The 119,103-nt window shown below is 46.2% G+C and overlaps 15 protein-coding genes across 19 annotated transcripts; 5 read left to right on the forward strand and 10 right to left on the reverse strand.

Annotated features, from left to right (window-relative positions):
* Positions 1-2,622: 2,622 nt before the first annotated feature.
* drd4-rs (dopamine receptor D4 related sequence) lies at positions 2,623-13,597 on the reverse strand. Its single transcript, XM_047023318.1, has 6 exons — positions 13,052-13,597; positions 6,807-6,967; positions 6,416-6,696; positions 6,183-6,295; positions 4,651-5,360; positions 2,623-3,823 (listed from the first exon to the last, which is right to left on the reverse strand). The coding sequence occupies exons 3-6, from the start codon at positions 6,653-6,655 to the stop codon at positions 3,621-3,623; spliced, it is 1,266 nt and encodes a 421-aa protein (XP_046879274.1). The 5' UTR covers positions 6,656-6,696; positions 6,807-6,967; positions 13,052-13,597; the 3' UTR covers positions 2,623-3,620.
* Positions 13,598-29,672: 16,075 nt separating this feature from the next.
* LOC124469756 (protein ATP6V1FNB-like) lies at positions 29,673-31,592 on the reverse strand. Its single transcript, XM_047023245.1, has 2 exons — positions 30,776-31,592; positions 29,673-30,628 (listed from the first exon to the last, which is right to left on the reverse strand). The coding sequence occupies exons 1-2, from the start codon at positions 31,167-31,169 to the stop codon at positions 30,513-30,515; spliced, it is 510 nt and encodes a 169-aa protein (XP_046879201.1). The 5' UTR covers positions 31,170-31,592; the 3' UTR covers positions 29,673-30,512.
* Positions 31,593-34,983: 3,391 nt separating this feature from the next.
* Positions 34,984-36,553, reverse strand: atp6v1f (ATPase H+ transporting V1 subunit F). Its single transcript, XM_047022437.1, has 2 exons — positions 36,040-36,553; positions 34,984-35,792 (listed from the first exon to the last, which is right to left on the reverse strand). Exons 1-2 carry the CDS (start codon positions 36,195-36,197, stop codon positions 35,591-35,593), a joined length of 360 nt encoding a protein of 119 aa, XP_046878393.1. The 5' UTR covers positions 36,198-36,553; the 3' UTR covers positions 34,984-35,590.
* lamtor4 (late endosomal/lysosomal adaptor, MAPK and MTOR activator 4) lies at positions 36,490-37,899 on the forward strand. The gene is made up of 4 exons (XM_047022436.1): positions 36,490-36,609; positions 36,987-37,067; positions 37,219-37,327; positions 37,414-37,899. Exons 1-4 carry the CDS (start codon positions 36,490-36,492, stop codon positions 37,509-37,511), a joined length of 408 nt encoding a protein of 135 aa, XP_046878392.1. The 3' UTR covers positions 37,512-37,899.
* A 1,251-nt stretch (positions 37,900-39,150) lies between these two features.
* Positions 39,151-43,048, reverse strand: LOC124469270 (ADP-ribosylation factor 4). The gene is made up of 6 exons (XM_047022435.1): positions 42,842-43,048; positions 42,205-42,285; positions 41,368-41,477; positions 41,121-41,192; positions 40,667-40,792; positions 39,151-40,567 (listed from the first exon to the last, which is right to left on the reverse strand). Exons 1-6 carry the CDS (start codon positions 42,906-42,908, stop codon positions 40,481-40,483), a joined length of 543 nt encoding a protein of 180 aa, XP_046878391.1. The 5' UTR covers positions 42,909-43,048; the 3' UTR covers positions 39,151-40,480.
* Positions 43,049-43,128: 80 nt separating this feature from the next.
* On the forward strand, positions 43,129-46,907 carry gcc1 (GRIP and coiled-coil domain containing 1). Of its 3 annotated transcripts, none has more exons than XM_047022432.1 (3): positions 43,129-43,408; positions 43,676-44,867; positions 44,990-46,907. In XM_047022432.1, the coding sequence occupies exons 2-3, from the start codon at positions 43,761-43,763 to the stop codon at positions 46,361-46,363; spliced, it is 2,481 nt and encodes an 826-aa protein (XP_046878388.1). In that variant the 5' UTR covers positions 43,129-43,408; positions 43,676-43,760; the 3' UTR covers positions 46,364-46,907. The 3 variants fall into 3 exon arrangements, with proteins under 3 accessions (XP_046878388.1, XP_046878387.1, XP_046878386.1); XM_047022431.1 differs by having other exon boundaries at positions 43,129-43,403; XM_047022430.1 differs by having other exon boundaries at positions 43,129-43,387.
* Positions 46,908-46,955: 48 nt separating this feature from the next.
* dennd6b (DENN/MADD domain containing 6B) lies at positions 46,956-52,603 on the reverse strand. The gene is made up of 20 exons (XM_047022433.1): positions 52,398-52,603; positions 52,116-52,154; positions 51,942-51,984; positions 51,678-51,787; positions 51,112-51,192; positions 50,877-50,982; positions 50,711-50,790; positions 50,554-50,616; positions 50,412-50,467; positions 50,179-50,301; positions 49,962-50,057; positions 49,685-49,779; positions 49,523-49,588; positions 49,361-49,425; positions 49,157-49,246; positions 49,016-49,069; positions 48,798-48,907; positions 48,571-48,673; positions 48,373-48,447; positions 46,956-48,223 (listed from the first exon to the last, which is right to left on the reverse strand). The coding sequence occupies exons 1-20, from the start codon at positions 52,548-52,550 to the stop codon at positions 48,101-48,103; spliced, it is 1,731 nt and encodes a 576-aa protein (XP_046878389.1). The 5' UTR covers positions 52,551-52,603; the 3' UTR covers positions 46,956-48,100.
* Positions 52,604-52,768: 165 nt separating this feature from the next.
* lta4h (leukotriene A4 hydrolase) lies at positions 52,769-58,258 on the forward strand. Its single transcript, XM_047022605.1, has 19 exons — positions 52,769-52,976; positions 53,587-53,717; positions 53,935-54,055; positions 54,512-54,580; positions 54,710-54,814; positions 55,058-55,110; positions 55,226-55,298; positions 55,626-55,766; positions 55,868-55,891; positions 55,977-56,047; positions 56,145-56,256; positions 56,369-56,513; positions 56,596-56,699; positions 56,789-56,859; positions 56,999-57,053; positions 57,153-57,248; positions 57,364-57,446; positions 57,534-57,638; positions 57,807-58,258. Exons 1-19 carry the CDS (start codon positions 52,821-52,823, stop codon positions 57,943-57,945), a joined length of 1,854 nt encoding a protein of 617 aa, XP_046878561.1. The 5' UTR covers positions 52,769-52,820; the 3' UTR covers positions 57,946-58,258.
* A 37-nt stretch (positions 58,259-58,295) lies between these two features.
* On the reverse strand, positions 58,296-75,354 carry mical3b (microtubule associated monooxygenase, calponin and LIM domain containing 3b). 3 transcript variants are annotated; one of them, XM_047022601.1, is made up of 34 exons: positions 75,283-75,354; positions 74,152-74,531; positions 73,823-74,030; positions 73,534-73,650; positions 73,354-73,455; positions 73,109-73,264; positions 72,916-73,016; positions 72,518-72,775; positions 71,958-72,073; positions 71,579-71,705; positions 71,406-71,499; positions 71,137-71,284; positions 70,703-70,899; positions 70,313-70,413; positions 70,159-70,221; positions 69,907-70,074; positions 67,590-67,682; positions 67,252-67,332; positions 65,824-65,934; positions 65,478-65,661; positions 64,360-64,481; positions 64,055-64,142; positions 63,744-63,939; positions 63,460-63,674; positions 61,414-62,652; positions 61,237-61,331; positions 60,918-61,001; positions 60,625-60,675; positions 60,250-60,489; positions 60,035-60,128; positions 59,886-59,936; positions 59,669-59,768; positions 59,511-59,584; positions 58,296-59,392 (listed from the first exon to the last, which is right to left on the reverse strand). In XM_047022601.1, the coding sequence occupies exons 2-34, from the start codon at positions 74,434-74,436 to the stop codon at positions 59,208-59,210; spliced, it is 5,544 nt and encodes a 1,847-aa protein (XP_046878557.1). In that variant the 5' UTR covers positions 74,437-74,531; positions 75,283-75,354; the 3' UTR covers positions 58,296-59,207. The 3 variants fall into 3 exon arrangements, with proteins under 3 accessions (XP_046878557.1, XP_046878558.1, XP_046878559.1); XM_047022602.1 differs by lacking the exons at positions 60,918-61,001; positions 75,283-75,354 and having other exon boundaries at positions 74,152-74,831; XM_047022603.1 differs by lacking the exons at positions 60,625-60,675; positions 60,918-61,001; positions 75,283-75,354 and having other exon boundaries at positions 74,152-74,825.
* On the forward strand, positions 68,197-69,887 carry LOC124469370 (polyadenylate-binding protein 1A-like). The gene has a single exon (XM_047022608.1). It carries the CDS (start codon positions 68,964-68,966, stop codon positions 69,282-69,284), a length of 321 nt encoding a protein of 106 aa, XP_046878564.1. The 5' UTR covers positions 68,197-68,963; the 3' UTR covers positions 69,285-69,887.
* A 928-nt stretch (positions 75,355-76,282) lies between the features above and the next one.
* On the reverse strand, positions 76,283-80,388 carry svopl (SVOP-like). The gene is made up of 16 exons (XM_047022606.1): positions 80,117-80,388; positions 79,525-79,637; positions 79,307-79,398; positions 79,117-79,215; positions 78,848-78,919; positions 78,592-78,716; positions 78,423-78,486; positions 78,199-78,324; positions 77,955-78,083; positions 77,762-77,835; positions 77,448-77,644; positions 77,128-77,239; positions 76,921-77,002; positions 76,718-76,807; positions 76,459-76,572; positions 76,283-76,372 (listed from the first exon to the last, which is right to left on the reverse strand). Exons 2-16 carry the CDS (start codon positions 79,634-79,636, stop codon positions 76,361-76,363), a joined length of 1,500 nt encoding a protein of 499 aa, XP_046878562.1. The 5' UTR covers position 79,637; positions 80,117-80,388; the 3' UTR covers positions 76,283-76,360.
* A 2,923-nt stretch (positions 80,389-83,311) lies between these two features.
* Positions 83,312-92,641, reverse strand: si:dkeyp-27e10.3 (UPF0606 protein KIAA1549). The gene is made up of 21 exons (XM_047022604.1): positions 92,596-92,641; positions 89,620-90,942; positions 89,246-89,328; positions 88,965-89,133; positions 88,732-88,862; positions 88,435-88,621; positions 88,245-88,304; positions 88,004-88,155; positions 87,655-87,832; positions 87,256-87,440; positions 86,757-86,962; positions 86,541-86,668; positions 86,076-86,090; positions 85,772-85,974; positions 85,435-85,670; positions 85,041-85,188; positions 84,670-84,966; positions 84,393-84,445; positions 84,124-84,257; positions 83,862-84,019; positions 83,312-83,742 (listed from the first exon to the last, which is right to left on the reverse strand). The coding sequence occupies exons 1-21, from the start codon at positions 92,633-92,635 to the stop codon at positions 83,518-83,520; spliced, it is 4,311 nt and encodes a 1,436-aa protein (XP_046878560.1). The 5' UTR covers positions 92,636-92,641; the 3' UTR covers positions 83,312-83,517.
* Positions 92,642-94,185: 1,544 nt separating this feature from the next.
* Positions 94,186-98,037, reverse strand: parp12b (poly (ADP-ribose) polymerase family, member 12b). Its single transcript, XM_047022670.1, has 8 exons — positions 97,616-98,037; positions 97,159-97,294; positions 95,879-96,140; positions 95,644-95,739; positions 95,397-95,523; positions 95,134-95,302; positions 94,870-94,990; positions 94,186-94,705 (listed from the first exon to the last, which is right to left on the reverse strand). Exons 1-8 carry the CDS (start codon positions 97,942-97,944, stop codon positions 94,605-94,607), a joined length of 1,341 nt encoding a protein of 446 aa, XP_046878626.1. The 5' UTR covers positions 97,945-98,037; the 3' UTR covers positions 94,186-94,604.
* A 138-nt stretch (positions 98,038-98,175) lies between these two features.
* Positions 98,176-101,405, forward strand: kics2 (KICSTOR subunit 2). The gene is made up of 3 exons (XM_047022669.1): positions 98,176-99,412; positions 99,757-100,045; positions 100,185-101,405. Exons 1-3 carry the CDS (start codon positions 99,172-99,174, stop codon positions 101,002-101,004), a joined length of 1,350 nt encoding a protein of 449 aa, XP_046878625.1. The 5' UTR covers positions 98,176-99,171; the 3' UTR covers positions 101,005-101,405.
* A 505-nt stretch (positions 101,406-101,910) lies between these two features.
* Positions 101,911-117,550, reverse strand: srgap1b (SLIT-ROBO Rho GTPase activating protein 1b). The gene is made up of 23 exons (XM_047022668.1): positions 116,975-117,550; positions 112,348-112,543; positions 112,189-112,243; positions 111,984-112,091; positions 110,912-110,974; positions 110,393-110,584; positions 110,140-110,268; positions 109,796-110,017; positions 109,553-109,654; positions 108,793-108,990; positions 108,395-108,479; positions 108,256-108,283; positions 108,086-108,119; positions 107,892-107,952; positions 107,719-107,796; positions 107,502-107,636; positions 106,443-106,548; positions 105,785-106,009; positions 105,439-105,518; positions 104,847-105,027; positions 104,453-104,593; positions 103,986-104,328; positions 101,911-103,898 (listed from the first exon to the last, which is right to left on the reverse strand). The coding sequence occupies exons 1-23, from the start codon at positions 117,039-117,041 to the stop codon at positions 103,476-103,478; spliced, it is 3,252 nt and encodes a 1,083-aa protein (XP_046878624.1). The 5' UTR covers positions 117,042-117,550; the 3' UTR covers positions 101,911-103,475.
* Positions 117,551-119,103: the final 1,553 nt, after the last annotated feature.

Raw genomic sequence — 119,103 nt, forward strand, 5'->3', positions numbered from 1 at the left:
TCCTCCTGTTGTGCATTTTAGAATGACGTCCTTTGGTGTTTGGATTAAGTAAATGCAGACATTGGCATTCATAGCCCCTCGCTAAAAAGAGATCCCAAGCAACGCTCTCGTATTCCACCGTAATCTACTGTATTTCAGCAGTGAGAATGTGGGGAGGGAGAATATGGATTGTTTTAACAAAGCGGGGAACAGAGAGCTAGATATCGATGGAAGGCTGCTTCACATACCCCCCCCACCCCCCAGCAGGTATTAGTTTCTCACTGTGAAATTGCTTTGTATACAGAAATAGACGGTAGAATAAGACCCCCCGATGACAAAATCAGCTTTGTAATCAACATGTGGCAGTAAAGACTTTCCTATCAAACATGGAAATAGTATGACATCGATTTGGACTAGTTCTGCAGCAAATCACAAGCCAAGAGTTGGTATAATATAATAATTATATTTTGATTAGATATAAGTACTTGGAGCCCTTAAACTGTAGCTACAACACCCTCCCTGTGTAGACAGGGAATTACTGAAAGAAAGTGTCAATGAAAGCATAGGTCATGTAAACTTTTTTTTAAGAGCATCTAGATGGCAAGAATAAATTGTTTTCACTCTGGCTTTTTATTTGTCTTCGAATCAATGTTTTATCAATGTTAAATTGATAAAATGTAAAACGATTCTGTAATAAATATTGTTTTTGTCCGACCCTTTAGTTGAAGTGCCATTGTTGGTGTTCAATTATCATTGTACTGCTTAACATTACCTTTATGATGAGGAATATTGAGAGCTATCCTCAAGAAAATCATCCTGCTTCACGTCTGCAGTATGGAAGCGTCAAGAGCACTTATCCTTGCCCCTGGGTGCTCTAACAGCTCATCTAGCTGCCTATTCAAATGACTACTTCAATTCCTCTCATCCAGCTGCACTATCTATTGTCCCATTGGACTCATAGGGACCTGGTTTGAAATTGATGCCAGTTAAAGTTTTTACACATGATTCCTTTTGAAGCAGTGCTTTGATTCATTACATTACTTTACTAATGTGTCCACCAAGCCACTGTTGACCTTTAGATATTGTACATGCATTGTGTGTATTTACGTTAGCCTCTCATGCAGTGGATGTTTGACAGCTGGTATTTGTTTTTGGTGGTATTTCCACAGAGCGTCCCATACTGTACCATCTTGTGAAATTGTCTGACCTTAAATTGTTAAAATAGACTAATTAGGCGTAATTGATGACTGTAATGCCTCTGTATAGCACTGCTGGTGTTTATTCTGCCTCGCTGAAGAGCCACAGGATATACAAGGGAAAGGATAGAAAAGCAATGGATGGAAAACTGCTGTTCAAAACACATAAAACACAAAGGGAAATGGGAGGGGAGGGGGTGGAGGAGGAGACTAGACAAGAGGACAATCTTCTAATCCATGTTCTCTATTCAGCTCATCTTAGATGCTGGAGAAGACAAAAAGACCAACATAGAAAGCATCCCTTGGATGGGAAATTAAAATAACAATGAAAAAGATGTAAAACACAGAGGTGTTATTCTTATTCAGAAGTTATATCATATATGTCTGAATTGTGAGCATGTGAGTCACTAGAAACCTCAATCTACAGTATAACAGGGACCCTCTGATGTTTTCAGATATAAAATTATAGATGTATTTACCACATGGAGGCAAAAGTGGTCAACTGATCAAAGTTTGCCAATTAGTCATTCCATGTTACCTTGGCAACGCTGTGGTTTCCATGGGTATTTCTCTAAAATGAGACAGTGTAATGTAAAAAAAAAACAAGAAAAGATACTGTAAAAACAAATATAGAAATAGAGAAGAGTGATGCTCTCTCATGCTGCTTACACTTTAGACACCCTTCCAGAACAACTCCATTCCTTTGTGACAGGCACTCATGGCAGGGCAGAGATGAAAACCTCCCAGCCTGATTCATCAGGAAGTTAGAGCACCAACACTTCTGTTGTTTAGCTGAGATATGGAGGCTGTCACCTAGATATCAGTGGTGTGGTCCCTTTGTGTACACACATACAAACACACACACACACACACACACACACACACACACACACACACAGGGCTAGTCACCAGTAGGCTATGTCTCAGCTAATAGCTACTGTAGGTGTTTTCATTCAGCTGGGTGCCAGCTGGATCCGTTGGCAACAAATACATCTCTTTGCGATGGTTGCCGTGGCCATCAATCATGCAAATTAAATTGTATGATTGAGTTCCTTCTTCTGTTGATAACACGATAAGCTTCCTTGTTATTTCTTTCAGATAGCAATTATATACATGAGCTAGACAGTACAGATACAGTAACCACCAAAAGGTGCCCTTAAACAGTACACATTCCACGAATGATGCACATCCACAACTACGTTTGGAGACCATTATCTGCTTCCTCGCTCTCCTGAGGTTGCACAGAGTGCATCCCAAGATCTATATGTGTCCTTCCAGGGGCTCACGGAGCGACCTCTTAACCTCACTGAGACACAAGCTTCGTGTATACAGAATATCTGCATCATTTCCCATGTCTTTGTCCTATGGAATCAATAGCAGGTCTTCTGAAGCCAGTTCATGACAGTTAACAACCCTTACAACCGCATCATTCCACCATCCACTTTAGTCCTTTAATCGTTTCAGCTATTAATGACAAGACGTGCTGTTTACAGTTTGTCAAAGACACCTCTTCACAGCACTTTTGCAATACTTCACAAGTCATAACATTACAAATGAGGTCATTGTTAATACTGTCACTTTCACAATTTCCATTGGCTGTGAAAAATAGATTACGGTTGTGTAAACATTTAAAAAAAAATCCCCATTTGCACTGGCAACATTTTTTTTAAGTAAAATAGAAGTGTCATTGTTGTCCCAAAAAACAGTTTTAACTCCCCAAATCAAAATACTCTTATGATTTGGACAGGTTTTATTATATAATAATGTTATGTTAACTTTGTATCTCCCTGCTCAGAATGTATGTTCTATCACAGGTTTTTTTGAGATGCAACATAACATCCAAACACTCTAACAGTAAAAGTTGTAAAATAATATTCGTTGTTTTAACCCAGATTGAATCCTTTAGATAATTTTTTGACAGTTAGTTCAATATCAACTACTGTGAGATTTATAGCAAACCTACACATTATAGAAAATGCTAATTATACGTGAATATTTTATTTCAAGAATAACAAACCTATATCAAATACATTTATAATCATTAACTGTTCACATTTTTATGCCTCTGGGCTATGATATCAACAGTATTCACATGTACTGTAGGCAATCAATATTTACAGAAAGAAACTCAGCAATGTTTGATTTTCTATGTAAAAACACTGGAAAAGAGTCCATGTCCATCAGTCCACTAAGTTCTCTAAGGCATTGGGCAAATATGGGTGTCCAAGTTTATTTATTTGTATATTTTTTTAATTAATGTTGATCACTATACATCTGGCAAGCACTTACAGTAAACCCCAAAAATTAAAGATGTCATGTTCAGCAACAGACAGGTTTTGTGAAAGACCTTCCAGAAGTCAAACAGCATGTCCAATACAACCTATCCAGGTGTCAAAGGTAACATTGAAGAGTTTAGTGAAAGATACTTTTCCCATTGAGGCGGTTTCATGTTCGACAGCAGAGCAGTTTGTGAAAGACGTTCCGGAACTCTACGTTGAAGGCGGTGTAGATGATGGGGTTGACAGCACTGTTGACGTACCCCAGCCAGGTCACCACGGAGATCAGCGTGGGCCCGATGTTGCAGGACACACACAACACCTTGGTGACATGCACCACAAAGAAGGGTGTCCAGCAGGCCAGGAACACTCCTATGGGAAGCAGTGGAGAGGTCGTCACACAGAGACAGAACCAACAGCTGGTGTACATACTGGTTAACCTCTCTTCTTACCTGGCCTACAGATAAAGCTGCCGCCAGACTCCCTAATTCACTGTGTTGAAGTAACATACATTGATTATAATTTAAAAAGTAAAAAATGCTGTGCACGTGTATTATTGGAGGCTGAGGAAATTGTTGTTTCCAAGGAAATAGTGATTACAAGTTTTTCTGGTTTGTATTGCTGCACTACCACCATCATTATACACCCAACGGGGCACTATGGGCACTTCTCAAGTTTGCCAATTAGCTGCGGATAATTCACTTCTTTTCAGAAAGTGCCACATGAACTCTATTTCTGGAAGTATGTCTTTAAACAGAGACCCCGTTCCAGAAGCTTCTTACTGTATACACAAACACACTCATTCTTACACTGACTCACGCAGACACACACAGAGACATAGACAATCTTTTTTTCAGACACAGTTGGGTTGGGTCAAGCACAGCAGGTTCAATATACCCTGGGACTTGTCAGTGCAGCTTACCAAGCATATGTAGCCCATCTAAGTAATAAGCCTTACCAGTGTAAGTGATATTAGACAATTACCCTCCTCTATTTTGATAAAAACATTAACGTGATGAACCCATGGGGGCAAGCAGAATCTGAATGCTACATTATACTGGCTCATGTCGAACAATGCAGTTCCCCATTACAATTATCGCAAAAATGCTTTTTGTATTGTGTAATCATGTTTTTTTAAGTATGCAAATCCCAGTAGACATGTCTTTGACAAACAACACACACACAGTAATTATACCTACCCACAACAATGGGCAAGACCTTCATGGCTTTGCGCTCCCTCCCGCTCACTCTGCTGCTTTTGCTGTTGCGTCTGCTCTTCTTGCCCCCGCGGGTCTTGGCCAGGCCGTTCTCCCTGCCGCTGCCCCCCTCCCTCGGAGGCCTCTCCGTGGGCTCTGCATCCGACATGCTGTCCAGCTGAGTGGTCATGGGGTCGCTCTCTGCCCCACCCCCGGTCCCCAACCCAGCCCCGTCCGGTGGCTCCTCCGCCATCGGGGTTGCCGTTGGCGACGCGGCGGACCCAGCGGACACGGAGGTGGGGCTGAATCCGGCGGGCATGAGGTACATCACCTTCTCCTGCCCGCTCCCTGGCCCTGCCTTCTCCCTGCTCAGGGCGGAGCTGAGGCGCAGGGAGAGACTGCAGCGGCCTCCCCTCGTCAGCTGGGAGCGACTCCTCCCAGAGCTCCACCTGCGCAGCCCCCGGAACATCCAGTAGTACAGGAAGAGCATGACGGGGCAAGGCACGAAGAAGGAGCAGATGGAGGAATACACCACGAAGCGGTCGTCCTCCAGCTTGCACACCCTCGGGTCTCGGCCCGGCACCTGGTTGAGGCCGAAGATGACGGGGCTGGCCACAACCAGGGAGAGCACCCAGGTGGCAGTGATGAGGGCGAGCTGGCGCACGCTGAACTGGTTCCTGTTGTACTTCAGGGGCACCACCACTGCGATGTACCTGTAGAAAACGCATCAATAACTAACAGCCTCAAATTCAATTTCCTGACGCCTTAACAGCGGTTGACTTCAAAAAGAGCAATTTCCTGTCCCCACAGTTGTGAGGACAGTCCAGCACCAAAGGGAATTTAGTGGTGAGTGTCAGACATGTTCCCATCACAGAGAAAAAATAGGGCAAAGTAATGATGCTGAGTGGTTCTGGTTGCTGTGAATACCCGGTATTGCCCCCCCATACCTCCTCCCTACCCTACCTTCTCTGCCTTCGAAAAACATATTTATCTTTATCTGGTGATTAGACTCTATGTTGCTCAGTTTCTTGTGTTCTAATCAAATGTATTGCTTTCCATTCCACAGCCGGACGCGTGTAGAGAATTGTATTTGTTATCAACAGGAAACAAAGCTGTTCTTTTATGCAGTTTTAGAGTATTAAAGTCCCCTGAGTGGTTTGTTGTGATGGGTTTCTTGCTGTGTTGTGTAATTGCAGTCTTTGATTCACTCTGCTCTGCCCCTTAACTCCATTAGCTAACCTCGTAGGCCTGGCCAACTGCTTATGCCCTGGTTAGCATTCAATGTGTTATTCCGAACGAATCCACGTCCCCACCTCCCTTGCACTTAAAAACCATGTTGAAAGTCTGGAGGTAGCTGGGAGAAAATTGATGTAGGGTAATATAACTTGTGCAACTTGATATGCTTTTGGAGTATTTTACGAAAGCGATGTGTTACAATAACTTCCCTTTTCTTGTGAAAACTGAAAACACTAGATGGTTAACGGGTGTGGCGTAGCCAGGTGTGTGTGTCCTCGGGGATGTTAGATATGAGTCACCTGTCCACACTGATGGCACACAGGTTGAGGATGGAGGCAGTGCACAGCAGGACATCCATGGTCATCAGAGCATCACAGATGTACGTGCTGAGGGTCCAGATTCCTCCCAGGAACTAGACACACACACAGCACAACAAACACCATCAGCAGTGACCTAAACACTAATCCTCATTCAAAGAGACAAGGCAGGGACACATACGGTACGCTCTGCACGCACACACACAAACACACACCTCAGAGTAGACGTAAAGAGGAAGCACCAACACAGCTAGCAGTAAGTCTGCCACGGACAGGCTGATGATGAAGTAGTTGGTGGCTGTTTTGAGCGAGCGCTCGGTGAGCACGCTAAGACACACGAGGATGTTGCCCAGGATGATGATCAGTATCAGCGGCACACCCAGAATCAGCGCCAGGTAGTTGTAACCCCCCTGGTCCAAGCCCTCTGGAGGGATGCCGGGTGTCACGTTGTCCATGATGGAGGCCCCAAACAGCACTGCTGCACTGAAGTTAACATCTGAGGGGAGAAGAGGAGGGTTGAAAGTGAGTGAGTGAGTGTGTTTGAGTGTGTGTGTTTAAGTGAGTGAGTGAGTGAGTGTGTGTGTGTGTGTGTGTGGTAGACCCTACCTTGAGGATGCAAAGCCCAGAGTTGAGCGGGGTGTGATCTGTGTTTTGACCTTGGTGTGTCGGTGAGGTGCGTTGAGTGTGTATGTGTCAGCGCAGTGTGTTCCCCTGATGACTCCTGCCACAGCCATGGTTAACGTAGATCACACCTCAGTCACACACGGCTTCCAGGGTGACATCACACCAAGCACAGAACAGATGGGAAAGACAAAAGTTAATCTTCATGTGACTTTTTTTGGACAACTTTTTTGCCGAACTTATTTCGCAGTTTGTCTTTGTCACTGGCATGCTTGTCTTGGTGTGTCAGCGTACACAATTGGCCCGTTCAGGCACGTTGTGGAGAATCAGTGTGTCATTATGTTTTAAGGGTCTCCTCAGTGAGAGCGATACATCAGAGGTAGCGCTCTCTCTTTCGCTCTCTCTACTCCCGTGTTTGAAATTCTCTCCTCTCCCTGCTGCAACAGGTGAGTGTTGCCATGACACCCACAAGAGCTCTTGCAGGCTAAACCAGAACACTTACAGACATGCATGATAAAAGAGCCCTCAGTTTCACTTGTGTACACCAAACAGTGTACTGCACCTCCCTAGTTTGGTTTGACAGAGTACTCGATGTTCAATGACATCTTTGCAGCAAAATGGAACGGCCGTCTCACAAGGTTGTTTAAAACATGTACAGACGGATGATATTTTCAGATTTCTTAAAAAAGTCAAATAAGGTTGTGATATTCTCAACATCAATTTTGAGAGATTTGAAAGTCCCAAAAGGTCATTCAGACGAGACGGGGATGAATGGCTCTGTTAAAATTGTTTCTAGGTGGAAATGTAATTGAAACTGGTGTCCTGCTCAATGTTTTGATATCTTGCTGTGAGGACAGGAAAACAAAAGCACACAGACACACACCATGTTTCCAGGACCCGCCTTTGTGGCAGGCTAATTCATCTGCGCGGTTGTGCACACATTGTTCTGCCTTAAATGTCAAACCGAGCAGGATTTCTCAGCTTAAGGAGCGCAGCACCCGTGAGAAACAGAGAGAAGGATACACAGTGGAACATAAAGAGAGATAGCGTTGTGATGGGCCTATACTGTCAGTTGCTGAGATTGATCAGATCCAATAAAACTACTGATAAAGCTGACCAGAGCGCAAAATGAACCCTTCCCATTGACCCAGCAGGCTCCTCTGGAGCTTGTGCTTCTGAACAACACCTAAAAGACCCTCCATCACTACACCCAAACTTCTCTCCATCTCTCTTTCATCTTTTCCCAGTTAGGAAAAATGCCAACTTTGCCTGAGTGTCTAAATGTCAAACTGGACTGTCAGTCAGAAAGAGGCAGATGGTTAGGTTGAGTTAAAGAAAGCTGAGATGCTTCAAAAGAAAACTATTTTAGTTTGTGCCTAGCTTTGTGTCTGATGTTTGGAGTTCTGTTCGACAATCGAATCACGGTACACTTTGACGTACCATGCACAAAATTCTGGCTCTACAGTGGACAGTACCATTTCTGCAGTCCATCCATGTATTATTTCTTGAAATAGATCAATGATATGTTGCGATGTGACAGGATTCCTCATACTGCTGCCACATTGCCACAGGCCTTTTGTGAATAGACTTTGCGGAAGGAAATGGTGACAAAGGTATGCTTTCGCATTTTTTATCTGTCGTAATGCGCTTTTTGCGTGCTGAATGACTCACAGATTGAGTGTTGATAATGAGTGCATAGCTCACGGATTGAATGTACACGATCGATTTCTATTTTGTCTTTAAGCCATTCAAGTCTATTGATTGTTCCCATTGCTTTTCTCCCCTTTGTGGAATCAAAATGAGCAGCATGGTCTGATCCCCCCCCCCCCCCCAGCTGCAGAGCGTTAATTATGGTCAAGGATGACTCATCAAAGTTTGCCATTCTCCTTCTTTAAAGAGAGAATGTACTAGATAATTACACACCTCTATTCTTTGAAGCCTTTACATTGAATCCATTCTTCACACCTCCGCATCTGGAATCTCAATACTTCAATGTTGTTCTTTACCTTTTTATAACCCAGATGATAATCTATGCCTTCACAAGACAGCTATTTCCTTGTCTGTTGTTCAGTTGCCAATCAATCAGGTTTCTAGTGCAGGGCAGAGGTTTCTGGAACAGGTCACCACCACGACTCGCTTGGTAAAGCTCCATGGGATCTATGCACTAATGAAACAGGGAAGAGCTCAGGTCAAACACACACAGCCATTAAATCATCCATCCAGCCCTGCTCAGAGCCCATGGATGCCGGAGGGGTAATTAGACGAAGAGGCAGCAACACAAAAGATAATGTCTTGATAAATGAGCCAAGACGAGACTATGTAGAACATAGATGCTCAAAGTGTTCCCTGACAGATCTTCAGTTCTCCTACTCTTTTACAGCTCCACTAACTTGTTGAATGCCAAGTCTTGACAGCACATGCCTCTCAATAAGCGGGGGTGTTTATGGGCTGGTTGTGGACGAGCGACGAGAGTGTGACATTTCCTTGTGTTTTTCCCAAGCACTTCTCCCTCCCGATGTATTACGGCCTTTCTGTTCATGGGGCCATCAGTGGTGGACCAGAGAGCATGCTGGGAGGCAATAGAGACAACAATAGCAGACGCCAGGTGAGGAGCTGTCAGAATGAGAAAACATAAATACACATGCCGGGTTAGATACGCGTGTGTTTGAGTGGGATTGGTGGATATGTTTTTTTTTTTTTTTTTGGGGGGGGGGGGGAGTTGTACGTGTGTGTTTGTAAGGGATGAGGATACAATGTGTTTGCTGAGGCTTTGTGTGAGTGGCTGGAGGGGGGAGGGGGGCATTCTGTCTATAGGATGTGGGTTGTCATGTCAACAGCGTGTTAGATTCAGGAAGTGTAGATTAGGCAGCAAGAAAGCGGGGATCGATTACAACAATTTCCACTTGTCAATCAACAGCATGATAGCACAGCAGTAACTTCCTGGATACCTTTATTTATTATCATCCCATATAAAGGGGACATATTAACATTAAACAAACTGCTTTATCAGTTTTTTGTTCAGTATGAGACAAGTCATTGGCCATAAGGGTTGTGTTGTGTGTGAGAGGAGTGTATATATTGTACTGTATTGCATGTATAAAGACTGTATGTATTTCCTGCATGCGGTCCCGACATCTGCAGGCAGTCTGCTTCAGTGACTAGGAGGGACAGACAGAAAGTGCAATGACGTTTTAACAGGTGTCGATGCTCTCAAAGTGTAATTTTGTTCAAAGCATTTACTCAGGGAAAATGACTGGTCTTCAGGGTCCTGTCGGACTGCACAAACAGCTGTCATACCCACGCGCATCTCCATCCGTCACACTCAACACTGAAGCTGTCAATTAACCCACAGAGGCCTGAGACGACAGAGTAGAAAACAAGATAATGAGCATTTTAAGGGGGAAGATGAAATGAGAGGTGATTGGCAGCTCGGCTGTTTGTACCGTGTCCTCTGGCCACGTCATACTGTAGCTGACTTTAGGTTGACTTCAGTATGATCACTCACAGACTCTCACGCATAGTGGTTTTAGTCACTGTGAGCTCATGCTTTGACTGTTTGCATCTTGTCATGTCAATTAGGTCAGGTGCAGTTTGTGTTTGTGTGTGTAGGGGTGCGTAAGTGTGTGTTCCTGTGTGAGTGTGTAGTGTGCTCTTTGTGGGCCTATGTGAGAATTCTACATAACAATGATTTCAACTACACCCCCTGAAGCAATGACCTGAATCTTCCTTCCATCTCTCCTCTTGTACATCTCCACTCCTGCTCGGCGGTCATCCTATCTGTACATCCTCTTTTTCTATCTCTCTCTTTCACTCTCTGTCTGTCTCACTCAGCCTCTCTGTCCCTCTCTCTCTCTCTTTCTCTCCTCCATCTCAGTTTTCCACCAGTGATTTCCATGATTCTTAGCAGGTGCTCTTGCTGTGCTCTGCTGGTTCTGTAGGTGCCGCCTGACTGCCCATCCCCTCATCCTATTCTCCATACCACCAGCACTGCCAACGCTGCCATTTAACAACCCAAACCTCATCACAGAGCATTGCTGCTTGTCCCAGTCAGTAGCACCCATCGCTGCTGGTGGGTAGCAGCCCCTGGTCAACACAGTCCATTTCCTAGAGACGGCCCTTTGTGACAGAGATGATGATCAGGATGCAGATTTAATTTGCTCGCCTAATGAGCTGTCTGTCAGTTTGTGCGATGGTGGGGGATGGAACAAGCCGCGGTAATGTAATCCTTCATTTATGCCGTCGACTAACGCTGAACTATGAATGTTATTTAGGGTTCTGTAAGGTGGGGAGATGTTTGTCAGTCCAAGACAAAGGTCATTTAAGCACCACTCCTCCCCATGCTTCAGTTACTTATCAGGAAGGGCTTGAATGAGAGGGCAGCAGTGCTCTCGTCCCTTCCCAAAGAGGTGAGTGAGTAAGTAAGACTTTATTTATATGGCACTTTTCATACAAGAATTTCAGCACAAAGTGCTTTACATGAAATCAACAAAAACAATAATACAAGTTTCGATTGAGGTGAGGAGACAGGATTGCTACTAAATTGTCCACTGGGCCTGTGGATGCTACTCAAGAATGTGGCATAGCCAGAATGTGGCATAGCCTGGTTCTTTACAAACAGACCTCTCATTGATTGTTGACTGTTATCATCCATGACTGTCTCAGGGATTTTTGAACTGAATCACCAACAGGACTGCATCACACATGGAGATAAGCACATACTTTCTCAGACAAGGTTAAGAAGTAATTTCATGTATGAACCATTTGGCACACACAGCATCAATGATCAATCACCTAATTGACGCTAGCGGAGGTTTTAAACGGAGGGGGGACGGTTTTTTAAATAGACGTAAAAATGATATTTAAAATTCTTATTCAAAGACATTTTTATGGTGTTATTTGGTCAAGGTAATGATGAGTTATCCAGGATTATTTCATTGTGGTTTGTTTGAACTGAAAGGGCTTGGTGTCTCTCAGGGTGGGGCTGTACAGAATAACCATTAAGCTCTGGGTGTCTGATTGACAAGACCTTGACCTGAGTGTGATCTCTACCCAGAATGCTCACTAGTCTGTTTGGGTTTCTCTCTGAATAATTGTCGCCAACCACCTGTTCAACAGCATCTCTCTATAGCCATGTGCTCAGCTCTGGTGTTCGCTGATGGTTGATGAGATCATTATTGCTGCTCTGGACCTCATCCAGAACTCATCAGACAGGCATGGGTTTTATGGGATGGGATGGGTGGGGGCTGGTTACGAGAATGGGGTGAGGGTGTGTGGGCGTGGAGGCGGGTGAGGCAGTTGATTCCGAATCAAGACAAATTAAGCCCCTAGCCCAGCTGTGCCAACAGCTGTTCAGAAGAGGGTTGGTTTTGGAGGAGAGAGAGACATCTAGAGCTGTGTTGGGGAGAGGTTACCAGGGTGATGGCTGAGCCCTGTGCCTCACAAGAGCCACCACAACAAAAAACATGTATCTGTAACTCAATGGAAAAGTAAAAAACCTTATAAGACGCCAGCCACCACCCCACATAAAGGTTAAATTGACGTGTGCATGAATGTCACAATCCCATTTTGGAACTCCAAATAAGACACTTGTTTCTGTGGCTCTGGGGGAGTGTGGTTATTTCCATGTTAAAAGCTCCCCAGGGCCACGCTTGCAGTATGTATCACACAGATACGACCTGACACAGCCCCCCATCCCGCCCCTCACACACACACACACACACACACACCAACATCTGGGCCGGACAGAGGTCTGGCCAGAGGCTGAACATGTTTTCTGATTTTCTGTGCATTTTGTCATGTTCAGTGTGAAGTTACAGATAAACGTGTTTGGCGTTGTTAATCGGTTTATTTTACCTTGACCTTTTCTGTGTCTGGTAGCTTTCAGTGTCAATGATATATCGGAACTAAGTATAATTCTCCCTCAAGCAAAACAAATACCACCATTACTTACACTAAGATTTGTAGAGAGTTTGACATTAAATATTTCAAGGATAAGAGTTTTAAATTATACATACATTGTAAACAAAAATGGCTACATAATGAATCCCAAATTAAACATTTACGTAATGGATTCCAACAAAATATAATAAACACATTACCATATTTCACGTTTGTATTATCTTGGAAATTCAAATGCCTGCATGTCATGCAAAAAAATATGTTTCCAAACCCCAGCACAAACATCTGTCAGAGCATAGACACACACACAGAACCAAGACACCTTCACTCACATGAGCAGGATTTAAAGCTGTGAACCTTGTAGTTTGATTCCCCTTTATCTTGTCACTCAAATAGGTTCCCATTCCTCACTGTCTCAGCGCTCTGATGTTCTGTATCTGCCCTCCAGCTGTCGTCCACCAACAGTTGTCTCCCTCCTCTGCCTGTCAGACTGGGATGTGCTGTGCAGGTTTCCCTGCTCCAGGTGTCTGTGGGAAGTGTTCGTCCATGACAAAGATGTCTGAAACTTTTCCCGTCTTTTCACCTGCGATATGACACAATGTCAGGGAGCCCTCATCTTCCCTGGGAAGAGGACGAGAAAGCACTTGTACTCAAAAACTCCCTCCCTCTATCTCTCTCTCTCCCTTTCTCTCTCTCTCTATCACACTGCCTCTTCCACCCCCTCCCTTTCTCTCTATTCACACACACAGTCTCCCGCCCTTTCTGTTTCTCGCAGTCCTCTCTCCTGCTCTGGCTCTCCTTCTTGGACTCTTCCTTTTACATTCCTTTTGTCTCTCTCTCTCACTCTGTCTCTATCTCTATTTCTGTCTCACTCTCACTCTCTCTCTCCTTCTCTCTCTTTCTCTGTTTGGAAAAGCACCACCATCACTTGCTTAATTACTCATGAATCGCCCCCAGTCACTCTGATTGGTGGACAGATAGAGGCTGCAGCCCCTCCCACAGCACTCTGTCTCGACAACTGCTGCCCTATCGCTGTGTGTCAGCAGAACCTGGCTCCACCCCTTTTTCCCACTCACTCTCGACCTAAGCTTGAGCCCCTCTATGGGATGGATCCAACCAGCCATAGACACAGATATGGAATTGGTAAGCTGGGGATGTTTTGAGTCACCAACCCCACCCAGCCCCACCCTTCCCAATTTGACCCATTGATATTCTGTTCTCGTCTGGGTTCACACTGTGAAGCTCCATGAAGCACGCAAAGTCATGCAAGCGTGGAATGGGATCGTGTAGGTGTATAGAGGAATGGATTTATTTGGTATACCTTCTAAACATTTCTTCTTCTTATCTGTAAATAAAACCCAAACAAAACCTATATGCAGCGGTTAAGACAGCACAGAGTGAGAATTCTTATGTCGTATCAGTCTCAATCTCTAACCCAGGAGAGTTAAGTAGAGTTTTGTACACACTGTGCTTGGAAAGGTTATCTCAAATGAAATCAGAACTATTCAACCTTAAAGGATACTTAATTGAGGAGAGTTAAGGCGGGGGTGGGGGGGGGGTAGTCAAGCGAATTAAAGCTGTGTACTGTATTCCAAAGTGGTCATTTCTGCTGTGAATATGCACTTCTGTTTTGTGTGTGTTTATCTGTATGTGTGTGTGTGTGTTTGCTGCCTGTTTGTCACACTGTCGTAGAGGCTGTGACGTTATCTTGTGACACAGCCAGGCGCATGTGAAATGGACCTGGGAAGCCAGCATTTAACATTTGGGCAACTCCACATTCCCTGTTAGCGCCTGTGATCCTATCAGCTAAGCGAGCTGCAGCTTCAGCTGTCTTGTATTCCCTGCAGAGAGAGATAAGACCTGGTTCTGCTCGACGACTGAGGATGCAGCTTAGGAGTAGGGAGACAACACCCTGAGAAAGCCCACTAAAATCCATTCATGATGGAATGACCTTTTCCCCACTGCCACCACACGCCCTGATGGATGAGCACCCACTGGCCTCTATACCTCACAGGGTTCACTCCAGCACCAGCTTCGGCTGGACAGGAAGGCTTAGTCCATGGAAAGGCTGGGAGCTGTCGCAAGCCCACTGTGATGGATAGATGGTTCTGGAAGGAAGAGGTCAAGAAGACGTTCCTGAGCTGCTCCAGAAAATATCACTCCTGAAGCATGGCCTGACCTCTCGGCCCTCCATGCACCATGACACATGTCTTTGTGACTTGTCATGGGCTGTTTGATGAGGACAAAGACTCTTCCTAGGACTGTTGTGACACAATCTTAGCCTCCCACTCTGAAGCTCAGCCCACTGTCCTTTGTGGACCAAATGTTTAGTGGAGGACATCCTGCAGTGTCCTGATCAGCCGCTTCTGCCTTGATCTAGGTATGGTCACCTTCTTTTAAACAGTGTGTGTGTGTGTACAGTGTGTTGGAGAGAGTCTCTGTTTGCGTGTGTGTGTTGATCAGAACAGTCGGAAGCTGAATGTGAGTCACTTTCTCTCTGCCATCTCAATGATATCAGCTTCCAGTGTCACCACTTGATCCTTCACCTGAGAATATGATGGAAAGTTTACCTCCAAGCAATGTTTTAATTTGGATAACTGCTGTGGAAGTTATATAGTGTTCTGTGCCACCTCACAGAACGCTTGTGTCTGGGACGATAACCCCAACCAGATTTCAAACAGCTTGTCCCTTCTCCCTCTCGGATATGTGTCGAGGCAGTTGGTGGACTGGCGTGTAGCTGATTTGGGGGGCGTTTTCATCAGTAGTCGAGGCTGTAAGGCTGCATCTTATTGGAGATTGAGTTAGATGGGCGATGGAATAAAGACAGAAGCTATTGTATAAAGAAGTCAAACCCTTTTCATCTCTCCACAGTGTGGAATGCTAATCAGCTGCCAGATCCTGGAGGCAGTGAGGCATATACCAGCTGTGGATGAGAGAGGCAGAGGCAACTTATTTAAAGCTACAAGCCCTCCAGTCCTCCATTGTCCTCCCGAAAGATAGGCTTTCAGACCGCAGGGATGGGTGAGGCTCTGAGCCCCTCCTCCTCCCCCTCCTCCACCCCCACCTCCTCCCCGGCCCTTCACCTTTTCATTCAGTCCTTTTATCTCTCCACTTGTCGTTTCCACGGAGATCGGCTGCATTTGGTTCATCGGTGTCCTCCTGCTCCCTTGTCTCTACAGGGCAGGTCTGCCCGTCGCTCTGACCCAGTCTGTCTCCAGCAGCTTTCATGTTATAGCTGCTTTGTTTCGATAACACTTATTAAATCTCCACATTTACTGTAATGGAGATGGCTGGCCACTTCTGTTCATCATATCAGCACTATAGAGAGATATAGGACGGATTGAGTACATAACTGCGACGTTTGCGTAGCTTTCTATAATGGTTCATACTGCACAGATACAGTACAGCACTGTACTTGAGGAATGACAAGATGAAGCTTTCAACTGTAGTTATAGGGGTGTGCTTTCTCTACCCACACTAATTGGCTTAGTTTGTCAGATTTAGCGGTTTGTGTGTATGTGTGTTTGCGTGTGTGTTTGCGTGTGTGGTTCATTATTCATTATTTAAAAAAAATCTTCCTGCTTATTAATCTGCATTTCAAAGATGGTCATGGGGGCACCGGCTGGGTGGCTGTTTGAGACCATCATTCCACATCCTGAGCCTCCGAATTATTCATAGACATAGTATTCCATGTCTCGTCATCATTATTAAGCTGCATGTGTTTATAGTCCCACAGATGTTTAACTTGTTAATTCTGTTGCCCATCAAATGGTATTTTGGTGTGGTTTGAATGGAAATATTTCTTTTTTTCTATATATAAGACACTCTGATTATGCATGTAGTGTGTCTTTGCGTGTGTGTGTGTGTGTGTGTCTGTGTGTGTGAGAGTGTGCGGATGGGCTTGTGCTTTTTTTTTGCCACACATCACAAAGCCACCAAGCTTCTTCCCATTAAGGGTACCATCTACAAACATTTATCTGAAAGCTATTTACCCCAGTAGTTTCATAATGATCATATTATTATGTTTCTTGTTCATTTGCCAAATGTTTTCTTCAACATGTTTTATGAATGAGGCTATTCTCACATTAAGATTTGAGATTTTATTCCTACATCTCGCATGATCTCATACCAGGAGTCGTGCCAGTTCCCACAAGCCTTGATGTACACTGGCAGACTCCTCTCCGTTTCCACTTGTTTGTCTTTTGTTCAGGAAGATCAAATGATAACGACAGAGATAAGATCAGTAGGCTTTGAGAAACAGAGAGAGATGGAGGGAGGGAGGGATCCTGACTGATAAAGATACACAGGCTTTGGCTTACTTGTGTGTTTGTTTATGTGTATTTATGTGTATGTGTGTTTGTGTACGCTATTGTCAGTGTGTGCGCTCACTGACTCATAGTTAAGGAATCATAAACTGCAAAATGTTTTCCCCTTTTCCCTTTTTTTGGGATCCATAAATTTCACATGTTGTTTTTCATCCAATTTGAATATTTTTCACAATTCACTTTTATCCGCTTCATAAAGCAACAAAGTCAGCCCTACTTTTTTCACTAGTGGACACCTGGAAAATTTGTTTTTGTAAATAAATTGTAACTTTACAGGGTTGGTGAGGAATATAGTTTGTTGAATCTTGAATTAGACAGTTATTGTTGCTGTTTTTAAATTGCATTTCACATTAAGTTCCGTAGCTTTTCTTTGCAGTTGCATAAACAAGCTTCATAATTGATAAGTGGCTTACAAACAGTCTCTCAGATGTGCATCTACTGCAAACATGTCTTCCTCCTGCCTCTGGTCCTGACTTTCCTTTCTCCTGTCACGTGTTCTGCAGTCGAATGACATCGAATGACATCGAATGACATCCCCTTCATTGTCATTAAGACGCATGCCCACACACACGTGCAGCAAGTGTGGGTGACATGCATGTGTGTTCAGGCAAATCCACATCTTGTTGTCAGTGTTCACATCCATCCCTGCCAGGGAGTTTCTATTTGTTGTCACTTTGATGTCACCAGTGTCTCCTAGGTGTCAAAACTGACAGATTAGAAGTGCAATCTTTAATTTCTCCTTTTTTTTCTCTTGACACAGAAAGGAGGATTCTGTCTCTCTCTCTCTCTTTCTCTCTCTGTCTCTCTCTCTCTCTCTTGTTTTCTCTCTCACGTCAGACAGCACTCTACTGAGTCCCTGACTTTGACCTCTCTCTGTCCTCTCTGTCAGACAAGTGGTCCCAACCCTAAACCTGACTCCAGACTCCAGACAGTGGCAGTACAATTCACAATTCAACTGCCATCTTGTTACAAAGTGGATTTCTCTACACAACCCCCTGATCCTTCCCCCCTCTCCGCCCTCAGTAGCACTCAATGACGCCCATGCATGCCCCCCCCTCCAGTCACCTTCCCTGTTCCTCTCCTCCTCCTTTTCCTTTCTCGTCATCCCCCCTTCTAGCCCCCATCGCAGCGCTGACCTCCATTTCCCCTACCACCACCACCAACCCCCGCCCCCCTTCTCCTTGGTCATGTACCCTTGGCACAGAAGATTCATCTGGGCCACGGCGCTAACTTTCTCCGGCATATTCCATCATACCTTCACACTCATCACGTGTCATCTTAAGGATAGGACGACCAGGAGGAAAACAGAGAGAGACTGACAAAAGATACTAGTACAGGCTGAAGGAAATACAAGTGGATGGAAAGAGATACGCACGCACACACATGCACAGACAAGAGATAGGAAATAGGGGTGCAGGTTGCAGACAGAGAGGAAATGAGACAGTGAGCGAGAGGAGAGGGAGATCATCAGATAAGAGAGTTTACCTTCCTTGTTAACCTTACACTATTGTGCTTTCCCACAGAAGCCACTGGTAGATAGCCTGTCAGCCTGCTCCTTGCTTCCCTGTCACCCTCACAAATGGAAGCTTCTTCTCAGACCTTCAATTCTGTGCTTTCATTTGATTTCATACAGACTGGGTCAGGGAAAGGTTAAAGAGTCATTGACATTTTCATGTCATTGACATTTTTTCACGCTGACCTAATAAACGACACAAACAAAAGATCACGCTGCAACTTTGTTCTTTTCATTTTGGGTTCCAGTCTTGCCAAAACACCACATCAGGAAAATACGATTTGACAGCTGAATAAACTCTGCAGCATTACCATGTCTAAATGCCTCCTCCTTCATAGTCGGACTTCTGAGAGAAAGTACTCTTCGGCTGATGTAAGGCTCCCTGCTTGGTATTATGACTGGAGACCTATAAGAGGAGAGGGAACTGTGTTGGTACTGAAGTGCCTCCCTCTCTGAGATCACAGGACAGGCTGAGGTCGAGCACTTCTCCTGAGCGGAGCCATTAGCACAGGGTGACTCATGTTGTGTTAGTAACCTGGATGAAAGACCATTTTCTATTTTGCCTTCTTGCTGATACCTCATTTAAAAAGACTTGGAATGAGATTGTCCTCCATTCACCATGCTTGCTTGGAAGCTTGCTTGGAAGGTGTTGATCATAATAATACAGATAATGCATAGGGCATTTTTGTTATAGTGCGCTCCTCATTGTCGAGGCAATCTCAGGATGGTTAGTCCAGGATGGACTGGTTTAAATGTAAAAAAGAAAAAACAATCAAGCAAGTTAATAAGCGGTAAATCGAACTAACATAAAGTATTCATTCAGACTTGTGGTTATGTAAACTACCTATCTAGTGACTGAGGTGCTCCTAGATATTCAGGCAGAGATCCACAACGGGGGGTGGTGGAGCTGAAGGCACAGTCACCAAGCAACACCAGATTTGTTGTTGGGGTCTGAGGGGGAAACTGTCTTGACCTGAGGCGGTGATAAGAGTTATGTGGTGAGATTTGTTCTTTAAGGGAAGTAGATGCTGTGTAATGAATGCATTTGAAAGTACAAATGTTTTCAATTGAATCATGTAGGAGATGGGGAGCTGGTGGTGGGATGTGAGGAAGGGGGTAATGTGTTGGTACCCCCACACTCTCATCATCCTGGCACTGCTGTTTTCAATAGATTGTAGCGTTTGAAGGCTAGAGCCAGGGATGAAAAGTGCAGTGCAGTAATCTTGTCTTGAAGACAAAGGCATTCATCTAGCAGATGATTGTGAGTGATTGTGTGGGTCCTGAACCCTACATATATTGTAGTCTGCTTGTATTTTCTCTGAACCCAAGTTGTGATCGATCTAACTACATGAGAATGAGTGGACATATAGAAGTCTGATCACCATAGCAACAGACACCAGCCATTCGTCCTAGCTTTTCTTGGGTCTGGCATAGAGCTGTTGAACGAGGGCACACCAAGTGCACCCAGGAGTCTTTAAGTAGCTTCTTGGTGATCCCAGGTGATCCCATTTCCCAGCCCACTGGACTAAGTCTCTCATTTTTCCTCTCCATCCAAGCGTTGAATCGTATTTCCATATTTTTAATTGTCTCTCTGGTGGAACATAAAAAAAAGGTGCAAACAAAAGAAAAAAGAAAAAGAAACGAGAAAGGTGACAAAGGGTAGGAGATAAAAGTAAAATAAAATGTTTGAGCCACAAGATTATCTAAAGCATTAAACCCAATCAGGATAGTAATGAGCTGCCTTGCTGAAGACAGTGTGACTGTTCCTGCCGGTCTGTCTTTATGTCCTGAACTATTAGCAGCCCGCTGGGTGGGAGGAGAATCAGTCGGCCATGCAGGCTTTAATCTGTGAGTCTCTCTGTCGTGCCAGTCAGAGAACATGGCCCTAATGCCACACCCTCAGAGCCAGGTGGGCCGCTCTTGGGGGGAAAATCATCTGTGAAGGCTCTAAAGTTCCGAGTCAGGTGAACCAATGAAGTTTGGTTTTAGTAGATGGTTCCACCAAGTTAATCTGCTGTCCTTCTGATGGTTTGAGTCAGATACCTTAAAGTTTTTCCCGATTGCTCGAGTGACGTTTATCAAACAAAAAATTTACGTCAAACCACTCAGCCCCAAACTGAAATACAGACTCTCCAAGTTAAAAAACGTGTTTGTTAGTAGTTAACAAACATAATCAACATCGGTATCTTCCTGTGCATGCACAGTTCATCCTTCCCACAAACCTACAGAATCACTGTGCGCACACCATCTTCTGACACAGTAACCAACACCTGCGAACGCACGCACAAGCAGGTGCAAAAATAGACCATTGAAGTCACATGAGAACCAGTAATTCTCACAACCTGTAATTTCCAGGTAAGAGACGGCTGCTCACAGTCCACGGGAGGACAACGGTACTTAGGAAAGATTTGTTGGATCAGATCTTAGTTTATTTCCTCCAGGAACACAATGACACTTATTGAGGGACTTGTTGCACTTGTTGGTTAGTTGTAACTGATTTAGCTACTTGTAGTCGCTGTTAATTATATTTTTGTTTCTTGCTTTCCTCCAGGTACACTGTAGACACTTTCGAGGATCATATTGTTGAATTGTAACTTGTTTGACTACATACTCTTCTGGTTCTACCCATTGGCACTTACAGTATTTGCTTTTCACAATGTATGTTTAATGTTTTGGCTACCCACATTGTTTTTGGGGCTTTCTCGTTGTTTACGATCATTGACCTATGCACGTTTTGCTCTTTCTTGTAAGTCGCTTTGGATAAAAGCGTCTGCTAAATGACTAAATGTAAATGTCCAGGTGAGAGCTTGTGAAGGCTAAAACCCTGACAACTGTCTGCACCAGAGGCACGCATACCAAGACAGAACAAATATATGATAGCTTTATGTAATTTCAATTCAGTTTACTGGTATATGCTACTGTTAGCATGAGTCAGACTGTTATAGCCATACTGTTTTAAACTATAACATGCTTGGTGAATGATAAAACAGTTTAGTTCTGGACATATTTTGGTAACTCTTTCTTTCGAAGGATCACATAAAGAGGGTCTATGGATACATTCTGACATATCCTATCCAGATAGATGCAGTAGTCCTACATGTAACCATTGTCAATAGTTGAGTCATTCTCAACAGTTCTTAATGTAGAATCTGCAAGTTAATTCATGAAATTCAAAATTTCTTGTCTTCTGCTGCTCTGAAGGAGAGATGGAGAAAATCATTATCTACTTTTCATCAACCTTATAAACCAGATTGGTGTATTTTCAGAGGTGTGCTATTGTGAGTCTCCCAGTAAACCACTCTGTCTATGGGTGCATGATGAAGGCATACTTCGGTGATAAAATATATTAAAAGATGATGCTGTTCATGCTCTCTGAGTCTAATCTGGAGTTATTCAAACAAATGCAGATATAACACAATGTGTTTTTCTCTGGGTATAATGCTTTCAGTCCAAGTGTCATTTTGACATTCAGTACGAATAATAAAATAGCCATCTGTAAAGTAAGTTTTATAAATGGTGTGATGTAATCATAAGTGGCACATGGATGGCGTTTTTGTGTTCAAGAGCTCTCATTGTTCTGATGACACACATGCAAGTGTGATTTGTGAGTGTGATATATGAGGTAAGCTGAGGTCAGTGTAGCAGGCTGAGAGTGCCTCTCTCGTCTGAAATCAACCTAAAGAGGTCAACCTAGAGATGATCCTAACAGGGTTACCTCTTGTGCCCCTGCTAACATAAAACAGGGCTAAAATTATCTGAGGACTTTTATTGAACGGTATAACAACCTTATTGGCATCATTGACAAGTGCATTAAGAAGACACAATTTATGTAATGGGCGAGTAGTTCTGGGTAGTTCCAATAATTGAATTTCAAACTGTAGGCTGTTCTGTTAAGTGTCACAGAATGCTTTGTGTATGTGCATGCATGTGTCATTTCATTCTCATACTCTGGTTTTATTAGCTCAAGCCAATTATATGGAACTTTGTAAAAGGTCAAAGAAAGTAAAATACAATTAAAGGAAATTGATTTGAAATGTATCACTCCTCTGCTTTGGCGCATACTAAAAGGTCTATTACCAATTTCTGCTCAGGAAATAAAATGCTTTAAACTGTTAAATGGACAAAAGGTAGGATGCAATATAGGCAGGTCAAACATAGTTATATATCATTATTGAAATTGAAATGTTTGCTTGGTTTACCAGAGGCTTCTATACATGGCCTGAAAACCCAGTTGGATTAGCTTTCTACTCTTGAAAAGGTTTGTCTACTTTGAACACAGAGGAAATACTTTATTTCTGTAGTGGAAATTGAAGCACGCTCTAAGAATCACTTATGTCCCTCAGTCTGGAATCTTTAGTGGGGGAGCACTAACCCTGTTTAACCCTGCTTTTAACTAACTCTTCTTTTTTACAATCTGTGGATCCAAGAACTACAATAGAGAGATAGGAATAGGAGACAATTTAATTTTCCCCGTTGTGATTCATCACCTGGATCTTGGCCCAGGGGTGTTTATGGTGCAGGTGGTGTTCAAAACATAAAAGCTTTTTTGTTCCCCTCTTCTACATCCATTCTCAGCTGAACCCTTTGCCCAATTATGCTCTGATTGGCTTATCACCCAGAATTACTCCGGATATAGGAGCCAACCAAAGAGCTGGCTGCCTCAGTCTGCCCTGGAAGCTAGAAAAGAAAGACATCTGTGGAGAGAGCTCATGGCAAACGCCTGGATCCCTGCTTCTGTAGCACTGTGGCCCAGCTGGGAAGGCAGAGGGTCAGGCTTATACTGTACGTGATTGTGAATAACAGCTATTTCTCGCTCTCCCTTTCTGTCTCTCATTATCTCTCTCTCCCTTTTTTATTTCCTTTTTTATAATCGGCTTGGTGGATGGAATGCGGGGGGGCTTGTGTCAAGTTACTCAGTGGCAAGATGTGAACAAAAAAATGCACCACTAAGTGGACCCCCATGGTGTGTGTGGCGTGTGTTCACATGCATACATTCATGGCCTTGTGTGTGTGTGTGTGTGTGCGTGTGTGTGTGTGCGAGTGCGTGCGTGTTATGTGTGTACTGTATGTGCGTAATTGTAGTGGGTGTATGCACACTGTCCTGCTTCCATAATAGGATTACATAGAGGACAACTGGTAGCCTGCTTCATGGATCAATAAAAGTAAAATTTTATGAGGGGCACCATTGTGGCCACTGCTCCTTTTACTGTCTATTTTAAGGGGGCTGTTAGGCAGGCCTGCTCCTATTGGTGATGCCATCAAGTGGCTTGCTGAGCCCAGATATCTCCCCCTCTGACATTGTCGGCACAAAAACTTATTGTTACACCCTCATAAAGCACACAGCACCAAACAGGCTGTTTGATCAAGAAGATATGTTTTTTTACTTCACCATTAGATTACGTGCTTGTTTTTGTGTGTGTGTCAGTGTGTGTGTGTGTCAGTGTGTGTGTGTGTGTGTGTGCGCGTGCGTGCGTGTTGTGTGTGTGTACATGTGCTTGTTTATTTGTTACAGACAGTAGCTCCTTTATTGAGTGTTTATGGTCAAGAAATGGTTGTGTGTTCATGTTGGTGATAGAAGACATGATACGTGGTTCCCCTAACCCTAACCCTTTATCTCCTCCTCTGTGTGTCACTTTCAATTATCACTATGTCTCTTTTCAGCTCACCTCCACATGTCCTCCAGTCCCATCACCCCCTTGAGTCATGTGCACACTGACACGACTCACACAAACGCACCTACACACATGCACCAAACGCCAGCGCACACGCACACAATCACACACATCCTTTACACACCTCCATGTCTCTGTCCTTTCCTTTCAGATTCCCCCCCCACCCCCTCATCACATACAGTACACTCCTCTGTCACCTCTCCCCTTGTCCCGTCACAACACACACACACATCCTGCTGGACTAAGTGCTAAAAGCTGATTTTAAGCTTTATAATCCTACCCCATGTCTATGTCTCACCCTCCCATCTGTCCATCCTGTCAGCTGTGGCAGGTTACGCTGACTTTAACCTATTACTGGTCGTGTGACCCCCCGGCCATACACAGGCCCATCAGCACTATTCTCAGGAAGCCCTTCTTCAAGGGCAGCTTCTTCAAGGGCAGCTTCTTTGAGGGCATTTTAATATAGTGTCTGTTTCCAGTAACCCACAGCTAACTTTAAGTGGGCAGCTTCTTCAAGGGCAGCTTCTTCAAGGGCAGCTTCTTTGAGGGCATTTTAATATAGTGTCTGTTTCCAGTAACCCACAGCTAACTTTAAGTGGGCAGCTTCTTCAAGGGCAGCTTCTTCAAGGGCAGCTTCTTTGAGGGCATTTTAATATAGTGTCTGTTTCCAGTAACCCACAGCTAACTTTAAGTGGGCAGCTTCTTCAAGGGCAGCTTCTTCAAGGGCAGTTTCTTCAAGGGCAGCTTCTTCAAGGGCAGCTTCTTTGAGGGCATTTTAATATAGTGTCTGTTTCCAGTAACCCACAGCTAACTTTAAGTGGGCAGCTTCTTCAAGGGCAGCTTCTTCAAGGGCAGCTTCTTCAAGGGCAGTTTCTTCAAGGGCAGCTTCTTCAAGGGCAGCTTCTTTGAGGGCATTTTAATATAGTGTCTGTTTCCAGTAACCCACAGCTAACTTTAAGTGGGCAGCTTCTTCAAGGGCAGCTTCTTTGAGGGCATTTTAATATAGTGTCTGTTTCCAGTAACCCACAGCTAACTTTAAGTGCCAACTGAAGGATGATTAATTGAGATGATGATACAACAGTGAAACAAGATTGTAGGAGGACACATCAGGTGACATGTTAGAATTAGATACTTAATTCCTGATGGATGTTCTCATTGTTGCCTTATCTCTGCCGACAGGTACATACGGAAAAACTATGACAGTTTTACTCTGAGTAATCCATCTTTGATCATCTATAAATGGTTCATCTAGACAACATCAAATGTTTTGAGGGACATGGAAACACGCTTAAAGGTATGTGAAAGCATTCCCATCAACATGATGTTTTTAGTCTAGTTCTTATTCAGTCCCCACAAGAATAGCCAATGAAACCTGCACACAAAAGTAAGTGTGCATGACTGTGTGTGTGTGTGTGTGTGTGTGTGTGTGTGTGTGTGTGTGTGTGTGTGTGTGTGTGTGTGTGTGTGTGTGTGTGTGTGTGTGTGTGTGTGTGTAAGTTTGCAAGCATGTAAGTACTTAAGCATGTGTATGTTTATCTGCCATTCTAACTTCAAGTCTCTATTAATCATTCCTTTGCAAATCATTTCATCTGACAAAGATGATTGACATGGCAAGGAGTGTGCCTGACAGGTTAAGAGCAGTCTTACTCTATTTCCCCCTCCCCATTCTTCTTCTCTGGTTCCCTCCCATCCACCCACCCAGATTTCTCTAAAGTATCCATTCCCATTGTCCGGGAGATAATCCTCTCACCAAGGGGTCTGCATCTTAAATTACAGGGATCAGAGCACTTTCCTGACCTTACTAAACCAATCAATTAATTTAACAGACAGAAGACCAACATGATATTGAAGTTCCTTCTGGATTAACAAAGGGAATTAAATTGAATTGAACAATGACTCACAACTATTTTATGGAAAGAATACCAATCTCATTGCTTCCCCCTTAAAGCCCAAAGCTGGGAAATGAGCCCTCCACCATCTTCCAGAAACATTTATATTTGCAATGTAATGGATTGCAAGGCTGCCTGTCATTCTCATTTCTCATTTGCTTAGGCGATATCCAGCGATGGTTCTGCTCCTTGATGCTGTGAGGTCTGAGACTGTATCATCCAAATATCTATGTAAAAAGTTGATGGGTGGAATATTCAGACTTAAATTGTCTGGGCACACAGCAGGGAAGGCAAAAGTGTGAATTCAGAATGAACGTCAACCTGCAGAAGAAAAGAGAGAGGAGAGAGGGGTTGGGCAGAGAGACAAGAGCTGTGGTGTCAGTGCTAGGACACTGCCCAGGCTTGGGATTTAATCAAAAAGGAATTACATTAATAAGACCATCTCTGCTCTGCTGTACTTTCATCCAAATCAATTATGTCTGTTTGTAAATGCCACCTGATTACACATCTGCTGAGGAGGATACACTGGCACAAAGCAAATTGACTCGTATTCAACACTCTCTAGACACTAACTGGTCCTGAACGCCACATAGTGTGCTCTGTAAAATGAGCAGTTTTGACATGTGCACGTATATGCTAAGTTGATGTGATTGTGGATGAGCATGACCTTCCTAATGCATCAGTGAGATTTGGACAGGAAGATTGGTTCTATATAATGGGAGCCATAGTATGTAAACATATGGGGGTAATTTCCCTGGTCCATTTGGGTGGTCTGAAAAATGACCGCCCAACCCTTTGGCTCCATTAGCCCTCCCCCAAACAGTTGTAATATTGACAAACCCATAAAGAGGTGCTGTCAATCTCTCCGAAAGGCCAATCCATTTATCTTGATTGATGTGAATGTACACAGTTGTGTCAAGTATTTCAACTGAATAGCCTTGACTATCCTCCGAAGAAATAGCTCCCGTTAACATGAATGAAGCATGGGTGTGTGTATGACAGTGTCCACGCGTCTCAATGTGTGTGAGGGGCGTCCGCTAATGTGTTTGTTGTTTTTGCAACGGTGAGTAGGCGCATGTTTGTGTATGTGCCAGTGTTATGCACTTGATTTTGAAGTAAAGAAGTGAAGGCGGTGGCCCTGCTGGCAGGCTGAGATGCCAGTTGGACAGATTCCTCTGGAACAGAAGGCCTCCACACATTCCCTCTGCTGCGTCGCAACGTTCAATATTCCAGAAGTGTTTGGTTCAACCCGCGCTGACTCCACCCCCTCGCAGGCAAAGATCTGTGACACACACCTGCTCCTGTCTCTCCCTGCCATGTTTGATTGCTCAAAGAGCAGCCCATCCTTTGAGATAATGATCTAATCAGCCAGTACCAGCGTACTGTGATTGCATTGCCAATCAGTTAACCCTCTGACTAGAAAACTCACCAGGGGGATGGTGTTGTAAATGTGGATTTAAGGTTTGAATACCACTGTCACTTCTATACAAATACTGTAAGCGGAAAAACAATATTTTTGAGATCTGGGATGAAGACAGTTATTGTGACCAGTCAATAGTTGAAGAAATGTCTATACTTGAATGACAGCCAAGTATACAAATGAGAAGCTATTTAACTGCCTTCTGTGATAGTGTGGTGGGCGAGATAGATTGCTCTTGAGGGGAGGCAGATAGCGTCATGACAACTAAAAGTTTTCACCTCCATGGAAAGTAAAGGACTCATTTTTGGCTGACTACCAACCCCAATGTTGTCGTGCAGACATCTTTTTCCCCTTTAGTCATCTGTGTATTCCATTATGATAAGAAAACACAGAGAGAGAAAGAGAATGAGAAATGAGGCAGGCTAAGATAGTTCCATTTTGTAAGGAAATTAACAGAAGGGGAGGTTCTATGCCAAGACTGGCGGTGCATAGAAAAAGTTCATTTCTCTGAAGTACTGAACCAGAAGAACAACTGATCATTTAAGGACCGAGGGAGAAAGAAAAGGTGAAGAGAAAGAAAGTGGGATGGAGAAAGTACTATGTGAATGATATATTATCACTCACTGCCCCGGCAGACTTCTCAAGGTACGCATGTCCATTTACAGTATAGTTTGTGATGATGATTCATTCAGATATATGGGTTAATCTTAGAGAAGTCATTAATATAAGCATTGAAAGACAAAAGGCCAGCCTCATTAGCAAGTTGTAGCTGACAAACATTAACTTCTCTATTCATAACCACCACTAGTATGTGATTTGGATTATTCCATTATTCCAAGCAATTCATGACAAATTACATATAATATAGACTTGTACTTGGGTGATAAGGGTTAGTGATCAAAAACGTATCTGTATGAAAAATGCCAACACCAGACCACAGAGAAATGCTTCTGGGAATAATCTCTTCAAATGCAGTCAGCTTGGTTGGTTAGCAATGGCCAGCTCAACTAAGCAGTTCTCAGAAGCACAAAGGTCCTGCGATTTAAGAAAACACTGTCATAGAGGGGTGAACATCTGTCTCCAATCATGTATTCATGACATGTAAGCCTCAGCACCTTCGCAGGTGTCTTGTTTGAGTCCCAGATTGTGCTTTGGAGTTTCATGTATTTCAAAGAATCTGTCAGTTTGGTTGATAAAACAGACTCTAGCCATGTACTTCTCCAGTTTTTGGGGACATCAATGATGATACACGCAAAATACAGATGTGTAATTCGCTCTGTATTTGCAGGTACCTTAGCTTGATCTATTTCCATCTTTATATTTCAGAGGCATTGTGATTGGTTAGCATCAGGAGTTATTGTTTAAATATTCCCAGGTGTTTTTTTATTATTGATTTCTGCTCATCCGCTGCTCGTCCAGCTGCCCCTCACCCGCTCTCTCAAAGTGTTGTATTGACTCCTGAAACATGGCAAAACAATCATCAACCTCACGTTCCATTAAAAACCATAAGCTAGGATTCAGACATTGACTGCAATTAGCAATCAGCTCCTTAAACCGTCCCGATTTTCGAAGAAGTTGTCATGCATGTTCTATTGGCTACGAGTTACAATTATTTACCGGCTGACAGTGACATGGGGGCTCACCTTCACCTCTAACAGATAGGTGTGCTGTGACCCAGTGCTCTCACAGTGAAACGATGATGGAGCTGATCTGATGGTGACTATAGCTCTGCAGATGCCGGCCCACAGCAGGAGTCTCTACGAGTAATGGAAGCCATTTATCTCAAAGGCATAGGACCTTACGAGACTGAGATGATAAAGCATGGCATTGTGGGATAAAAAAAAGAAAGATCTATGTAATTTGCAATTATATTGACAGCTGGAGTGACCTGTAGCCTGCTGTGGAATTTAAATGGAAAGATGGATTTTTCTTTTAGGGCGGAGATCTAAAATCTTGTGTTCTTGGGAGGTTAGGGTTGGTGGGATCTGAGATGAAAGACCACTTCCTCTTCTCAGGAGCAGCATCATCTTCTAAATCTCCTTCTGTTGTTGACCAACAGGTCTTTGGTGTCCTCGAGCTGCTCCCAGGAGTTTGTAGTTGGTGCCTCCCTCACTTTCCCAGTTGGGAGCTGAAAGCACCCTTCTCAATGTGAGGTGAGAGTTCCCTCTTCTGGTGAAAGAGCATAATGTGTCTACCATGGCGAGGAACATACTTCATAGGCTGTTATTTACATTTACATTTATTCATTTAGCAGACGCTTTTATCCAAAGCGACTTCCAAGAGAGAGCTTTACAAAGTGCATAGGTCACTGAGTGCATAAGTCACTGTTTACATTTTTTTTACACATGTTTACAGTTTCACATTTAAAACGACAGATTCCATTTGCCAACCTAACCTTAGACATCCATGGAGGATGTCCACCCAGGGAGAGAAGACAAGGTGCTAAATGGATCAAATGTCATGTCAAATGAAAGACAAGCCGTTTTATCTTATTATCAAATGATTTGCCATTATTATCCCAGCTACAAATTGGCAATGGAAGGAGACAGATTGTGCCTGTCAAATGAGGAGTAGGGTATACTTTTAGGGGCATTGTCCAGGCCATCCTTCCCCCTCAGCGTGAGCAGGGCAGGCCTACAGCTGCGGCCTGGAACAGAATACACAATATTGTCTGAAATTACCATTTACTCATGAAGTCTACCCCTCATCCGGCTGTGAGCTCCATGCCTGACTAGTGGACTGTAGTTGGATACTAATCCAGCCATTTAGTGATATTTCATTATGAGTATTTACAATATACTGGACACAAAACAGAAAAAGCTCATTTTTTGAAGAGTTTTATTTTATATATATCAAGCTTTACATTGCTCTCATGGAAATACAGAGGAATAAGGCATTATAAGGTCAAAACAGTGCTGGCATTGGGGATGGTGGTCACGTGGGGGTCAGTTCAGCACCGTAGGTCCAACGGGTTCTATGCCAGTTTGTCAGAGAGAGTGGAGTGTGGGAAGGTGCCGTTCTTGCGGTAGAAGGTATCTCTCACAATGGCGTTTAGTGCAAACATTGGGACATAGGCCTTGGTCGTGTCACCTGGATACAGATGAATATCAATAGGCTAGTTGCCATATACAGATGCAATCGCAATAGAATCATTATGACTGAGTGTAAAGAAAATATGTAGGCCTATTACTTTAAATGTGTAACCAAGTATAGAAATAAAACAATTTGTTTACTTACCTAAACCCCAACCATACTCGCAGTTGCTGGTTAATGGATACGGATACTTTTCTTCTGGAGATTTGGCTTTCCTCATGAGTAGGTATTTATAGCGCCCAGTCTGCTCTTTCGAAAAGCCATCATAGAGAACGTTTCGAGTCTCTCCCGATACTGGCCACATCGTCAGGATCGTCTGATCGCTGTTATTTTCCTGCCCTCTGTCCTTGACGGTCGGCAGGCTTGGAGTGCCTTCGTGAGGAGGTTTGGCGATCTGTGGCAGTGTTGCTCTTGCCTTTGCACTCACCTTTTTGGGTGTGTTATGGTATTTGGTCCAGTTATCTCGAAACCAATTGAGCCGAAGCATGTTCTCTTTTAAAATGCTCTCTTTCCAAAATCCTTGTATATGGGAATCCATTTTTCGAAAACTTGTTATCCTTTCCCAAAATCTTGGGACGTTATCTACTCTACCTGTGTCCCGCCGCTGTCGCTAACAGCAGAGCAATTTGGTAAGTGTTGATACCATTAATGTAAGTGATATCAGCTCTCTATAAGCTATGCATACACCCCAGGCACTTAAACGCGACACATTGACCCATAAAGTCTATTAGTTAAGTGCAGTTGGTGGTATAACCCTCTAGCATTTAACTTTTCAAACATTTGCGCTCAAATGTTGCAGTAGGCCTAAACGCGTAATAATCGCATGCCGTCACAAGTGTTGGCCATGCAATCAAACACTTGAGGCTAAATTAGCACACATATACGATTATAAAACGGCCATTTTATTTTGATTTAACTCAAATTAATTAAATAAACAAACGACTTTCCCCTCAGCTGATGCCATATGACATCCGCTTTGATCAAGGGTGTCGAGGGCCCTCTGACTTCTCATCTCTTGCCGATTCCATGAGGGTCTGTTGTTGCTCTGCCTGCTTTCTCGTCTCCGCCTGACTGCATCTCATGGCTCAGGTTTATAAGGGCACAGATACTAAGCTTGCAGCCATTGACTCTTGATACCCTCCTGACAAGAGAAAATATTTTTTTATGAGATAAAGCACCAATGCAGACAACCAAACTGCTGATTGTAAGTCATTCCATTACTTACCGAAGATCGGGAAAAGGCTGTTTCATCGGTGTACTGGATATGAATGAAGACATTTGGTAAATAAGGGTAGAGAACATCATTTATCACTGTCCCATATTTAGATATTAGATGAATGCTTACGGCATTGTCATGTTGCCATCTGATTCTGTACCATTCCAGCTCTGCACACCCGTCCTGTAGTGGTACAAGCGGTAAGTAAGGGAACTCAAACTCTCCACCATCTCCCTCTTCTCAAGACATGATCTATCTAACGACACTCACGTGACGTTAAACTCTTTGTCATTCCTCTGTTGCGAACTGTCTAACCTGTGAAGAGACAGATAAGGATATCAGAAAAACTGGACGCATTGATATTGTAACATGAAGCGCCGGATATTCACATGAAGGAAAACGGCAATATAGTAGCTGAAATTGTAAAACAGATATTTCTAAGCATCACAAGATCTGTCCTTCATGATCAAACTGTCTTGTAAGGTCAAATTGAAAGCATACATTAAAATTAATTTGAATAATGGGAACAAAAATTTGTTTAAATGCTTGTTTAATAGTCACATCTTCTTGAATCAGGTATGTTCATAATTTGAACAGCAGTCATTAATGCCACCAATTCTGGTTTGTATTAGTTGTTTTTATTGGTCAACATTTAGAGTGAAGAATACTAAATAGTATTGTAAAAAGTATAGTAAATGTATATAATGCTTTATCTTTGACTTATTGTACAGCACTTTGTTGTCATTGGTTATGTTTAAATGCATAACAGAAATAAATTTGATTTTCATGTCTCGAGGAGTTAATCAGAAGGTGCCTTTCTATTATGGGCCATCCATTACAACATTACAAATCAAGAATCAGCATGCATGTCCGACATGTTTTATCCGGTTGAATCCATTGTGATTATTACAATGTTTACACCATAAAGCTGTGTGCTATCTGGTCTGAGCACTTAATATTTCAAATCAGCTCTTATTTCTTCCCTATCCCCTGAGGATCTCTAGTAGAGCTGCCTGCTATCTCATCCCCTATCTGCAAGGAGGAGCCCAGGATGGCAGTCATACAGGTGGGCAGGTAGCATAGGTTGGGGGATGAGGCCCCGGTAAGCGTTCTGAAGAAAAATGTAACAAGAGTTGGAGACGTAAAGGCCTCCGTGGGTTTAGATATGAAACAGGTCACATGCATAATAATATTGAAATTGTTTTGTTTTTAGTATTATTAAATGTTTATTGTTGTTGCAGCATTCATTGGTTAAAAAAGTTGTGTAAACTAAGAAATTCTTACAACACTGGTGGGTCTGGTGATTCTTCCCTTAAAAAGATTTTGAAAAGTATTTTTAACATGACTAGTAAGTTATACAACATGTTATATCTTAAAAATATGTATTTTCCCATAAGGTTTCCCAAAGTTTCATACCATGTTGGAACCAAATGCTGGGTTGGGAGGATCATTCTGTAAAGAAATTTAAAACAACAAGAACATGTTATAAGCGGTATAAAAAAACATGCTCTGTCTAGATCATTGGATGGACATCTGTATTATTCTTACTGAAAGGGAGAGATTCCTGTGTCATTACTCCCAACAAATCTGGAAAGGCAAAGCATGTTTTATTATATCAACTATTTTTATGATACTTTTTCCGAACAAAGATTCCTGTTCTTTTCAAAACTTTTAAAATTGCTGTATAAAAATGTTAATTTATAAAAGTATGTAAATGTTTTTTTAATTATGTATATATATATATATATCACTGTTTTGAGAACGTGTGCCTAATTTGTTGAAATACTAAAGCTTAAATTGCTAGAATAGTGACAACGTTTTTACAACGTTCATATTTTCATAAAGCCAAAACTTACTCTGTCGAGTTGTCCAGTGTATAGTTTAGTTGAACAAGGGTCTCATTTTGTCTGAAAAAAAGGTACGTTTGTTCATTTTTAAACCTCTGACAGTTCTCTATAATTTCCGATGAAGTCTTCCCTTGTGCAAGCCATGTTATGGAAATTAAATATGGAACTAACATAGGCATATTGTACGACAGACCATCACTAATCTCTAACAATAACACTTTATTTCCATGCACACCTCTGGTAAAAGATGTTTAGGCATTGGTCTACTTCTTACCTGGTGCTGTTGTGAAAGTTGATGGGCATTCCAAAGACATAGCCAAGGAGAAACACACTGAGTGACCAGGTGGGGCCCATAATGTCCTCACTAAGGCCCAAGGATGGAGGAATGAGAGGAGGTAGGCAGTTTCAACCCCACAGGCTGACTCAGTTAGAATACCTTTTATACTCTGCACCTACTCCATAACATTTGTACAGTGAGAAGATGTAGAACTGTGCAGTGTTTATCCCCAGTCAACTGAAGGACACGGAAGAGAAGGACACACTCACTCAACGTGAAGAGTGATGAGGCTAGTCCAATGTTGTTTAAATATTTGCTCATTTACAACATCTGTGTCTCTGAACTGCCTGTTATTTTCGAGGTCAGTGTGGAATCATGGGAACCAGTCTGCCTCAAGTTCATCAGCGGGCTTTGGATGGTTTTGTACTTGAATGTTATTACAGTTTGGGAACTGTCCTTGGTGTGTCCCTACCTTGTTTGCTGCTGGCAATACTTATCTTGTATGGACATATTGGCCTTTGTTCTTGTGCCACACTGGATGGAAAGCTGTAAAAGCTTTTAAAAGATCATCTATTTTCTAGAGAGAAACTTGCATATGGAGCTCCATTGGCACAGACTTGCTACATTTTAGTCATGTTTCGGATAATGAGCTACTCTTCCCCCAAGGCTAGACAGGCTACAAATAATAATTAGCACCATGACTTTAAAATCAACATGACTATGTCATGTATATAGGCCTATATATATTGTTATTTACATTTACATTTAGTCATTTAGCAGACGCTCTTATCCAGAGCGACTTACAGTAAGTACAGGGACATTCCCCCCGAGGCAAGTAGGGTGAAGTGCCTTGCCCAAGGACACAACCTCATGGTGTGGCCGGGAATCGAACTGGCGACCTTTAGATTACTAGCCCGACTCCCTCACCGCTCAGCCACCTGACTCCCATAAACATTTCAGTTTCATATTTATAATTGAAATTGCACAGAATTACATAAAACAATATCTCATCGTTATAATAATTTATTTTCATGAATACCAGTTACTTGGGTTTTTAGATCATAAAAACACATATGTAGCAATCACGATACAATGCATCTATTATGACAACACATGACAAAAAACACAGCACAGTTTTTCTATTAGACAATTTCAAAACATTTGGAAAACGTTTTAACACATTTGTATGTGATGTTTATTCAGGTTAACTCATTTGGGTTTACAGTTCTGTAAATCTTCAGAAGCCTAGGGTGTATGCCATGCTGGAAGTGAGTGTATCAACAAAATGGAAAATAGGTGTTAAAACTTTATCAGGTTCATATGAATCAGTCAATGCTGACTAACTCTGCCCTACAGCTTGTGATTACCCATAAATCCTTGTAATATAACCTCAAAACTGCCCATAATGAAAAGCTACATGTGACACAGCACATGGGGAAAAAAAAAGACAAAGCTATCAAATATCAGAGACAGTGACCTGTCAGGTTTAAGACAACAGTCCATCAGATCTGGTTCTGTCCAGGTAAAGGAATGGCAAAATAAATAAAACACAAACCCCTATCATCACCTCATTCTCCATCTATGTCCCGGCTTACACCATGCCCCTGCTGAGTGTGTGTTTATCGGAAGTCCTCAGCACAGAACATGCCCTTAGCCCTGCGTAGGATGGAATCCTTGGAGGCATCGTATGGGTGCTCCTTAGAGGGGATCTCCAGCACTGCAGGGATGGACTCCATGTGTCCGTCAATGGCGTGACGGATCATCTCGGCAATGAACTGGTTGATCAGGATGATGCCGATGTCGTTACGGACAAGGAAACTCCTACGGGAGTCGAAATGGAAGTTTACACACAGGACGTGGGATTTGGTTGATCAAGGTCATAGAAATAGTAGCCCAGACGAGTGCTATCCTCTGAATTATGTGTTGGTCATAAATCATGATGTCCCTAAGGTAGTGTATATAAATACTACTGGCATAGTATTTAACGTAGTATTAAATAAATTGTTTGGTCTTGACATTTGGGCCTAGTCTTTAACAACACTGTGTACATAGTGGTAAGAATACTTACTTGAATGTCTCCTCTATCTCTGTGATGCTTGTGTCCTTCTCGACAACCAAGAAATTGGGCTTCCGATTTTTATTCAGCTCGCCAATTCCACCGAGAAGAAATCCGGTACATGTGTCTTCATCACCAATAACGGCGATGAGTTTACCTCGTCCAGCCATTGCTGTTATTCTATCTTAATTTAGGAGATAAACCGTTGAAAATCGACCTATGTCTAATTTCTGTTTTTCATTCAGATCATAAGAAGTTGTCAGCTGACTAGCTGTAACTTCCGCTTTATACGAGTTGTGAGAGTTCCGGTGGCGCCATCCACTGGTTTGTAGCAGACGAAAAAGACGAACTTATCCATTAACTCAGTAAATATATGTATTGTGAAAATCCAACAAAATAATCGACTTTTCATTGAAATAATTAATAATTAATTGGCCCCAAATACCCCAGTATGTCAGTGATATGAAATATCGTACACCTCCAAGTCCACCAGCCCAACTCGCAGAAGGACGTCACGGGATAGACTTGTCACATGAGCAGGAAAGCAGATGGTCTTCCTCCTTCAACAACACAACTGAAATGGTATGTTCAGGTTATGTTCAAGTTTTATGTTTTTGAATCTAGTTAGCTGTACGTTAAATTGTTATGTCAAATACAAAGCATTCATGTTCGACGTAGTTAAAATGTGTAACATTGTATTGCTGTGAAATTGCACATCCACATTGGCATTGTTGGCCCTCGAACTAGGCTAGCAAGCAAAGGCGTTGTTTTGCTTGACAATCTAGGGATTTCTTACACTAGTATTACTAGCGATATAAAGTGACAGTACTCTGTGCCAAGTAAGAACACAGTAAAAAATTGAATTGTGACAATATTGCCGTGTTTAAAACAAGTTATCAAAAAAACCGTGCTATATACATCTTAGCCTAGCTTATCTAGCGTTCTCGTTTTTGTTTCAGACTACAGCTCTGACGCAGGGGTTGGAGAGGATTCCTGATCAATTGGGCTATTTGGTCATCAGTGAAGATGGCGTGCTTGCGGTGAGGGCAAAAACACGAAGCACAAGTTTAGACTTTTGTACAATAACCTAGCTCGACGCTGTTCCCATTTTGTAACCCGTTTTACCACCCTCAATATTCTGCTACTGGAAGAGTCCTTTACTCTTTCTCTTGTTTACATCATGTTACACAGTCGGCAGGAGAGATGGAGAATGATGAGCACACAGCTGGGATCATAATGCAGTTGGTGCGGACTGGATGTCGGATTAGCTCTGCTGAGCCTCCCTTCAAGCGCATGTCAGGTATGCCACCAGGCACACATTAGACGTATGTACTGTCAATATACTTGATAGAACCCGTCTCTAATCAAGTTTTGTTCACTTCCCAGTCATGTGTGAAGAGTTTGCCTACGCAGTAACTGTCTCAGGCCAGAAGGTCTTTGTTGTGAAACGTCAGAACAATCAACGAGAACCTGTGATTGTGTAAGATCCGCAATACAAGACGAAGACGACCACTCCTCTACAGATGTACATCACTGGACATTTGATTGACAGCAAATGTGTAGGAGGATAAAGTAAAAATGCAACAAAGTAATGCCTGTGTGGTGGACTCAAGTATAGAGTCCCCATCCATCCAGGTTATAGATTCAGGACAGGCCTTGTTTAGATAAGTCCAGCAAGTCTATAAAACGATGCTTGTTGAAAATCGTCTTTTTAACCTTGTCTGTAATTACCATCCGGAATCTTGTACCAGCTATGTGCACTGTTGCAAGTATTTAAGTTGTACATCTATTTTTATTGCTTTGTTGTCCATTTTTGAAAGATGATATTTAAATAGCTAGAAGATTGAATAAAGTTTTACTTATGAACAGTTACATGTAAAAAATACTTCCACCAGAGAAGACTGTCTGGGAATTTACCTACTTGCAAATTGAATAGTGCCCTCTTACTCTCCCAACTTTAAAATGTAACAACTTCCACAAAGGAATGGTGTATTCAAAGTTTACTAATTTGATTCTGGAGAAAACATGGGTAAAGATCTGCTATGCAATCAAACCATCCCAACAATAGACACTGCTATTTACATACCCCAGGGTTCCTGCAGGTTTCAGTAAGTCAAATTTAAGACCTTTTTTTAAGACATTAAGACCAGAAAGATTTAAGTTTAAGACCTACACAAAGCATTACCAAAAATATATTCAAATCAAAGAAATTCTGAAAGAATCTTAATTTCAATGAATTCAGTCATTGAAAAAGCATTAATTTAATTGACAGATAAAGCAATCCCATTAGTAATTTAATTTAATTCAGCACTAAGTACTAGGGGTGGGGAAAAAAATAGATTCAAATGAATCAGGATTCAGTCTTCTAGCAATCCACATCAATTACATTTTTTATTTTAAGCATATATTGAATCCCAATTTGTTTACACATTGAAAAAATTGTGAATCGATTTTTTATCAAATCGTGACCCCTAAGAATCGAATCATGAGGTACCAAAAGATTCCCACCCCTACTAGACAGTAAGCTGTACATTTCTGTTTAATAGTTGCAGAAAAGAAAGGTTAATTTATTTATAAAGCAACTCAGAGGGGCCCCCAAATCAATTCTGCTTAGGGCCTCATAAAGGCTTGGGCTGACCCTGATTACACAGTCTTGTAGAAAGTAACTTTGCAGGAAACCTCTGTGGCTCAGTGGGTAAGCATGTGTACCAGGGGCGTAGCCACGGGTAGGCACAGGCCTACCCAATTTGTTCAAAGGCCTACCCAAAAACGAAAATATCTAAATTATGTACATCGGTGCACATCGCAAAGTAAAAGAAAAACTGAAAAGCTGCCTATCCATATAGGCCTACCCACAAATATTATTCTGGCAACGCCCCTGATGTGTACCATTCAGTGTACTGCCAAACACGGTACCCCTGGTTCAAATCTCGCTCAAACTAATCGATAATTCATTCAACTGATATCTTAAGTAATATATATGTTATATCCAAGTATATAGAAGCGGGACCCTGTGGTGTAGTGGGTTGAGAACAAGGGCCTACACAACAACAACCACAACAGCCCAACTGAAATTCCAGGTACCACTCTGTCCCACCAGGAAAGACAGTGCCCTGCCTTTTATCAGTTTTATAATTCGAGTTTTATTTAAAAGTCGAAGAGCAAAAATTGAGCTGTAAGATCCTTCAGCCAGATTTGTACACAAGACCCCTCTCACAGTAGCCCACATCTATAACCACTGAGCTACCAGGGATCATAACAATCTCCACTCAACATTTAAATGTGTTGAACTATCTAGTTGTAATAACCTGCAGTGTTGAGGTGTCATAAAACCAGAAGAAAGCAGTGCTCCCCTGTTAGCTCACTGGGTAAGTATGCATGCTCTTTCAGGCATGCTGGTGCAGTACCGCAACTGCCTGGGTCCAAATGTTTATGATTTTTACGATTACAGGTAAGAACGATATATAAATGTATCGACCCCCCCAACCTGTTGTTTTTACCTCTTTGAGGGGGGGGGGGGGGGGGGGTCCAAGTCTTAATTAGAGGGGGGCAAGTCCCCTAAATTGAAACCCTGGACACTAGAGCTCCGCTTTGTAGGCTACGACTCCATACTTTTTTACTACTTTGTAATAACTTTCTGCGGCCAGCGTTTCTGGAAATGAGCGAGGGTAAAACCTTTTTTTAGACTAAATCAAATTAAAGACCTCGGATAAAAATCAGTTTTTAAGGCCTTAAATTTAAAGTTCTGAATGTTAGACTTTTTAAGAGATTGCGGGATCCCTGTATATACCCACTAGATACAAGCAATAGCATTTCAATAGTTGAGGGAAAAAGGAAAGAAAATATTTTATTGCATCAAAATGGCCCTTAAAATGACTGAATACCTTGCAGCTACCTTCACATTGTTTAGAAATGGAAATGGCATTCAGGTCCAACCCCCTGGAATGAGTCAACCAATCCCAGGGAGGCAGATTAGGCTTGTACCCCAAGACAGGCCTCTGCCCTCCAATATGCACTGATGGTCTAACAAATTCCTGTTCACTTTGACCCACCTCGCAAACCTCCTGTTCATTTCACAACAATCAAAATCAGCACAACCATCATATGATTCTATTTTTGTTTGGGTGTTTTCCCCCCTTCTGAAAACATGCAACTCAAAAAAACAAATTTTAGGAGGGGAGTTGGGAGGTAAAAATAAAGATATAAACAGTCTAAGAAACATCTGCAAGTACAACACAGAATAAAACAGAAGAATGAAGTAAGAAAAGTGTTTCAGAACAGGAACTGATCGCAAAGTCCATAACTCCAAGTTCTACCAGACAGACACACCGATAATTTAAAAAGTTGTCATTTTCTTCTGATGGAATTCTCAGCACATGCCACACCCCCTCTCTCTGGGCGTGTTCACATCTCTTGTTTACTCCGACCCCGCTCCTGTTTTTTGCTCTCTCCTCTAGCGTTTTGACAGCTCGTTGGATAGCCAGTCCAGTCCCTCGTAAAGTCCTGTGCCTTGGGTAGCACAGGTAGCCTGCACATGCCACTATACAAAAGGGAGAGAGTAACATGCTTAGCCAATGTCAATTAAAAGTGGTCACCGAGTATGTGTGAGCAAACTACTAGTACTGAGAAAGAAACTCACAGTTCTGCTGCGCAAGCTCTGCAGGCCCAGTTTGTCTGTGAGGTCGCTCACTGCCATGGCGTTGGGTAGATCCTGTTTGTTGGCAAATACCAGCAACACTGCCTCTCTCAGCTCATCTTCTTGCAGCTGGGTATTGAAAGAGTAAAAGGGTGAGTAGAAAGAAGAGAGAAGGGCAGCGGAGTGTGACATGGCAGGGAAGCACTGTGACATGGAAAATCATAAACCGTGCGCCAATGCAGAAGAATGAGTAGTCACAAAGACAGACAAACCTCTGTATAATAACTTGATTCACTACAGAACAACTCTTTTATTTGCCCAAGTCTCTGTTAGAATTTTTTACACAAATGCAAGCCAACACAGAAAGACCATTATATGTAAAACAACAGAAGGCTAAATAGTGGCAAGTCAATAGACTTGGTTACGTTTAGGCCTTTTAACACAGCCATAAACTTACCATTTTCGACAACTCTTCTGCCGACTCTGCTACTCTCTCTCTGTCGTTGCTATCGACTACGAAGATAAGGCCCTGTGAAGTCAAAGTCTTGATTGTTAGCACTTAGGTCACAACTTGTCACAGATTATTTTTCTCTTTAACGTGTCATACTCATGTATGTAAACCATTTAGATAAGATGTTTTTGTATGCATGTTCTTATTCTGGAAAACACTATGTCTAGAATATGATGTGGAAGGTCAGCTGTACCTGTGTGTTCTGAAAGTAGTGCCTCCACAGGGGCCGGATCTTATCCTGACCGCCCACATCCCACACGGTAAAGCAGATGTTCTTGTACTCAACTGTCTCCACATTAAAGCCTGTCCACAGACAAGATAAAAAAAAAAAAAATCATCATTTATTAATGATTGTTAGGTTATTACCAGCCAGACCACCAGCCAGACCACAACTTAAATTAAAACTAGCCATGGCCTATTCATGCCATTCAAACTTAAACTAATGTTGACATGTTAAATCCTTTAATACTATTTCCTTCACAATCCTTGAATAAAATAATCCGTATGCAAGTATATCTGATCAGATGAGACATTCCATGTTTTGTTTTGTTATAAACTTACTTTGGCTAGTGGACTTAGCTTCTATAGAACCTTATCAAACAATCTTCGTTATCAAAAGAGCTAACTCGTCTGCAAGCCTGAACAGCTCAGGAGGCAATACATTTCTTTACTTTTCTCACAGAACCATGGCCATGCCATGCCACTTCCATCCTTTCCAAACCACCATGGTAAAAAAGGAAAGTAACCAAGAGTTACCAACGAAATATATGAACGACAGAATCATATGGCACATCATTATTAGTCTGTGATGAATGTCTGACTCAAATGTTAGGTGATGCAGGTAAAATATTCACCGACCATTATAGATGCACTATATCACATTATAGCACTATATCACAGCCTGACAAAAGGCACCCATCATTAATCATAATCCTCGTGTCTATGATTAGGGAAGTAGTGCTTCCACACAATGCTTCTAAATGACTGCTAGTAGCTGAGAAAAGGTGAGCATGATGACCAAGTACCTTACCGATGGTTGGAATAGTGGTTACAATTTCGCCTAGCTTCAGTTTGTAGAGGATAGTGGTCTTTCCAGCAGCGTCCAAACCAACTGTAAAATAACACAAGGTTCAAAAGTAAACAAAACAGGTTTCCGCTGTCCAAACAAATACGTTTTCTTGAAAAAAAGGCTTGTGTCTTTAGGTGGTATATTATACATTCTCTGGTGGAATCCAATAAAGTGCATGGTTATGATGAATGTCATTATTTATAACGTTAGACCAATAATACAGTAGCAATCTTCAGAGCAGACCAGTCTTTTTTATGGCATCTCAACAGTTTAAGATTAAAACTTAACTCCAGTTACGCATAACAGCCAACGATGCCATAACCACTAGTTGTGCAATTCAGATGGTAGCATAATTGGTCGAGCTAGAAGCTAACAGTAGAAAATACTAGCCTTACACAGTATAAGTATATTTATGTTGTAATGACCTGGCTTATTACAGAATAGACCCTGGCACAAGAGACAAGCAGGAGTACACCCATTATCAATAAAAACACAAAGTGCGTCTGATTTATGGCAACCCACTGACACTGATGAAAAACTAGCTTTCCAGTTAGCTAGTTAAAAAGCTAGCTAGGCAAGCTACTTAGCAAATGCTCACCCATAAGTATTCTCATCTGTTTCTTGCCGAAAAGTCTGGAAAATAGCGACGAAATTGTCAGCCCCATTTTGCGAAAGAGCCCCGCTTTACCGCTGAATTATAGAAATTGATCTCCTAAAAGATAAATGTAAACGTATTTTAATGTAACCGGACAGGGAATGGGCGCAGCTCTTCTGTCTTCTAAAGATGCCACGTCCAGGCCAACGCGGAATAAATGACGTCAGTCATCAGACAGCTTTATTCACAAAACTTCCTGTGCCTGTTTGTGCTTGACTTTAAGGCTAGCTCGGAATCGTTAAACTTGATATCAACGTGTATAGTAAAACGGCTTTTACTTTTTTGACTTTGTTTGTAGAAACGTTAATTTAATTTTATTTCGTCCAAGAAGACCGGTTAAAAAAATATAAAGACCTTCACAAGATGGCCTCATTTACAGACTGTGTATGGTAGCCTACATCTTCCTACTTTATTTAATATACACGTTCACTTCACAGAAGGACGGAAGTGGATTGGCTTGCAAAACTGTTGCTGACACGTATTCCGGAGGTAAATAGATCTAGTTGTACGGTATTTCAAATTGATATTTTGATCATGGAAATTATACTCTCAAAATCTGCCCTTGGTCAAGATAGCGAAAAAACGGAACAGGCCTGTCACGGCTTATTTTAGTTGGATATGTGTTGTTTTAGCGTGCTGTTGCTAGTGGTTTAGCTATCGCTGTAGACCCCGGAGAGTCAGATTAACAAACAATTGTAGATATATTTATACTCATACATTCAGCCACATATATTTTCACGATTAACAATGATTCCTCTCTATTGGTACCCATTTCAGGATTTTAAATGAAGCAGGTAGATATGGATCCCAGCTGAACGTCAAGCAACAGGACTCAAAATAGACCCAGAGGTCCTTTCAAGCCATGGAGAAGTTTGGAATGACCTTTGGGGGTGGCCCCAGTAAAAAAGAATTACTGGACACCATTGATGGCCAGAAGAAGCAACTGATCCAGTACCAAACCCGCTTTAAGGATGTGGTCAGGGCATACAAGAGCCTACTGAAGGAAAAGGAGGCTCTAGAGGCAAGCCTGAAAGTGCTAACTGTGTCCCAGGAGGTTGACTTCAGCCAACGAAATGAAGATGGTTCCCTCAGTGCTGGCTTTGAACACCCTGTGCCCCCTGACCTGGCAGATGACCACTGTTCCCTACACAGTGAGGACAGTCTTGACACTGCAGCGTCCGCAGACACAGCCACCAGCATCAACAGTGGGAGCACTAAGGGCGACCAGGCTGAGGAGGAGCCGGGAAGCTCCGGAGCAGAGGTGGGAGCCAGTGGCCCTGGAGGCCCCTCCATGTCCACAAGGTCTGAGGAGGCCAGCGGGTCAGAGAGTGGTATTAGCTCCAGCAGCAGTGGAAGCTCTGAGCAGCAGTCAGCAGTCCCATCCACCTCGACAGAGACTGACCGGCGGGTCCTGCAACTGAAGACCCAGCTGACTACCCTCACCAGCTCGCTTGCAACAGTCACTCAGGAAAAGTCCAGGATGGAGGCCTCATTCCAGGCCGATAAGCGTAAAATGAAGCAGGAGTTTGATGAGCTCCAGGGGAGGCTGGAGGAGGCTAGGAGGCAGCATGAGGCTGAGTTTCAGGCACTGCAGGACCAGCTGGCGGAGAGCAAGGCTCGGGTCATCACCCAGCAGCACGAAAGGGAGCAGGAGCAAGGCGACCATGCCCTCATGCTCCGAGAGCTCCAGAAGCTCCTCCAAGAAGAGAGGGGCCAGAGGCAGGATGCTGAGCTTAAGCTGGAGGATGCGAGGGAGGCCCTCATGGAGACCACCCAGGCTGCAGACAGGGGGCTGGATTACGAGGCCAGGCTGAAGGAGGTGATCCAGGAGCGGGAGGAGATCAAGAGGAGCCTGCAAGTGGCAGAAGTGGAGAAAAGCAAGCCTGACCCGCGGGTGGACGAGCTGCAGCAGGAGATAGCAGAGCTCAAGAGCCACTTCCATCAGCAGCTACAACAAGAGATAAAAAAGGTATGTAACCGATTTATCACTCCAGGAGTATAATGTCTGTCATGGTAAACATCCATTGCATCATGGTTTCCAATGATATGAGTCAGTGTCTTATGGCTCTTCTACGCTTGTCATGTCCGCAGGCATCTCAGGCAGAGGAGCGTGTTCGGGAGCTAGCCCAAGCTGAGGAGGGCCGGGTGGCAAGTTTGGAGGAGAGGGTTTCAGAGCTCTCTGAGCTCCTCGGGGCGTGTGAGAGGGCCAGACAGAAGGACCAGCAGACCACACACAGGCTGCGGGAGCGCATCCTCCAGCTGGACACGGAGAACAAGACCCTCGCCATCGCTGCCTCCAACAGGGGCTCCTCCGACCTGACCATGGACGAGAACAACCTGGATGTGAACGTTCTGAAAGAGCGGCTGGAGAAGGTGAAGAAGCTGCTGGTGCTAGCCTCGCGGAAGAGCCCCGAGCACGTGCCCGACATCGAGAAGCTGGCTCAGATGGAGGGCGAGCTAGGGACAGGTCCAGGGGGCGAGTCCTCGGACGGTGAGAAAACCTCAGTGCTGTACTACCAACAAGAGCTGCGTCAGCTGAAGGAGGAATTTGAACGTTACAAGGTACGGGCACAGGTGGTGCTGAAGAACAAGAATGCCAAGGATGGCAGCCAGGCCAAGGAGCTGGAGGAAGCTCGGGACCAGCTGGCCGAGCTGAAGGAGAAGTACATCAACCTGCGCATCCACAGCGACGAGTCGGAGGCCAAGCACCGCCGGGAGCTGGAGGAGCGTCAGCAGGGCCTAGCAACGCAGCAGCAGAGCCACAAGCAGGAGCTGGATAAGACCGAAGTCCAGCACAGAGAGAGCCTCCTCAGGCTGGAGGGGGAACTGCACCGGCAGAGGGACCGCACGATGGCCCTGCTGGCGGAGAAGGACCAGGAGCTGGAGAAGCTGCGGGGCTCCGTTTCCTTCAGCCACGGCCTCGCTGCACAGCGGGGGCGCAGCAGCGGCGACGAAAAGGCAGCGGCCGACTCGAGAGCGCCAGCTGACGGCGGCAGCGGCTACAGCGCCGACTCCACCATGGATGACCAGGCTCAGGAGGAGAGTGACATCTTCGCGCAGGCGTTGAGGCTGGCGATGCCCAGTGAGCCCACTCTGCTGCTGTACGCCGAGCAGCTGGCACGCAAGGAGGTGGAGATCGGCTGCCTGCGGCGCCAGAAACGCCGCCTGGAGGAAGACCAGCACCAGATGCAGGGCAAGCTGATCGCCAACGGGGAGCGGTACGACGAGGAGGTAGCCGAGTTGCGCGACCAGCTGGACAAACTTCTGAGGGACCAAGGCAGAGAGGGCTCCAACCTGGAGTACCTCAAGAATGTCATCTACAAGTTCCTGACCCTGCAGGACACCAGCGGGCGTCAGCAGACCCTGACCGCAATCCTGACCATCCTGCACTTCAGCCCCCAGGAGAAGCAGACTGTGTTCAAACTACAGGGCCAGTCGTGGTGGGCCACTGCAGGGAAGAGGTAGACAGAGCTGCTGAGGACTTATTGGGCATATTGACATTGAGGTCATCGGTCAACTTTCCTCCTATGGTCAACGTGTGTTGTTAAGATTGCTTCAATAAAGTATATTTATTTTGGTGAGTTGATTGAGGCATTAACAATGGGTTTTTCCCTTTCACCTTACTCTTAAACGTTGTGTAGGGAGCTGTCGTTATTGAAGGAGCACTATGTCCTGAAGCAGAGGAAATATCGGTCACAGGAAGTCCTTGTTCCGAAGCATGTTAACTCAGTAACTTCAACTAACTCCACAGTAAACACTACCCCTTGTATTTGCATCTGATCTTTGCCATTAATTACATTTCTGTAAATGTATCTATATCAGGTGTTGTAACACTGTTGAGAGCAACTGTACCTTTATCACATTTGCTGTACAGAAAATGGTATGAAGTAATCTGTACTTTATTTAAATCCTCTTGCTTTCTTAGTAGGATGATACATTTTATGGATAAAACAATGTTATTGAAATGTATATTTTTGATTTGATTAAATACAACTATTTTCTTGTTGAATCTCAGGAAAATGTCTGTGTGTAGTGCACCCATTGTGAAGTCAGTCTCAAACTAAATGCATTAGTTTGAACTTTTATTGGTTACACTCTTCATTGCCTCCTTTGATATCAATATTAATACCAGTTTATTAGATCACTTGAAGAGCAATTGTGTAAACAAAATAAAAATCCAACATTAACTGGATCCATAGACTATGTAAGCTATTTGAGTTATGACTCATCAGCTGTACTGAGACTAAATACTTAATTTACCCCAAATGACATATTTTTTATGAAATCTTTGTAAACAATAGGAGGAACAAATAAATAATACATTACATCTTAGAGACAGAAGGAGACGTTGAGCAAAGGAAGTAAAGTGTACGAGGTCAATTGTGTTTACATTCACTGCAGTGTAACAAGTGATCCTGATCTTGAAAAACATGTAAAGTGATCGATGAATGTCTATACAATGTCTATGTGATTTTGGCTCAGACCTGTCAAGTACAAAACGGCCTCTGCATTCAAGAACAAGATCAACAAGATTTTGTATAAGGACGTTTATAAATTACCTGACCATAGATCAGATCACTTCTGAGATAATGTTCTTTGTGACCTTTTGATAAATGTTAAACACACATTCAAGTTATTTTGACAAATTAATCTTGCACTCCACACACTACATTGCAGTATTGCAGAATCGATGTGGATTCATTTGGCTGTGCTGTGTATACTACTTCACCAACATTTGCCATTTTAAGTACAAAAAATTTTAAAGATCAAAAGTGTTCTACCTTTCTTATAGCAGCACTGTGGAAAGTAAAGAACATGGTTTTCTGCCATTGAGGTTTCTAATGATAAGTTAGGTCCATGACAAAACACCAGTTTACTATCTTCTTAACAGGTTTTGACTTTGCCATATAAAGGGCTGCACATGCATAAATAATGGTTTAAAAAAAGCTTACAGTAACAATTCCTGAAGACTTATGCCAAGTGACCACAGGTGTAAATTTACATTTCCCTAAAATGCCCTAGCAGTTATCAGTATCAGTTAATGTGGCTGGAATGTTAAATACATCCAGTTTGATCTGATTTGTGCTACAGTACATTCTAAATTCCAACCACCCTACTCATAAGGGATAATGGTTTGGGAGATGGCAATAGATTGTGAAAATACAAATAAAACTTTATTAATAGTATTAGGGGCCGTGTGTGTCAGTGCCTGTATAATACAGTCTGCAGATCCTCTGGTAGAGAGCTGATCACAGTCAGGATGTACTCCTCCAGTTTCTCCAGGACCCCCTCCTTCACTGGTAGCTGATGCCTGGAAGCTTTCAACTAGAGGACAATCACCTCAGTCAACATCTAGTCCTAGCCCTCAACACCAACTTCCAAACATGTCAGTTACAATTGTGTTTTAATTGCAAAACTACTTCTGCAAACGGTATAAGTGTTGTTTCAATGGTAGATGACACTGTTGTACCAACCAGTTTTTCTCTCAGCTTCAGAATCAGATCCACAATCTCCACTTCTGACTTGTCTTTAGTCCAACCCAGCAGGTCCTAAAGGAGCAAATCAAAACATGTTCAACCACTGATCTCCCAGGTTGCCTGGAGGGACTGGTGGAGAGACTATGCTGCAATATGGCAGTGATTGTACTCAAACTTGTATCAGGATGAACTTACAGCATCGCAGATGACCTCCAGATGGATACACTCAAGTTTCTGGGTCATCTCTCTGTGTCGAAGGCGATACCAGCCGTCAAAGTTAGGTGACCTAAAGAATCTCCTAAACAGCCATACAATACAGTCAAATACATGGTTATAGCCTGTCTGACTAACATCCATCTATAGTATGTCCACTAAGAGAAAGGACAGATAAGCTAACAGTCGAGTCCATCAGGTGTACACACCTGTACAGGCCCATCCAATCCCCTTTGAGCACAGAGGTGAGCTGGGGTCCAGCGTGGTCAAGAGTTGAAATGAACTCCTCCTGACTAAAGGGTCGGATCTGAGGTGGTGTCTGGGAGGCACGCATCGGAAGGACACACACACGCATATTTGTATCATTAAAAGATGTAAATCTTGAAGAACGTCCAACGTTCTAGAATACGCCACAACGTTTACCCACCTTCCAGGGGGACACAGACCTGTGCAGGGGCATCAGGCTGGCCAGGTATCGCTCCTGAGAGACAAGCACACAGGTGAGACAAACAGGATGCACAGTGGGCGGCTGATGGGAAGCTGACAGGAAGCTAGTGAGTGGTCTCACCAGTGGTATGATGAAGCTCTGAGTGAGTTCTAACAGATGTCTCCTCAAGATGGCGCTCTGCACCTCAGATGGCCTCTTCCTCTGGATCCCCTACAGACAGGCAGGGAAAGAGGGAGAAAGAGACTAAAAAGGAGGGAGACATGGAGTGAAAAAGAGGGAGTGATGTATGAAGATACTTGTCAGTGCAGTGAACCTCATACTTACCTTCAAGAGTCTTTTGAGGAGGGACTTGTCTTTGTGAAGGAATGTTTTGTATGCTGTGTAAATACCTGAAAGACCAGAGAGTAAGAAATGTGTTCTACTAAGTGAAACCAAGTTATTTTTAATTAAAACATAATTTGCGACAGATGTAAGACCAAATTTTACCTGGCTTAGTATCCAATGTTTTCAGCTTAGCTAGTTTCTTTGCCTTTACCTGCTTAGGCAAGTCACCTGAAAAGACAGCAGGGAGATTAGATGTGTGATAGAAGCCAGTGATGTGGAAAGGTGCAAATGAGGCGGAAAGACTGTAGACAGGCTTCTTCTTACCAGACATCTTGAGTTCACCAATACGAACAATATGGGGCCAGGACTGGAAGGTCTTGATGAAGAAGGGATTGGTGACACCTAGGGTCACATTAGGCCTGGAGCACCCGAGGACCGAGGTGGAGAGATGGACAAAGAGGAAGAAGGAAGAAGAGAAACAGCAATCAAAAAAAAGGGGGAAGAGGAACAAAATATTTGAGCTCTAAAAAATTCAGGAACAACTAATTATACTACTACACAGTGCTAGTCAACTGTAGGTAGTTCAGAGCTTTTCACTCACGGTGCTTGTGTCCTGGTGGTATACTCCTTAAACTCACTGTCATGAATGGTAAAATAAGGCCGGAAGTCACAGCAATACCTTAGCGGAGAAATCGAGCTGGAGAAAGATTAAGGGCGGGGTCACATGGAAATACTCAACAATTTACTACACAACTGATCAGAATTTGGAAGGGAAATGACCATCACATTAGCTGTATCTTCTCTAAGGCTGTAATTACCTCACCAAAGCCAGCACGGTTTCCGAGGAGACCGCGGGAGATGGCGCCATGACAATAATGGGCTCCCCAAGCAGCATGAGCTCCCACAGCATCTGCAGGTGGATCAGGACTGACTGGAAACACCTGGCGGGATCAAAGCAAAACAAAGGAAATGCATTCGGTGTTCTCTTAATGATAGACAAAATACATTTCATGATGCAACTAGTGAAAATACAGTAGAAATTGTAATTTACTTGAACAGATCCAGCTCATGTATGGTGGGCAGCATCATTGGGGCTGGTAGGAGATTCTGGAAAAAATGGAAAGAGACATCAAGATTCTATCCTCCACTGAATGATCTTAAAAGTGAATCTTAGTGGATTAGAAGTAGTTAACCTCTTTCAGGGCCTGCTTTACTGGGCTTCCTCCTTGCTTGTCATTCTTTGAGGGAATCCTAACCTGAAAGGAGTTCATACATGTCACACTGAACATAGTCACACACGCACACACCCAATGTACAGTACATTGTCTCAAGCATGGCCATGTATTTTACCTGCAAAACCACGCCCATCACAGGTAGATTTAGTGTGAGTCCTGGCACTGGAGAAGGCCATTGGTCGAGCTCGTTACACACTGCAGATCAGTGAAAGAAGTAGAGACGTTTATAGGAAAGATCTCAAATCCAAGAACCACAGATGAGTTATATGTTATTGACTGACCAGTTTCAAGGCAGGGCTCCAACTTCTCAAAATACTCTGGTGCTATGATCTGCAGTAGGTTCTGGAAAAGGTGGACATATGGTAGCCTGGACACTAGAACAAGTGACTTTGAAGGGAGGATGAGTAATGGAGAGGGAGGGAAAGAAAGAGAGAAAAGTCAATACACAACGGCTCATTTCACCACGAACCTGTTACCTGAGACGTTAAAAGTGCAAGCAGATGCATTACATCTCACCTTCTGAAAATAGCCTCTTTTGACAGAAGTGTCCTTGACTTGTCTGAAGTACACGTAACCATAGAAATGAGCCAGCTCTCTCTATGAGACAAAAATATTAAATTAACATTATGGCAAGAGCTGCTAGTAACAACTAGTATCGAGTAACATCACAACATGCAAAGGTCTGGGTGGAGACTTGGGTAGAGAAACTGGGAGACTGGGATGTTGGAGAGACTGAGAGAATGGGGAGGCTGGGAGGGTGGAGAGACTGGAGGGTGGAGAGACTGGGAAGGTGGGTAGGCTGGGATGGTGGAGAGACTGGAGGGTGGAGAGACTGGAGGGTGGAGAGACTGGAGGGTGGAGAGACTGGGAAGGTGGGTAGGCTGGGATGGTGGAGAGACTGGAGGGTGGAGAGACTGGGAAGGTGGGTAGGCTGGGATGGTGGAGAGACTGGAGGGTGGAGAGACTGGGAAGGTGGGTAGGCTGGGATGGTGGAGAGACTGGAGGGTGGAGAGACTGGAGGGTGGAGAGACTGGAGGGTGGAGAGACTGGGAAGGTGGGTAAGCTGGGAGGAGTGACATCACCTGTAGTGTGACAGGTGCATCCCTGTTGTATGCATCCTCTCCAAACCAGGACCCGCTGCGACCCACGGACTGGCGTAGCCTGAAGCTGAACTGGGTGTCTCCAAGGCATCCTTGGAAATATGGCAGACATCAGTTGACCACCCAGCCAAGAAACAAGATCTCTTGACTATAAGTCTGTGGTTACGCCGTTGTGTAACTGATGTCATGGCTGGCAGTACTGACTACAGGACCACGGAGGGACAGCTATATAATGGATCTACTCACCTGAGTAAGAATCGGGGAAGGATAGGTAGCAAATGCTGGTTTTCTGCAAGGCAGGGTAAAATATATGATTTGGAGATTCATAATGGAAGTATCCTTGCGTAGGTTCAGTACATAGTTACATTATACGGAAAATTCAGGAAACTAGCCTACAACTTGAATCGTACTAAATCTTACCTCCTTCTCGGTTAGTTTCACGTCCTGTGGATACACCAGCTGAGGGTATCAAAGTGAAAGTGTAACATTCGCATAATAACTGTAACATCACTCTCAACACACTTGACAGCTTGACCGATTAAGAAACTAGAATGTTTCCCTAAGAGGTTCACGTAGTCCACGCATAGCAATAAGTATTTAGTTAGCCAGCTATATCTAGCGCAGCTATATTTAGCTAGCTAGCATCACTGCCTGTCTGTAAACAACACCTGTCAAGGTGGATGCTGACCACCGCCGCCGTACCTCAATGGCTTGTCCGAGCTCGAGGTCGAAGGTAACGACGCAGACACACTCCAGCCACGACGAAAACCGGGCCCATGGCAAACGCGACTCTGCATTTTCTGCTGCATTCTCCGTCTCAGTTTGTTGAGATTCAGAGTTGTCAAATGGGTCCATCACGAGTCAAGGGTCCATTTCCTCGTCATGTTCTGAAAAACAATTTCAATCACGGCGCCCTCTAGCGAGAAGGCCTTGCTATGACACAGATGGTAGGGAGATACATCTGGTAGTTGTAGTTTTTTACTTGACACATTTGCAAAGAGCCCGGCATTTTCAAGCCAAGAGTTAACTTCAAGTCCCACATTGCACACAATTCGCCATACCGAGTTGATTGTAGTTTTCAATAAATCTCATTCAGTTCGTTTTCTTTAGGGTTCAAGACACATCATGGCTTCAGCTTCAGATCCCTGCTCCTTTTCCTCCATCTCCAAATGCCTTACGAAGCACCTGAATCTCACTTACAATGTTGACTTTGAACGTCATGTACTTAAATCGAAGGTTGCACTAACCATCGAAGTTTTGGAGGATCATTTTTCGTCTCTGGTAAAGTATTTCTTTAAGCTAGGGTTAGCTGTCTTCGGTCACAACCGGTGGGATACCGCCTATTAACCGGCGGCAGCATGTCTCCGAAATTCATTCATTAACATGTATATGTTGTTGCCGTTCATGTGTTAACAGAACAACTGTTAGGTTGATCACAGTGTGAAAATGTAATAGCCTAATCTGTTCAATTCGTACGTACATGAAGAGCCTACTGCCTGGAGCAATCCGTTCACACCAAGCTGGGGAAGATAGTATCATGGCTCTCACCTCACTCTAAATTCGTATTAGAATTACTCCTTAGTATTCATTAGTATTATACTATAGATTACGTGAATATTATAAACCTGTAAAAATGAGCAAAACACGTAGAATGGAGCCATAGACAGCCAGACTCGGACTTTGACAGGTGTGTGGACTTAGATCCAGATCTTCTCACTGGTGTGCTACTGTTATTCGGGCGTGGGCCAAAAAGATACGTCTTTAAAGGGGAGCATTCCGAATTCCAGTTGATATTTGTTTTTATTGTTGGTGTTTTCTATCTGCTTATAAACAGTATGTACGTCTGAAGGAGGTTATGTACAATCTTTCTTTTTGTCCTCATCACCAACAGACATTAGACACTAAAGATCTGAAGATCACCAAGGTAACAGCTAATGGACAGGCAGCCAAGTTTGCTTTGGGACCCAAGCACAGCTACATGGGGACTCCTCTGGAGATTACTTTACCCTTTGATCTCTCCAGGTAACCTCAACCATCAGTGCCACATCCCTCACAGCTAGGGTCAGGTCATGGCCATCAGTTTTGGTAACCACTACTTAATAGTGGTCCTCTCTCTTCAATCTTCTCTCCTCCCTCATCATATAACATCTTTGGAAATATGCCTTTCTCTCACATCTTTTCCAAACGTAAGTTGTGCCATGTGAGAAACACTTGTTGGAAATGTGTGTGTGTGTTGTAGGGGGCAGCATGTGATTGTGGAGGTGACCTACGACACGGCTCCCACTGCCTCCGCTCTGCAGTGGCTCACTCCTGAACAGACCGCTGGGAAGAAACATCCCTACCTCTTCAGCCAGTGCCAGGTAGCTGTCGTGATACCCACCTGTTTTCAGTCTGAGAACTCATATACACACATCCAAATGTTTTTTCCAGTTCCTTTTAGTGGTTCGACAGAAAAACAACTTTTATTATACAAATTCTACCTTTTGTAGGTATTATTTTCTTCCTCCCATTTTCTCTTTTCATTTCTCTTTTGTTTCTATTCCTCTCTCTGTACTGTTACCTGTGTACAAAGGTGTTAAACTGATAAGCACGTTTAAGAGACCTTGATCATTGCCTCCATTATTATTGCTGATAGTGGTGCAAACATATGTGCTATGAAGTGCCCTCTATGTCAGTGTACTTCCTTAGGGAATTTCCACAAGTTATCCACAATGTTAAAAAGTGTTTTTGTTTTTTTGCATGAGATGTAACTTTGGAAATGGCATCAACGTATCCCAAGGATGAAGCTCAGGCTAAACTGTTTATCTCCTCTCCAGGCCAACCACTGCAGAAGCATGGTCCCTTGTCAGGATAGTCCCTCAGTGAAGCACACCTATTATGCTCAGGTAACACAAACACACACACACACACACACACAGACACACATACATGCCATCTGTACCAGGAAACCTGAACACATCAGCTCAGTTTAAGGTCATATCTGTGTGTGTGTGTGTGTGTGTGTGTGTGTACAGGTATCTGTCCCCAAGGAGCTGGTTGCAGTCATGAGTGCTGTTCGTGACGGTCAGGTCCCTGACCCCCAGGATAACAGCAGAGTCATCTACCGCTTCAGACAACCAGTCAGTACATACCTCTACCTATCCCTTACTTCCATTAGGATCTTTCTCTCTTGCATATCAATCTCACTTTCACTCTATCCCACTATTAAAGTGATGGCTGTTCAAGGTACAACTCTGCCAGCTGATGTAGCAGAGTGACTGTCATTAACCAGACCAGTTATAAACAACATGTAGATTATGAAGAGAAAGTAAGCAAAGCAGCCTGACCTCACAATCTGTTCATTGACCCTTGGCCTTTCCCAGGTGCCCATGCCCTCCTATCTCATTGCCATTGTGGTGGGAGCTCTGGAGAGCAGGTACACACCATACATACTCCTACCGAATCCACACTTTCAAACTCTGATGCCTCTCTGGATGTGCTTTAAAGAAGTCAAACGAAAGTAAAACGTTTTTTTGTTTTTTTACAACAAGAGAAATTGGCCCCAGGTCTCGTGTTTGGTCTGAGAAGGAGTTTGTGGACCAAGCAGCTTTTGAGTTCTCTGAGGTTAGTTCTACATGATTTTTGTTACATTACATTTTACATTTAGTCATTTAGCAGACGCTCTTATCCAGAACGACTTACAGTAAGTACAGGAACATTCCCCTGAGGCAAGTAGGGTGAAGTGCCTTGCCCAAGGACACAACGTCATTTGGTGTGGTGTGGCCGGGAATCGAACTGGCGACCTTTTAGATTACCAGCCCGATTGCCTGACCGTTCAGCCACCTGGCTCCCTGTTGTTCCTTATTGCTTGTAGCAATAATTCTGTCAGGTGTGTTTTTTGTTTGTTTCTGATCTGTGTGTGTGTGTGTGTGTGTGTGTAACCCTGACCAGACTGAGACCATGTTGAAAACAGCAGAGGATTTGGCTGGGCCCTATGTGTGGGGCCATTATGACATCCTGGTCCTGCCCCCTTCCTTCCCCTACGGGGGCATGGAGAACCCCTGTCTCACCTTCGCCACCCCTACCCTGCTGGTGAGGAACTGAACCACACACACACTTCACCTCAGCTTAATCACCCCATAAAAAGTACCTTGGAAAGTCTGGTAATGTTTGTTATTGTGTTTATCTTTCAGGCTGGAGACAGATCCTTATCTAATGTAAGTTTGGTGCATTTCATTCTTCAACTGTGTGTGTGTGTTTCCTTTAAAGTGGTGTCTTTATTTGAGTGTTCCTCCTCTCCAGGTTATAGCCCATGAGATCTCACACAGCTGGACTGGCAACCTCGTGACCAATAAGACCTGGGAGCACTTCTGGTACGCTACAAACCTCTCTCAGCTGGCAGTCAGTGGTGGATGTGGACTTTGTAGTGTCTTCTTTTGTGTGTCTCATTGAATCGTCAATCTAAAACAGGCTGAACGAGGGGCACACTGTCTACCTGGAGAGGATGATTGGCAGGTGCATGGAGAGTGAGCAGTTTAGGCAGTTCAAAGCCATCGGGGGCTGGAAGGACCTGCAGGAAGCAGTAAGTGTCAACACACACGCACAGACGCGTCGTGGTCCAACACGTTCTACACTGTGCTGTTGTGTGTCCGTGTTCGTGAGCGCCCTGGCCCTCAGTCACCTGTGTGTTCCAGGTGAACACGTTTGGAGCCAACAATCCTCTGACCAACCTGGTGCCTGACCTGAAAGAGGTGGACCCCGATGATGCGTTCTCTTCGGTCCCCTACGAGAAGGGCTTTGCGCTCCTTTATCACCTGGAGGAACTCTTGGGCGGGCCGGGTAAGCCCGCACACACACACACACACTGTCCATATTCTTGCAGTTTTAGTTCTCTGATGTCTCAGTGTCTGTGTTTTCTCAGAGGTGTTCATGGCATTCGTCAAGTCCTACATCCAGATGTTCGCCTACAGCAGTGTCACCACAGAGGAGTGGAAGAACTACCTGTTCACTTACTTCAAGGACAAGGTATTCACCACCTTCCTCACCTCCACACGCTAACAGCCTCTGTAGGGGACAAGACCTAAACCAGCATGCGTTCTATTCTTTTTTCCCAGGTGGACATTCTGAACAAAGTGGATTGGAACGCTTGGATGCGCACCCCTGGCATGCCCCCCTTCAAACCACAGTGAGCACACCCTGCTCTACCAGTCCCTGACTGGAATTTCTTGTACAAATCTAACTTAATACAGTTTAAAGTGTTTTTATACACCATGTAGGAAATATCCTACATAAAAAATCACCATGTTTGTATCACCAATTCTCAGGTATGACACCACCATGGCTGATGCCTGTGTTTCTCTCTGCCAGAGATGGGTCAAGGTAAGAAACCTGTGGCCCAGAACCATTAGGTTGATAGAAGTCCTATCTCTGGAGGTTTGTGTTAATCTCACACCCCTCTCTTTTTCCTTCTCTGTCTAGGCCAAAGAGGGAGATCTGGCTGGTTTCAGTGGTGCAGACTTGAAGATTCTCTCCTCCCACCAACTCATTGAGTTCCTGTCTCTTCTCCTGCAGGAGGTATGGCCCATTTGTCAATCATCTGATCGCCACAGCAACTGAACATCAACCTTGTAGTACTGTTCAAGACTCTATGCTTAACAGTCCAATGAGAATGTGTGGTCCGTCTCTGCAGGAGCTCATCCCCCTGACCCATGTGAAGAGAATGCAGGAAGTGTACAACTTCAACACCTACAACAACTCTGAGATCCACTTCAGGTGAGCGACCTCACTGCCCTGGTATCTCCATGGAGACTGTAAGTGTGTGTGTGCCTGTGGGTCTCACGGGGGTGCCCTGCCCTGCAGATGGCTGCGCCTGTGTGTGAAGTCCAGATGGGAGGAGCAGGTCCCCTTGGCGCTGAAGATGGCGACAGATCAGGGGAGGATGAAGTTCACACGGCCACTCTTCAGGTAACCGTGGCAACGTCTGCCTGCCCGTGCGCGGTCCCCTTTGTGATCGTGTGACACATGGCCCTAGTGGCAATCAGTTCAAACAAGGGACGGTGTATCCTTTTCATCTGAACCCGGCCCTGTTCTCCTGGCCCCCCCCCCCCCCTCCCTCCCCTCCTCTCTCTTCAGGGACGTGTTTGGCTTTGGCAAGTTCCGGGACGAGGCGGTGCGGGTGTTCCAGGCTCACCGGGCAGCCATGCACCCGGTAACGGCCGGTCTGGTGGCCAAAGATCTCAAGGTGGATGTCGGCAACATCACCAGCTTCTAAAACGGGAACACATTACCAACGAGAGCACTCTCCCGGTTATCTCCCCCGCTCCACTGAGGAAACCAGGAAGCACTTGATCATTACCGCTTAATAATGTAACTGCCTCTTCTTTGTGGGAAGGGGACATGTGTAAACTGGGAGTGTTTGTGTTTATATGAGAGGATCCATCTCAGGGCAGAGATTTTCTTAGGAAAAGACAAAGTTAAACTAATTATGAAGGTGCTTCTCTGGTAGTTGGCTGTACAGGCTTTTGTACCATCATTGGTGTTTTTCGATGTCATTAAACAGTGAACAAACAGACTGTTCAAACATCTGCTGACTTCAGTCCTTTTTCTTTATTTGTGTCTTGTAATGTACTGGTGAAGGTTTCACTGGATTCATTAAAAGTCAGACATCCAAGTTTGTTTTATTATACAACATACAAAGATCGACATACCATTAGAAGGCTTAGTAAATTAGCAGTACCCCTCATGTTTTATAGATGTTAATCACGACATCCAAGGATAGCAGGATATCATTTTAACAAGCCATGTGATCCTATCAGGTATGGCGAAAGCCACAAGTAGTAAGGATCCCAAGCCTGTCACGAGTAGGGTAGTGAGTTCAGGGTTCACCAGGCGGGGGGGGGGGGAGAGTGGGTATGGAGGACAACACACGCAGGGACATGCAGCTGTAGGCAGGATAACCAGGCCAGGGGGTCATAGCGGAGCACTTTCTGCTGTCTGAGGGTCAGAAGCCTGCTGAGGTGTAGTGTGGTAGGCCAGAGGATGTGCCTTATCACCGTTATGATAGTGTACTTGATGTAAGAGAGGTGGGGGGAGGTGATGGCTGGCTTCCTGCTGGACAGGAAGTCATGTCTCAAGGCAGGCTGGGGTGAGGGTGTATGTGATGTCACAAGGCAGAGCACGGTGAAGCGTGGTACAGTTGGTGTGGAGGGGGGTCTGGGGTTGAGGGGTCAGGCCCAGTGCAGGCCCAGGCTTTAGGACAGCATGACTGAGGTCAGGCCTCAGGACAGCATGACTGTGGTCAGGCCCAGTGCAGACCCAGGCCTCAGGACAGCATGACTGAGGTCAGGTCTCAGGACAGCATGACTGTGGTCAGGTCTCAGGACAGCATGACTGTGGTCAGGCCCAGGCTTTAGGACAGCATGACTGAGGTCAGGCCTCAGGACAGCATGACTGTGGTCAGGCCCAGTGCAGACCCAGGCCTCAGGACAGCATGACTGAGGTCAGGCCTCAGGCCTCAGGGCAGCATGACTGTGGTCAGGCCCAGTGCAGACCCAGGCCTCGGGACAGCATGACTGCCTCCAGGTCTCGGTCCTCCTGGTGCTCCTGCTGCCGGTGCTCCTCCAGCAGGGACACCAGGGCGTCTCTCTGCTCCACCACCTCCAGCATCTCCCCCAGGATCAGCCTCTCCTCCACCAGCTCACCCTCCCCCTTCAGGTGGTCTAGCCCAACAGGAGAGAGTAGGAGGGGGATTTAAAGGGTTTGGTTCAAATGCTATGGATTTGTTTGTGTTTGGATAGTGTTTGTGCAAGCAGAGGAGAGGATGGTGTTGGAACTCACCATCCACGGCCATCCTCTCTCTGAGCTCCTGCTGAAGCCGACTCTGTCTGTCTTCCAACTCCAACTCTCGAGCACTGAGCAGAGACCATGATAGAGTCAGGGAAGAACTCAAAGGGACACACAGTCGATTCCATGGGCTTGGAGGGTTCGATACTCACAATATCACAAGCTCCGACTCGTAGCGCACCAGAATGTTTTTCTGCTGCACCAGCTTAAACCACTGTTGCATCAGATCTGGGTTATCCTGCCTGCCCATCCCTACAGAGGCGAGAGGTGGGTGGAGGGGAAAGAACATAAGTCAATCGTGTGGGGAGTGGACTGTGAAATACGCTACAACGTGACCCATGACCTCCACCTGGTAAGCAGTATACTCACCCCCCAAATATAAATCCAGCTCCTGGTTCTCACTAGAGTCTCCCCAGTAGTCTATAGAGAGAGCACATCGGGCATAAAAGACCAGAGGAGCACACACACGAACATGAGCACACACAGATCGACCAGAAACGCGTCGCGTGTGTATCTACCTGCTTCGCCCCTCAGAGCTTTCTCCACAGCCACGCCCCTCTCTTCAAGCTGTCTCTGTTTTTCCTCCACCTGCTCCAACTGTCTCTGGATGATCTGACAAACGCACACGCCGACACACACACACACACACAGACATGCACACGCACACTGATCAAATACATTGTTCAGCATAGTAAACAACGCGTTGCATGTGTCGGCTGTCAATGTGGTGTACCTGTGCTCTGTGCAGTCTCTTGAGCTGCTCCTGTTTGGCCTGTTTGCGTGCGGCCCTCTGTACCCTGCGTGTGATCCTGGCGTCCAGCTGCTCCTCCGCGCCGGCCTTCTGGAACAGCGCGTCGGTCACACTCATGCTGGAGGGGTCCTTGAAAGGCAGCAGCGCCCCCAACACCTCTGTGGGACAAGACGACTCGCCCCCTGGCTCCTTAGCGGGCGTGCTCTTCTTTACAGGACGCTTCTACAGGACAGAAGGCGAAAGACGGACGCTTACACACATGTACACACGGGTAGAAGACTCTGGTGAGAAGCTATGCACTACTCCAGCATTGCTTTGGGGACTGGTCTAAAGGAGCAGCACTAATGCCCACTCTACCTTGATGGCATACGCTCTCCTGAACGCCAGAGCATGTGGGACATAGGTGGTCTTGGAAAGATGAAGAACAACAAGATCATCCTTCAACAAAATGTGTGAATATATGTTTCTACTCCTTACTTCCATCATTTCTCCAAAACACATTTTCTTTACCTTCAAGGGTCAAGGCAAAACTACGAAACGGTTGACTTCAGCTATGATGTACACAATATAGGAGTCTATAGGTCTATGTGCCTGTCTAAACTAAACTAAAAACCAACAGTGTCTTTCTTCCACTAAAACACGTAGTGTACCTCCTCATTTCCCTGGTCGTCCTCCTCCTCTTTTATAGTTTCCTTCTGGAGTTCTGACGCCAGCTCAAAAAGCTCCAGGCGTAGCTACAAACATTCACCCAACATGTCAACATCCTCAACACCAAATAACAATGTGGCCAGACCTAAATCTAGACGGCGTGGAGTTATCAATATGTTATCTTGGGACACATCTGTCAGAATACCTCCTGATTAATTTAAGGTTTAGTAAAAAAAAATCCAAGACCAGTAGTTACTGCTGCCACTGTTAGTGTTGTAGAGTTATGTCTACCTGCTGGTCTGAGATCAGTGATGTTCTTACATTGGCTCTGGGGTTCAGGGAACATCTCTCCATGACTGCAGAACAGGTCAGTTCAGATTCCTCCAACCAGCTCTGATTAACCTTCAAGGGCCGGCCTAAATATGGAGAGAGAGGAAATAAGGAAGAAATAGAGTATATTTGTGTGTATACTGTATGTGTACTAAATGTCAGTCTTACCTGTGGATTTCCGTTCTCGAGCTTCCTTCCTGCCTGCTTCCTTCCTGGCTGCTTCCTTCCTGGCTGCTTCCTTCCTGCCATGTTCTGATGGGGCAGCAGCAGCCATCTTGTCTTGAGAGTAAGTCCTCTCCTTCTTTTTTCTGTCCTTCTTGTACCCGGAGAAGACAGCCTTCCAGAGAGGCCTGTGTCTGCCCTCCTCCGTCCCCTCCTCGGGAGCACTCTGGCTGGGGCCCTGCGTGTCCCTGAGTCCCTTCAGGTGGGAGAAGATGGAGCCTCCCTGCAGAGAAGCGAGAAGCAGTGGAGGAAGGCTCTCCGTCAGTCTGCGAGGGTCCAGACCCCCCCTGGTTTTCCCCGAGGTGGGCTCAGAGCTCAGGGGGGTCGTCTCCTCCCAGGTTATACACATGGCAGCTCGTTCTAGCTCCCTCCTACTTTCCACCTCCCTCTGTCTCTCCTTCTCCCTCTCCACTCTGGCACTGTGCTCCCTGACCAGCACCTGCTGCAGGGGCTTCTGAGGAGACAGAGGGGGACTTGTGTCCTCTAATATATTGTCTTCATCGTCATCGTCATCACCCAGGAGCTCTCCGAAAGACCCCCTGCTCTCACAGTCGGCCCTCCGTACCACCACAGCTGCCATGATAGGTGCAGGGCGAGGGGCGGAGCCAAGCAGATCCTCCTCCTGCAAGGAATTCTGGGTTACGCTATCCCAACATTCTTTGAGGCAGCGGGAGGGAGGGGTGCAGGGAGGGGTCAGAGTGGTGGAGTCGGAGGTGGTGGATTCACTGTTCATACCCACCCCAGAGCTACTGCTGGGGTCACGCCTTCCTCTGTCCTTCATCCCCCTCTCTCTCTCCTCACGCTCTTTCTTCTCCTTTTTATCCTGCGCTTTCTCCTTCCCCAGTTCCTCAGGGCAAGGGGAGTAGCCGGAGGAGGAGTTGGGAGAGGAAGAGGTGAACACGGAGGAGTTGGAGTCTGGGGTGGGAACGGAGGAGGTGGGGCTTCTGAGGGTGCTGCTGAGGGTGGTGGAGATGGTGATGTTGGGGAGGCTGGCAGGACCGTGGGGGTCCAGACTGTGTGTGTCTGGAACTGTTGTGTCAGGCGTGGTGGAGTCAGGCAAAACGATCTCAAGTGTGTGTGCGCCAAGGGATGTGTCACTGCAGTGTGTTTGAGAGAGTGTGCCGTCATTGCTTCTGGGTAATGATACTGCCTCAGATGTGTGTGGAGGTGGGGGCAAGTCTTCGTCTGAGAGAGAGAGAGAGAGAGAGAGAGAGAGAGAGAGAGAGAGAGAGAGAGAGAGAGAGACACAGAGAGAGACACAGAGAGAGACACAGAGAGAGACACAGAGAGAGACAGAGAGACACAGAGAGAGACAGAGAGAGACAGAGAGAGACAGAGAGAGACAGAGAGACACAGAGAGAGACAGAGAGAGACAGAGAGAGACAGAGAGAGACAGAGAGAGACAGAGAGACACAGAGAGAGACAGAGAGATAGAGGACAAAAGAAAAGAGAAGAGGTGAGTAGAGAGGATATAAAAAGGTTCTCTTAAATGGACATGTGGATTGTAATACACTCTAGATATTTTATTAACAATTGTATAAGGTTGATGAGAGAGGGTTAAGGTTAGGATTAGAGTCCATGATGGTAGGACCACCCATGAATAATAGCTAAATGTAAGACCTCAAAGGCCACTCTGAGAGGATTTTTTTTACATGCATAAGTGCTAAAAACAGTAAAATTACCATTATTCAAATGAAAAGTTATTGTTAGTATTCTCTCTTGTACAGTTGCTACCTGTATCCTCCACCTCTTCTTGAAGAACCCACAACCCCGAATGGCATTCTGTCTCCCAAGGACAGTACTCCCCTTCTACCAGCAGGGGGAGACATATACCACAGCACACACACAGCACACAGACACATCACACCACATCACAGAAAATAGGCAAGAAAAGAGAACACACAGACACTATAGAGAACAGTGAGTGGGGAAAGAGCTCGACAAGAGTACGACAAACAAAAAATACGCACGCAGAGACCTGACCACACTTACCATCACTAGATTCAACATCATCCTCATCGTCATGATCGTCATCTTCATCCACCTCCCCCTCCTCCTCCTCTTCCTCATCCTCCTCTTCCTCCCCTGTCATGCTGTCTTTCTGCCCCCTCAGGCGGTTGTGCAGTTCCACCGCCTGCCTCCAGGAGGCTCTGGACAGTTCAGAGGTCACCGTCTGTGGCCCCTCCTCCTCCATGTCTGACTCAGAACTACAGCATGACAAGGATGTTTAGTCTTTTCTCTGTATGTGTGTGTGTGTGTGTGTGTGTGTGTCTAACCTGGAGCCCTCTGTGTTCTTCACCAGCAGGCTGAGGTTATGATTGGCCAGCGTCTCCTCTGGAACCTCCTCTGGCTCCTCAGTCAGGTCAGACTCCAGGCTCCCCAGGGTCACACGGTAGTTCTCCAGCTCAATGCGCTCCGGCGTGCTGCGCACCCGCTTAGCCAGGACTGCCTCCCTCTCTATCAGAGACGCCACTGGAAACACACACACACATAATCTCACAAATAAATACTTATGCAGTTACTACTGGTTTGCTTTTTTGCTGAAAGTTTTTGACACAAAACAAAAATAAGCTATATAAAGCTTCACCTGAGGATCTGCGACCATCGGTTATCGCCGTAGTAACAGTAGGGGGACCATCAACGGAGGATGGGAAGGGCAGAGAAGCCAGAGACCCCTGGGGAGTCAAATCAGAGTCAAATCAGAGAGTCAAATCAGGCCAGCTGTACCCAGCAGCAGTATATATTCATAGTATAACTCTTTGCATCCACACGCTAAACCACACCATCCTCTGCACAGACGAACCAGACATCTCTTGAATGCAGTGTTGTTCCAAACAGAGAGCTCCTTACCTGGGAGGTCTGCAGTGTTGTTCCAAACAGAGAGCTCCTTACCTGGGAGGTCCTCTGGGAGGGAGTTCTCTCTGAGGGTGAGGAGGGGGTGTTGGGGGCAGGCCTCTTTCTCTGGGCAGCCCCAGACAGGCGAAGGTCATAGTGAGGCTTACAGTAGAACTTCCCTATAAAACCACGTAGAGCCACAGTATTAGAATCTCATACAGAGCATACAGAACATCACATCTTAGTGAACGCAGCAGAAATTCTGTTGAACAGATTTACGGATAAACTGATAGTTGATAACACACAAGCCTAGAAAATGACAGCTTAACAACAATATTTTACAGTTCAGCTCCATCTCTTATCACCTATCTTTCCAGGAACAAATAAACACTGAGTGATTTAAAAGAGAGAAATGTCTCACAGAAGGACTCCTCCATAGCACACAGCACAAGCTAACTGGATCCCAGGTACGGACGTATACACTTCTATACCCAATGCTCACACTCTGTAGATGTGCTGACATATATACACATCCTCCCGCCTCATGTTTAAACCCAAGTCATGTGACACCTCATCCCTGATTGGTCGAGCAGTTTAAATAAAACAAACAGAGAGGTTCTTCTCCAAGAGAGAGATGTGAACACAAAAACATTGTTATGTAGGATCGTATCTGTGCCTCCTCCCACCCTACACTGACACACATCTCATCTCCACGTGACACAATACAGCTTCTGTGTTGCTGACACACGCGCACGCGCACACACACACACGCACACACACACAACTTAAGACAGAAAGTCAGCAGTCCAACCAAAAAGCTGGAGGCAAAACGACATTCTCAGTTAGCACTGAACCTCAGTGTGTTGAACAAGGTCTCATACAGACACACAAAAGTCTGCTGACACATCTGTCATGTTTGTGGTGATCATGCGATGTAGCTGTCACTCTCACAGGCACACCAGATGTATCAGTGTCAAGATCAGAGGGATTCTGAGGGGGTCAAGAGTCTATCACACTTCCTTTTAATACTCACTCACAACCCAATGGTCTATGGTGCAGGGTCTCTATCTCTCTTCCGTCCTCATAACCTCTCTACAACCTACCAAGTCTCTCTCCCTTCTACTCACTGAAATCTCCTCCTCGTCGTAAAAGCGCCCCCCCCACCATCTCCTCACCAGTGGGTCTGTCGTAGGCGTAGGAGGCCAGGCGGAGGGTGGAGCTACAGTAGTCACACTGGAAGCAGCTGCGGTGGAAGAACAGGCCCTCTGCGCTGAGCCGTTCCATCACGTACACGCGGTTCTTACAGAAGAAACACACGTCGCTGGTGCCGCCCGACGCAAACACACTCCGCAGGTTCACCTGGTGGAGAGGGAAGGAGAGATTGAAAGAGAGGTAGATGGAGAGATTGAAAGAGTGAGAGAGACAGAGAGAGACAGAGAGAGAGAGGGGAGATATAGACCAGTTAGATTTCGGTTTTCTTCTAATACAAGTAAGTGACAGATGGCAAGACGAGACTCTTACCGATTCCCTCCTTCCTGAAGTAACGGGTTTGGGGGCCTCCTGATTCTGAAGCTGATTGGTTAACTGTTCAGCCCGTGAGCTTACACCCTTTGTGTACATCTGAACGAATTTCTATCCCAGGCACCAGCGTGGAGACATGAGGAGTAAGACAGGACAAAAACATACAGCACGTAGAAACACACACACGTTAACACATTTTCAACCACTCATGAGTGACTTACACAAATAAACACACATCAATGCACTCGTACACAAACCAGACACACATTGTCACAAAGACAATGAAATGACACAAACACATACAGTATCTTATCTAACATAGATTGTATGCCACAATCAGGCCTTATCTAAAACAAACCCTTTTACAATGTCAGTAATACAATGTTTATTAATGTTTCTCTTACATGAATCCAGCATAATTTTTGGACAGCAGGAATATTTGGAAACAGAGGAACAACTAAATGCTATTTGTCAATAGAGGCAATTCACTGGGTCTCATGGAGATTTAAACTTATTCAAAAGGACAGTTGTAGTGGTTGTCACATGCCACACGCCCTGCAGTAAACTGTACAGATATACACACTGGGAGTCTAGCCAATAAGCACCATGCTATTCTGTTGAGATAATTTCTCCGACATGATCCCACTCTGGATCACTACTGTACTTCCAATGCAACAGCTATCAGATTTGTTCTAAAATGTGATTTATCTGCTCAACATTAATGTTTAACATTGACCCCATGCCTTGAACATGAATGCATCCACTGATGCTTAGTATGTGCTTATCTAAGCACACACTCTCTTGATCAGGAACCACTTCATGAACACTCCAGACACAAAGCTGTAATGGACTCAGAGTTGGAAAGTAGAAGGTGAATAGATACTAGTGGACTATAGGTCTAGGACTAGCGGACTACAGGTCTAGAACGAGGAGACTACAGGTTTAGGACTAAGGGACTACATGTCCAGGACTAGTGGACTACAGGTCTCGGAATAGTGGACTACAGGTTTAGGACTATAGGACTACAAGTCTAGGAATAGGGGGACTACAGGTCTAGGACTAGAGGACTACAGGTCTAGGAATAGTGGACTACAGGTCTAGGACTAGAGGACTACAGGTCTAGGAATAGGGGGACTACAGGTCTAGGACTAGAGGACTACAGGTCTAGGAATAGGGGGACTACAGGTCTAGGACTAGAGGACTACAGGTCTAGGAATAGTGGACTACAGGTTTGGGACTAGAGGACTACAGGTCTAGGAATAGTGGACTACAGGTTTGGGACTAGAGGACTACAGGTCTAGGAATAGAGGACTACAGGTCTAGGAATAGAGGACTACAGGTCTGGGAATAGTGGACTACAGGTCTAGGACTAGTGGACTACAGGTCTAGGACTAGTGGACTACAGGTCTAGGACGAGGGATGGCGTACCTGCTCTCCTCTGCTAGGGAGGGTGTGACACTTGACCTTCTCCTTGTAACGAAAGCTCATCTGCTCCTGCTGCTGCGTACGCTTTTGGTGAGATGGGGAATGGGTGAGGTGGAAGTTAGGTTACAATGGTAATAGGAGACTACAGTGAGAAAACGACAGTTCAAAAAAACGATATGTAATTATTGTTTATTGGAGCCTTAGCAGCGTGCTGAGATTGTAGATTTATTTTCCGTCGTGGCAACTAAAATTGGGATTGTACAGTTGTAGTGCCCTCATGTGGCAGCAGTGGAAGTTCTATAGATGGGAGGGTCAGGGACGGGAGGGGCTGCTGTGTTTACCTGTCTCCATGTGGGGAGGGGCACCACAGGAGTTGGCTGAGACTGGGGGGCAGGAGATGATATGGGGGCAGGCAGATTGGGCATGGAATCCCCCTGGTGGTTAGTACAAGATGTTAACGCTAAGGAAGTACAGACAGGCGATTGTATTTGTATTGGAAAATCAAATGCAAATTAATAATAAAGTTTGAATTAATTAATTTGTTCATTAATAACGGGAGTCAGATGGCTGAGCGGTGAGGGAGTCGGGCTAGTAATCAGAAGGTTGTTGGATCGATTCCCCGCCGAAATGACATTGTGTCCTTGGGCAAGGCACATTTTGCCAAAGATTCAATATTCCTACATTTGTCTAACCCTCATCAGCACATGACTGTCCAGATCCAGCCTCAAGCCCTGGTCCACATGGAGGATCAGGTCCAGGTCCACATGGAGGATCAGGTCCAGGACCACCTGGAGGATCAGGTCCAGGACCACCTGGAGGATCAGGTCCAGCTCCAGATTGATCTAGTTCAGGTCCACTTGGAAGATCAACCCCAGGTCCACATGGAGGATCAGGTCCAGGTCCACATGGAGGATAGAGTCCAGGTCCACATGGAGGATCAGGTCCAGGTCCACATGGAGGATCAGGTCCAGGTCCACCTGGAGGATCAGGTCCAGGTCCAGATGGCTCAAGTCCAGGTCTACTCGGAGGATCAAGCCCAGGTCCACATGGAGGATCAAGCCCAGGTCCAGATGAATCGAGCCCAGGTCCAGATGAATCGAGCCCAAGTTGACGTCCAGACCCAACCTCAGGCTAATGCCCCGGTCCAGGTCCTGACCTAGGCTAATGCTCCAGTCCAGGTCCAGACCCGGGCCAACACATACACCTGTGTGCCTATGCTGGAGGTATTTGTGCAGGCATTTGTACATATATTTTAGGTGTTAGACGCAATGTAGCAGGATTTGCTTTGTTCGTGTTGAATATCCATCACTCTGTGTGTATCTAATGCTGTTTCGTCTTCCTCCAGCCTGCTGTGTACATATGGGGCAAGGAGCTATTGACAGCCACTACTCTGGCCTCCACTCCGTTGTCTTATCAGAAACAGATGCTGGGAGAGTGTCTGATCACCCTCATTGACAAGGTGCAGCCCAGTCTGGCTCATAAGCTTACTGGAATGTTTCTTGAAATGGACAACAATGAGGTGATTCACCTGCTGGAGTCTCCAGAAGCTCTGCACACCAAGGTCCTTAAGGCAGTGGCTAGCCTCCGTGCACCCAAGATGAACATGGCCACCGCTACTGGCTTGTATGGAGTGCCTGGAAACTGCAGAACCAAGCAGCACATGATCCGTGCCAAGCCCCAGGCGGCTACAGAGCAGGTACGTACAGTACAAGCACATGACAACCTACTTTCCACTCTGTTGCTCTTGTGTTCCACACAGCCTGGCTAACTGTCACCCTATCCTCCTCCAGTCAGCCGTGCTGGGCCAGGAGCCTCTGACGGCCTCCATGCTGGCTGCTGCTCCGTCCCAGGACCAGAAGCAGATGCTGGGAGAGCGTCTTTACTACCTGATCCAGGACATCCAGCCCAGCCTGGTGGGAAAGGTCACCGGCATGCTGCTGGAGCTGGATGAGGCTGTGGCTGTGTACAAGGCCTACCTGGCCGAGGAAGCTGCCAAGAACGCAGTGATCAACACTGCTGATGTCTCAAACATCTAAATCAAGGAATGAGAAACCTGGACTATAAAAAACACGGACTAATGATTAATTCAGACCAAGAAAAGATAACCTTTGCTTTTTTAATTAATGAAATTATTATGCCATTCCCTCTGGAATTGTGTTATTTTTAAAGGAATGAAATGCTTCTTCATAATGAATTTGCTCTCAGGAAATAAAACATATGAAAATGACTTGTGTTATAGTCTTTGTATGACTTCCAGATATGATAGTTACACTAGTTTCACTTTTAACTAACCACACTTCACATGTGTCGCCGATTCCACTAATATTAAACACTCAATACAAGCTGCTCCAACTTACTAACTGGACTAAGCTCTAACCCTGCTCTGTCCAACCCAAGCTGCTCTACCCAGAGTTAAGCTTCACCATCACAGCTCCCCTGGTTCTTTCCTGCAGGAGACCAGGATGTGTCCCAAGAGCTAATCTGGCCTTAACCCCTGCAGCTCTGGAAATGGGATAGTGAGGTGACCTCACCTTCACATACCTGGATGCAAACCAGGATATGTGGTAATAACAGGGGAAGTGGCTGCTGTGCTGCACACCAATGTTCCCCTGGCTGTGTCAGTTCCCCCCTGGGAGACTCCCCCCACCTTGTCCTCACCTGTCTCAGCAAGGCTGCAGCCGAGGAGGAGGAGGGGGCGCCGGAGGCGTTTTCCTCAAACTTAGCCAGAAGCTGATTGGCCATCAGGCGCACTCTGGTACGGCTCGCTCCGCCCACAGACCCCGCCTTCAAAGTTAGGTCGTCGTAGTAACCATCTGCCGCTTCTTCCTGAGAATGTAGAATGTTGATGATGAGTATGACCAGCGCACTATACAGTGTGTAAAAAGGTCAAGAGACAAGCTCTTCCTCTACCTCCTCATCTGGGCTTGGCCGACTGGTCTTCCTTCTCTTCCCCATCGCATCCTTCTCCTGCCCCTGAGGAAGTGCAGTGTCATGACATACATAACCAACAGAGGGAGAGAGAGAGGGACAGAAAGAGAGAGAGACATACAGACAGTGTGTGTACCTTGGGGTTGCGTTTGCGTGAGGGACTGTGTCCTAGTCTGCTCAGCTGGGAGGCGGGGGTCATCAGGGCAGCCCTGCGTTCTGAGCTCTGACCCAGGGACTCTGGGGACAGACAAGAGTAGTCAAACTCAGATTGAAGATACTCTTCTATGTCATTCCTTGTTTCCTTTTCTGATGGTTGTTCCATGAGACCACATGCACGGTTAAAATGTATTACACTACATTTCAAATGGGCTTTTACTAACACTGAGATTTATACATTTATTACATTGGATTAATTTAGCATATGCTTTCATCAAAAAGTGACAAATAGTGTATACGGAAAAGTACAGCAGAATATCAAGGATCAAAGTTAAAAACTGTAACAAGGTTCTGTGTTTGCAGGCCTCACCACTGGGTGGCATGGAGTCCTTGAAGAGCTGGTAAAACTGGCTGAGGTACATGACCATGCAAAGAGTGTCTAGCTCTCCCATAGATGACATCTCCTCCACCGTCATCACTGGAGAGATGCCAAACTCCAGCTCGGCCACCTCCAAGCCCAACTGAGTGTTCTCCTCCACCTCTGCTTCATCCAGAGACTCAAAGTCACTACAGGTGGAGGCAGAGGTAGAGGCTATAGGTGGAGGTAGGGACTCAAAGACATCAACTTACAGTGGGATACAGGGAGTTAATGAGACTTACTGATCCTATCAGGTAGTTAAAAGAGCACTAAGCAGAATCTTGGTCTAAAGCTTAATCATCCTCTTCGAACCCATATGGACACACACACACACACACACACACACACACACACACACACACACTGAGGGCTCGGAGGTGACTCACATTAGGTCGGGTCTGTAGTGGTGGATGAGAGCACACAGCGCCAGCCCAGTCTTCCAGGAACTAGTCAGGTCGCTTACGGCAACACCTCGGTAACCCTGGGTCTGCTGCTGACACCAGCTCAACAGCTTACTGGAGCGAGAGAAGGATTCTGGGAGTAGGAGAGGACAGTCAGGAAGTGGATAGTGAAGGGGGTCACTACTAGAGGGGAACAATCCTTACTAGGACTGAGTGGGCATGAAGTAAATGGTAGTGAATGGACAGAAGCTCACCTTGTCGTTGTAGTTTGGATAAGGGCGAGCTGTGGAGATTCTCAATGTCTATATCCACATCTCTGCTGTCTCCTGTGTCTATCAGGTGTTTGACCTGCAGAGGAAATCACATTTAGTTCACCACAGTGTGTCTTTGTGTGTGTATGTGAATGTCTGTGCTCGTGTATTTCTACCTGTGCAGGGGTGATGAGTTGAGGGTTGATGTTGGGGTAGCGCGTAGCTGGATCCACAGTGTACAGATTGAAGTTCTTGTTGATGTTCTCTGGGGTTGTCTGGGGAAGAATGCGATACACACTCTCCCTGATAAATAAAGAACAGGATAGACATGAGCTATTGCTTGGCATGGTTCAAAGCACATATTTAATGCAACTTCCTAACATACTGTAGGTCTCTATGTTATCAAACCCAGTGGTTTGACTGGTAGTCTGTATGTGAGGGTTTAGGTTGGTTGAGGGGCAGTTCTATGGGCGTATGTGAAGCCCTCTGTGACATGCTTGCGTGTAAAAAGGGCTATATGATTTGATGATTTGATGTGAGACACGCCTTTCTCACCTCTCCGCCAAAACTTCCAAGGGGGCGTGTCCTAGAGCCCAGCTGCGAACCATCCATGCCGAGTCCATCGCTGCCAGGAACCCTCGCGCAATCCCAGTCCCCATGGGCCAGAACGGCTACAACACACATACAAACACACACACACGTACACACATACACAGGAAGCTATCACTTTCATGCATCATTATCCTCATCTTACCTCCCACCCTCCCCTTCAAACCACTCCCTCCTTCCCTTCCCCCCACTCACCACATTCCCCACACCTCCCCCATCCTGCCTCCCTCCCTCACCTCCAGCAGGCTGTCTCCCTCCCTCACCTCCCCCATCCTGCCTCCCTCCCTCACCTCCAGCAGGCTGTCTCCCTCCCTCACCTCCCCCATCCTGCCTCCCTCCCTCACCTCCAGCAGGCTGTCTCCCTCCCTCACCTCCCCCATCCTGCCTCCCTCCCTCACCTCCAGCAGGCTGTCTCCCTCCCTCACCTCCCCCATCCTGCCTCCCTCCCTCACCTCCAGCAGGCTGTCTCCCTCCCTCACCTCCCCCATCCTGCCTCCCTCCCTCACCTCCAGCAGGCTGTCTCCCACCAGTGTGACCAGCAACTGGTGCCCATGCCTCTGGCGGACCAGTGCTGCGTTCTCTGAAGCGTACATGCAGGTGAAGTCGAACATGGCCACGTCAGGCTGCCCATAGTGGTTGATGGCAAAGTCCAAGGATGGCAGCTGGTGATTGGTGGAGAAGTTAGCCGCCTCATGAGCATACACCAGCAAGGCCTTCTGGTCTACGTTCCCTCGGGAAAGAAGCATCTCTGTGTCCGCATAGTCCTATAGACAGACACGACGTGATTCATTATACTACAGTCTGTGAATGGTTATAAACTTATTATTAGACAATGAAAATTATGATCAAAGTAGCATCTGCAATCTGAATTTAGTATTGTGAAGTATTGTCATTGTGTTGTCACCTGTAGAATCACTCCTTTTTCTAGTAGGCTTTGCTTTTTGGCTGTCATCACAAAGTAGTGGGTATCATCCTTATAGTACACAATGTTCTCCAGGTCAATCCCTACGAGTCAGAGAGTCAGAACACAGATAATCACCTCATCTTACTGGTTCTCTGTTCTGGTCACTTAGGTTCTCTGGTTCCTGAGATCTGACCTGTGTTGTGTCGCAGCTCCTGGAAGAACTTCTGGTTGAAGATGAAGGCCACTCCACTGATCTCTTCCACCTTGGCCTCGGCCGTGGTGTTTCTGTTCATAAAGTTGGCAGTGATGGCAATGGCCAGCTTCCCTCGGAACTCCTTACGTCTAAAGCCTGTTCGCCCGTGCAGTGAAAAACAGTAAGAAACAGCGAGTTTGTGTATGAGTTTGTGTTTGTGTGAGTGTTTGAGTGTGCGCATTTACCTGGTAGTGTATTCCGTCGTCCGTCTGCACCGATTATGACGTCAAACTCCAGCTGGTTAACAGGGTGAGATCTAGGATGGACCTCCATTCTCCATCTCACTTCTGACACACACACACAGTCATATTCAGTAAAGTGGTCAATGCTGTACATATTTTTTATACACACACATCAGATCTTACTCTGTTTGTGCTGATCTTCAGGTGGCTCCAGCAGCCCCTTGAACTCCACGTTGACATGTACCTCCACCCCCAGGAGCAGAGCCACCTTCAACAGTACCAGCTGCAGCTGGCGAATACCTAGATAGAGAGAACAAGTGAGACAGAGAGATAAAGAGAGAAAGAGCTAACTCCTTCCGTTGTGTGAGTCTGCACGATAAGCAAAACCTCCTGCTGAGTTCAGTAAAGTTCTCCCAGAGCCAACCAGTAACCAAGGAGAGCAAAGGGGTGGTCGATCTGGTTCGGCACTCACTGATGTGGTCAATCGATCCAGCGCAGAACTTTCCGTGGAACTTTTTGGCTCCGAGGCCCCTGAGGTCGTGTATGGTGAAAGGCCAGAGGTGGAGAACGTTGTTCCGGGAGAAGGCGTCTCTCTTCTCCAGCAGCACCACCCGAGCCCCTAGGAAACCCAGCTCCACGGCTGCACGCAGCCCACAGGGGCCCGCTCCGATGATCACACACTGGGACGGTGGAGGGACGGGACAGGGGGACACACAACGATGGACAACTGCCTGATGAGACTCTCAGGAATACAAGCAGAAAGTACAACATCTTCTTGTGTTTGGTGTGTGGGAGGGTTACCGTGGTGTTGGCACAGGCCCGGCCCTTCATGTATTCCAGGTGAGCTGCTCGCTTGTCTAGTTTGGCCCACAGTGCGTTGGCCCTCCAGTAGCTGAGGCGGGCTTTGAGTGTGTGGTAGAGAGGCCGAGGCGGGGTGTGTGTGTGAGAGTGTGTGTGTGTGTGTGCGAGCTGTAGGTGCTCACACAACTGGCTGAAGGCACGAAGGGTCGCCCTGCATGTGGAAGCCTGAACAAAGTCATCAAACAGAGCATGGGCCCCATTCTCAGGCTCCACCCCGTCTCCCATGGCAACGCCAGAAGCAGGGCACCCTGGGATGGGTGTCACCCGCTGATGTCGAGGTCCTGAGTTTGCCTCAGCTTCCACAGTCTCTTAGTGGCCAGCTTGAGGGGGAGGAACAGGACGTTAGACACTGACTGTGATGGAACACATTGCAGTCTAAATATCTAACATAGTTCTCACACTGATTTTTAATAGGATCTTGCTGCATGTCTAGCCAGTTAAGAGTTCAGGCTTTATAAAGGATAAACCAACCCCCTGTGGCGCCAGACCTTATGGGTAATGGTGTCTCTTGTCTCGCATGGAAACTGACTACGATCTACCAACTACATATAGTGTGTACAGACATCCATCCATACATATAGTACATACAAACAGTGGAACAGTTGCACAAGCCACATAGCAGCTATCTTTAGGGGCCAGTGTGTGTGTGTGTGTGTTTGTGTGGGTGTGTGTGTGTGTGTGAAAGTGTGTGTATTAGGCTCAAGAGTCAGTACAATACCCTTCATACATTGAGGATCCATCCGCACCAAGCACCAACAAAAGGACACACACACACACTCAAGCAAAGCAATCAAGCAACAAAAGGAGAGAACCAATATATGGTACTTTGGCTTCCATGACATTAAAACATATTTTAATGAGACTGTCGTAAGAGAGCCTGAGAGAAGTCCAGTTCCCTGCCAAAACATCTTTATCAGTTTATCATGAGGGGAGCTTGGCCTCACATCACCATCAAACACACTGACACACAGTTTCCATCCCTCCCTCTCTACATGTCCATGTCTAAACACGACTACATATAAACACTTCCTAGTCGAGACACAAACACACACACCGACATACAGGACCTACTGCTTTCTGCGTTGCCTCCCCGGTAAACCCATCCTCATTACTCAGCGGCAGGGCACCAGGTGTTCCTCTCAGCAGCCCTGAACCAACTCCCTTCCCCTGTGGCAAGCTCCCTTTCACAGAGCTGCAGTGCAGAGGCTGTAACGCAGCACAAACCTCTCTGAGCTACTGTCTCTCTCTCTCTCTTTCACTGTCTCTTTGTCATGGTGGGCTCTGCATCACTGTGGTGTTGCTCCCCCCTTCTTGGTTTCCTGCCGTGTCTAACCCAAACATGCACAACACTGCTTATCCAAGGTCAGGGTTAGGGACAGCCAAGCCCTGACCCCGCCCACACAGCATGTTCCCATGGGCGCAAACGCCAGTGCGCACACACACACAGTTAATCTGAGTCCTGAGGAGACAGACTGAGATCTAACAAGCTTATAGAGGGATCAAAGGGAGAGAGATCATACTGGTGAACCGTGAGTGAAAGACAACTTGCTCAGAGCAGGAACATGGACTGTTCATACTGTACAACTGTTGACCTTTCTTGTCTTGATTTTATATTTTGTTGTTGAAGGTTTCAAAACTTACATAAAACATACACAGAGTTGCAGTTAGGGCAGACACAAGTCAGAGTAAAAGTGAGTAAAATAGGCAGGACAGGTTTATCAGTACAAAAAAGAAGTTAAAAGGGATTTGAGAGCAAATGGTAAAACTAACCAACTACAAACAGCTAAGACTTATCTCATCCCACCCTCTCTACTAAACACATAACCCTTCCCTTTAGGTAACACACATACACAACCTAACTCCCAATAATCCACACTGGCAGGGCCAACACATCACATCAGCCCATCCAGACAATATGTCCACCACCCTCCCTCAGCCTGGATGAGTTGAAGCTCACACTAAGCCATAGATTTTAGTGATGTCATCGGCAGCTTGTCCCCCTGTACCTGACATGAAAGGGTTCCACCCAGTGGTGAAAGGTGAGACTGCATTTTAAGGGTATTGTATCCCATTCATTCTCCAATTAATCAAGACACACATTTTTTTTAAGAGTTTTATGTGTATAAAATGTACAAAGTTTTATTCAAAATCAGGATTCTTGCTGTGAAAGAAAAGAAAAGAAAATGATTAAGTCAAGAAATGAGCCACAGAATGATTAAGACAGTGTGGGGCGGGTGACCATCTCACCAAAAGTGCTCTTCCCTTAGTCTCTATGGGTAGTAAAAATGCTCCAATGCCACACAGGACACAAGCAATAGCAAAAGGTAACAGGGCCAACATCACTGACTCTGACATCAGTACCTGCAACACACACACACACACAAACACACGCACACACACTGGTACTCAACTCTAACGATGACCAAATGACAAGACACAAACCACACAGAGCCTGGTGATGATCTCACTAAACACACCCCAGAACAGACACACACAGCCCACATACCTGTGCGATGAAGGGGGCGATCATCCCACCTATACGACTGAAAGAGGTGCAGAAGCCCATCCCCAGAGAGCGAGCTGCTGTGGGGTAAACCTGGGGGAGGGGGGGGAGGGAGGGAGGGGTGTATTAAATACATACACACACTCCTGACACAATATTTGATGAATTACGGCAAGTAGAGGAAAATACAAAAATAACCCACACACCTCGGCAGTGTAAATATAAACCACGTTGAAATTCATAGAGACAAGAGACCTGAGCAAAAACAACAAAACGGTGAATCCAACCCTGGAGAGAAACGAGAGAAAAGAATCAGATCCAGAAGGCTCAAATGAACAGACTGGGAAGGATGCCATAACAATGATGACGACATGGATTCAGCGAAGGGGGCGTGTCCAGTGTGAATGGCGTACATGGTGGTGCAGACGTTGACTAGCATGAAGAGCATGGCCGCCAGCAGCAGCAGCACCACCATGCAGATCCTGCGCCCAAACAGATGCAACATCATGATGTTCAGAGGGATGACTGGAGGGACAGAGGGAGGGGAAGAGGGGGAGGAAGAGAGAGGGAAAGAGGGGTTAGGGTTAGAAGTAAAGATTAGACAAATAAGAAATGTAATCAAATAAACCTAAATACAGATGTGCAGCTCCTCTTCACGACACACACACACACGCCCTGCAATGTCCCCTCACGACACACACACACACGCGCCCTGCCATTTCCCCTCACTCACGAGCAATCTCGCCCAGGCAGCTGATGAGGAGGGTCTCGTAATCCGATTGGGCAAAAGAGACGCAGTAGCACAGCTCCCCCTGCAGGCGGTGCTTGACCTGGTGATCTGCTGAGGCGTCTGTTACACACAGCAGGTTCTTCTCCAGCAGCTCAGAGCTGCTCAGCACCGAGCCGTAGTAAGTGAAGGACGCCACAAACCTGGGGGGGGATGGACACACACAAAGACCAAAACAAGCATGAGTCAGGCGTGGAACCATGTTGTGACATTCCGTTTGCCTGGAGGAGGAAGTGGAAGGTGGAGGAGCAGGGTGTTACCATGAGAACCAGAGCAGCAGTGAGGTCCTCCTGTACATCGGGCTGACCAGAAGGCGCCAACTGCCCCTCTCTTTCTGAAACACACGCAAAACACAGGGTTATTCCAACACCTGTCTCTCTCTCTCTCCCTTTCCCCCCTCTCCCTTTATGTATCTCTGCGACTCTCCCCCCGTCCTCCCCTCTCTCTCCTCACCACCAGAGGTTCCACCAGCACGCCCGGTGGTAAGGAGGATCGGTTCATCTTGGCGATGCGCTGAAGGGTCTCCACAGCGGCCTTCACGTTCCCCGCGGACACGTTGTAGCGGGCAGACTCCGGGATATACTACACACCGAGAGGGGAAAACACCACACTTAACAATATGACAACAGCGAGTCGAAGAAACCGCTGATAGGGAGTTCACAGTATTCAAAAAGCTGAGAGTGGGGAGGCTGGTCACCCGGAAGAGAAGGAGGAGGAAGACGCTGGGGGTGACAGAGAGTCGGATCATCCAGCGCCAGCCCAGCGTGGGGACCACAGTCATCCCCAGGAAGATGATGAGCATGGAGCCTAACATCCAGAAGATCTGTGGGTGAACAAAAGGCCGAGAGCTGTGACTGTCATGATAATAACGATGACAATGATGAGGAGGGCGGAGTCGGTGACAGGTCAATGAGGACTCACGGTGGCCAGTGGGAGCAGGGAGGATCTGTACTTGGCAGGAATGAACTCTGTTTTTAAGACAAACCTAAAATGAAGAGATTGATTTTAGTCATATGTGTGGTTTGTTTGTTTGTGTATGTATAGATAAATGTATTAGTTGAGTGTGTGTGTGTGTACGTGTGTGTCTCACCCCTGAGAGACCCCAGCCACACCACAGCCCACCATGACCCGCAGGAAGATGAACCAGCCGTAGGAGGGAGCGAACGAGGTGAGTAGGGAGAAGTAAGCACTCCACACAAAGCCCCCAAACACCACCTACACAGAACACAACCCCCCCCCCCCCCCCCATTACTGACAGTGTCAAACGCAGAGAAATTTATACATTCAAATACCTCCCCTCTCTTGGCCATTACTCTATGAACTACTGTGACATATTAAAGACCAACCTTCCAGCGTCCATATTGGTCAGCCACATATCCACTAAGCACACCACACACCATGAATCCTAGAAACACCATCTGACAGAGAAAAAGAGACATAGAAAAAGAGAGAAAGAGAAAGACAGAGAGCGAGAGAGAGACAGAGAGCGAGAGAGAGAGAGAGAGAGAGAGAGAGAGAGAGAGAGAGGAGGGATTATATATTTAGAGGTGTGACAGGTAAGGCAGGCATCATGTCATATCCATTAAGCTTGATGTTCATTGGTAGACTTTCTCACCATGGAGACCAGAGCCACCTGCCAATCCTTCAGTTGCCACTCACAGCGGATCTCAGGAGACACCACAGCCAACAACATGATCTCCATAGCCTCCAGTATCTACAGCACACACACCATGTATCTAAGACACTTGTGAAGCGCATGCACTGTCTTTCACAAATGAAAAACTGACAGACATAGACACACTCACTGTGGCACTGCCCATGATGAGAAACAGCAGAACGTGGAAGCGACCAAAGCCTATGGTCTCCACTGCATCCTCCACACTGTATGTCTGGAGTCCTGAGGAACACAAGAAGACAGCCCAGTGTATCCCCACCTGAACACACAGTGCATACTACATACTACACTTGAAGACTTCCTGCTTTACTTCTTCTTTTACCAAATAAGATTTTTAAAGCGTCTTACCATTGACCTTGATGTTGGGCTTGAAGGTTGGGTTATCCTCCACTTCCACATCCTGAAGCTCAATGGCACTGACCAGCTGAGTCTTCGAGGACCGTCTGCTTAAGCTACCCATACTGCAACATCCAAATGAAAAAAACATTAATGGCAAGTTCCAACACATCCTAATTATGATAACAACTCTAGTGCAACAGCAGTTTGTATTGATTATGAATTAGGGAGGATATACAAACGATATACAAAGTGAGTTCTGGAATTATAAAATAAATTAACTGCATAAATAATGATGATGTGGATTTTTTGTTTCTCCGTCAGACGTCCACTTTGGAATGGTAATTGATGGTTATCCGTAGACTACCTGTTGGCTCGCTAGTCCCGACAGATTACCAGATTGGTTCTCTAATTTACAACGCTTTGTAATATCAGAGTAACTTTAAACTTTAGATATGCATGGTTAAAGTCATTCTATAGTACTAAACATAAAAATAGTTCTTCTCGACTTCGTTCACACGCATGACCCAAAGGTAGCCCATATAATTCGGCAAGTTTTTTCTCAACTAAGTAAAACCGAATACTTTCACAAAATGACTCTTACCTTGCCGTGGAAATATGTTCTTTCTCACTGGTTGGTATGTCCGTCGTTGACAATATGCATGCATTCTTTCTGTATCTTTATTTTGTGTGATTCATGGCTGGATTGTTGTTGTACAGAAGTCACTTCAATAGTGCTCCGCAGGCACATTGAAACAGGTGTATCAGGAAGTGACATCGTCACAAGTGTCATACGAGAAACCCGCCTAACAACCTTCCAACAAACCTACTAGCTGACCTTCGAGTATCATTGACACCACCCCGCAACAGCTCAATTTAACTGTAGGCTATGTCAATTGTCTGTTATGTTTGCGGAAGAAAATGCGAGGTTTTAATTATTTGATTGCTGGTGAGGGCGGAGAAGCAGAATACAAAGGTTCAACAGAGGGAAAAGTGGAATGTGTGGCTTAGGTTGACCATTATATTGAGAGATAAAGCAAAAATAAACAGTAAGGTCATAGCCCATTACTGCCGAAAGTCAGTCATAGAGCCACGGTCCTGTAACCGAAACCTCTGCAGAATTTACCGATTAGCAACTCCACAGTTGCTGTAACCCAAAATGCATTTACCATTAACATCAGACATTTAGATATGTAATTACAAGTTATTAGACACTGTCTTGGGTTTTAACACAATTCTTTAATGTCTGTTAAACATCATCCAGATTCTACATACCAAAGGGATGCAGCTCACAGATAGAGGGTGGGGAAGGAAGGGGAAGAAGAAAGAGGAAGACAGGGAGATGGAAACAGGTGGGTGTAGTCAGGAAGGTTTATGTCAGACAATGGGAGGGTCAATAACACACCTGTGTGGCTGCTCTTGTAAACAGCCCTGGGTGGGGCCTACTGGCCCTCTCTCAGAAGTGAACAATAACATTTATCCTCTGGAGAAACAGGATATTAATAGGAAGGTGATATCACAGGAGAAAACACACACACACGTTATCTGTGAAAACCCTGGTTTAAGACCAGCATAGGACTGAGAGGCTGTACATCCCAATTGCTCAGGGAGGCTCACAGATCTAAAAAACACAGAACTATGAAAGCATGTCTAGAAAACAGAGATCTATGAAACATTCAGGAAATGCTGAGGCCTGCAGCTGCTTCAAGCCCAATGTTTGAAGAAAAATGCAAACCCTGTCTTCTTCAAACAGGAAATACTGTTTATCTGGAGGGTGTGTATTTTCAATGGATGGCAGTGTGTGTGTGTGCTTGTCCTGTAGGTGAGCCCCAGTGTCTGTTGGGTGTGAGATGCTGTTGAATACAGAACAGCCATTGTATAGTCCACTGCCTCCTTCATACAGAAGAAAAGGAGATCCATTATAGCAATAGCACCACGTGATTCTGCACAGTCCCACCTGTGACTCCACTGGCATGGTTTAATGTCTGATTGACAGGTGCAGAGTCCAATCAAGAAGGTAATAATCCCATCAGATGAGGACTTCTGGCTCAGGATTGGAGTGTGTTGGCCTCTCTCCTGGAGGAATCTTTTACCCAACATCCATTTTGCAAACACAGATAAAATTGTCATTTATGTTTTCTTAAATACATTGTATGATCCACTTTAATTTTAAATTTATATATTATAATATCCATTTTCATTTAGATTCAAAAATATCATTTGGGAATGAAAAACAAGAGAAACAATGACCCTTACAGCCTACTGTATGTTATGTCTTTTCTACTGCTTGATATTCACTATGTACTCATATGTGCTTGGATGGATCAGGTTTAAATGGCACTGTTACACTACTAACTCTTTGCTCACTCTTTACCAATGTGTCATGACACTTCACTTTGTTTAAACACGTGTTTTTGCAGCATGCCTTAAGACAACATTGACTGGCACATCACTATTAGCTAAAGCCTCAAACTGAGACAACATGCTGAAGAAAGAGCAAAGAGCAGGGACGGGCAAATCTTCTCTCTCTTCCGCAAACCCATACATTACTTACCACCAGACCTAAGCCATTACAATAACACAACAGTGAAAACAGCCAATGAGCAATACTGACAACCAGCCATGCAGCCATCCATGTGGCCAGCAGATGGAGACAAAGCACATTTTAGAATCAACAACCTGTTTGTTTGAATGACTTCTTTTCCTCGTCTCCTCTTCTCAGTGGATGAGGAGAGGAAGCTATTCAAGAGAATAGAAAGCAGCATAAAACTGTGTAATCCCCACAGAATAACACTAATTGTCAAGTGAGGCAAGGTTTTGGAAGTTGCCACACCTTGCCTACAACAACATGCATCAATTTTGAAAGAAAATTCAAAATTCATAGGTATTTGCACCGATTGAAAAGCTTGTTCGGTTATGCAGCTCTTCCTGACAGCAGAACACTCAGTGGCTGACAACCATCTTGAAATCTTAATATTCAACCTGACCCTCTACAGAACTTGCCTCTGACAGCCTTCATGTGGAGGGAGCGCTGATGTCATTGGTAGACGCTACACAATGGTGGTGGATTAAACTAGTTGACCCCAAAGAACGTAGAGTATTTTACATGAGTCAGAGTGATGAACTCTAAATGACAATATATTTATATATATATTATAATTTCTCTTTTTCTTCGTTAACATTAACACAAACACAGGAGCAAGCAGCTATGCTAAGCATTGTCCCCCAAGCGAGACAAAACTATATTGCCAGCTCCAACGCAAGAGCGAGCGCAAACACAATTATAAGAATACAACCATATAAAGCCCAAACAGTATTTTGGTCAGTTTTTTTTGTTCAAAATAAAGTTAAAAATAAAGTTAGTTTAAGTGTACTTTCATGGCAAGGAAAATAAGTAACATTTTAATACTCCATTAGTAATTCACATTTATATTGTGCTCATTGGATTTATATATCTTTTCATATAGATTTTATACTTATATATTTTTTTCCCTCTGTATGTATACTGTATTCAAGTCCCCCATGCCCAAGACAAAATATTCTTTCGACAGTGCATGACCTTACCAATATGGCTGATGAATGAAGACCTCACCAACAGGGCTGATGACCATGTGCTGAAGGCAATGCGTGGTTAATGACAGGAGACATGAGGCTGGCGTTTAGCACCATGGGAAGTCAGGAGGGGAGGTTTGGCCCCTCCCACAGGAAGCACTTGAATGATTCTGAAGAAACCAAACTCTGTTCAGTGACAAACTGAGGTGTGCAATGAAGAACAGTGGCTGAAAGTGAAGAGAACCCTGTTTAAGTACCACATCTTAAGAGAGGAGGAATGGTGTCTGTTTCAGAGACAATCAAGATTTGTTCCGATTGGAGTCCAGACTAGATTGGGCATTGCGGTTCAGACCAGTCCAGACCTGTTGTTGGTCCAACTGACCATGACAGTTTGGGTGTTGCTGTGATTCTGACCAGTTCTAAAGGTCCTGGTTCCCATTGACCCAGACCAACTTAGGGATAACTGGTGACAACTACTTGTTTCTGGGCAAGTCTACGGAGCTCCTCTCTGATGGCCTTGATGAGAGAGGCGGAGCTATGGGCTGAGGGGGAGGCGTCGTCAGGGGGGTACTCTGGTGTGGGCGGGGCTAGGTGCAGTGGAGGAGCTGAGGGGTCCCGCAACGACGAACTGGGCATCTGGAACACGGAGGAGGAAGTGAACTCAGGGAACGACAGCACCTGGACAGAGAGAAAGAAAGAAAGACAGGAAGGTTGTCATCAAACTTCAGCCGTTCACATTTCAGCCTCTATGTTTGCGGCCCCACACGGTGTGTCCAGGCTCCATGCGGTGGACTCACACTCTCCCTGCTGATGGCTCCTGGTCTAGAGAGGTCCTGGTCTGAGTGTTGCTGGTTCCAGCTGGAGCCCGTGGGCCCAGACACGCTGCGGCCCACCCCGGGATATGCACTGATCCGGCTCGACAGACCCACCTGCGTCAGGTGGTGGAGCTGGGCTCCTGGGCGACACACACATCAATACATGATCAATATATCAATACAATCATTGATAAGATCCTGCAACATATACTGTACACACACACACACATGCAGTGTGCTTTACCTGTGCTGCCTCCTACAGGACGTGGCCTGGAGGAGGAGGGGGGGTCGTCATACTGCCCCCTGTTGGAATACACCGACTCCTGCGGCAGTTGTTGCTCTCCAGCAGTAATGTACCCCCCGGAGCCTAGGCCCTGGCTGCAACACACACACACAAGATGTACCTGGTCAGGATAAGATGGCACAAGAAGATCTGACAAAAGCTCCTTTGAGCACTTTACAAAACAGCGAATGAAAATCCACCCAGCATGACGTTCTTGTGTTGGTCCTCACCTATGCAACAGGCCTTGGACTGACGATGGAGACATCCCTAACTCAGCATATCTCTGAACAGACAAGGAAAGAGAGGGAACCGATCAGTCCAAAAAGACCAGAAGAAAGGACAAATGGTGTAGAAAGAGATAAATATAATGAAAATGTATTCCGCTCTCCTTTAAAGCATTTAAATGAGATTTAAGAATACTATCTTTCCGCTTGTGCATGTTCATAGTGGTGTGGATGGAGGGACAACAACAACTGGGTTGACAGTGTCCCCCAGCATCAGTCTCACCGCAGAGAAGGGGCTGTGAGTGGGGACCGCTGGGTAGGAGGAGGAGCCCCACTGTCGTGCCGAGCGGTTCTGAGGGGAGGGGCTTGGCAGGGCAGGGCTGACCCCTGTGACCCCGGCACTGCCCTGGGAGGACGGTGACACCAGGGCGAATGCGTCGTCCAATAGGGAGTGCATCTGCTGCCGCGCCTCCTCGATGGAGGGCTGGGGCGGCACGTAGGGAGGGGGCGGGGGGGCAGAGTCAAACACCTCATCGTTAGGGGAGGGGCTTCCGTGGTCTGGGGGGAGGTCTGGATCCGACTGAATGAGAGAAAAGGAGTTAGTATGTGTGTATGTCTTTGGGGACATGACCGCTGCCCATGCGTGTGTCTTACCATGTAGGCCACATTGTTAAGTCCTGGGTATTTCCTGTAGGTGGCGGTGTGGTCAGACAGCAGACCGTCTCTGTCTGTCAGTCTGTCTGTGTCAGGGAGACTGCCGTTCCCCCGTTGGCTCCTTCGCCCTCGAGGAGAGCGCCTCCCCCTGGCAGAGCAGAGCAACACGGGTAAGGGTGGGTTACATAGTGGGCAGTAGTGGGCTGTAGTCTATCCTAGGTCTATGATCTCACAGTCATATCTATAATATCAATAATAATCTTTTTGACTGTACATATACCATAAAAACCAAAAAGCCTGGCCCAATAGGGTGGTGAATAAGGGTCACGGTTGGGAGGATGATGGTGAGATGTGGGGGTTCAAAGTGACCATGTGATCTGGGACAACTCCTCACCTCCTCCTGGAGTCGGAGGGTGTGGGCGGCGAGGGGGAGTCGGCCTGCAGGATGCAGTCCATGTGGTCGTGGGCGGAGCTGTAGAGACGCTGCACCGGCCCCCCATGTTCCTCGCCGTCCCCAAAGGCATCCAGGATGTCGTCCATAGAAGGGAACTCACACTGGCCCCGCCTCTTAGCCCGCTGACGCAGCTTGTTCCTGTGGTGTTCAATCTCAGACTTGTGCCTCAGGGCGACCTGCACACACACACACAAACACACACAGTAGAGATCATGATGTGAATACTGTATGCGTGTCTCTGTGACTCAGGGCAGTGTGTATGTGTGTGTATACTCACCTCTGTGCTGACTCGCTCTGTGAGGGAGGGGCTTTGCGACTGTGTGTGTTGCGGGGGGCTGGGCCGAGGCTGCATGGCGATGAGCTGGACCTTGTTGGCTTGGCGCTTGTGGCCGTCGGACGAACCGCGAGACAGACGGTCCACGTGGTCAAAGATGGAGGAGGAGGAGAGCAGCTCATCTGGCCCGCTGCCAGAGGGGGGGACTGGGGGAGAGAGGAGGTGGAGGCGGGGGTGGAAGGTAAATCACAGTAACCAGAAGGCAGGAATCACATGCTGGCTAAAACTGTGTTGAATGATGTCTTACCCATTTTGTTCCTCCCTGTAAAAGAGAAAGAAAGGAGGGAAGAGAGAGAGCGATGGATGGAGAGTGAAGAAAAAGTAGAATAAATAAATAATAATTGATTGCTTGGCAAAATTTGACAGACGTTTTTTCTGAGAATAGACTTTGTCTCCATATGCTGTCTCTCCCACTCGAAACCGTGTCTCCACCTCCCCCACTCCTCTACTCTGTTGTGGTCTCCCTCTGCCAATCCATCCTGCAGTCTCTCTCTTCCATCTCTCTCTCTGTTCTCTCTTAGATGCAGCTCCTTTAATCAGCTGTTCTCCTGCTGAGTCAGCAGACAGCCCACTCAAGGATGGACACACGCACCTTTCTCTCTCACGCAGACACACACACACACACTCTCTCACCTGACTCTCTACCTTTCCGCAATCTTATCATTTGCATTTTAGCAGAGTCACTGCAAAGACAGAGGCTAGTGTTTCATACCATTTTTAGGTGTCTTCCTGTGTTGTTTGGCTTCACTTGGTGTGGCCACAGGCCTTGTACTCTCCTCCGCCGACTCCCTTCCACTCGATTGGTCACTGCCTAACGAATCTCCATCTGATGGCGAGAGCCTGACCAATCAAAGACAAGAACAGACATAGGTATGCTTGCTTGTGTAAATGTGTGTGAGTGTGTGTACCTTGAGGGTGTCTGACTAACCTCCCTCTACGACGACTGTGGCGGCCCGCCTTGGTGGAGGAGCCCTTGGATTTGGGCGTGTTCAAGTCCCCGCCCTCAGAGGGTGTGACCTCTTTGATGGGTGCCGGGAGGGCTCCCGGCTCCTGGATGACCATTATGTCATCCTTACTGTGCTGGCCCAGATGCAGCTTGGCAAAGTCAAAGCCTTTTACACTGGGAGCCTGGAGCTGGAGAGAGACCCAAGCATCAATGACATGTACATGTGTCCGTATGTTTGTACATCACTGTGTGTCAGGTAGCTGAGCGGTTAGGGAAGCGGGCTAGTAATCTGAAGGTTGCCAGTTTGATTCCCGGCCATGCCCAATGACGTTGTGTCCTTGGGCAAGGCACTTCATCCTACTTGCCTCGGGGGGAATATCCCTGTACTTACTGTAAGTCGCACTGGATAAACGCGTCTGCTAAATGACTAAATGTGACAGTGTGTGTGTGTGTTTGTGTGTGTGTCTCAGTTCCCCCTGACCTTTTGTCTTTGCTGGATGGTGTTTATGGCGTCAGGCTGGAACTCTAGCTTCTCTGAGCCACACAGCTTCCAGTAGAGGATGATGATGATGAAGATGGCCAGCAGCACAGGCACCACCACCCCCACGATCAGCCAGACACTGCTGCTCTGGGTCTCAGAGGGCGGCACGGTGATGGTCTCCACAGCTGCAACACACCCACACACACACATCAGGATTAGGAGCAATTCACTTCAAAGCAGTAAATCACTTGAGCAGAAATACACTAAATATGGATTATAAATGACCTAAACACAAATATGTTCATTTCCTGCTCATATTCATCGCATACGTCACGTGACCGTCACATGACGTTAAACACCCTCCCACACACACAATCCTTATCCAGCACACACACTCACGCTGGGCAAGGGGTCTCTGGACACGGTGGCCCAGTACGATGGCAGCTCTCTGGAGGTCGAGGCGGTTCAGGGTGGCAGCTGTGACATCAGCAGGCAGCCTCTCTCCCCCAGGCCCCTCCACAAAGTACAACACCTCCAGGGGGCGCTCCTGCCCAGACAGCCGGGCCACGCGCACCACCTGGGGACCACATCACAGCACGATGAGCGCTGCCATCCCACTCCTTCAGCAGATGCTTTTAATCCAAAGCGACGAACAAAAGTGCATCAGATCTGTAAGGGATGTAATACAAGCGTATTCCTGCAGTGTGTGTGAGAGTGAGGCCACGTGTGTGCGCGTGTGTGTGTCGACCTGTATGCTGTTGTTGCCCACTGCCGTAGCTCTCTTCCAGCGCCGTCTAATCCCCTCCCCCAGCCCTTCCTCCAGCAGCAGCGCCAGTCGTCTCTCCACACGAGCTTTGAAGCTCTTCTCGGTAACCATCTGCTCCTGCACGCCCAGTAGCACTAAAATAAACGCACATAAAAACCCTTCAGCTTCCCCTCCCGCCCACTCCTTCTGGGCTGCAGCCAAAGGGTGGAGGAGGAGGTCTCACCTGTGCGAACCCAGGTGGAGCGTAGATGGTGAGAGATGTTTAGCTCTGGGTAGTGGAATGCTACAGACAGACAGACACACACACACACAGTCGGAGAAGAAGAGAGTGAGACAGACTTAAGTGACACACTTCACCGGGTAATTACTGTCTGTTTCAGCGTGCGTTCATTTTGAGGGGGGGTGCGGCTTACGTTCAGCAATCTGCAGCGCCGGGAAACCCAGGTAGAAGCTGAACTCCACCATGCTGAGCTTCCTCAAATGGTCACTGACCTCCGACCCCAGCAGGTAGCCCCGCCCGTCGCGCATAGTAAAGGTGATGTCCACTGGAACCTTCTGCTCACCCACTGGCTTGACCATTCCCATGGTGATGTTAAGGAGCTGTAGCGCACACACACACACACACACACACAAACAGGCATGCGTCAGATCCTGTGACAGGTCTATGATACGGGCGATGCGTAGGAAGCATTGGTACACCGTGTGTTCACCTGCACGATGACGTTGCCCAGCTCATGTGAGCGCCTCCGTGTCTCTGTGTAGGCCATCAGGAGTCCTCTCTCCACACGCTCACTGAAGTTGCACACACGCACATCCACGTGGCTGGGCACAAACTGCAGCACTGCAACATCCAACCAAACACAGACACACACACTCATTACATTATGGCATGGACAGCTACATATGATTTAACTGGACACAAACACACACAGGTGTTTCCTACCTGAGTGGATCTGGTATTTGTAGTCTGGTACAGTGTAAAGGGGAGAAATTGCAGGAATGGGGGAGGAGCTGCGAGATGATTGGCGCAGAGCGTTGATGACGGACATGGCGGTGAAAATGATAGGCCCCGCCACGGCACGAAAGGCAAAACTGGACTGAGTTCTCAGGAACTGGTGGAGAGAAGAGAAGGAGAGGTGGAGGTAGAGTGGTTGTCTTTGAGCCCTATTAAGAGGTCAGCATGCTGACCATGTGAAGGGCTGTGTATTGTTGAGGAGTGTGTACCTGTAGCTCCACTGAGCGGTTGAACTCTCTCTTTAAGATGTCTCTCACCTGGCCAAACCCTACAGTGGAGCCTTTGGGCATGACTACAAGAAAGAATGATTAGGTTTATCAACAACTTTACTTGTGTTGACCCAGACTTTAAATCGATTGCAAGAATATAAGATGTACAGGTCCAAGCAGAAAAAAAAGGATCCTCCAGAAGAAGTACTCTGGGTAAAAACGGAGTTCTGTAACAACTTCCATGCTAAGATGCTACTTTTAGATTTTGTCTATCTTAAATTTGAATGAGATAATGAATCGTGAAAACTGAAAGACTATATATTAAAGTACAAAGAAAAGATTTGGTAAGGTGAGATCTTGTGGCACCATCTTACCCACTCTGACCAGGTACATCTCTGGCTTGGTGACATTGCACAGGTACTGTCTTCCAGGAGGGGTCAGCACCACTCGAGGGGTGGACACTGCCGGGGTCCTGGTCACACTTAGAGTTGTGGTGGAAACAGTTGTGGTAGTTGTTGCCTTGGTGGTCGTGGGCCGGGTGCTGGGAGCCCTGGTTACAGGCGGGGTCTTGACCGTGATGGCTCCTCTCTCCCCAAAGTCCCGGCCTGGCGGTCTCCCCGGGGCATCAGGCCAAGTGGGGGGCCGTGGGGGGGCCTTACTGGTGGTGTTGGAGGGGGGACGTGGGGTGTGTTTTCCCGGGGTAGATGGATGGTCTCTGGGCCTTGGGGCAGAGGGCTGGGCAGGCCCTTTAGTGGCAGACCTATCAGGAGGAGTGGGGATACCTGGCCCCCGAAAGGGGGTGGGAGAGAGGTCCAGAGGAGGGGTGGGCCCTACTGAGGGGACTGGGGGCTGCTTGGGCTCCTGGCCTGGAGTGGGATGGGAGCCAGGGGAGGATGGAGAGGGATGGCCGTGTGTGTGGGTATGAGAGTGTGTGTGTGTGGTAGTGGCAGTGGGCCTGATGGCAGGTTTAGAGGTGGTCTGGTTGACAGTGTCCAAGTCTGGAGGCATAGGTTCTCTACCTCTGCCTCTGTGTCTTTCTCTCTCTCGTTCCAGCTCTCTGTGCCTCTCCTCCTCTCTCTCGCGGGCCAGGAGGTTGGTGTAGTACTCCAGACTGTTCATGTCAGGCAACAGCAGCTCTGTGGGTTCCAGGGGCAGCATGTCCTCCAGGTCATAGTCCTCTTCATCCCAGGACGGGTCGGGCTGGGCCGGGCGGGTGGGGAAACCGCCCTTCAGGGGGGTTGTGGGGACGGAGGAGGATGGGAAGAGCGAGGAGAGCGGGAGGGTGGGTCGAGAAGGAAAGGAGATGTCGTAAGAATCCTTGTCGTCGGGGTCATACGTGTGGCTGGGTAGGGGCGTGGCCAGAGCCGGCTCCTCTCCGTCGGGGACCATGAAGGACAGGGTTTCCAGGTAGTCCCCAGAACCCCAGGACTCCTCCAGGGAGGGGGAGTGGTCCCATGGCGGGGGAGGCGTGAGGGTGGGCTGGGCGTACGGGGGAAGGGGAGGGGGGTGGCTGGGGGACAGAAGGTCAGGGGGTCTCAAGAGGAGGTGGATGCCCTGAGCACCTGAGTCCGACTCGTCTGCTGACCCTACACCGTCGTTACCATGGTACCCGGTCTCTTCAGGGCGGCCAGCTCGTGGACGTCGAGAAGAAGGTAGATGTGATGAGGGCTGTGCCGTCCTGTTGGTGCCCACCCCACCTGCGGAGAGAGCAGACAGATCCATAGGGTCCGTGGGTGTGGGTGTGTGGTGTGTATGTACAGTAATGAAAGCTGCAGGCTCTGCTGCACCCCTGCTGACTATAGAGAGACCTAGATGGGGGAGGGGGAGATGGCTGAGCGGTTAGGGAGTCGGGCTATTAATCAGACGGTTGTTGGTTCGATTCCTGGCTGTGAAAAATGTTGTTGTGTCCTTGGGCAAGGAACTTCACCCGACTTGCCTTGGGGAATGTAACTGTAAGTCGCTCTGGATAAGAGCGTCTGCTAAATGACTAAATGTAAATGTAATGTAGATGAGGCTGATCTCCGTAGGCAGAACAATGAGCACACAAGAGTGATCACAGACATGCCAAATATTTTTCCCAATAACATGTTTGTTACTCAATTCTACACCTTTAGCAGAGAGGACCAAAAACATCATACATGAAAGACATTTACATTTCTAAAAAGGAGCATCTGTTTCAAAAGCAGTCTACTTACAAATTCATGACATGGATGCACTTTTTAATGCATCTGGCAACAATGCAGCTACTGTAATGTATTCTTCATGTCTGAAATCAACATTATTACATGCTGTAGGTTGTGTTTTTGTCTTAACACACGCACTGCCAAGCTTATACCGGATACGTCAATGTTTAATTACAGATGTACTCCAGAGGGGGTAACTTGACTATAACAGATTACACAGAGTACACCCTCTACCATTTTTCAAATACTTATTTCTTTATCCATCCATCAATTTGTTCTCTCTCTCCGCCCCCACCCTTCCATTCACCCCCCTTTCTCGGTCACAGGCCGTAGCCTACAGTAAATTACAGCACACGGCATCATCCTTTTCCTAGCCTCGACTCTTTCATCATTGTGCGCTCTTTGCCGTTGCCGTGGTGACGCGGTGCTTTGCGGCAGCGTCACGTGCTTTGTAGCGGCGGGCTCATTGGTATGCCAGAGACAAGGCTCTGAGGCACTCCAGCCAACAGCACACAGGATCGGTACACACACATGCACACACACACACACATATATTCATTACACTGACACAGAGAGAGTAAGTGGGAAAGAGATAGTGAAAGGGAAGGGGCAAAAGGCATATAATGATGTAGAGGAGGAACAGATTTGGAGTGAGAGACAGATAAAGAGCGAGAGATCAGACTTGAGATTGGCCTTCTAAGACAGAGCACACAGCACATTCAGTAAATGCCAAGGTTGATGACAACATTTGATCACAATGATCAAATCTGAGATGCATCCCCAGAACCAGCTTTGGCCTCTAACACTCAATAGCCATGGCTCCCCATGTGTGTGTGTGTGTGTTTGTGTGCGTGTGTGTGTGTGTGTGTGTGCACATAATGTGTGTAGGTGTGTGAAGGAGACTCAGTCTGAATAAGGAATGACTGTGTGGAGATTCTCTCTCCATCTGCCCCTGACAGCTCCTGAGTCAGAGACAGAGGAGTGAAGAATGGAGGAGTGAAAAAAGAACAGACTGCTACTGTACCTATCAAAGGGGACAGACAGAAACAGGAAGTGGATGTATGGGTATGAAAGTGCCTTAACCAGGTCCAAATTCAAGATACCTGGCAGACTAGCTCCCCTGTATGTCAGTGACCCTGTAGAAACGATCTAATCTACGTCACTTACCTGCAACAGGTGTGCTGGAAGTCGCCATGGAAACCAACATGCTTGCAGCAAGAAGAAGCACAGTAGTGCGCAGGCACGTAGAGGTTTTTTGGTACATCCTTGATCCCGCGCTTGCCGGTTTCAGAGTCTCCATGGCATGCGAGTCACATTAGGCCTTTACATTCACGGGACACCATCCTTCTTCTCTTCAGTGGGCCACCGGTTTGCACCCATAACTTCCTGATCTTGGTCGGTTAGACGGCCCTGTTTAAGAATAAGAGCATTGTGGATAGGCTACAAACGTCCAGTTTATTTTTACACTACTGAAGCAGAAAGGCCGCTAACGTCCATCTAGTCTCACCGCTGGCTGCGTCTTACATTGACGGCTGGCTGACTGACCCCATTACTGGGAATAGCCTATATCTGCCAACATTTCTCACCATCACATTCTGGGAATAAAGCGGATGTGTGCTAGACGTTTTGGGATATAAAAACTATGAAATAACGATACGTAGGTTAATTGCTTCAATGTTGGCAATACAATATCGGTCATGACACAATTTCAATTTCAGAAGATTCCTGTAGCATAGGTTACTTAACATAAATTGATCCGAAGCGTACGAACATTTTAAGAGTGCTTGAAAATGATTTGGTTGTATCTACATTATGGTATTAAGGATGAAAAGGGCGGCAAGCGCGAGCAGTTCATAGCGTGCATATGAGAACATATGACCAGACTATAGAGCAAAAACCATAAATGAGGCTACACAAATAACGACATTAAAGACAGGATACATACCAAGTGACCCTACATATGGCAGATTCGTTTTGAATGATTAGTTACCGTTTAAAATCTTTCATATTCCTATTTTACATGATATATTTGATATAATAGAGCCTACCTGCCATCCTGGAGATGCGGCGGTAAGGACGCGTCACACCTCTCCCAGCTTCACGTTGCCGCGCGAGGCGCGCTCGCGTTCCATGCCGAAAGAACCCAAATTATGATACCGCAGCTGGGAATCAAATTCTGCTTTATAATAAATTCAGAGGAATTGTCATCGGTAGCCTATTTAACGAAGGGGATCTCATTTCAGCTGATGTATGGCGTCCATGCACGCCGCACTGTTCCTACACATTGTTACGCTGTAACGTCATTGATGGAGCGCAACCCCAGAAAGAACTAGTGGTGAAAATTCCATGAATCGAGGCTCATCAACACCCACTACACACAAATCCTTGAACAGGAAAATGTCAAGTAATCGTTCGAGTAACGTTTGATTCTGTTCAGTACATTGCACGTCATGGATCTCAATATTAACTAAACAGCCATACCGGTTTTTCATAGGGAAACCGGGCAAATACAAAACGTTGGACGAATTTGCAGCAAAACGTTTTCTGCCCCGCCCCTATTTCAAAATTAGTGCCACCCAGATAACAGACAATTGGTTAGGAACCTAGCATCCAGATAACTGCACATAATGTGTTTTTTGAGCAAACGCTGAACACATATGCTTATTTAAAATATTCAATTCAAACATTACGAGAAAAACAACCAAGTTTGAGTGCCCACAGTATCAACCAGACAATACAACATCAGAACAACTGAGATGTATTTTACATTTTATTCAGGTATCCTCATTATACACACACAGACAGTATCCTCGAAGCGAATCATAGATCTTTATCTTAATATAAATTAATGCTGCACCACAAATCTACAGATTACAGCTACCCATTGTATATTTTGACGGAACTAAACACATGTCGCTGACTCTTCGAATGGTATAGGTTGCCTCCTGAACAGACAATCTGATCTCAACAAAGCTGGTAAAGTCAATTGGCACAGTTGTGTGAGTGACTGCATATTCAGATTCAGATTTGGGTGAATAGACAGTTAGTGGGGTGACTGTCACTCTCACCAACTCATCCATATTCAGCAGCCAAAGTGAAGGCAGTCATTCATTAATCCACTAACAGATCTATCTATTCTTCCCCTTTTTTGTCCATCCATCGTGCTTGCCCTCCCTCTACCGTGCCGTCTTGTTCTCCACCTCGGTGACAGAGACGAAGCGAGGGCGGCGGCGAACCCTCCTCTTGGTGTTGTGTTTGGGGTTTCTCTGGTACATGTCTGCAAGGACGAGGACAAGAGAGGGAGGGAGGGGTTTAGAGATCAGCCTCTGTCAGGTTTGATCTATAAACATAGCTGAGATCATATATATTTAAATTATGCTTTGTCTGTTTATTTACATAACTGTACACTTATTCACTTGTGGTTGAGGAGTGTATCATTACCTTGGAAACTAAGATAGTACTGTCGATGGCCTTTCATGACAGTGACCTCGGCCAAGCTGTCTGCCAGGTAAGCCTCTTCCAGATCCCGGGACGAGACTGATGTCACGCGCTGCTTATCGTCCTGACCACAATCCAACATTAACTATTAATAATAATAATGTGTTCATGTATAACATGTCAAACCTGCAACTATAGCTCAGTATTTTACTGTGTAACACCACTCAAAGACAAAAGCAAACTCTCTGAGAAGGTTGGAGAACTTACAGGTTGTCCATACTCAATCCAGTTTTCATGGTCACCCTTGTAGTACCACCGCCACTCCGTGGTAAGTATGTAGTGTGCCGGCTTCATCACCGTGGAAACCGTAGATTGACGCCGCACAGGTTCCGACTCCCTCGTCATGCTCAGGAAGTCCACTGGCCGAGAACCCAGACTGCAGAAACAAATAACGTAACATTAGCAGTAAGGTCACATTTCAACAGAGGGTAAACAGTTGACATTCCTAGTGGAGGGAGTTGACCTCTGACCTGTGAGTGTTGCGGGGGTCACAGTAGGCTCTCTCGATGTCCTCCATGCGTCTCAGGTCCCTCCAACAAGTACCGTCGAACACCTCCCACTTATAAGGCAGGTTGAAGTGCACGCGGATACACTGGTCTGGGGGAAAATAACACATTACAAACTCCTTTAATACACATACATGCATGTGCATGCACACACACACACACAAACAAACACTACATCGATGGAAGGAGAGAGAGGAAAAGGTGAGTTCACCCTGAAACCGGCAGTTTCTACGAATGAAGTGAAGGCAGATTTCAGTCTTCTCCTCTCCTGTTCGAATTACAGGTCTGGGGATCTCAGCTATATGCTCTGTCATAGACAGAAATAAACACAGTTCTATTGAAATACACCCATTACATACATTTGATTACGAATTCAAAGAGATATCTTAAACATTAGAGGACACTTCGAAACACTTAACGCCGTATGCACAAAGTAAACAACATACCTCTTGGGACCTGGGGTGCAGGTGTAGTGAGTTGGTAGATGTTCTGGTAGATGAAGGGCAGGTCGTGGACAATGTCACCACTGAGGCCCCTTTCTTCCAGCATGCGGCGGCCATGTTGGTCGATGACGTGTTGGCGTTTACACTTGTGCCCAAACATGCAGTCGCCTTGCACAAAGTGCATACACATGTGCACCTTAGTGCAGCTGCCTCTGAAGGTGCAGGCACCATGCGGCCCAGACCCCTTGTTGTAGTGAGAGCACACCTGACAGGACAGAGCACAGGGCAGTGTCAGTCAACATCCCCATGGCAACGCATCTATACACACACACACACACACACACACACACACAGTCAACCATAGGCCACTTAGGTGCCTTTAGGAGGCTTTTGTAAAGAGACAAAAAAAATCAAACCTTACACACCAAAGCATTCTACTTTACCTCTCTGGAAACGGAAATTCCTCAGGAAAAAATCTCATCAACAGAGTACGTTTTAATATTTTTGTTGTTTTGTTTTTATTTGGATTTGTTATTTCGCTTTTGTTTCTTTTCTTTTTTTTTCTTTTTTTTTTTATAACAAACATTTCCTTAGGTCCAAAGTGGTTTGTCTTCTTCCTCCCAGCGACCAGAGGAACTGAATGGCTGATCTTCACCCATACTGGGCTTAGGACAGAAGCATTTTGGGGATTTTACTTTTTTTCCCCCATTTTAAACTTTGTACCCCGTGCGAGTTATTGTTTTAGACTTGTCTGACAATACATTATGATGGAAGTTTCCACATCTCCATTTTGTTGCATGTGAATGAAGCTGGTCCTCATTTTCAGAGGTGCCATCCAATCAGTATGCAGGCTTCCCTTCTTACTGGAACTGAACCTAACTTTTAACATCTCAAGAAATCCTGCACACAAGAGGAAATAGGCTATTCCTGCCCTAGCCTCGAGAGACAGAGGGAGAGAGAGCACTAGAGAGAGCATGAGAGTCGAGTTTCTAAACAAAGTGTACACCCGAATACTGCTAAACTTGCAGAGAAGAGCGACACACAACAGCTGAAGCACCTGCAATGCAGAAATGTCCCACATTTACAAAGGAGGTCAAACTGAATAGATTCAAAGAACAAAAGAGACAACCAAAGCATTTGTAGTCAACAAAACAAAATTGGCCTTGCTACTTCCTGCTAGGGCTCTTACTGTCTGAGAGAAACATTTACTGGTACAGGACCATGTTAGGACTTTGGTAGGGAATAATGGGAGTCAGAAACAGTGTTTTGAACTTGAGTGTTACCTCAGGCAACAGGGTGGGGTCATTTTGCAGTAGTAGCAGGAAAAGTTCTTCTTCGTGCAGCTCGTGCAGGGTGCACTCTCTCAGCAGGGGGTAGTTATGCTCCGAACGCACGTCATGAGAGAACTTACAAGGCTTCCTGGTGAGAGAACAGGGGGGAACACAATGACCGCAGACAGAAGTGTGAACGTGAACGAGGGGCCTGTGAATGTGCTGTGCATGTGCTGGATGTCTAGTTAGGATTACAAAATGTCATGCCATTTGCATGGGTCAACCAAATTTACTATCTGGTGATAATAAAAGGAAGGTAATCTGGTAGGTTAAACGAATACATTCATCGATACTGGGCTACCAACTGACCAAACAACAACACCGTGGAAGGGGGCGTGGGCCGTTCAGTAGACGGACTTGCTTTGGCCAATTTATAACTTCCAGGTTGTATTGAGGGCAGTACCCTTACCTGCCTTTCCCGTATCTGCAGTTCCCATAAACAAAATATTTGCACAGGTGAAGTTCTGGGCAATTTGGGCATTCTTGTTTAGTATAATTTCTGCAAAGTCTCAGAGACGTTTTTGCGACAATCGTGCAGTCCGTCCCCCATTCGTCTGTCTGCTCTATGTTCCTAACCACCAGGAATCGAGGGCACTTCTTCACGATGTACCAAAAGTCGTCCTCGGTAATGTCGAAACGCTGTAGCACCTTTCGGTGCAACTGTAGGAGGACCATGGATCCTTTGTTGCTACATAATACACTAGTCGCATAATGAATTACTCTGGCATAGCTTGACATTTTGGTAGCTTGGTTGCTAGCAAGCTAAGCTATCTATCATCAACCTGTCCCTTTAAGAATAGCGGAAGCTGCCGCAACAACAGCCGACAGATGAGTGTTTCTCATTTCTTCCACTTGAGGGCGATAGTGTTTCAGTCACGCCCGCTCCTCCTAAGGGCCTCTCCTCTCCAGATCGCCTATGATAAAATTAACAGTCCCTGAAATGTTTGCTATTCGAAAACTATAAATAGACAGCCACCTAGAGTTACTTATTGTGCATATATGTGACCCGTGTCTTGTAGATTTTTGCAGTATGATTATGCTTTATTTGGAAACGATTGGTTGCTCATGTAGTGAATCATCTTGTTTAAACAAATAATTAACAGTAATTGATTTATCAGCATCTATCAGTCGGTTTGAACTTTGTCGTTTCTTGGAATGTACACGTTTACCAGGACATAAGTGTTCAAAACTTCTTGTTAGTTTCTAGATACTAAATTGGATTTAGTGCGATAAAACTGTTTTAGACAAGAAAATGGCTCATCTGATCAAATGTGTCGTAAAGGACGGCAAGAGTTTTGTTTTATGTATTTAGTGTGCGAACCATATACTTACAGAGGAACTTTTTGGTGGAAAGATCGTTTGGTCCCCACTGCCCAACATGGCTTTTGCATCACAAGGCGTTGCAATGGCACATCTTAATTTGATAAAGATTCTCCTTAAGTTGGTAAGTAATCCTAGGAAACCTTTAAATGTAATTAGTGTTGTAATAATAATAGTAACATCGGTGTTGAGAACATGTGTATTCATAGAGCAAACCATGGGAGCAAAGCTGCTTCGTATGTTATCCTCACGAGGGCGCTATAAGTAAAATAAGCGTAGTTGTACTACAGTATTATGTACCTCAGACTTTCCGTAGTGTTGCCAAGAGTAGCAACATGGCAGGTGCAAGGGCTTGAGAGCTACATAGCTACGCGTAAATCATCCCTAAATAATCATGTCCGTGAGCGTTAACCTCCTGCATTATCATATTCTTCTTACAGGTTATATCATTATATATTGTCATTACGTTTAGACTGAAATGATGGTGCCAACGATGCTGGTTTCCCTAAAAAGCATCGGTCATCGGCCTCTCCTGCTAGAACTTGTTAAGCTAGCCAACCTTAGTGTAGGTAGCCGGTTGGCTAGCTAGCTCCCAAATTGTCAACATTGATTCTGGGCTGACTGTAAATCTGCTCATCCTGAACCATGACTGATGCGCCGCGAGAGGAGGAGTTGCAGCCGGTGCCGCGCGAACGGGCGATTCTGGAAAGTTTCTTCACGCAGCTTGGCATGTTCTCCTTTGACCGTGCTAAGGACTACGTGGAGAAGGAGAAGGACAACAGTAAGAGTGCAGGGGCTATCTGGGCAGCTCTGCTCGCAGCCCTCGCCCACTTGGCTGTGGCGGAGAAGGCCTACCACAACATGACATTCCTCGGACAAAAGCTGGGTAGGTTTAAATTTTTTTAGACGTACTAAGGCTTTTAAAGGTTTGACAGTCCCAGGGACACTAAACCTGAACTGTACAAAGTGCCCTGTTCGATCATGATCATTTGCACTCGATCATAACCTTCTAGTTCATAATGACTTAACAGACGTTTTGTTTCAAATGTAGCCCATGTGTTGCGATCTTAAACAGCAGATGGCGTTACAACCCTAAACAGAAGATCCAATGGCACACAGTGTTCTCCATTTACACATTGCGAGAATTTTTGGTGATCTCTAAGACCTTTTTCTCTACATTGTGAGTTTGGTCTAAATCTATTGGGTGGGGGGGGGTCTTTTTCCATGCAGGCGGGCAGTCGTTTTTCAGTCGTAAAGACTCCATCCGTACAATCTACACGTCTCTCTACAACGAGCTGAGGAAGGTGGTGACCACAGGGCGCCACGCCCAGCCTGGTATAGCCCCCTACTTAGAAGACCTGCCATCACACCTGTCAGAGCAGCTGTGCCACTTTGCTCAGGCACGCATGGAGATGGCAGACCTGTATGAGAAGATGCACTCGCTGGGCAGCCAGAAGAACATTAACTCAGAGGAGCTTGTTACAGCCCTGGAGGTGGTACTGCAGAAGTACAGTTCCAGGTGTGTGTGTGTGTGTGTGTGTGTGTGTGGAGGAGAAGGAGGGGGTTCAGTTATTTAGCTGCCTGACACCATCTCTTCCTAGCAAATACCTGTCGTCTTTCTCTTACTGTATTCTATAATGACCCCCCCCTCCTCCCAGATTCCACCACCCGATCCTGGGTCGCTTAGAGGGGGGCTTCCAGACGGAGGTAGATGTGGTGACCCAGCTACTGCGCTGCCAGGCCCAGGTGTCCGAGTGGCACTTTCTGCCTGCCTTACTCAGCCTGCACGGGGCCAGCACCAAGCTGACTGCCTGGGGGCAGCTCTTCCAGCGCCAGAAAGAGACCCGCAAGCATCTGTTTGGGGGCCAGTCTCAGAAGGCCGTGCAGCCACCCCACCTGTACCTGTGGCTGCAGCGTCTGCAGGTGGCTCTGTTGGCCAAGTTCAGCTTCTACTTCCACGAGGCGCTGAGCCGCCAGGCAGCCCCTGCCGACATGAGGGCAGCCACCGCCCGCACCACCCCCGACTACCACGGCAAGATCTGCTCCTTCATCCGCAAGCACGACGCCAACAACGTGTCGTTGGTGTTCGACAACCGCGGCTCGGACAGCTTCCAGGGTCACGGCTACCACCACCCACACTCGTACCGCGAGGCGCCCAAGGGGGTGGAGCAGTTCCCCGCCGTGGTGTCTCTGCCCTCTGGGGAGCGGCCTCTCACCCACTGGCCCAACGTCATCATGATGATGGGCGACCGCGCCGGCGAGCTCAACACACTGGACAAGGTGGTTCACTTCTACGACGACAAGGTCCAGAGCACCTACTACCTGACCAGGCCTGAACCCCACTTCACCCTGGTGGTCATCTTCGATGGCAGGAAGTCCGAGAAAGACTCTCACATCACGGCCTTCCTACAGGAGATCTCAGGCTCGCTGAGGAACTCCAAACCCTTCAGCACCCTCAAACCTGGCTCCAAGGGCTGAGCTGTACCCTAGTCTGCAGGACCAGTTAGCACAGATGCTTTCAACCACTAACCTCCGCTTGAATATTTCATTGCCATTTAATTTTAACTTTAATTTAGTTTTTAAGATTTCAATGGTCCAACTGTCTTGTTTGTTAAGCATCAGGCTTCACATTCTTTTGCCAAACTAGTTCCTGGCCAAAGAGAAGCTTCACCTTTTGAATGTGTCCTTGTCACAGAGGACTATTCTGGAACTCTGGCTCTGATTCTAACCCTGTCTTGGATATGCTGCTTTATGCAACTCATGTTGTTTAATATGTAATGTGTGTGTATATAATGTTTACCGTTTTAGGAAAAGCACTTTTAGTTATTAATTGAATTATCAAGTGTTGTGCTGTCAGTAAAATAAATTGTTCAGCAGATTGTCATTTCCGACTACAGTTTGAGAAGTTAAAAAGGTTTGTGTGTGCTAGTATAAATGGGTTGGATGTGTTTGAGTACTTTGTTTCAGAGAACACACTTCCTGCATAATAACCACACCCTTGTAAAAGTTTTATAAAGGACATGTGTTCTTTGCCAGTGCTCTGCATTGAAACAGAACAGTTGAAGAGCCAGGATTACCAGAGTTCAACCTGCCTGGATTCCCTTCAGTCAAGTATCAGCAAGCTCATGTACATCTTAATTAGAAGGCACACAGAACATGGGTGTTAATTTAGCTTTATTTATAATAAATACAACACATCAATACAATCCATTTGGCTATAAGAGCTCATTTTTAGGAAGCTCAAGTTTCAGATACAGCAACACTAACAGACAAAACCATTTTCCTTTATTATCAAACATTCAGAGAAACCTTCCTTTAGTTAAAATGCACCAACATGTTATGATGCTACATGCCAAGTACACAATCCTATACATCAAAGTGCAATGTCACAATGGATTAACTCTATAATTCATAATTCAGTAGTCTACTAAACACTATGATTATTTCATTCTGAGTGCTGCTGCTCTTCGTTCAGTACATGCACGAGTGAATCACAACTCCCCAAAAAGACAAGGGTAAAAAAAAGGCACTTTCACATACACACACACAAACAGATGCACGCACCCTTAGCCCATTTTAGCAACACACGTTCCGTTTCTCTACACATTCGCATCAATCACCCACCCAGTTAAGAGGCCACATTCAGTGTGCTGTTCAAGTGTTTTGGGGTATTAAACACAGCGCCCCATCCTGTTAGCTTACTGTGAATTTAAGGTTATCAAGTGACTTCAGAGTAATAACCAGGTAAACCGTATGACCACACACACACACACACCCTTGCCAATGTGACATGCTTTTTTTTCCAAACAACGCACAGCTGGGCAATCACGCAAACCATCCCCAACCTGCACATGTTTGGCTTTTCATGGCGAGCATGAATAATCCAACATGTTTAATGCCTCTGCACTTTCAAGAGAACAGAACGAAGGCAGGCAGGCAGGGACAGACAGACCAACGTACTCTTTCTCTATCACCCATGCACACACACAGACACACCATTGGGAAAGAATAAGTAATTGTGCACACACACCCATTCCAGAAAAGTTATAGTCCAGGCTCGTATCCACTCTATCACTAAACCACCACCCTGTTTCAACTCCTGTCTGGGTATAGGTCCACAGAACACATGAAGGCTGTTAATCTAGTGAGAGTCATCGCCACTTTAGTGACACCAGAGCCCACTGAACATTCATTAGATTGCTGAACAGTCGTTTAATACTGGAACATTCATTAAATAGCTGAACATTGGTTAAATATGTGAGTTTTGTCAACATTGACCTCAAGAGGCTTTGTTTGAGGCAAAGTGAGTTAGCAGCTGAACCAAGTGATAAAGGACTAAAATAATCACACAGACATCATTCTATCATCCTTACTCTTCCCCACTGTGTGAACCATCCTCACCCCTAACAGGCTTTCACTCTGCAATGACCAATTAAATCACTCACCGTAAACGCAGCAGCCAATCGAAACACACTAAGAATACAGCAGCCTTTCGTGATAGGCCCGCGCTAGCTGAGGAGCCTATCTTTATGACAATACAGTCAACGTTCACGTCACGGAAACTACAGTTCACTGAGGGCAAACTACACTTCCCACGTATCTGACTACATCTTATACACAGGACAGGATTTCTGCCTCAGTTTATTCCTCTACCCCTCCCATTTAGCAGTCCTCTAGCTAACCTTTGATAAATGCTTCGATACATGGAGAAAGTAAACTCCTACACACCTAAGAGTACACACCAACCTGACGACACACATAAATATCATGGCATATCATATCGTATTTCATATCATATATTATATTTTATTATTACTACATAAAACCCTTTTTTCACCTTCCTGTCCTACTGTTTTCTACCCTCATGATTATTAACAGTAAGCAGTACCCTGTTCTCCACTTCTGTCCCAGTTTTGGCCTGGGTCGGCCTGATTCGGCCCTGTTTTCGCTCACATGGTGCAGGACTTGTCCAGTGGTGGGGGCAGAGGGGGGGTGCTGCTCTTGGGGGGGACCAGGGGTTTGGGCCTCAGGGCAGGGGGGCGCAGGGGAGCCCCCATGCGGGCCGCTGCCACAGGCTTGAAGGAGCCCAGAGTGTCAGGGGAGGGGTTGGAGGGCCTGGGGGGTCCAGGGGGAGGCCCAGGGAGGGGGCTGAGGGGGCTTAAAGGGCTGAGGGGGCTGGGGGTACCCGGAGTCCCAGGGGTCCCTGGTGTGCCGGGTGTGCTCGGGGTGCTGTGGGGGCTGGGAGACTCTGAGGAGCAGGCTGTGATGGGGCCATTCTTCACCTGCTCCAGCGTGTCCAGGACCACGTCAGGGGCCGGTCGGCAGCCCTGCCTCTCCAACTGGCGCAGTTCCCCCAGAGTCTCCTCTATGTCCTACGAGGAGACATTCATATTCAATACAAATATGGCACTAATTGAAGTCTACTTATGTTGGAGAATTGTGTGTGTGTGTGTGCGCACCTGTGCCAATGTGTCTGGGTCCAGTGTTCTGGAGCGGTGGGACTCAGTGAAGCTGTGCTGCCCACTGCTGGAGCGGCGGATGGGCGTGTCTTCAGGCCGGCGAAGTGAATCATGTCGGCTCACACTCACCGTTACCGCGGCAGCAGAACGACGCCGGCGCTCCGGGCTATCCAGGGGCGGAGTCATGCCCTGGCCCCGCCCCAGTAACAGCTCACGTGGGCTGAAGTGGCCAGTCACAGGCGGTGAGCTCCTCTCTAGCACCCCTCCATTACCATGACAGTGGCTGTCGCTAGAGCGTCCCAAGGGACGACGGAAAAGACCCTCAGTCCTCTTCCTGCGGTGGCTATTATCGAAAAACACACTTAGTTTGATTAGCTTAGTGCTGGCCCAGAGAGAACAACGCATTAGCTAAGCTTGTTAGCTAGACACATGTGGGCTATGTTTAGCGTGGTAGCGTGCTGTCTGACCTGTTGTAGGCCTCCGGTGGTCTGATGTCAGTGGGGGAGCTCAGGTCGGACCTGGTTCTCTTGTCGTCAGAACCTGAGGTGTTGCCGTTCCCGCTGTCACTGTCGGTTTTCTGACTGAGCGTGTCCGACATCGCGTCAGTCCTACGGCACCAAACAGAGCGTCTAACCAACCAATCAGACCAGTTGTTAATTACCTGTCCATTAGCAAGTGATTAGGTCCTCCCCATCCGTCTATAAACCCATTCATCCACCAGATAATCCATGCTTCTAAAGAAGCGCTCAATCGATCCATAAGGGCTAGAGCAAGCTGTCGGGTTGCTCTCATTAGCAACATCTCATGTGAGAAACGTGTGTGGGTAGTGTGTAGGCAGAGGGTGTGTTGTGGTGAACTTGCCTGTCCTTAAGCACTATGTACTGGTGAGGCACCAGCCCATGAGTCCCGTTGTGTCGCCCCTCCCACCAGTCTTGTGACGCTCTCTGGTAGAGCTGCAGAGACGCGCCCTTCTTAAAGGAGAGCTCTCGTCCAGAACGGCCAACGTAGTCAAACCTGGCAACTGCCTCCACAGCCTCCCCCTCTGAGAAAGACAGAGGCAGAGAGAGAGAGAGAGAGAGAGAGAGAGAGAGAGAGAGAGAGAGAGAGAGAGAGAGAGAGAGGGGGGGGGGAGGGAGAGAGAGAAAAGAGAGTGATAAGAGACGGACAGAATGATAGAGGTGAACTTGTCAATCATCTGTCTCAGAGACACCACCCCCCCAGAGCTCAACCAATAGGGGTGAAGGAGACTTGGGGGGAAATCTTCCCCTTTTTAATCCTTGCTTTCTCTCTGCCTCCACAGAGGAAAAAATCACACACAGCTCACAGCGAGACCCGGAGGAGGTGGGGGGGCTGGTCTCTAAGGCTGCTGTTGCCATGGCGACAGCTCCCAATTGGTTGGATGGGAGAGAGAAGCCCACTGGATGATTGTGTGGGGGTCGGAGGTCAGGCGTACCCTCCTCACTGGTCTGTGTCTCTGTGCCGCCATCCGGTTCTGCATCCTCCAAGGCTCCTGGCTCGCTGAACGGGCTCTCGCTGAGCAGGAGGGAGGGGGGGGGGGGGTTGAGAGAGGTAGAAAAAGAGAGAGGGAGAGAATCGGAAAGTAAGTACCAAATTGCATCAGTCAGCATTACCGCTAGTGCTGGTCTTGCTTGATATTTCACGCTGACGAAAAAGCAAGCTCCGTGAACAGATGGTTAGACAGCTGGCAAGTCAGTCTAAATGTATGGAAACTACAATGGTATATCAATTACTGGCCATTCTGTTAGCAGATGCAGCTTCCTAGATCACGTCAGTCTTACCAGTACTGATCTCCCGTCATGCACTTCTCATAGACTGGCCCCGGCAGCTCCTTGGTGTCCGGGAAGATGTTGTCATTGTGAAGGATGACCGTTTTGACGACCTCATTGACATGTGCCTGGCAGGCCACCTGGTCCAGGGTGTCAGGGGTGGGCAGCAGGGTGGGGCCAAACACTATGGCCAGGTTCCCTGCATCCATCATGTTCTCGTCACTGTACTGGGACAGACTGCACAAGAGGCAGAGGTTAACATCGTTAAATTTCCTTACGACATCACACAAATAAAGTTAAATCTAATCTAATCTATATGCTACATTGCACTCAAGTTTAGCTCTAGGATTCAAATACTGGCAAAATACCCCATTTCAATTGATCTTGTAGCACCAACCAATTGATGTTGCCAGACAAGAATCGGTTTCAGTACATAACACATGCGTATCACACTTTTTTTTCCCTTCTCTCATCCTGTTCACAACTCTGGCTTCACACTCCCGGTGTCTCAGCCTGTGAAGAGGCTTTATAGAGGAGACATGGCATTTGTCCACGCTGTGGATTTACTGTTCACTGTGCTCTCTATACATATGAAACCTGCTTCTGTGGAATGTTTGTGTGTTATACAGCAGATCAAAGCTGGAGATCAGCATTTCGTTCAGTCACTCACTGGTTCAGAAAGGCAAACAGGTACCGCATCACCACCAGAGTAGCCCGTGGGGCTGCCAGTAGAATCTTCCGGATACATTGGGCTCTCTCGTACAGACTCTCTATACCTGTGGACACACACACACAGCAGCTGTCAGTAGTCCCAGGATGCCATGAGGCATTTGCGATCCTGACACATCTTGAAATACAACCTCCCTATGGCGGAAAGAGGAACGCAGCTCTGCCCCCTCGGTGGAACAGCAAGAATCAGTGTGTGTTTCAGAGAGACAATAAGAGACTAAAGCACCCGTAGACAAAGAGACGAAGAGAGCTGGAGTGTGTAGGAGGATGGGCGAGAGAGAAGAAGAAGAAAAAAGGAATGCTCAGAGATTGAGTATGTATTACACATAACACTTGAAGTATTGTTCAATTTATAAAGCCTCTGCTGAAGGGTGTCAGTGAGACGACAGTGCTCATTCACACAGAAGGGAAGTAACAGTGCAGTTATGCAAGGCAACTGATGTACAGTCGGATAACTGTTTTTGAATTCAGTTAAGTGCCATGCTGACTACTGATAAGGTCAGATTCACAAAATGTCAGCCAGTGTCATGGTCAGTCAGAAGATCTTCCCAGCAACAAAATAATAATAAATGCTGTGAGATCTGAAATGCATGCTAATTGACCCCCCTGAGCCTGTAAACACACAGCCCCCATGAGAGTGCTGAACACACACACACACACACACTTCTAAACCACTCTCACCTACCTGCAGTTAGTTGCCCTATCACCTCCACCCCCCCCCCATCCACCCTCCCCCATTAGTCCCAGTCCCCCCTGTGTCCCCATCTCCCTTACTAGTCCCAGTCCCCCCTGTCTCCCCATCTCCCTTACTAGTCCCAGTCCCCCCTGTCTCCCCATCTCCCTTACTAGTCCCAGTCCCCCCTGTCTCCCCATCTCCCTTACTAGTCCCAGTCCCCCCTGTCTCCCCATCTCCCTTATTAGTTCCAGTTCCCCCCCTCTCCCCCATTCCAAGTTAGTCTTAGTCCCCTTCCCACCACATCTAGAATAAAATGTAACTTACGGACACAGGAAATGAGATCATTGAACCTGTCCTTAGGAAAGAGGGGGTTTTCCAGCCCCCGGAAGTAGAGCTTGAGAACGCCCGCCACAGAGTTGATGTCATGGTTACTCTCCTCATCTATCAGAGGGTCATTACCTAGGCAACAGACAGGAAGTCAGTCTACCTTGATCTTGACCAGACAAAACAATTCAGATGTGACCTCACGGTGACCTCTCACCTCTCTCAAAAGAGTTCTTAATGTCATTGACCTCCACCTGTGATCCAGACACCCGGAATATACCCTGGTGTTGAAGACCTGGAGGAACAGAGGCAAAGTGTGAGTGTTGGTTTCTGCCTGTGTGTGTGCATGTGTATGTGTGCGAATGTGTCAGGGGGATAAACATATTTGACCATGGAGGTTTATGTAGCGGATGCAGCTCTCCACCAGTAGAGGAATGGCTTTAGTGGAATCCTACACACAGGAGAAGATTCATACACAGTCAGTTTTATACTAAACTCACAAACAGAAAGATAGACCTACACACACACACACACACACGTGCGCGTACACACACACATAAACCAAAAGCGTATCTAAACTTCACCTGATGTTTGCTATGGGAGTTTTTCCGCCCACGGCTGAAACAGGGATAGAACAAGTGATGATGTGGGTATAAACAGTTTAATTACAAGGAGGAGGGAAAGACATCCTACATTTTTAGTCAGTAAAATAATGTGCTAAGCATATTAAGTGTAAGAAAGCATTCATGCTTACCTGGTGGTGAGCATGTCAGTTATATAGCCTGAAAAACAGACAAAGATAATCATTTAACATTTAACATCAAAAAGAGAACAGCAAAGAGAGAAAGAGTTGCAAAGAGAGAGCGATGGAGAGGACGAGAGATCTATTTTACCCTCTGCCATGGCTTTCTTCAGCAGGTCATGTTTGGCTTGTAATTTGGAGATGAGATTACTGCCTTCCAGATATTCACGGAACTTCTGAAGGTGGCAGACAGAATAAACTTTTATCAACTATACAACCATCAACTCTTATGTGTGAATCACTGCAACTTAATGTGTATGTGTGTGTGTGTATATATACATTACATTTACATTTATGCATTCAGCAGACACTTTTATCTAAAACGACTTCCAAGAGAGAGTTAAGTCCATAGGTCACTGATCATAACAACGAGATAGCCCCAAACGTTGCAGGTAGCCAAACGTTGCAGGTAGCCAAACATGAAGCATACATTGTGAAACCAAAGTCCCAAAGGGAAAAACAATAAGAGCGTGTATATATATATCTTACTGTGAAGTAGAAGAGCTCGGTTTCTTGCTGGTTGGCTCGCCTCTTGGCGAGGCTGGGTTTGTTCAGGTATCCGTCCGACACGCTAGATTTGACCGACTCAGAGGACGGGCTGTGGGTAAAGCTCTGGGACACATCGGAGTCGTCCAGCACCGTCATGTCCTGAAGGGTGGTCAGTGTGGCGCCCCAAGTCTTCTTCACCTGGAAGGTGGGGAGCAGAGCTGGCCTCAGTCACATTGGAAGAGTGATGTGTGTCCTTATGTAGGAATACATGGTCATGTATAAAATGATGCAAATCACATGTTGAAGATTTTTGTGAACATACTTCTGGTCAAATTTGAGTCTGTGAGTGTGTGTTTGTATATGTGCGTGTATGTGTTTGTATCTGTGCGTGTGTGTGTTTGCTGAAGAGACATGCAGAGGCAGCTCATTAATCCGGTCTCCATGAGCGTTCCTGTGCCCTTCAGGGTGAGAGAACAGCTGCCCTCCCACACCACCAGCCTGGCATTACACCAAAACCCTCAAAAATCACTCTGAGACATTCTGAAAATGTAAATGAAACATCTCCAAGACTGGAACCATGCCTAGCAAAATAGCACACACAACAATTCGATCTGGTGGGAAGTTTTATTTTTAGGAGTCTACATCTGCCTCCTCAAGGCCCCTACCCCTTTTCACTCTCCCTCTACCCCCAGCAATTACCACACTAACACAAGTTGTGAAGCCGTGTGTGACTGTAACTGTGTGTGTGTGCGCTTCTCACCTCCTCGTTCTCTATCTTGAGCGTGGCGAGGCGTGTCTGGAGCTGCTGCAGCCGCAGCGTGAGCTCCGCCTGCACCTGCGGCTGAGCGGCGATCTGAGCCACCTGATCGGAGCACAAACACAGAGCACGATTCGAGAGGGAGAGCGTGAGCGCGAAAAAGGAAGGTTTTCACGGGTGTGTGAGATGGTGAGCGAGGAAGACCCCAGTTTTCGTGCGGATCTGTGTGCGTGTGACAGTTCTCACCGTGTCCCCCATGTGGGCCTGGAAGCTCCAGCGAGGTGGGGGGCAGAAGGCGGTGGGGTAGAGGCCCAGCAGGCGCTGTCTATCACGGGCAGGATCCAGGCCTTCCACTGCCCCCTCCAGCACCTCCAGACCTGCCCGTCTGGACGCCTCCACACTCAGCTCTGCTGACAGGTAGGTCCTAAGCGCGCGGCTCAGACTGGAGTGGTACCCCAGGTCACAGCACTGAAACAACATGGATAAATACTTCATGAGGGAGGGACGGAAATAATGGTTATAATCCTATATTTAGAATCATCCAAACGAGAGAAACATGTGTGTTTGAAATTGTGTGTTTATGAACTCACATCTATGATGTCGGGCAGGTCATGGATGTAGTATTTGAACACAGAGGAGTTGGTGGCCTCCAGAGTTAAAAGGTACTCATTCCTCGCTTTCAGTGTCTTCAGCTTGTTCTCGGAGTACTTTGCCTTCCTCTGGGGAGAGGAAGATGGAGAGATAGAGGGAAGAAGAGAAAGGGGAATGAGTTGCTGGGTCAGGGCTGCTGTACGTACGAAATGCACTCCGTTTCTGAGACATGTCCCTCTGGGGTATCCATACCTTCTCCCTCATCTTCTCCATCTTGCGGGCGGCGTTACGTCTCTGGTGGCGCTCCTCTATCCGCAGGCCGAACACAGGCTCCACCCCTCCGCTCGACCCCGTCTTGACACGCCCCTCCTGGCGCTCCGCTTCTCGGAGTTTCGTCTCGGCGTTCAGCGTCTCCGCGTGATACATGTGGTACGTCTTCATCACCTAGCAACCACAATCCCTTACAGCTTCACCTGAACAAACTCGGCAAACATTCGACCTGCCCTGGTTGCATGAACGTCTAGCTGTCAACTCAAACTGTTTTAGGGTCTTTATTTATTCACAACAAAGGCTTTTAAGGCAAGGAACCGTGGCAGAACTAAACTCAACAGTCATGTTGTTGTTAGTCAGCACATTTCCCCATCTAAACAGAAGTGACAAGGAAGCTTTTGTTGGAGCGATGAAAAATATGGTGAAGGAGCTTTACAAACTCCCCTGAGTTCCAGAACTTAAAGAAAGAGTGAAAAAGCTCCTGGTGAGGATGCCACTCACGGTGTAAAGCTCGTTGAGGAGCTTCATGAGGTCCTCCTGAAGCTGGAAGGTGATCTCTTTACTCTGGAAGAGGTGGAAGGAAAAGATAGAGAACAGGTGGAGGAAAGGAGAGGAACAGAGGATGTGCCAGAAAAGAATAGGATGAAGAGAGAGAGAGGGCAAAGAGGAAGGAATGAATAAGCAAAGTGGAGAAGAGAGGTGAGGTGAATACCACTAACAGTTATGTGGACAGCCTGTGAGAATATTCACACAGGCAGTAACTAATAGCACCGTCATCCCATCGATGAACTGAGCTGAAAAGGTGGCCAGGTAAATAAATGGAGCCATCCTTGAACAAACAGAAGGATTCATAAATTACCCAGCGTGTGGCTCTGCAGCTTGCATACAGACATGGCTTGGATGGGCTCTTCATGTATTAAACAGAGCCGGCTCGGTTTGGGAAGGATTTATGTGACTATGTGGCATGCATTAATATTGCATTGTGCTAAATGACTGTGGAATCCCAGAATGGATGATTCCTGCTCCCTCACGGCACCCTCGTGAGATAGACCAGCTGAGCCTGTCACCATGACCACCATCCTGTCAGCGTTGTCATGGTCACCAGGCTGTCTCCAACTGGGCTGGCTCACACAAGGTGGTCGTCCAACTGTCCTTGTTTGCACGTACCAATCAGGGGTTTCATAAGCAGTTATAAGATAGATACATGGGCTGACAGAGCTTGCAAGTCTCTCTGTACTTTAGATATCATGAATAATACAAGACCCGGATAGAGATTAATAATGAACGCACTATACTAAACTTGGAGGTGTGTGCACGTGTGTGTGTTTGTATAATTTGTTAAACTCTGTACCACGTTTCTTGAAGTACACAACGGAATATAATGCCTTAGCTTTTCATTAGAAACAATCTCATTTTTTCTTATAGCTCTCCTCCCAAATTCAGTTAACTTCAACAGTATCGAGCATTCTGCTTTAGACTCAGACTTCACCAGACCAGGTGAACTCTGACCCAGAGTGGGGCAGTCGTGACCTGTGACCCATGATAGATGGAAGGCTGTGATTAGCTCGCTCACCCTCTTAAGCAGGCGGGCGGAGTCATCACTGATGTGTGTTAGGCGAGTGATGACGTTGTTCAGGTAGAGATCACTGAGAGTAGCATGGTCCTTACTCTCTCTCCTCACCTGAAAAGAGAGAGAGAGAGACATACACGTCCTGATTGAAGACAATCACGTTTCAGGCTAGTCCAGGGTACAAAGACATACATACACAGCACTTTACCTGGTTCAATAGCAGGTACCAACAGTTGACTGGAGATAGCAGGTTCTGGTCTTTTCTACGAGAGAGCAGAGGATTGGTCAATGTCACCTTACCCTTCATGCCAGCAATCCAAAACTATGCACCGCATATCTCTCACACTCAAAGATCGCGGTCCCTTACTTGTACTGTTGGTGGTCCTTGGTACTGCGTGTCTTGGCCATGAACCTCTCGGCCAGTTTCTCCAAGTTTCTAGAATACTCTGTCTCAATCTCTGCCTTCTTCCTGAAGAAGTCCTGAAGATCCTGAAGCAGCTGGACCCTCATCTCAGTCTGCTGCTCCAGACACCTCTGCTGCTCCACCAACTGTGCCCGCACATCTACACACACACACACACACACACACACACACACACACACGCGCACGGGGGCAGACATGCAAACACACATACACCCACACACAGATGTCATTAACAATCCAGACTGCATAACAGACAATATGCGCTTGTTATGGAAAGACACCCACATAAAGAGACTGCATTAATTCGGTGTATATACACTCACATACAGTACATATCTTTAATGGCATAAACACATCCTGTAGTCACACCACACAGCAGACATCTTTACACAGATACAGAAGGGAGCTTCATCCACAGAACGTGGCTAAGAGCAGCACTAGACATGGCAGCCATTTTGCCTCGGGAAGCTCACCACACATCGACCATCACATGTGCAAATAATAGGCGCAAACACACACGCACACACGATTTTTGCTGAGGCTACAGGCCACCATGGTGTTCTATGTGGGATCACAATGAAGCATATCTCTGCAAGTGTGTTCACAAGTGTGTGTGTCTGCATATCTATCTGTTTGTGTGTGTGTGCTTGTGCGTTTGGCAGATCTGAGCTCTGTCTTCACCTTCCTCATCACATGGTTCACACACACAGTGTGTGGTTGCCAAGACAACAGGTAGTGGAGTGGAGAAGGTCCCCTGGGGATTGGTTGGTGTGTAGTCGAATGCTCGTGTGTGTGTGTGTGTGTGTTTGAGAGGGAGAAAAAGAGAGACAGGGAATCACAGCATGGAAGACAGGAAAAGATAAGGAGAAAACAGAGAGAGAACAGGGAGAGGGTGAGGTAAAGGCAGCCAGACAGACAGAGAGAGAGAGAGAAGAGAGGGATGGAGGGAGAGGTGGGGGTTATCATTGTGGATTCACTACCAGTTCTCTGCGTTCCCTCCTGCAGCAGAGTGTCAGATAGCCTCGACGCTCTAAAACAGCACAACCAGTGAAGCGTTCCCTGCCATGCTGACTGGCTGTATGGGTTTTTCTGATAGAGTGTTTGTGCATTTTTTTCAAGTGTCTGTGTGTGTGTGTGTGTGTGTGTGTGTGTGTGTGTGTGTGTGTGTCCATGAGAGCAGTGTCTTCTTTAATGCTATTGTGGCCAAAGGATGTTGGCCAAGGTGACTCCTTAGAGACAGACTCTCCACAATTGTAATTATGGTAGAGAGGGACCGAGAGAGAGATGGAGTGACTGGGGAACAGACAGTGAGAAAAACGAAATGACAAAAAGACACACTAGCAAGAGAGAAAAACAACACATTTGCTAAAGGAGACATTTGGATTTGAAACGGAGAACTCCAATTTAGGATTGTTGTATTTAGGATGTTTGTACCATGGGTGTTGTTGCTATTTCTTTCTTGGAAACAGTCTCTTCCCACAACTAGCTCCTGGATCAGCAGGAATCAGTCATCTGCCTGTGGAGGGATGACTAACCTTCATTTCACGGTGCCTCCACTATGGAAGGTCACAGAAGCACACTGGGGTGTAGAGGAACCTTTCCAGGCTTCTGCTGATGCCAATATCCTGAGCTCACCTTGAATCCAATTATATCAACGTAGTTGACAGCCAGAGCAGATTAATAAATATGTTTAAAAAGTGTAATTGAAATTATCATAACCAGAAGTGGTTTTAAATATTCTTTGTTGTTGTTGACAGACAGAGGCTGTGCTTCTCCTTTCTCCTCATGGGCTCTTGTCTCCATGGAGAGAGCATGTGTGGTTCCACTGTGTAACTAAGGAGGTGACTAATGTAAGTTAACACTCCACTAAGCTCCAGGACCTGGGTGGATTCTGGTGGACCAGTCTGACCCTGGACTTTCCCCAGGATAGACTTTTACATGAAGACATCACACAACTGGAACATACAAAGTAACACACAAAGCTCAAAGTAACACACAAAGCTAAATTGTATGTTTGCATTCATATTTCACTGCTCAACAGGAAGAGGAAGACGATTTTGCCCTCTGAATGGGCCGTTTCCATGACAACCAGGGGCCAAGGACACAAGGGGCGGACATCCACTGGATGTTCAAGCAAAACAAACAAACACCTTTACTGATATTACATGTGTGGTGCTATCCACGTAATGCTTATTTACACCTCTAACTCACTTCAGTCACACACTTATTTCCCCGCCTCCATTCCCCCCCCTATTCCCGTACACCTCCTTGCCTCTCCCCCCCCCCTCTCCCAGGTATGCAGATGGGAGGTCAGTATTCACACACATGCAGACGCACGCAGAAACAAGGCTGCAGCACAGTTCCCACTCCCTCCCTCCCTCTCTTTCGTTCCCTCTCTCCATACCCCTACCTCTCCCTCCTTGTCTCTGTCCCCATCTCTCATCTCTCCCCACCCTCTCTCTCTCTCCTGATCTCCTTCCTCCTCTCCATCATTTCCCATTGCAAAGCCCCATTTTCCCCTTTCATTTAAATGTATAATCCAGGCTTAGATAATGCCAGGCAACATGTTCAGGCATAATAGATGTTGCATATAACAATCATGTCTTTGCTAAGACATAATTTTGCTGACTAACACAGACCACAGTTCACGGCACCTGAGGCAAGATCAGCTCGAACCACCTACAGTCTACGAGCTCCACACCCTCAACAACACATCACAAGAGAAGCCCCACCCCCCTATACATTCTCACAAGCCAATCAGAGGCCAGCCAGAGAGAGGCAGACTACAAACCCACATAGTTACAGCGCAGATCCATACATTTACCTCAGACAGCAGAAGAGAGGGCACAGCAGTAGTAGAGCTGTGCTTAGTGTGATCTAAGTGGTCATTATAATGCAGGGCATCCCCAAGTGTGTTTTGGCTAGAAGCCAGGGCAGAGTGAACAGTGACACACACACACACACACACTAAAGCACTCCAGTACTCTCCATTACTTCTAATCACTCAAAGTCAGTGTGTCGATTCAAAGGACCAACGTGTGTATGTGTGTGTGTGTGCTTACATTTCATATGGACCAGGTCCAGGGAATAGCGTGTCATACTGTGTGATGCAGTGACAGAAAGAGCACAGCTGGAGTGTGGGTATGGGCTGAGAGAAAGCATCCGCTTGTAGGGATTCTAACGGCCATGATTTCGATTTCAAAAGGATAACACATTCACGCACACGCACACATTCCTCAATCCTAATGTGCTGTTAAAACACAAACCAGCCATCGTTCCACCCTCCCTTGACATGAGTAAAGCAGGCTATTTCCTATGCAAAGGACGAAGATCACCTTCCTGTGAAAAAGAGCTTGCCATTTCCTCGTATGAGATAAGTGTACGTGTGGGCGGGTGCGGGTAAGTGACATTGAATATGTGGGCACGGAAGAGAGACCATCTGAACCTAATAGAAACAGAGAGAATGTCAGAGAGACCATAAGAGGGTACAGTGAGACCCTCCTACACATAGTTCCCCATCATGCTATAGAGAGACCTCTCCCACTGCCAGTGATACAATACCAAGCCAGCCATCTTGGTTGATCACTCTTTTTCACAGCTCTCACCACGCCTGACAGAAACTGGGTCTGTCTCCAGCGTCATTCCTGACCAGTCAGAACTAACCAGGTATTCCCCCATCTTCTGCTGCAGTCTCTCCCCCCACCCCCTCCCCCATCCCCACCCCCAAGGTGCTGTGTAGGGGCGTATGTGTGTGAAAAGGGAGTTACCATGGTTAAGGACTATGGTTACATCAGTGTGCATTGAATCCCTGACAACGGAGGAGTGGGCAGACATGAGATCTATTCTGTCTGTCTGTCCTAACGTCAATCCTGGAACACTCCTACTGATTAGAGATGAGCTGTCATGATGGACTCCTCTGCCAGACACACACACACACACATTCACCTACACAGACAGACAGACAGACAGACAGACAGACAGACAAACACATCAGGGAGCCTGCTGCAGTCACAGCCCCAGAGGAATACAAATAGAGATGGTATACACACACACACAGGCGTGGGTTCCACACACAGAAACCACTACTCTGTATACATGCTGTAATTGGCAAACACCCTCGCTCCCACATGGCTGAGAGAGATCAAAGGCTCTGCAGAACCCCCCCCACCCCCTCCCATCCCCTCCCACCCCCCTCCAAGCGCCGTGCAGAACTCAGGATGAACCCTGAAATACTGACGTCTCACGGCAAGGTGTCATCCTCCATACACATCCATTCGCGAACAAGCTTAGTGAGGGGCAGAATTCATGGAGTACAGGCAGCCAGGTGTGGTGTGTGTAAGAGTGTTGTGCATGTGTGTGTGTGTGTGTGTGATTCGGTGCGTAAGCGTGTGCAAGGGTCTGTGTGAGGGGGTAGTGTGAGTGGAGGGTATAGGTGGGGATGGGTGTAGGTGTGTTTTAGGGGGATAGTGAGAACAGGTGTGTGTGTATGTGCATGTAAGTTTGTGTGTCAGAGAGTGGGTGTGACCATGTCATGCCAATGGGATAGAGCTCTAGTAAATATGGATCATACCTTTCACCTGGCTCTCATATTCCGCGATTATCTCTTTGTCCTTCTTGCTTTTGCTTGGGTTCGACATGTTGGCGTAATAACGATGATCAATCCGATGAACAGGCTTAAACCTTTAGTCCTCTTCGTGTCTACGCTGCCTGAGGCGTCATTGCCAATAACTACAGGTTACATACTACTAAATGCATCCACTGCCGCAACAACAGAATTGTTGTCGATTCCCGCTCGGGGACAGTGGTCCACGCTCAATCAGCTAGTAGCAGCTGCTTCACGCCGTTAGAAACAGACAGGTCCATTGAAGGTCGCAATACACGGACTATCAATAGGTAGGTAGAACAGATCTCCCATTAGAAAGCTCAAAATGCGTGGGGAGCGGCTGCACGCAAAGACAGACACCAACGCACACACACCGGTTTGCGGTAAAGACCGGGCACACACCCACTAGTTAATCCAGTGGACCACACACACACAAACACATTAAATACAGAGCAGAGCACGCGCTCCCTCCCTCGCCGGGTGCCTTCGGTGCTGGTTCGTCCTGGTGTATGTGCGCTAACCCCGTAGTAACCTTTACGCACTCACTATGTACTCCACTCTATTGAAATCAAATGCCGGGGGGGAGAGGGTGGGACTAGAGGGCGGAATCACTGGAAAGATTGACAGCCAGTATAACCACTTGTCTCGTTTTGTGGTTCGGTCATAGAAAGCATCGATGTCGTGCTTAATTGGTTGTCTGGGCCCATTAGAACCGTGTCAAACTGTTAATTATTGATTTGTTACATTTGCATGATCACGTGCTGTATAAATAAAATTGACTATGGAAGGACCTTTTGACGCTTAGTAGAATGCCTCCGAGCAGACAACTCGGAAACTGTACAACAGTGTACATATTTGTTAAGTGTGGCGCTCTAGGCTTTGCTAGATGAAAATAACTCCCTAACAGCAGGACTAAACAGGAATCCTGTGCTCCATTTCAATTCTTTAAAACGTATCCGTTCTTCCTCCCATATTCCTGATCTTAATCTGACATGAAGGGAAGGAAGGAGGGATTCATTTTAGCATTCAATTTGGCAGTGGCTGGGGCCTCGCAATTCAACACTATAGGCTACATGAGTTTCAACTAAAAGCCATTAAGCCTTATTGGACAACAGCAGATGCTTACCTCATTCAAGACTGTTTACACTACGTAGGCCTAACTCATTTAGTTAACTATTAGTTATTTACAGTTACAGTTATTGTGCAGTTAAAAGATGATCCACCTTTGGCATCCCAATCCAAAATAAATGCTGGATGCAGGAGGTGTGCCACCTACTGCCTCTATGCAGGAGGTGTGCCACCTACTGCCTCTATGCAGTACCTGCAGAGTAGAAGTATAAGGAAGTAGTATAACTAGTTATCTCTGTCCTGTCTGTGATGAAAACAATTTGATTTTAATTGCAACATTAAAGAAGGCCTTACTGACGGACGCTGGACTGCACGGATGGTCTGAAGTAGCATCATTTAAGTGTTTACACCCGGTGTGATTGAAGGAAATCCTTCAAGTTTGCCCCACAACTAACTGAGCATGCACAGCTACACTGCTGCCACCAGATGACAGCAACATCTATGATTTGGCTCCACTATACAGTAGGAGGCGAATGTGGGACAGGTCTCTCTAGATCCATCTCTTTCACCTTTCCTTCTCTCTCTTCGTGTCTCTGACTCTTTCAATCTTTCAATCTTTCAATCTTTCAACCTCTCCCTCTCCCTCTCCCTCTCCCTCTCCCTCTCCCTCTCCCTCTCCCTCTCCCTCTCCCTCTCCCTCTCCCTCTCCCTCTCCCTCTCCCTCTCCCTCTCCCTCTCCCTCCCCCTCCCTCCCTCCCTCCCTCCCTCCCTCCCCTCCCTCCCTCCCTCCCTCCCTCCCTCCCTCCCTCTCCCTCTCCCTCTCTCTACATACACTAAAAGGTTGTATTTTCTGTTTACTCCTCACGGCCCATGTAGACCCTGAGGCAGTCTGGTTAATCAAGTTTAAGGATAAGACAGGATTTCCTTGATGAGGTCACGCCCGTGCTGAGAGCTCAAAAACCAACCTACAGGGGGTTTAGACAGACACGCTAAAACACTGTGACCATCCTTCGTCTGTTCCTCCACAC

Source organism: Hypomesus transpacificus, chromosome 7 (assembly GCF_021917145.1).
Source record: "Hypomesus transpacificus isolate Combined female chromosome 7, fHypTra1, whole genome shotgun sequence".
Lineage (NCBI taxonomy): Eukaryota > Metazoa > Chordata > Actinopteri > Osmeriformes > Osmeridae > Hypomesus > Hypomesus transpacificus.

Coding starts and splice junctions, on each gene's coding strand:
- srgap1b (XM_047022668.1), bottom strand. CDS start 117,041: ATGTCGAACCCAAGCAAAAGCAAGAAGGACAAAGAGATAATCGCGGAA. Junction 112,544..116,974: donor ATATGAGAGCCAGGTGAAAG/GTATGATCCATA, acceptor GTGTGTGTGTAG/ATGTGCGGGCACAGTTGGTG. Junction 108,991..109,552: donor TCAAGATAGAGAACGAGGAG/GTGAGAAGCGCA, acceptor CCCACCTTCCAG/GTGAAGAAGACTTGGGGCGC.
- LOC124469370 (XM_047022608.1), top strand. CDS start 68,964: ATGACAACCTACTTTCCACTCTGTTGCTCTTGTGTTCCACACAGCCTG.
- si:dkeyp-27e10.3 (XM_047022604.1), bottom strand. CDS start 92,635: ATGTTGGTTTCCATGGCGACTTCCAGCACACCTGTTGCAG. Junction 90,943..92,595: donor TTCCAGCACACCTGTTGCAG/GTAAGTGACGTA, acceptor CTCTCTCCGCAG/GTGGGGTGGGCACCAACAGG. Junction 85,189..85,434: donor CCCTCCGACTCCAGGAGGAG/GTGAGGAGTTGT, acceptor CTGCTCTGCCAG/GGGGAGGCGCTCTCCTCGAG.
- parp12b (XM_047022670.1), bottom strand. CDS start 97,944: ATGTCAAGCTATGCCAGAGTAATTCATTATGCGACTAGTGTATTATGT. Junction 95,524..95,643: donor TAGAAACTGCCGGTTTCAGG/GTGAACTCACCT, acceptor ATTTTCCCCCAG/ACCAGTGTATCCGCGTGCAC. Junction 95,303..95,396: donor GACCCCCGCAACACTCACAG/GTCAGAGGTCAA, acceptor TTGTTTCTGCAG/TCTGGGTTCTCGGCCAGTGG.
- drd4-rs (XM_047023318.1), bottom strand. CDS start 6,655: ATGGACAACGTGACACCCGGCATCCCTCCAGAGGGCTTGGACCAGGGG. Junction 5,361..6,182: donor TGTGCCATCAGTGTGGACAG/GTGACTCATATC, acceptor CGTTTTCTACAG/GTACATCGCAGTGGTGGTGC. Junction 3,824..4,650: donor GGTCTTGCCCATTGTTGTGG/GTAGGTATAATT, acceptor TGCTTCCCATAG/GAGTGTTCCTGGCCTGCTGG.
- lta4h (XM_047022605.1), top strand. CDS start 52,821: ATGGCTTCAGCTTCAGATCCCTGCTCCTTTTCCTCCATCTCCAAATGC. Junction 55,767..55,867: donor TCGCCACCCCTACCCTGCTG/GTGAGGAACTGA, acceptor TTTATCTTTCAG/GCTGGAGACAGATCCTTATC. Junction 57,249..57,363: donor TGTCTCTTCTCCTGCAGGAG/GTATGGCCCATT, acceptor CCGTCTCTGCAG/GAGCTCATCCCCCTGACCCA.
- LOC124469270 (XM_047022435.1), bottom strand. CDS start 42,908: ATGGGGCTGACAATTTCGTCGCTATTTTCCAGACTTTTCGGCAAGAAA. Junction 42,286..42,841: donor ACAGATGAGAATACTTATGG/GTGAGCATTTGC, acceptor GTTATTTTACAG/TTGGTTTGGACGCTGCTGGA. Junction 40,793..41,120: donor CAGAAGAGTTGTCGAAAATG/GTAAGTTTATGG, acceptor TTCAATACCCAG/CTGCAAGAAGATGAGCTGAG.
- mical3b (XM_047022601.1), bottom strand. CDS start 74,436: ATGGGAGACGGGGTGGAGCCTGAGAATGGGGCCCATGCTCTGTTTGAT. Junction 63,675..63,743: donor AAGAACACAGAGGGCTCCAG/GTTAGACACACA, acceptor GTCATGCTGTAG/TTCTGAGTCAGACATGGAGG. Junction 62,653..63,459: donor TGATGTTGAATCTAGTGATG/GTAAGTGTGGTC, acceptor TCTCTCTCTCAG/ACGAAGACTTGCCCCCACCT.
- gcc1 (XM_047022432.1), top strand. CDS start 43,761: ATGGAGAAGTTTGGAATGACCTTTGGGGGTGGCCCCAGTAAAAAAGAA. Junction 44,868..44,989: donor TACAACAAGAGATAAAAAAG/GTATGTAACCGA, acceptor TCATGTCCGCAG/GCATCTCAGGCAGAGGAGCG.
- svopl (XM_047022606.1), bottom strand. CDS start 79,636: ATGGGTAGCTTAAGCAGACGGTCCTCGAAGACTCAGCTGGTCAGTGCC. Junction 78,717..78,847: donor ACCAATATGGACGCTGGAAG/GTTGGTCTTTAA, acceptor TGTTCTGTGTAG/GTGGTGTTTGGGGGCTTTGT. Junction 77,836..77,954: donor TGCTGGTGGAACCTCTGGTG/GTGAGGAGAGAG, acceptor CGTGTGTTTCAG/AAAGAGAGGGGCAGTTGGCG.
- kics2 (XM_047022669.1), top strand. CDS start 99,172: ATGACTGATGCGCCGCGAGAGGAGGAGTTGCAGCCGGTGCCGCGCGAA. Junction 99,413..99,756: donor ATTCCTCGGACAAAAGCTGG/GTAGGTTTAAAT, acceptor TTTTCCATGCAG/GCGGGCAGTCGTTTTTCAGT. Junction 100,046..100,184: donor CTGCAGAAGTACAGTTCCAG/GTGTGTGTGTGT, acceptor CCCTCCTCCCAG/ATTCCACCACCCGATCCTGG.
- lamtor4 (XM_047022436.1), top strand. CDS start 36,490: ATGAAATATCGTACACCTCCAAGTCCACCAGCCCAACTCGCAGAAGGA. Junction 36,610..36,986: donor TCAACAACACAACTGAAATG/GTATGTTCAGGT, acceptor TTTTTGTTTCAG/ACTACAGCTCTGACGCAGGG. Junction 37,328..37,413: donor TCCCTTCAAGCGCATGTCAG/GTATGCCACCAG, acceptor TTCACTTCCCAG/TCATGTGTGAAGAGTTTGCC.
- LOC124469756 (XM_047023245.1), bottom strand. CDS start 31,169: ATGGATTCCCATATACAAGGATTTTGGAAAGAGAGCATTTTAAAAGAG. Junction 30,629..30,775: donor CGAGTATGGTTGGGGTTTAG/GTAAGTAAACAA, acceptor ATCTGTATCCAG/GTGACACGACCAAGGCCTAT.
- atp6v1f (XM_047022437.1), bottom strand. CDS start 36,197: ATGGCTGGACGAGGTAAACTCATCGCCGTTATTGGTGATGAAGACACA. Junction 35,793..36,039: donor GAGATAGAGGAGACATTCAA/GTAAGTATTCTT, acceptor CGACTCCCGTAG/GAGTTTCCTTGTCCGTAACG.
- dennd6b (XM_047022433.1), bottom strand. CDS start 52,550: ATGGACCCATTTGACAACTCTGAATCTCAACAAACTGAGACGGAGAAT. Junction 50,983..51,111: donor AAAGAGGCTATTTTCAGAAG/GTGAGATGTAAT, acceptor CTCCCTTCAAAG/TCACTTGTTCTAGTGTCCAG. Junction 50,468..50,553: donor TAAAGCAGGCCCTGAAAGAG/GTTAACTACTTC, acceptor CATTTTTTCCAG/AATCTCCTACCAGCCCCAAT.